Source organism: Suncus etruscus, chromosome 6 (genome assembly GCF_024139225.1).
Source record: "Suncus etruscus isolate mSunEtr1 chromosome 6, mSunEtr1.pri.cur, whole genome shotgun sequence".
In the NCBI taxonomy this organism is placed as follows: Eukaryota; Metazoa; Chordata; class Mammalia; order Eulipotyphla; family Soricidae; genus Suncus; species Suncus etruscus.
Window position 1 is genome coordinate 121,676,961 of NC_064853.1, and position 144,179 is coordinate 121,821,139.

The following is a 144,179-nucleotide window of genomic DNA, read 5'->3' on the forward strand; positions in this document are numbered from 1 at the left end:
CCGGGTACAAGAAACAAAGAAATTAAATCATTCTCTAAAATAAGGAAGTGGACAGTGGGCTAGGTGGCAGGAGGGCTTACAAGTCGTGTTGGACGTGTCGTTTCTATGGGAACGTCTTATGACCTTCTAGCTGCATTCCTAACTGCCTAATTAACAGGAGATGGGCAAAGATGTGCTAGCCTCAGTGTTTTTTGAACAGACAAGGTAACATATACTTATTAATAACAGCCTTGTTAGCTTGGGAAGATTTTAAGAAGTGAGGCCTAGTTTCTGATAAGGTACCAGGCAGCTTTTGCTCTTCTCAGGCTGGAACTAAATTTTTATCTTGCAGCTGCATTCATATCTTTTCTCTTTAGTTCAAGGACTTAACAGCAAAAACTACTTGCAGCCTTTTAAGTAAAAGACTGGGTTAATGGCAGAGAAAACAGCAAAGATGGCCTCAAACTGGTCACAGTCCCCAACATCTCCCCCTTTCTCTTCTAATAAAAGAAGGAAAGTCGTGAGCGGGTGGTAGATCCGTGTCTTAGGCTACAAGGTTTGACCAGGTCGGACACGGCCAAAGCCGCATTGAAAAGGTGGCTACAGGCGCCGTGGGTGTGCACAGAGATCCGAATTATGCGCTGTAGCCTTTTCAGGGCCGTGCCCTAACTGGGACCTTGCTAATCCCGTCGTAGGAGTCTCCACAGCCGAGAGCACAAGTACCGGAGCGAGCTCCGTTTGTTAGCTATGCGCTCTATCTCCTGGAAACTTAGTGGCTGGAAAGGCGGCTTGGTGATAATAGCCAAGTTTTCACAGGAGTCACTTGGGGTAATATGTTGGTAGTTAACCTGAATAGAGGTTTTTGCCTGTTCATCCACCTGGTTCTTAATAAAGGCAGTGATTTTGCGGAAAATCCATGGGCCAAGAGAAAAGAGCAGCATGAGGCTAATAAGAGGGCCCACAACGGTGGACAAGATTGTGTGGAGCCAAGGGGAAGAGAAAAACCAATCCTGGTACCAACCTTGTTCTTCATTGAAATGTTTGTTAAGATCTTTTATACCATCTCCAATATGTTGAACACTATCCCTAACTAATCCAGTTTTGTCTTTAAAAATACAACATTGTTCCTTAAGGGCTACACAGACTCCCCCCTCTTTCATAAGGGCAAAATCTAAAGCACGACGATTTTGGAGAACAACATCAGCAAGGGAACTAACAGTATCTGTGAGAAATTGCAGACTAGTTTTGATTTCATTAATGTCTTGTTCAACTGCTTGGGTGAGAACGCGAAAGTTGGATTGAGAGGATACAAGAGAGTAGATACCAGTGCCAGCGCCAGTAGCGCCAACAGCAAGGAGGACTGCAAGTGTAACAGAGGTGAAGGGCTCACGGCGTTGTCGAGAGAGAGATTGAGAGGAATATGTATAGGGTGAGGTGCCGGGAAAGGGAAAGGTATATTCTGAGTGAATGGTGATTTTTGGGACGAGAATAACGAGAATACAGTAGTCATGTGAAAAGAAAAAGGAAGAACGAATGATAAAAGGAGTAAGGCTAGAAGCATAGGCAAAGTAGGTACCATTGGGAGCTAATAGATAAGTATGTGAAGAGGGAGAATTGTAGACGTCAATAGTTTCGTTGCAAACATCAAGTAATTGGCTAGGAAGTAAAGAGTCGTTAGGCTTAAGGCAGAGGCCAGAACCAACGACTTGACCAACTGTAATGCCATGTTGAGGTTGTGTGTTCCAGCGGAGATCAGAGGGGTTGGAGGTAGAGGAAAGGTTGCCAAACACTGCAACACCTTCATAGAAGGGAGGTTGAGGAGAAAAGCAGAGCTAACATTTTTCATAGGCAGGATCTGTAAGGGCAAGAGCAGAAGCATTCATAAGATTGAGAATAACCTGAGAGGACGGAGAAGGACCTGAAGGCAAAGTGAGTTGTTTGAGAGAAGAAGATGCAGATGGAAGAGGAAAAGGAGGAGAAGGCAAGTGTGATGAACCTGAGTGAGGATGAAGAAAGGTGTTAGGACCAACGGCGAGGGGGTGAGAATTCGGCACCTGTTTAAGCAAACGGAGGGAAAAAAGAAGTCCAGGGTCGGTACGCCTAATGTAAAGTCTGAGTCCCCATTGAACGGGTTGAGTCTAGTGATGCCGACGTCCAGCGGCAGTAAAGTTGATGATGAGGGGGTTACACCAACCACGGGTAGAGGAGGATGCATCGCAGCTGGGAAGAGGACGAGTGAGTGGGGGGCGAGAGACGGTGATGAGGTTCCAGGAAGATGAAGGTTTCTAATAGGTAGTTTCAGTGGTCTCACAACCCCATGAAGCGCAGAAGTATTGGTGATGATCGCCACATTTATAGTCGGTGGAACGTGGGCGATGATGTCCTGGGCAAACATAGAAGGTGGAGAAGTGGTATCTCAAGCGGTTACGGCGAAAAACAGAATTGCAACCAGCGGAAGGGAGGACGAAGTAATTATGACTGTTAATAGCGCGGGGTTGAGGCAGACGAAAATTAGGGGTGCCCCAGTAAGAGCTGGCACCCATGGCGAGGGCACAAAAATCGACGTGCAGAGTAGGCCAAGGAATGGAGGTGGAGAGGATGGACGTTTGGTTAGCGACGTCGCCAGCTTCATTGATGATTTGCCAAGTGTAGTTGAAGACTCGGTAGCGATTGTTGTTCTGGGAATGGCAGACAGGCGGGAGCTGGAACAACAACAGCAACAGGAGGGCACGCATTTTGGACGGTGGTGGATGAAACAACGATGTTAGCGGCGATAGGTTCCTGATGAGGCAGTTTGAACGGTGGAATGGGTGAGTAGCAGGTACTGGAGGCGTCTGCGTTTGGACGGAGGGCGAAAGCGTTGATTATGACAAGGATGAGCTGAGAAGAGAAGGGGGGTTTGGAGGACAGCGTGGGCTGGAAGGGTGAGGAAGCAGGCAGAGTTCATTGTCTTGCAAGGGAGTTAAGTAGAGCAAACAAATTAATGAAGCCTTGGTTTGAAGGGGGTGGTTGGTGGCAGTGGGCATCAAGGACAGCCAGGCAGAGTACCAATTTCAGCATTTTCTTTAGGCAGAGTCAGTTAGAAACAGGTCTGGCAGGAATGGTGGGCTAGCAGGGGGTGACAGGCTCTTTTGAAGTGGATGAAGACAGGACTGTGGAAGGCTGCGGAAATTTTTTGTTAGACTTCAACATTAAAAAACTTTTTATAATTAACAATTGCCAATTTTTCAAAAAACTGAAACTTTAAATGATTTTTAAACTGAACTTAAATGATTTTTCTTAAACTTTTAGTTATTATTTTAAAGCTAGATGCTATTTTTTAGCCATAAATACATATTTTATAGGCCTGAACTTACACATAGCAGGAAGGTTGGGTGACTGCAAAGTTCAGAAATTCTCCAGGGAAAAGTTATCCCTGATGGCCATTGAGAAATCTGGGGTTTACCATCTCCTACACTTTCTGCCATGTTGTCAGAAGGACAAAGCTAGCTTAATACATTATTTTAACACATGATTTTTAGTTGTAACATGCCAGTTTGTGAACTGACTAGACCGAACCAGGTTGAAAAAATTAATTGAAATTTGAAAAATGGATAAGGCTTTGAAAATTGTATTATTATAAAAGGTAGGGATAACAAATAAACAGACAAAACAAAACAACACTAAACACAACATTGTGGCCACTTTCATTCATTACAACACACACATAAACAGACAAAAGGATCGATCCAAAACTTATTTATAAAAAATTGACAAGCGCTTTTAAATATTTAGCTAGCATGTTTGTGAGAAGGAAAAAAAATTTTTTGTAGAAAAACTTTTTTTTTTAGTTTTGAGAAGTACTTAATGTAGATGGAGTGGAACTTTGCTGAAAATAAATTTTAAGGTTTAGATTTAACACAAAACATTTTTAAAACAATTTTAATTTGAAGTTTAAAACATTAAGTAAAATGCTTAATGAGCACTGTAGAAAGAGTTTTTGCTTTGAAGTATGAAAACAGTTGCTGTAAATGAATAGGTTTTATTTAAATTGGTTTTACAGTAGAACAGTAAGACAGCTGCAATAAAGTGTTAAAATTTTTATGATCAAACACAAGAGCATGAACTATGATTATTAAAGGTATAAAAAACTGACTTTAAAAAACAAACAACTGTTTATATTTTGCAGACTTTAAGTGAATAATTTGTAAAAAATATTATATACCAAATTAACTAAATGCTTAGATTATTATAAAATATAGTTAAAGGCATTTGATGTATTTACACACTTAGAACTGAAGACCAAAATTATATTTAATACTTGTTTAATTTGCTTATAAAATTTAGTTACTTATGTGATACTAATTAACAATATTATTTTAAAAAGGGTTAATCACAACATAAACAGAGACAATTTAAGATTAAACTTGGAAAATGTAAAATTATTTGTACTTACCTTTGAGTTTAAATTTAAGCTTGAAATTGAGAAAAGGGATAAAGCTACTTAAGGTTTAAGTTTATGAACAATAATTTGTGAACAAATTTATTTAACTAGTTATTACATTGTTTTTGTTTTTGAAATGGCTATTATGCCACTGTTTGAACTGTGTAACGGCTTGTAAGGTATAGACTATTTGGTTTAAGTTTTTTAAATGGCAAGGCTATTATTCTATATTTATTATGCATTTAAAAGAGCTTAAGCTTAGTCTAGAGTTTTGGAATGTTTACACACTATTGTTAAGGAAAGCTGACCAACTTATTTTGCTCACTTGTAATATTTTAGTTTTTAAAGAATTAACTTTGTAAACATGTGCAGTAATTTTAACAAAGGAGTTTTGCTGTTTATTTCAATGCAGAGGTAAGAAAGACACCTGTGTTATATTTACAAATTATTACTTAAAAACAAAGTTAGAAATGTTACAAAATGTTATTTGACTATTAGATTTGACTAGCAAACATGGAGAGGAAAGAGCAATGAAAGAGACAAAATATAAGAAATATTTAAATGCAGATTAAGGAGCTTAAGCTATTAAAAAATGCCTATGACATGAACCACTTTACAAACTTCATATACTGTTAAGATTAAAAATAATTTTAATAGAAATATAAAAGACTTAAATTTAACACTTTTGTGTTCGTTTGGATTTCAAAACGCCAAGAAGATTTTCTTTTACCAATATTTTGCTATTACAAGTCAAGTGACAGAATTATGACCTTGTTGTAAAATTTCTGAGAGGCATGAAAAAAGGGAGTGTTGCTGTTATCTCCTTGTTGCTTTTTCTGCCTAGAGAATATTTTTTAACTCTTACAGACCTGAATTTAGAAGGTTTTTTAATTTCCAATGTTTTAATAAGTACAACACCCAATGCACAAAACTTAATTACACAAATGCTTTTAGAAAAGGCACATTTATGCTGCATAATTTAATTTACAAACTTCACAGTTATTTGAGGCTTCTTATGAAACACAACAAGATTCTGACAATTTTTTACTATATATATCACATGAGCAGTTTTTGAATCCTTATAACTTTACCAGTTGTGGTCTTTATCTTAGAAAAACATTTTAGGGCTGCATTCCTATTCTAAGGGATGGGGGGGGTTTTTTTTCCGCCCTGCTTGCTGATTGCTGAAGTGGCAGCCTGGACAGTAGGGTGGGGGGAAATTCTGAAGGGCAGAAACTTGTGCATTAAGAGAAGCAGTTTGTTTTTGAAGGCTTAAGATTTGTTTAAGATTTTTAATTCGGCCAAGTAGTTTCATTTCTATAGCTTTAAGAGGGGGAGTGGTGAGAGGGGAGGTGCGTTTGAGAAGAGAGCGGCGGCGGGGGCTGCTAAGCAAGCGGGGGAAGACTTTCAGAAAGGGCGGGGGGAGAGAGCAGCAACAGTTTGTTGCCGGTGTGGGGGAGCTGCTGGAATGCAGGCTCTGGGGAGCAACTTCCAGGCACAAAGGGCAGCAAGAGCCATGTTGGCAAGCTGGGACTTGGAAAGTGTGTGCTGTGCCTTTAAGGTATGAAAAGAGGCGAGGCCAGCTATATGAGCTTAGAGATCAGAATTCCTGCCTGTCTGCAAGGACTTTGCAGTGGAAAGAGAAAAAAAGTTAGCTTCCCAGGAGACAAAGAGTTCAGCTTTTAGATTCTAAGCAGGAGAGCGTGTAAGGGGCTTGTTCTTCCAGTGTTTGAACATCGTGTGAGTCGAGCTCTTGTAACGGAGCTGAGGCAATGGCAGGGTATAGACGAGAAGCACTAGGGAGATCTTTAAGGGCAGTTCAGTTTTTAGCTTTGAGGCAAAGGAAGTGTTAGAAGCATTAGTCAGGGAAGTGGAGGGCTGTTGAGGTGGAGGCGGGGGAAGGTCCTCGCCATTAGGAAGGAGAGCAGGCAGGTTGTAGGGAGGGGGCAGAAAGCAGCAACGTGTGTGGGAGTTGCTGTAACACAGACTTTGGAGAGTGACTCTTAGGCACAGAGCTGCTGACAAGCTGGGGTTTGGAAAATGTGCACTGCGCCTTTAAGAGCTTAGAGACCAGAATTTTCGCCCGCCAGCTGGCAAGAGCTTTACAGCGCAGGGAAGAGAGAAAAAAAAAAGCTGCGGGCTTTCTTTTAGGATTTCAGCACAGAGATTGCAGGCAGAAGTGAAGATGAAGGGTTAAAGGAGGGAGGAACTGAGATATTTAAAGCGATAGCCCCGGAACACAAGATTTTTGGCAAACATCATAAACAAAACATTAAAAAATTACAAATATCTTTTTTGGTAACCTCTATGTCTGCTTTTCAATTCAGACTGTATATCTTTAATGAATTTAAGCTCTATACTCTGAAATGAGCCCATGGTAACGTATCCTATGAGCTAAGCCCCAAAAGCCAATGAGGGGCGGCGATCGGAACGACTGGAAAAAACTGCAGTTTTAAATTTTTGATAAAGGCTAACTCGTTTCAACGCCTACCCGGATGGGGTATTCCTGCGATTTACGAAGGAGCTCTAGATTCGCCGGCCTGGAGTCGTTCGGAGGGTGGCAGTGGTTCGAGCCCAGCGTTGGGCGCCAAAATGCAGGTGCCTGAAGCCCCCCCAAAGGGGCCCGGCCAGCAGGATTCAGCTGGGGAGACTTCTGGACAACTGCACTCCTATTTTGCTGAGTAGAATCACAACCACACCTATAAAAAATCTGAGAGAGGTTAATAATAAATGGCCTAAGACAATATCTCACTGTTCAAAGGCCAGTTTATTGGGCTACAGTTTCTTTTTATATAGTGAAGGAAAAAAGGGGCAGTACAAGGTGATGTCAATTATACTTCTGGCGCGAAAGCCAATACATTGCTCCATATAAGGCAAGAATATATTTCCGGGTACAAGAAACAAAGAAATTAAATCATTCTCTAAAATAAGGAAGTGGACAGTGGGCTAGGTGGCAGGAGGGCTTACAAGTCGTGTTGGACGTGTCGTTTCTATGGGAACGTCTTATGACCTTCTAGCTGCATTCCTAACTGCCTAATTAACAGGAGATGGGCAAAGATGTGCTAGCCTCAGTGTTTTTTGAACAGACAAGGTAACATATACTTATTAATAACAGCCTTGTTAGCTTGGGAAGATTTTAAGAAGTGAGGCCTAGTTTCTGATAAGGTACCAGGCAGCTTTTGCTCTTCTCAGGCTGGAACTAAATTTTTATCTTGCAGCTGCATTCATATCTTTTCTCTTTAGTTCAAGGACTTAACAGCAAAAACTACTTGCAGCCTTTTAAGTAAAAGACTGGGTTAATGGCAGAGAAAACAGCAAAGATGGCCTCAAACTGGTCACAGTCCCCAACAACAAAGTATTAGCAAACCAAATCCAGCACTTCATCAAAAAGATCATACACCATGACTAAGTGGGTTTTATCCCAGGAATGGAAGGTTGGTTCAACATACACAAATCAGTCAACATCATACATCACATCAACAACAAGAAAGACAAAAACCACATGATCATATCAATCGATGCAGAGAAGGCGTTTGACAAAATCCAACACCCTTTTATGTTGAAGATACTCAGCGAAATAGGGTTAGAAAGAACCTTCCTCAAGATAGTTACAGCAATCTGTGAAAAGCCCACAGCTAACATTATCCTTAATGGTGAAAAACTAGAGGCATTTCCACTAGGGTCAGGAACTAGGCAAGGCTGTCCACTCTCTCCACTCTTATTCAATATAATCTTAGAAGTCCTTGCAATAGCAATCAGACAAGAGAAGGGAATCAAAAGAATCCAAATTGGGAACAAGGAACTCAAACTATCTCTTTTTGAGACGATATGATGATATACATCGAAAACCCTAAAGAGTCTACAGTAAAACTCCTGGAAACAATTAACCATTACAGCAAAGTGGCTGGTTACAAAGTCAATACACAAAAGACAGTAGTGTTTCTCTATACAAATAACGAAGCTGAGGAGAGAGAGATTAAAAATACAATTCCATTTAAAATAGTTTCAAAAAGTATCAAGTACCTAGGAACCAACCTTACAAGGGAAGTGAAGGACCTATACCAGGGAAATTTCAAAACACTTCAAAAAGAAATTGAAGAGGATCTAAGAAAATGGAAGAACATCCCATGCTCATGAGTAGGTAGAATCAACATAATCAAAATGACTATCCTACCCAAACTTCCATATAGATTTAATGCAATCCCCATCCAAATCCAGGCATCATTCTTTCAAGACTTAGAACAATTATAAAATTCATCTGGAACCACAAAAGACCCAGGATAGCCAAACAGATACTGAAAAACAAGAAGTTGGGTGGCATCTCTTTACCTAACCTGAAGCTATACTATAAAGCCATAGTGATCAAAACAGCATGGTACTGGAACAAAAACAGAGCCTCAGACCAGTGGGTTAGAACAGAATTTCCAGACATAAACCCCCAGATATACAGTCAACTAATATTTGACAAAAAAGCCAAGAACTTGAAATGGAACAAAAAAAGTCTCTTCAACAAATGGTGTTGGTACAACTGGAAAACAGTCTGTAAGAAACTGAAAATAGACACATACCTCACTCCTTATACAAAAGTCAACTCAAAATGGATTAAAGACCTTGAAATTATATCAGAATCTATAAAGTTTATTGAGAAAAAATAGGCAGAACACTCGAAGACCTATATATTAAAAAGTCTTCGAGGATGGAACACCAATGGCAAGGATTTTAGCATCAAACATAAACAAATGGGATTACATCAAACTAAGAAGCCTCTGCATGGTGAAGGAAACCCAACTTAAAACAAGAAGACAGGTAACTAAATGGGAAAAATTTTTCACACTCAACACGTCAGATAAAGGGCTGATAACCAGAATATACAAAGCATTCAGAAAGCTGAGTCCTCCAAAACCAAATAAAGCCGTAGAAAAATGGGGAGATGAAATGAATAGAAACTTCTCTGAGGAAGACCGAAAGATGGCCATCAAACACATGAAAACATGCTCACTTTCACTCATCATTAGAGAAATCCAAATCAAGACAACAATGAGGTACCACCTTACACCAGTGAGGATGGCTCACATCAAAAATAATGGGAACAATCTGTGTTGGCGGGGATGTGGTACGAAAGGCACTCTTGTCCACTGCTGGTGGGAATGCCCCCTAGTCCAACACTTATGGAGAACAGTCTGGAGAGTGCTCAAAGAACTCAGAATTGAGCTCCCATTTGACCCAGCAATCGCTCTCCTAGGTATCTACCCCCAAGTCAGAAGGACATTCATCCCAAAGTATGTGTGCATCCCACTATTTATCGCAGCACTTAGTATAATAGCCAAGTCTTGGAACCAATCTCGATGTCCAACAACAGATGAGTGGATCATTAAGATGTAGTATCTATACACAATGGAATACTACATGGCAGTCAGAAATGATACAATCACAGACTTTGCAGCAACATGGATGGACCTAGAACATATTATGTTAAACAAAGCAAGCCAGAAGACAAAAGATAAACACAGAATGATAGCACTATTCTGAAGTACCTAGAATATGCACCAGATATACAACCAATACCCTGCGATTAAATAACAAGGTGAAACAGGATAGAAACCTGTAGAAATACTGTAATAATCACCATATACTGGGGAGTAGAGCCCAAAACAAAGGAGAGAGAGACAACACAAAGCCCGACTATACATTATATCATAAAGAAACCAGCAACAACAGAAACAACAGCATAGAGAGAACAGGTATGTAATTATCGTTTTTACTATAAAGGCCCATAATAATTTACTAGGGATCTTATACAGGATTACAGTTAAAGATTATGATGGGAAATTACTGAGTCAACGGAAACACTTTAAAACATTATATTTGGGGCCCGGAGAGATAGCACAGCCTCGTTTGCCTTGCAAGGCAGGACCAAAGGTGGTTGGTTCGAATCCCGGTGTCCCATATGGTCCCCCGTGCCTGCCAGGAGCTATTTCTGAGCAGACAGCCAGGAGTAACCCCTGAGCACTGCCGGGTGTGGCCCAAAAACCAAAAAAACAAAAAAACAAAAACAAAAAAAAAAACCAAAAAAAAAACATTATATTTGAATGCCTTATTAACCTTACCACATTTAAAATAACCTCAGTTTTTCTGCTCATATGGGTTTCTGGATACAAAGGGTGAACATCCTACGGTGGTACCTCGGTGCTCAGTCACACGAGGCACCATACTCTGCTTGAATCATGAAAATGGCTGGATAAAACTCTTTAACATACCCTTTATCTCTAGATTATACCTTCTTATAGGACCTGAAGCACATGACCAGCCAGATCACCGAAACAACAACTGAGACCTACAGATATTTACCTCAGGGCCTAAGCATCGAACACATTCAACCAAACTAACATGCCTTTGCTCTTATACATCTCTTCTCATTACTTCGTATTTTTGTTGGTGGTGGTGTTTGATTGTTGGTGTGTTGTTTTGTTTTTCTTATTTTCTCTTCTTGTCTCCCTCTTCTTCCACCTTCTCCTCACTATCATCAATTCAATCTCTGTCAAATAAAAACCACCAAATAGGGTGCTGTGGACAATAATGCTATGGTAAACACCTATATAGATAGACCGCACTAACACAATGGTCAATACTCGAACACATAACCTATACATATCCAAAAGTTGATCTATTAGTTTCCTTTCCTTACATGTACTATACTTAGTACTCAGCGCACCTCTTGCCCTCCACATCTCTCTACATTAATATACACCTAAGCTAACTTCTATATGTTTATATGTGCGCAGGAGCACACAGAGATAGGAATTCTCCTTAAGGGACAAACCTAAACCACTAACAACCCATACCTATACCCTTTATAATCCCTCCCATATACTATTCCCTCTCCCTCCAGAAATCTGACTACTCCTTCACCCTTCAATCCCACCCCCAATATCCCCACCACACTATAACTCTTCACCCTCAGTTCTTAATCCAGTAGTCATCAAGACCGACTTCCTGGGCCCGGAGAGATAGCACAACAGTGTTTGCCTTGCAAGCAGCCGATCCAGGACCAAAGGTGGTTGGTTCAAATTCCGGTGTCCCATATGGTCCCCCGTGCCTGCCAGGAGCTATTTCTGAGCAGACAGCCAGGAGTAACCCCTGAGCACCACCGGGTGTGGCCCAAAAACCAAAAAAAAAAAAAAAAAAAAAAAGACCGACTTCCTACCCCAACAAGCCAGTATCCACTACCCAAGTAAAGAGACATCCACTCAAACTCTCACCTCGCTCCCGGCAATAAAATACAACCAACGCCCTGACTGACCCGTGCAGTGTGACCCTCCTAATCACCTCTCCCTAATGTGGACTGTGGCTTGATATTGGAACTAGCTCCAAAGGACCCCCACTGCAAGAACTCTACCCAAGACCTCTCTGCCTGGACCCCACACCTCACAAGAAAAACTCAAAAGACAATGGGGAGGCCTATACTTTCATCATAAGTATAGATCTATATAACACAGCCTCTTATGTTTCTCCCCAAAGGTGAAGTGATCTCCGGTATCACTTTCTCCCTTTTTCTTTGTTTTTTTTTTCTTTTCTTTTTTATTCTTGTTAGTTTCTTTTGTTTGTTTGTTTGTTTTGTATTGTTTTGTTTTAGTTCTTGTTATTTGATTGGATTTGATTTTGCTTCTTTTGGGTCACTCCTGGCTGTACTCGGAGGGTGCTCCTGGCTCTATGCTTGGAGAGCGTCCCAGGTGGGCACGGGGGACAATGGAGGATGCCGGAATCTGAGCCACCGTCCTTCTACAGGAAGGACAGATGCCTTGGCTTCATGCTATCTCTCCCAGCCCCTATATAATTACGTCTTTTATTTAATCTTTTTTTCTTATTTTTTTAAAAAAACTTTTTTTACTTTAGATATGTGTGAGCATATATATTCTTAGTTTTGTCAGGTGTCTGTTTTCTTTTCTCTCCACCCTCAAATCCACCAACAATATAATATAGCACCACTTCCTTTTTCAAAGACATATTAAACAAAGGAAAAATTGTGCGTGTAAAAACAAGCTCTTATCTACTAGGGATAAGAACTCATACTTGTTTTCAACACAGGGACATCTCCCTCCCTGAACATATATCATGTGAAAACAACTTAGGGAACTAGACACCAACCATCCAGCCTTGACTCCTGGATCCCAGACATAGAAACGACAGAGTTCTCCACAACAGCTCCAGGAGCCAAATTCCCTCCAGGGCATTCACAATGCTGCTCTGACGCTAACATGCGCCAATTCTAAATTGATAACTTGACAATGAGGAAATGGGAACAAATTGATCTAAGAGCAAGTTGTCCTTCCTCATCAGCTAACGATAAGACAAAATCAGAAAACATGTCACCCTTTGATCTGTGCAAAAGCCAAGATCACTATATACAGACGACTGATTGTTACAACCAGGACTAGACAGTAGGCATCCAGAACCAACATCAACAACAACAACAACAACAAAAAGTTCTAACCTAGCTTTTGGTCTATAATCTGTTCAACAAACAAGATCTCCAATTCCAGAGGTCTGACTGAGACAACCGCAACTGAACGGATCTTCTGGAAACATAACGAAAGACCTTATCCCAGGCTCCATCCTAGGAGCAACATAATGACCAAGACCACCAATTACAGAAGATGGATTAAAACGACACTGAAGAAACATAACTGCTAGAACCATAAAGAAACACTTCATCATAAGCTCCATTACTTGAGCTGCACAGTCACCAAGATCTCTAGATACAGAGGTCTGATTTTACCATCCAAGTTACAAAGCAGAAGTCTTCCATACACCATGAAAGCACCGAGGGGAGAGTAAATGATCATGCAAGGAGTCTATAGTTAATCCCATGACAGTATACTTCAGGGGTGGAGAAACCCTGTATCTCCTAAGCCAAGGGAATTCACTCTACAATATCCCCAATAGTTACTGTACCTATGCAAGGGGGAAAAGAAAAGGAAAAAAAAAAGCAAAAAACAATCATTTTTCTACATATTTATTTATCGATTGATCGATTTTTTGACGTCTTTATTTTGGTGTAGAGACTGAAGTTGATGTGTCCAATATTATTTTATTGTATTTTCTTATCTTTCTCTTTCCATTTGCACTCCAGCATGATTTGATTTCAGAACCGAGACTATTGTGTGGTGCTTGTCTTTATTGCTGTAGTGCTCACTGGATATTTAATTTGATATTTCTTTCTGTATTGTTGTGGTGTTTCAATTACCTTTTTCACATCCTCTCTCAAACTGAGGTTGAAAGCCTCTAGAAGGACTCCGCCGATTTTCAGCATATTTGACTTTTTTTTCCTTATTTTGTACCCCAATCTATTGTTTTTCTTTCCTTCAAACAAAGCCACATAACTCGACATATCTAGCTCAACCTCTTAAATAGAGGGGGAAACAAGGGGAGGTATCAGGACCAAACAGATATATGATCACTAATAGTAAGCTAGACAAAGAGGGGACCACCTACTTTAGCAGCCCGGAGGGTGATGGTGGGGCATATGGGTTGCAGAAAGGGAAATGGTGATGGGTACCCCCCTGATTCAATGTTAATATGTACCTAAAATACTACTGTGAAAGATATGTAGTATCTTTAAATAAATAAATAAATTTATTTAAATAAATATCTTTAAATAAAAAATTGTGTTTTAATCAGAAAATTTTTTGACTTACATGTATTTTATATATTAATTATATTATATGTTATATTATGTAATGTTACTATATTGTTGTTAGTTCACCTCAATATGTTAATAAATTTTGTCTCTTGAATAAATTCTTACAATAAAAAAATCCTCAAAGGAGAAATAAGCCAAATAATATGAAGGGAATATAATGTCAGTACCATGACATGAATTTCAGAAATATTTCTTCAGGAATTCCTCAACTCTCCACACAGGGGCAAAGCACCCTCAGCGGGCCTTCTGACAGGCTCCTGTGGGGAATTTCAGTTTCCCATGCCAGGAAAATTCAGACAAATACATCTCGCAGGCCTAATGAATCCCCCCTATATTTCGAGATATAGAAATTTTTGCCAATGACATAGACTGTGAATAACACCAAGATCTGACATAAGACATGAACCAATATAGGAACTGGAGAGCAGAGGTGTGGTTCAATGTAGGGTAGAAGGCATCCAAGAGTTGTACCCTTAGCATGTTGAGAGTTGCATCCTCAACATGTACAATTATCAGCAACCCAAACAAGTGTGAAAATACCACAACCAGAGATACAAACACTGTGACCCCCAAGTGCCACCCCTAACCCATATCACTAACTCCAAAAATGCATGTGTGGGGAGTGAAAAATTCATTCTTCAGAAAAGTGGAAAATAAAGAACAGGGTACCCTGGAAGAGAGTCAGTAGGCTTGTTGGCACACAAGAGGCCTAAGTTCATCCCAGTCACAACTGAGTGGGAAGAAGGAAATAGCTGAGCAAAACCTGTAAGTGCCCCTTTTGCTGATTGTGGGGCCACATCCAGCAGTACTCAGGGACTGGGGTCACTTCTAGCTGTGCACTGAACAAAATCATGGAAGAAACATTCCCTCAAAGTGAGCATTCAGCCCAGAGGGATGGTGGCACTATTGGGGAAAACATTCCTGAACCGACAGGTACCCCTGCAGATCTGGGACCCACTCTAACCTTCGTTTGCCTAAAGCCAAGGGGACTCACCATGTGTCAGGCTGAGGATCCTTGAAGGATCGGCAAATCAGTTTGGCAAGTCATGAAAAGTTCCACCTAAACTGCAGCCAAATGTCTCCCACATTCATGAAGGTCAGGAGCACAGCTGGGGTGAGGGAGGGGGCTGGTGCAACGAGGGCAGGTGGTGCTCTTGTGGATTTGCTGCTTTCACGTAGGTTTGTGGTTCTTGCATGAGTCTGAAGCTCTCACGTAGGTTTGCAATGCTCATGTGGGTTCACATTGCTTGGGTTCAAAGCTCTCTTGTGGCTCTGCCCCAACCCGCCCTGCATGCTGGCTCATCACACAGGTGTGTGCAAAAAGCACTGGCTAGCGCCTGCTGCTATGGACTACAGTTTCAGTAGGTTTCCTGGAATGGTCAGCTCCCAACCGACTCCACTGCCTAGCAAAGGTGACCTGCATTATACACTGGATAGTGGCCAAAGATCCAGAAGTGACTGTGTAATTATCTTCTTGAAAGTTCTATCGTTGAAAGGTCTGACTTACATATGCATCATAGCATTGCTTGGAAAGAACTTGAATTTCAGAACCCTAGCCACAAAGAGAGAACAAGAGGACTGAGGTTTGAGTGTTGTCTAATGTCTGCTTTCATCAAAAAAGACTAAATTCAACAGAGAATGGGCCATTAAAGAGTTTTTTACTTTTCTCTTTGTAAACCTGGAAATGAGTGTTGACATTCCAGACTCTCAATGAGGGTTTGAGGTTTAAATCCAGATTTTGAGACAAGCCCTCTCCAGGTACAGGGTGCCAAGAGCCTGATTTATAGTACAGCAAGTTGTGTTCAATGAAATGTGCTAGAGTGAAAACACATTTGAGAACTAGTACAAAGGTTGAGTGTGTTTACTACTAACTTTGATGGCAAAGTTTATAAGGGTCAAGGATTGGGGTTGGGTTTTGTTTTATAGAGAAAGTTGATCATGAGTAAAAGTATGCAGTGTCTGAAAATCAGTTGAGATCATTAAATGGACACGAAAATTGGCAAGTACCATTTGGAAAGTGGAATTTTTCTCCCTTTGCTTGACTAAGGGGAGTTGAATCATTTTTTTTTTCTTCAGTAGTATTCATTCAGTAGGTATATAAGCTTTTTAAGAATCTGGTGGCAGTGAGTTGAAAGCCAAGACATAGATGCCAAAAAGAGGTTTTGCACACTGCTACCAAATAATCACAAGAAACAAAGTCAGGGTTTCTCAGCTGGGGAGGTATCCCAGGTATGTTCCCACTCTTGCATATATTATGGAAATAAACCAAGTGCTACTTTAATTGTTGTGGGAATTCCTTAGCACTAACATGGCAATACTGCTAACCAGGCAGGAGGAGCGACTAGAACTGGAGCCAGTGTAATACTAGAGCAGGAAAGGTGCTTGCCTTGCACACAGCTGACCTGGGTTCCATCCCTGACACTCTGGTCTCTAGCCCATCTGGAGTGACCCGTGAGCACTGCTGGGTGTGTCCCCCTTGTTGTTCCACCCACCCGCAGAAAAAAAACAGAACACACAGGTTCAAGTGGGTAACTGATTCGTGTACGTAGCAGGGACTAGTATCCACCGCCTGGGGAGCCTGGAGGTGATGAATGACCTTCCAGATCCCTGTCACTTCAGCACCATCATCAGAAAGGTTAAAACAGTTCTTCCATCTACCAAGAGCCCTGAGTGTCTGCACCACACACAGCTTCCTCGTCACATTTGAATGATGACTACTTAACTTTAAAGATTTTGTCAAGACATCATTGAGCTCTTGTAATTAGAATAAAAGAGCACTCTTCTGTATTCGTCAGAATGCAGATTCAAGATTCATGGGACCTTGTCTCAAAGCTATTAGAAGGTAAAAAGATTGTAAAACTGTGAAACTAATATCAAAGACATTTAATTTTAGTAAATGTAATAAAGCATGAGTATTTTTCCTTAGAACTGTCTGAAAGTCTTAGGTCAGACGTATAAATGTATTCAGTGCTGAAAGTTATCCTGGTTCACCATGCCATAGTATCAGCATTATCTGCAAGTCCATATTTAGAGACAAGGAGCCAAGGAAACGGCCCTGGGAGGGCTTATTTTTTTAACCTATCTAAAATTTTTTTTCCATGTCTTTTTTTGTGGTAACATTTTATTAAGATCACCTCTCTTCACATATGGCAAAGAAATGCAAAGTGGTTTAAGAACATGGTTGGTATCTCCATGAAGTGAGCAAGGCATATCAGGGCTGGTTTTCCATGATCAGGGACCCAGGCTCCTTCCAGCTCCTTACTCCTTAATCTTCAACTGGTTGCACATTACTGTTCTACCTCCCATCATCTAATCTATATTTTATCTAAGAAGAAAACAGAAAAGAGGAGGCAACCTGCCCTATCCAACCACAGCCCTCATATCTTCTTGGCAAGATTGCAGTTTGCAAACTTGACTACAAAAATATCTCCTGTCCCCTCTTCTCTTTGAAAGTGTAACCTGGCCACTAGCTAACCCTAATCCCATTAACTGTTAATGCCTCTTCTCTTGAATCTTGATGACCTTGAGATGGCTTTGATAGACTTGAGTCTGCAAGATAGAACAACCAATTTGCATTCCTGACCTGTCAGCACGCAAAGAGGAGGAGGAGCTGGGTTTCTAAACACTGGAATAGTTACACAGCAGTAGTAACTGAAGCACATGCCCATACAAGAAAATGTAGGAGTATGGTCTCTATTTTTTTTTAATAACAATTAATTTAAGCACCATGGTTACAAAAATGTCCATAGTTTGGTTCCAGTCATCAAATGAACACCTTTCACCAATGTAACATTTTTCCATCACCAATGTTATGCATCTCCCTCCTCCCCTGCCCCCTACCTATCTTTGGGACAGACATTGTATTTATCTCACTATCATTGTCATGGTAGTTGTTAGTGCAGTTATTTCTCTAACTGCGCTCACCAATCTTTGTGGTAAGCTTCTTATCATGGGCTGGTCGTTCAGCCTGCACCTCTATTGTCTCTTACTTTCATTTTTTCATGAATCCCACAGATGAGACTATTCTGTGTCTATCTCTCTTCCTCTAATTTCACTCAGTATAATAGCTGATGTGGGGATTTGGCTTGGTGGAAGCTGGCTTAATGTTTCATACCCAGGCCTGAGTCCTCAATTAAGCCCCCTCCTTGTCTGTCAATTTATGCGCCTAACAATGAGGCAAAGGAGGCTTTCGAGCTTCTTCTTATGTTGTCTTTGGCCACTCAGAACAGCATACTTTTTAAGTCTTAACTGGCATACCATCCTGGACACCAAGGACGTGAGCACATGCAGTTGTGCCCAAATTTAAATTACTTCCTGACTAAAGCCTGCTTATCTTAACATATATAAGGTTGCCTTTGTTCATAATAAAATGTATTCTGCTTTAGTTTTCCCCACTGGGTCTCTGTGTGTTTATTCCAGTGGAGACCCTTTTATCCAACCTGTCTCAGACTCCATAAAGGAGTAACTTGGTCTTGGAGAGACTTTAAGCCCTTCAGTGTGCCGAGCCAACGCCAATGAGCTGGACAAGTCTCCATGTCCATCCATATATAGGTAAATTTCATGACTTCATCTTTCCTAGTAGCTGCATAATATTCCATTGTGTAGATGTACCAAAGTTTATTTAGCTATTCATCTGCTGGGCATCTGGGTAGTTTCCAGATTCTGGCTATTGTAAATAAATAGTGGTGCAATGAACATAGAAGTATATAGGGTATTTTTGTATTGTGTTTTTGTGTTCCTAGGATATATGCCTAGGAGTTACTAGCTGGATCATATGGGAGCTGAATTTCCAGTTTCTTGAGAAAGACTTTCCCAAAAAGTTGGACTAGATGGCACTCCCACCAGCAGTGAATGAGTTTCTTTCTCACCGTATCCACAATATCACTAGTTGTTCTTGTTCTTTATGATATGTGCCAGTTTCTATGGACAAAATATCTCACTGCTGTTTTAATTTGCCTCTCCCTGATTTTCAGTAATGTGGAACACTATTTCATGTGCATTTTGGTCATTTGCATTCCTTCTTTGAAGAAATGTCTGTTCATTTATTCTCCCCATTTTTGATAAGGCTAGATGTATTTTTTTCTTGTTAAGTTTTGTCAGTAACTTGTAGCCCCTTATCTGATGGGTATTGGTAATTTCTGAGAGGGCATACTTAACATGGGGGAGGGTATACCTGTGTGCAACTCGAAAGCAAATAAAAAAAAATCCAGACACCCAAAGTTTAATATTAGAACAGGTATCTTTTGCACAAATGCTAATTGATAAGTTACAAGTCAGATTGCTTACTAGTAGGTCCTTAGACAATAACTATTACTAGCCACTAGAGGGAGCAGTCAACTGTTTACTGACTATTTGGGATCTCCTAAGGGCTTGCAAATTTAACCCAATTACCCAAAAACTCCTCTACAACTAACCTGGATCACATAAAGTTTTCAAGAAACGATCAGTTAATCCTCAGAGAAAAACATTTGTATCTTGTTATTTCTTCTAGAAGCTTCATTAAACAACAACAACAACAACAAAGGATCAAAACAACACGGTATTGGAACAAAGAGAGACTTTTAGACTATTGGGTCAGAATAAAATATCCAGTGAAAAAAACCTCCAAGCATATAATCAAAAAATCTTTGACAAAGGAGCCAAGAATATGAAATGAAAAATAAACAGTCTCTTCAACAAATAATATTGGAAAAATTGGATAACCACATTTAAGAAATTAAAGATCAGGGCCGGAGCAGTGGCACAAGGGGTAAGGTGTCTGCCTTGCATGACAAGGGTTTGATACCCCGGTGTCCCATATGGTCCCCCAAGCCAGGAGCGATTTCTGAGCACGTAGCCAGGTGTAACGCCTGAGCATCACTGGGTGAGGCCCAAAAATGGAAAAAAAAATTAGCAATCTATCCATAGGGGCCAAGAGATAGCATGGAGGTAGGGCATTTGCCTTGTATGCAGAAGGACAGTGGTTCGAATACCGGCATCCCATATGGTCCCCCGAGTCTGCCAGGAGCGATTTTTGAGCATAGAGCCAGGAGTAATCCCTGAGTACTGCCAGGTGTGACCCCAAAATCAAAACAAACAATTGGTCCATATCTCACACCTTACATGAAAGTCAATTCAAAGTGGATTAGACCCAAATCCAAAAAATTCATTGAGGAAAACATAGGCAGAAAGTACACTCCAAGACCTGGACCTCAAAGAAGTCTTTGATGATAGGATACCAATGGCAAGGGTTCATTTATGTGAATAAATGAGACTCCATCAAACTGAAAAGTTTCTGTATGGCAAAAGAAACAAAGGCTAGTTAGAAGACAGCTAACTGAATGGGAGAAAATGTTTGCACTTAACACATCGGATAATGGTTTAATATCTATGATATAAAAAGTATTCACAGAGGCTAACCCCACAAAATCTAAAAACCCATCAAAAAATAGAAAGAGGAAATAAACAGACACTTCCCTGAGGAAAACCAAGAGATGGCCAACAGGCACAAGAAAAGATGTTCATCATCACTTATCCTTAATGAAATCCAAATCAAGATGAGATATCTTATATGCACATATCAAAAATAATGGGAACAATATCTGTGGGCGAGGATGTGGTGAGAAAGGATCTCTCATTCACTATTGGTGGGAATGCTTCCTGATCCAACCCCTATGGAAAACAACATAGAGCAGTGATGGCTGACCTTTTTAAGCCCGAGTGCCCAACTGCCACACAATGCCCAGTCCTCTCAATGGCCAGTCTGGCCCTGCTGCCAGGTGAGCTGCAAAGCAGACACCGGCACACTTGCTTCCTGCCACATCGAGTATCTTAATTGTGGACCCCTTCCCGCGTGCAAGCTGCAAGGCCTTTGCGTGCCACCGCTGGCTCACCATCGAGGGTATAGAGGGTTCTTTAGTCAACTCAAAATTGAGTTGTCATATGATCCAGCATTCCTCTCTTGGGTATCTATCTGAAAAACATTTATCCAAAAGAATGCATGCACACTGCTACTCACTGCAGCATTCAGTACAACAGCCAAGACTTGAAATCAACCTAGATGTCCAACAAAGATGAATGGATCATGAAGATGTGGTACATATACAATGGAATATACACAGCTGTAAGGAATGATGCAATCAAGCAATTTGCAGCTACATGAATGAAGTAACCCAGAAGAAAGATAGAGAATGATATAACTTTTATGTGGTATTTAGAATAACTGCATGAAGAAATACAATGGTCTAAATGGGAGTTGTCTCAAACACCCTTGGCCCCAGAGTATAGTGAGAATGAAACTGAGTGGAAGAGGAGAAACACAAATATGAAAGGATGGGGGCCAGGAACCAAGCAGTTTCAGGTGCAGTGATAGTGTTAAAAAAGGACAGAATGAAATATCCAAGCCAAAGGCAACAACAATGAAATCAAGAGACCCAAACTTTAGCAATCTAAACTTAAAATGGGCTTGTTTTACTGACAGGCTGAGTGGCAGGTGGTGGTGGTATAGGGTTCATTCACTTGGAGAACATTGATGGAGGTGGACACTGGTGATAGGATTGGCCCTGATTCATTATATGTCTGTAACCCAACTATGAAGGACTTAGTAAATTACAATGGTTTCAATAAAATAAAAATTTAAAAAAGACAAGTGTCAAGTCTATTGGACAGATTCCAAGGAAACAGGAATTTATATTTTCAAGCTAATTTAGTAGATCTAAATAAAGTGGAATTCAAAAAGATATAATTAAAAAAAAACTTTTTCAGGGCCAGAGAGATAGCACAATGGTAAGGTGTTTGCCTTGCATGTGGCCAACTCGAGATGGATTCAGCTTTGATTCCCAGCATCCCATATAATCCACCAAGCTTGCCAGGAGCAATTTCTGAGCACAAAGCCAGGAGTAACTAACCCTTGAGTGCCTCTGGGTGTGGCCTAAAAGCAAAAAAACAAAAACAAAAACAAAACAAACCATTTTTTTTCATATATAAAGCTCCTCACTTGTGTCTGGTGTAGGACTAGGATGTGGAACATTTTTGACCGGGCTTGAGATACAAGCATAAATATCTGAAGAAAAACAGAGCAAAGCTATAAGACTTTACAGAGTAATAATGATCACAGGAACAAGACATTGTTATCTTCAAATTTAAATTTATTAAGACATTCAGCTATGTCTGTCAGTCTACATCCAAATTTGCTACTAAAAATAAAATAAAGTCACATCCCACATTAGGAATACCAAGTCTGAAAAAAAAAAAAAAAACACTTTTTGAGCCAAGCCTATTGTATAAATAAATGACTAGTTTCTTTTCATATCAAAATTCCCATAAAAAATTACATTCCCCCCTCCCCAGTCCTACCTGTAGCTGTGATGAATGTAAAAATTTAAATATGACACATCCTTGTCAAAGAAAAGGTGCAAAGTCTTATCAACAGCTTTAAAAGTGGCATTTGCAGCATATGATCATACAGTTATGTAGTCATTCCAAAAGTGCAAATATTGCCAGAATTTAACACTGTTTTGATTCCGTTGCAAAAATTAAACATCACACTGAATTGCAAAATACACTTGGGGCCTCTATCAGTGGTCTAAAACCCTTCCCACTTTGGTCCGTGCACAACTGCAAACTCCAAAGTGTTCACCAGGGTTTTAGTTTACTTCACACAGCCAACACAGTATACAATATATTAACAAAAGTTTCATATACATCCAAGTATTGAAGACTCCATCATAAAGGTCAAGAGTCTCGGCTTACATAAATGAACCCAAGAGCCGCCACCGTCGCCCACCCGCCCCTCCCCATAGAATGTCTGTGTGTGCTGCCTTCTGGGGTACAATCTGTACTTTTTGATCTTTGATTTCCCTTCCTATCCGTACAAAGCACAAGAAGCACCTGACTTGAGATCCAATAGCTCAGGGGCAGGGTGAAGCAGGACTGGCCCACTCCCATGCCAGGAGGCATCAGTTCAGCCTCGGTCTCCTGCCTGGAACCCTGACCAGCAGTTCCAGCCCTGCTGTCTCACCCCTTGCTATCAGGGCCAGTTCCTAGAGCAGCTGGCATTGCATTCTCCTGGTCAACTTCTACAAAACATGGGCACAGAGGTAAGGATACATTCAGATGAGCACACGATGCAAAGCTCCTCCCAGAGGCTGGGGGTGCAGGAGGTGTCTCCACTCAGCGCCACCTGGGTGAGATCTGCAGAATGTCACATTTCCTGCGCAGGTCTGAGCAGTATCCGGCCATGGGCGTTACCTCATGAGTGGCTCTGCATCACTCCTGTGGCTTCTCCTCCAGGTCAGCTGCCACTTGCTGGTCCTTTGGTCTTGCTTCATCCTTCACATTCAAAGGACACTCTTGGAGGCTCTCTAACTGCCTCGAGCCCTCAACACTGTCTGGAGAACCTTCTGGAAGTCTTGGGCCCTGAGGCTGCCCTGGGCCTGTGGGCTCCGGCAGGTCTGCCGCAGGCTCCGCCCCTGTGTGAGGTGGAGGTGGAGGTGGAGGGGCTGGCTCAGTCACACTACCTGGAGGCTGTGAGGAGTGTTTGAGGTGGCAATGGCACAGAGGGCAGGTCTCCTGGACATACAGCCATTTCTTCAGACAGCCCGCATGAAAGAAATGACTGCAAGGGGTAATCACAGCAGACTTCATGTCCTGGAGAAGCAAAAAAGTAAAGAAATCCCGTAAGTGTCTTTATCTTCACAGCTCCCAGAAAATATCTGGTTCTATCACTTCCCCTGCCACCACCACCACAATTGCCCCATGGAAAATTTTCCATCCAAGGAGGAAAAAAGTCATCAATTGGCATCATCTTGGCATCAAGATCCTTCGATGCAAATAATGCAAGAGCCACTCTGGGTAAGTCATTTTGAAAAGTAAGAACCAGGGGCAGGGCGGAGTGAGGAAAGAAAACAGGAACAAAAAAGAACCATAAGGAGGAGACAGGAACATCACCTTAGCTGGGTTCTGCACTGCTGTGGCTTAATCTAAGGTCGGGGTTACATGGTGCAGGGTAAGCAAGCTAGGCTGTCTGCTAAGTAAGACAGGGGGAGAACCCGAAGCCCAGAAAAATCTGGGAGACAGAAGTTTCTCCAGTCACACTGCAACACAGCCGAGCAGATTGTTCTGGGATGAGATTGCTGGCAAAGGGACAATGTCAGCCAAGTCACACCAGCGGATTGGCAAGGAAGTGGGGCTTTCATTAGGGACAGACAATGTATGCACCCCGTGCCCATGCACTGTAAAAGCCAGTGTTTCTCAACCTGTACCAGAAAAAACCACCTGGAGTAGCTATTTCCCTGCCACGAATCTTCTCAGTCTACCCCAGGCGACCTGGATCCAGGGACCTGAGGGGAGACACCCCCCACATCTGATTTCACACACTCAGGATGGAGAACCACTGAAATAGGAACTTGTACATTTTGCATTAACATTCCTTGCTAAAGATATGTTTGGGGATGTGAACTTTAAGTTGGAAAGATCCACACCTGATTTTGTTTAAAGTTCCCAAACAAGGAACTTGTGACTATTGCCAGAAATTCCTTGCCAACATGACCGGGAGTGAGCTTTTATGCAGAAAAGCCATCCAAGGAGAGCAGCTGGCTGGAAGGAAGGTAGTAAGCCTCTGAGTCATCAGCAGGCGGTTTTAGCACCTTGAAAAAAGTGATGTGACAACAGGAACCCAATAAGGGCACTCTGACATCCAGATGGCACAGTGAGGTGCAGACTCTGTCCTGAGTATGGGTGGCTGCTGAGAACAACACAAAGAAGCCAGTGCTAACTAGGGGCATCTATCTCAGTCTCCCAGATGCAAAAATGCCTGAAAATAAACTTGCCAGATGGAAAGTATATTCCAATCACAAGTGCATTGTGGGAGATAATGGCTACTGAATTCACTGAAAAGAATTGGGGGGAGGGATACTTTGCCTTGCATGAGGTTGACCCAGGTTCAATCCCTGGCACCCCATATGGCCCTGCACAAACTGTCCTAAGTAAGTCCGGAGTCAATGAAGTCCTCCAAAAGCAAAAATAGTTTTGGTATGGGGCCACACCTTTTATTGCTCAGGGCTTACTCCTGGCTCTTTGTTCAGGGGTCACTCTTGGCAGGACTCAAGGGAAAATAAGTGGTATCAGGGATTGAAACCAAGTGAATCAAATGCAAGGCAAGTGCCCTACCTGCTGACCTATCTCTCACGCCCCAGTGAATCCCTATTCTATACAGAAATAAATATAAAACATGAATGAAGAGCAGAGCGGCACTGGAAAGGTGTCATTCCTGCACACTCCCTGGCACAACCTATAGACAAGGTAAGGGCTTATGTCCAATAGCAACACCAGCTGTGAGACCTTCTACATCACAGCTACCACTGAGTGTGACACCTGTACATCAGACACCACCTCTACCTGAATATATACTCTACCTGAATATATACTGATATGCTGAATATATCACTAATACCACCTCCACATCACGGATACTACCTTCAGTGGGACTCACTGAAAATCACATGACCACTAATGGGATTCCTATATACTACAGACACATCTATGGGATCCCCATAGGTAGGACTGTTTCTGCAGAGACCATCATTATTATAGCCTGTGAGTTTGACTCTAAAAGCTGCTTCTCAATATCCTCATGCACAGATTACTGACCATTAAGTTCTAGCCCTCTTCTTGTTTTCCTCACAATACTTGTTTTAAATGTAGTATTTAACTTTCAAAGAAGGCAAACAACTGTTACTCCAGGAGGCCAGCTGCTGCGGTACAACAGTCAATGCTCATAGGAGGACTCAGCACCTCATACAGAGTCTGTACCCATCACACACCCCATTGCCTAAAGCAAGACACAAAGCCGCATGGAGCTAAGGCCAGGGACAGAGCCTCCCCATGAATTAATCCAAGGACAGATTAGGATCTTTGCACACCACTTTTCAGAAGCTGCTGGTTCGTGCCTGGCCAACAGTTTTAACTTAAGAGGCTGCGTGTGTGGATTCGGCAGTAAACAGAAAACACACCTGACCTGTTTTTCCTTTATTTGTGAGTGAGCAATAATGTTGGAAATAACAGTAAATTAGAACATGAGGAACTCAATTAGAACTTAAATTAGAAATAAAATTGGAACATTCAGCATAATTTCTGAGAATCAGCCACCTTATCCCCAGCCTTTTACTGTTTTTTGCTGCTTTTTGGGTCACACTTGTCAGTGCTCTGAGTTTACTCCTGGCTCAGTGCTCAGGGATCACTCTTAGTGCTTCTGGAGGAAGACCATATACGGTGCTGGGAATGGAATGGGGTAAGACACATGAAAAGCTACTGCCTTATCCCTTCAGTTATCTCTGGCTAAAGGCTCTTCTGAACTCAGTAGAAAATTCTATCTGATAGCATAAGTTGAATTCGTTAAAGGGTCATACTACAGGCCCTACCACACTGGGTCTTCAGGCAGTTAGTTACCTGATAACAGATAGCACAGATATCATTGTGCTTCTCAAGCTGCTCTTTCGTGGCAATGGGTAATGATTTAATCTTATTTACAGCATCTCTGCGAAGAAGGAAGCTCTTCCACCCCAGCTGGGCCCGAAGCCACACATTGTAATAGGAATGAATGAAGATGATCATTGAGCCCATTACTGTCCACTCTCCAAATATGGTTTCTGAGACGCCATATGCCACCACACAGAGGGCCACAAGAAACTCCAGTAGACGGTAAGTGCCATTCACATAATAGATGACGTCATCCATATTTTCTACGGGCTCTTTTCTGAATTCTTCAACCATAAATAAAACATAAATAAAAAGTGTTCCCAGAACCTGGAAAAAATATATACAAAATATGATCATTAAAAATCCTTTTCATAAGACTTTAAATAAAATAATACTTTTACGATGTCATAATTTTAGCTAGACATGACAATGAACTAGTTAAATAGCAATCAGACTAGTAATCAGCTATCAAAAGCCAGACCTTGAAGGATAATCTCCCCTAAAACAATTCTGATTAGTAATCAGTTTTCTGACTCATAGTTTCCCCTAATTCAAAACCCATCAAAATCCTACCTACAACTTCCTCATTTTGTGACTAAGCTCTCAAATAAATTTTATTAACAAAGGGTAAATAAACTTTTATTGCCAGGGTTATCATTTCTTCTACTGATTGAATAGCAGAGTTACTATTCTGTAAAATAAGCCTATCATTTCCAGGATAATATGTATAGATGTAAAGTATAACATGTATATGTAAAGTGCAGTATATATGTATATATACACCATGTATTTATTTGCATAATGACAACATATTTGTAAATGTGTATTTATTATAAATGTAATCTGAACAAGCTCTAAAAGCACTACTCAGGGCCGGAGCAATAGCACAGCGGTAGGGCATTTGCCTTGCATGCAGCAGACACAGGGTGAATGGGATTTGATTCCCGGCATCCCATATGGTCCCAAGTGCACAGCCAGGATTAACCTCAGAGCACCACCAGGTGTGGCCCAAAAATCAAAATAAATAAATAAATAAAATCACTACTCTAGTGACCTAGCAATTTAAGATCTACAAGGTAGTACAGCAGCACACCACAAGAAAAGAGAAACAATAAAGTTTTACCATCTTTTAAAAATGCACAGTGACATAGTTCGATATTTTAATAACCTTTCTTCTAACTCCTGTGCTCACTGGAGTAACAAATGGGTATATAGATAAATGCATCCTCATTAAAAGGGCAAGCAGTGGGGCCAAAGCAAGAGTAGAGTGGAAAGGGCGTTTGCCTGCACGCGGTTGAGCCGGGTTCAATCACCAGCATCCCATAATTCCTGAGTGCAGCGCCTGGAGTAACCCAAGCACTGCTGGCTGTGGACCAAAGCACACCTAACCCCCACTGAAAAAAAGGGCGTGCATTCAGCAATGAAGTAGGACATTTTATATAATCTTGAAAGACTTGAGAACTTCGTCATTTCTAACTAATTCAAGTAATTGGTTATTAGATAATTAAGTAATCCCAGGCTTACCTGAAGAGAGGTGAGAATGCTGCTCTGGAAATAATGATAAGGAAGCCAGAAATCCTTGTGGAAAGAACTGGCAGATCATATAGGCCATATAAGCAGGAAATTACCAGCAGGAATAAGCAGAGGCTCACAGCACGGAAAATGTTTCCACATGCTCCTGGGAAAAGAAGGGTGTCCCTTTACACTGTGTGGGGCACTTCTGAATCAAGAGGTCCATCTGTTGCGTCCATCTTAGCTGCCCACCCTGGGTATTGTCCTATAGTCACAGCCAGGTTGCCCAACTAAATCTTTCTCTGAGCTTTAGCTTTCAGTTTCATCCTATTCCCGGTAACTGAGCTTTGTAACACATTTCAGGTCACTTCCATCTTTTTGAGTCACAAGGCATCTAATCCAAGCCCCCACTCTGCTGCACAAGCTGAGTGTCACTGGAAGGAGGAAGCCAGACTTCAAGGTGGTCTCTGGCCAGCCCCCGAACATCACCAAGCAGGTCTTTAAACAACTTAAACTTAGTTAGGTCAAACAAAACTAAGCTCTGTTAGTATTCTATGACCAATACCTTCTCAAACCTCCCAGCCCTACAATACCAACTCTGAAGCACCACATTTGTCAAAGTCTGGGTCCTTATGACAAGGGTCAGATGTCTAATTATGAAGTGTCCACCCCAGGAAAACACACACAAACTTATGTTTCACAGGAAAAGCCCCCCCATCCCATTTCCTGCCTTTTCTAAAAACAAACACTCTACCTCCCATGCTATCTCTCCGGCCCCCTGCCATGACAATTTTTGTGATGTACTTTTCTTTTTGTTCCCTTGGAGTATTAGGAATCACCTGCACTGTAATTGTGTCACACTGATTTAACTACTGCACTGTGATGCGTATCACATTGTAGGTCACCTGCTGTCTTGTCCAATTGGCATTCAGGCAGCTCCTATGTAGGGTGAGAGATGTACAGCCTCTCAAGGTCCCTCCAGGAGGGGTGAGAATATCTGAGGCATCCATGAGAAGACAGAGAGCCAGTCTTCCAAACCTATTACCCTGAGATCGCGCTTCTCCCACACTAGGTGGCGCCAAAATCTCCTATCCCTCTTCCTATTCATTTACATTGCAGTCAATTCACAGCTCAGACTATAGTTCACTGCGTCTGGTTTACGTTTTCTGATCACTAAAGGTGCTGAATCCCTTTTCAGAGCTGTTACTCTCTTCAGTAGATGCCAGCCGAATGCACATGAGCCATTTTTCTCACTATTTTTGCGGACATTTTATTTATTCCTGATACAATTGTTGGGGAAGTACAAACACCAAGATTTTTCCTGTAACCTGTATTATTGATCTTTTCTTTCCTGATTTATTCTCCTTAAGGTTAATAAGAAATATTACTACTACTTAGTCTCCATACTAACTTCCTCCTAAGTAGGGGACTACTTTTCCTTTCCCTTTTACTTTCCAATAAAATTGTTCTACCTGCTAAAAAAAGTGTGTGCATGCATGCATCATTACTACCGTATTTTCTGGCGTATAAGACGACTTTTAACCCATGAAAAACTCTTATATGCCGGTATATGGCATGCTGAAACTTACTCCAGCTTCAAGGACAAGTGATCCGGCCCCCTCTTACCATCTCACCCCATCCAGCTGCCAGGCGTCACCACTCAGTGCTCTGCTTGTACTGATTAATCTTTCAGGGCACACAGAGGAGCTGAGTTACCAAGCGCTGCATGTCATCCAGCTCTGTCAGGTATGCGGATTTTCCATGCTCAGTCCTCTGTTCAGCTTTATTGGAACACAGAGGAGGTGCTGTCTCCCTCTAGCTGTCCTATTAATCACTGCAACCCCACCAGATGCTCTCGCAGGAGCCCCTTCTTCCCTGCTCTCAATGTAGATCACAATTAAAAAATCACTCACTCTCTACAAAAGACAAATGTAGAATAATTGTTGGCATTCCAAAGTCTAGCTTTATTAAACATATACTGTTAAACCTTTGAGGGTTCTACTCTTTTTTCTCTTATGTTTTTTAATTTCATTTAGTGTGTGTGGGAAGAGTCTTTATACGGACAAATACAGCCCAAACCCAATATATACTTTTTGTTGTTGCTGTTGTTAGTTTTTGGGCACACCCATTGACCCTCAGGGATTACTCCTGGCTATGTGCTCAGAAATCACTCCTGGCTTGGGGAACCATATGGGACACCAGGGGATCGAACCTCGAGGTCTTTCCTAGGCTAGCTCTTGCAAGGCAGACACCTTACCTCTAGCACCACCACTCTGGCCCATTTTTGTTTGTTTGTTTGTTTCCACACCCTATGTTTTAACAAGAAAAGTAAGGGGTCGTCTTATATGCCCAGTCACCTTATACGCTGGAAAATACAGTAGGTGTAATGAATTTGCCAGTCATTTCTAGTTGTTTCTTATCAGTATAAAAAATTTTCCTATGGAGGGGCATCATGTAAGTGAAATAAGTCAGAGTTAATAAAACAAAATACCATCTCAGGCACAGAGAAACAAAAACAGAGCGTCAACAATGACAGTTATCAACAAACCTTGGCCTTTGATAACCAAACCCCAGCTTACCAAGCAGTGGGGACCAGGTAAGGACAAAACTGGGGAGTAAATGGACAGTTTTGGTGGTGGTGATGTAAAACAAACTGTTTTATGGAACAATGTTAGATAAATTGTCTATGTAACCAATTGCCCATGTAACCAATAAATGGTAACATATATTGTAGCCATGTTACCTAAACTCTTTTTTTATTTAAGGAAAAAAAATCCTATTTAACTAGAAGGTCCAAAAATTATATGGTAATGTACCAAACTCAGTGAGCCTAAACAGTAACATAAAGGTTCAACTAGCAGAAACCACAGCTCAGTAAATCCTCAGACATTGACTTCAATAACACCATGGAGATATAGGGACTATTATTTCAAATTGATCCTTATTTTAATAATTCCCATTTGTACTTGTGCTGTAACAACAATATGAAGTAAATTGGTTTATGCCTGAAGGAAGCAGGCTAGGATGGTGGGTGGGGAATTGGGAACACTGGTGAAGGGGCAGGTTCCCACTGGTGGTGGAATTAGTGTTTGATTATTTTAATTGCTTGAAACCGAAACAACAGTATTATTGAGCAATTTGGCAAATCACAGTGTTATAATAAAAACACTGGGGGGGAGGGAAATATATACATATACTAACCCATATATGACATAAGAAAACAAGTGCTGACAACTAGGTCCTTATACATGTGAAACATGTCAGGCCCTTCCCTTGACTATTATGGAATTTTATGTTTTTGTTTAGTCAAATCAGTCACTCCCATGACCAAAGAGAGTACAGGGTTTAAGGGCACATGGCTTAGAGCCCCAGGCACTATTAGGTGTGGTACTGGGGGCCCCAAACATTGCCAGTGGTTGACTCCAGTAAATTACCAGCCCACAGGAGTCCCAAAACAGCTCCATATGCTCATGCTTTTACAGAACTGAGGGTTCAGGGGCTGAGAAATAGTGCAGTAGAGGGTAAGGTATCTGCGCTTAGTCAACACTCAGGTTGAATCATCACTGATACCACATATGGTTCCCCTGAGCACAGCCAGAAGTGATTCCTGAGTGGAGAATCAAGAGTAATCCCTATGCACAGTCAGGTATGGATCCAAAACAAAGGAACCAAAGAACTGATTGATGGTCTAGGAAGTGAACAATATTTGCCAGTGGGGTCCCAGGCATCCTGACCATTTCTGGGGGATCCTCTCCCATTCCTGCCCAAGAAATACGTAAGTTGCTGACACTGTGGAGTTTATTCTTTTGCTTCCTGCATGAGACAGGAATGCAGCCCATCTTTCTCCAAGTGGGAACCCTTCTTTCTATCCAGCCTGTCTTCACATATCTTATATCCTCTTGGCCCTATATCAAGTTCCACACACAAAAAAAGGCCTGCTGGCAGCTCTCTGTTCCATGGGGCCACATATCTCCTACTCAGAGAAGAATCTGTTGTCATCTCTCTTAAACTGACTGATGTTGGTGTAGAGGTTATTTATACTGGCCTCACAGAATGCATCAGGGCTACTCTTTCAGTCTGAAAGTGCTTACTTAAAACAGGGACAGTATGCCTCCAGAGTGTTAGTAAATGGTGTGAGAACTGGAGCAATGGTATTGCAGGGAGGGGACTTGCTTTGCATGTTCTCGACATGGGTTCAGTTATCAGCATCCCTCATGGGTCCCTGAGGCACACCAGGAGTTATCTCTGAGCATTCCCTGGCCAGGAGTAAGCCCTGAGCATTATCAGATGTGGCACCCTGCCCCAAATAACCTCAAATCTCAAGTCACCATATTATTTTATAAGATTATCTGAAATATATTTGAGAGCTTTAAGTTTTTTTTTTTTTTTTTTTTTTTTTTGGTTTTTGGGCCACACCCGGTAACGCTCAGGGGTTACTCCTGGCTATGCGCTCAGAAGTCGCTCCTGGCTTGGGGGACCATATGGGACGCCGGGGGATCGAACCGCGGTCCGTCTCCTAGGCTAGCGCAGGTAAGGCAGGCACCTTACCTCCAGCGCCACCGCCCGGCCCCAACTTTAAGTTTTTTTAAATTAACTGTAATTATCCAAGGAAATCTTTAGAATGCTAACAATGCGGGGTATGGAGAGATACAGTAAAACATAATGAAACAGAATAAAGACATGCATATGAAATGTTTTTAAATCTGTTCTCAGATTTCATCCCCCTGGACAGAGGAGACAGTTCAGTGTAGCATCAAGACACACATGTGTGAGACTTTGGCTGAATCACAAGAATCAGCCCTACCTCCCAGAAAAACATTTCCCCACAGAATGTCTTCCTCATTACTCATAAGAAACAGTCAAAGTAGTAATAAATCCAGAATTATTTCAGTCATCAATATTCAAAATGGCGAAAAGAACTCTCTGGGAGAAAAAGACATGAGGAGAAAAAGACATGCTGAATTTTTAATAATTCCTTATGGAATGTTCTTATTTAAAATAACAATAAGCCCTCCCTCAAAAAATGTTAAAGAGCTAAAAAACATTTGGCTTTTGTTTTTTCCAATTTGGGAGCCACACCAGATAATGCTCAAGGGTTTACTCCTAGTTCTGCACTGAGGGATCACTATGACAATGCTTGGGGGAACATTATGGGATGCCTGGGACTGAACATAGGATGGCTATGTGCAAGGCAAATGCCCTGCCTGCTGTACTATTTCTCCTGCTCCACAACTTGGCTCTTTTTTTTTTTTTTTTTTTTTTGGGCCACACCCATTTGACGCTCAGGGGTTACTCCTGGCTATGTGCTCAGAAATCACCCCTGGCTTGGGGGGACCATATGGGACGCCAGGGGATCGAACCGCGATCCGTCCTATGCTAGCGCTTGCAAGGCAGACACCTGACCTCTAGTGCCACTTTCCCGGCCCCTTGGCTCTTATTTCTTAAGAAAATTCCTGTCCTATGAAATTAACATGAATCTGGTTACTCATTCCCTCTGGCCCTGAAGAGCATCAGTACTGTATGTAGCAGCGGCGGTGAAGGGTACTTAGAGAAGCTCTTTGCCCATTAACACGTATTAGCCTGTCTCTTCTTTGTATCTCTCAGTGCTTTCTTTCCTTTAGCATGGCACAAAATAAAATCATACATTATCTGACTAAATTTTATATCTACATTAAAAAAAAAAGTCAGGGCCATGGGTAAGAGCAATAGCATAGTAGTAGAGCATTTGCCTTGCACGCAGCCGACCTAGGACAGACCTAAGTTTGATCCCCAGCATCCCATATGGTCCACCTGAGCACCACCGAGTGTGGCCCAAAAACCAAAACCAAAATCAAAAAGTCAGGGCCAAGGCCAGAAAGATAGCACAGCGGTAGGGTGTTTGCCCTGCAAGCAGCAGAACCAGGAACAAAATGGTGGTTCGAATCACGGCATCCCATATGGTCCCCGGTGCCTGCCAGGTGTGATTTCTGAGCAAAGAGCCAGGAGTAGCTCCTGAGTGTTGCCGGATATGGCCCAAAAATTGGAAGGAAAAAAAGTCAGAACCAAAGGACCTGGGTTCCAGACCCAGGACCAATTGGGTCCCCTGAACCCAGGATATAGTTTAAGTTGGGTATAGCCCAACTTGGGTCAGGTATAGCCCCAGAATAAAAATAAACAAAACTCTTAACTAAACATCGTATTCTTTTTTTCTTGGATTTTATTTCAGGGCAATACCCAGCTATGCTCAGCGCTTACTCCTGGCCCTGCACTCAGAGATTACTCCAAGACCATCTTGGGATAGTGAGGATCAAACCCAGTCAGCTATGTGCAAGGCAAAATGCCTACTGTCTCTCTGGCCCTGAAGTGACTTTTAGCTTTCTCAATTTCAGGTAGGGAAAAAATAAAATATGGGAAAAGTAAAACATAAAACATATCAAGTAAAGCTAATACCAATTACTCCTCCACTTTCTGTATCCAAACAGTATCTAAAAGGTTAGAAACAATTTCTATCCATAAATTGCGTACTTGTCTCTGGAAGCTCCGAGCGCCAGCACAATGGGGTCAGCAATCTCCAGCATGGACTGCAGGATAGATGCCACCACAATGAAGAGGATAATGCTGAGCAGGAAGGCCCGATGCACCACCTGCAACTCGATTAGGCCTGTTTGCACTGCCAGGATCAACAGTGTGACTCCTTCGGTCATACCCCTAGAAAATACACATTAGAAAGAAGAATGTCAAAGAGCTGGGGAGCGAGCACAGCTGCTAGGGCGCTAACCTCGCATGCAACTGGCACAGGTTCAATCCCCGAATCCCATAATGGCCGTCCTTCCAAGCACTGCCAGGAGTGATTCTTAGGACAGAACTGGGAATGACCACTGAGCACTACTGGATATGACCCCAAAACAAACAAGATAACAACAACAACATCACAATCTTGTTTAATTCCAAGTGAAAGAATTCAAAAGGTACATATTTATGTTATTTACAATGACACAAAAGCTAATCAAAATATTAAATTATATATTTATATATTATATAAAAGTAGTATATCATAAATATACCCTATTTTTCTCTTATCACCAAATAAACATGAAACTATAGACATACTAAACAATTAAAAGTTCTACAATGAAATATCAAATTATACTAAGTTCTACAAAGAGGATTTCCCAAAGCCTGATCTTAAAAATTAAAAAAAAAAGAACTATTCAGAAATCACTGATGTAACTGTAAAACTTCAGTATTAAAATTATGTTCCAAAATAAAATAATTTTCAATCAAACAAGTACATGTACTTCAGAATGGGAAGAAGCAACGCAAGTGAATCGAAAATCTCTTAAATTTAGAAAAGTACCCAATATGCATCGTTAGACACATACAATAAAATATACCTTTGAAATACATAGGAAGTGGGTTTTTTCATAGTATTTTTTTTTTTTTTTTTTTTGGTTTTTGGTTTTTGGGTCACACCCGGCATTGCTCAGGGGTTACTCCTGGCTGTCTGCTCAGAAATAGCTCCTGGCAGGCACGGGAGACCATATGGGACACCAGGATCCGAACCAACCACCTTTGGTCCTGGATCGGCTGCTTGCAAGGCAAACGCCACAGTGCTATCTCTCCGGGCCCTTTTTCATAGTATTTTAAACCAAAGAAAGTTAGAGCAGGGTCTCAAACTCAATTTACCTGGGGGCCGCAGGAGGCAAAGTCGAGGTGATCCTTGAGTGCAAAGTCAGTAGTAAGCCTTGAACATTGGGGGGTGTGACCCAAACAACTAAAACAAAACAAAACAAAAAAGATTCCTCTAGGGCAGGGCCACAGAATGTTGTACGGAGGGCCACAAACGGCCCAAAGGCCGTGAGTTTGAGACCCCTGATTTAGAGAAAAATAGCCACAATAAAAATATATCACAATTTCTACATAATACTTAAATTTCTAAAGATACTCAAAAATAAGGCACTTACCGGTTCATGGCAGGATCATTCATGAAAGCTCGATAACCCTGTAGGTAAAACTTGCAGAGTGTCAGGACACCCAAGGCAACGAAAGAGACGGTGAAGACTAAGCCCAGAAGAGAGTAAGGGGTACTGCAGCATTCAGCAATGCTGGAAGAAAGAGGGACATAAGGAAAGGTTTTCTCTGGAGCAAGGAGACAGTTTAGGACTTTAAATTACCACCATGATAGATCTGATCAGCATTTATTACAATACCCCAAACATCCAGACCTCTCTCTCTGACAAATAAGCAATGCACTGTATCTGCAACATGGTCTTTATCTTAATTATCATATGCCCCCACAAATACAATGAAACTCTTAAGGGCTTAAATATTGTCCAAGTCTTTCAAAAAGATTTTTTTTTTGAAAAGTGTAAAACTAACTACTATTCAACAGAAATTCACACAGCACCCACTGGCCCTAAAAGTGACATCTGTTTAAACTTCAGACAGCCATGCTAACAAGTCACCCTTATTTGGCTACAGTGCTCTGTGGACAGGAGGCAATGAACAAACTTATCTGCACTCACCACACAATGCTCAATTGGAACCTCACATGTTAATTTAGGTTTAGATAATTGTATGGACATGCATTCAATGCATTCACTGAACATATTAACTTAGTAGCAAATATTTTATAAATATTTAAGCTCTGTACTGGTTATTTGGATCTGGTATTTTGTACAGTGCCTAATGACTGTTTAAATGTCGTATTTGAAATGCTTGGATATTAAGAGAATTTCCCCTATATGGATGAGGAAATAGCCTAGGAACATCAGTTCTTTGTGCCTTGCTTCTATCTGTTGCATTTTATCTTCCCTATACATATAGTTTGTAAAATTTAGTTTTGGCTGAAGGAATCTCATTTTTAGTTTTCTCACATACTTTATGAATTTTTCTAAGAGTCAGGTTTTCTGTTTCAAAGAATCTTTTTTTTTTTGGTTTTTGGGTCACCCCTGGAAGCGCTCAGGGGTTACTCCTGGCTCTGTACAGCTCAGAAAGCACTCCTGGCAGGCTCAGGGGACCATATGGAATGCCAGAATTCAAATCACCATCCGTCCTGGATTGGATTGGCTGCTTGCAAGGCAAACGCCCTTCTGCTGTGCTATCTCTCTGGCCCCTGTTTCAAAGTATCCTACCAATGATAGAGGTTGGTAATTTGCAGTCCTACAAATCTAACTGCTGAAATGTCTGACATTTTTTGCTCATGTATGATCTTTCAACAATAACAGAAAAGTATCTTTTAAATTGTCCAGTAATTTAATGTTAGACAATTGTGGCGGACAATACTGAAAACTCTACTTCATTTTCATTGGAAGAGTATGAAGAGTACAAATTCTCTATCTTCATATTTAAGAGAAACATTCCCCCCCCCCCAAAAAAAAAAGTATGATTTAATGACATCTTCAAGAAGTACATTCTCCTTCTTTTTAGAAAAGAATATGGAGCTAGTTTTCAAAAGAGAATTCTGGGCTGGAAAGCTAGTATGATGGCAGTTGTGCCTTGCATGGGGCCAACCCACGCTCCTAGCACCCCAAATGATCCCCAACACTGCCAGGAGTGATCCCTGAACACAAAATCAGGAGAAAGCCCTGAGCACCACCAGATGTGACCACCCAAAAAAATAACAAAACAAAAATCCTAAAGGGAATATACAACAGAAAACAAAAATTCTCAATATTGCTTTAGGGACGTGAAAGAGTTTGGGAAAATTATAAACTTACTCTTTACCTTCCCTATTTATTAAGTGAAACACTTGACTGATTTTAGGTTGTTTTTTTTTTTTTTTCCTGGCTGCAAAAGTTCTTTGTTTTTTAATCCAATCAGGTGTGCGATTTCATTGCTGATTGCTCAACTGGTACCTAGGGGTCCCTGGTAGTGATATTTTTTCCCTTTTTTGGCCACACCCAGAAATGCTCAGGGTTCACTTGTAGCTCTCTACTCAGGAATTACTCAAGGCAGGGTTGGGGACCATATACCAGGGAATGAACCCAGACTGGTGAAAGACAAGTGCCCTCCCTGCTGTATTATATGACTCGGGTTCTTCCCAGTAATTTTTGGCCAATCAGGTGGGTGAATTCACTGCAAGGGCTGGAGGGTATAGTGCTGCTGTGGCACTGGGGTACAAATAATTTCCTGGACCACCCCGCTGATGCTCAGGAACTCAAAGTTTACTTGATGATGCTGGGGACCATGTGGGGATCGTGAAGTCAAACCAGGTCTGATGCATGTGACCTAGTGATAACACTGTTCTTAACAGTAGGTGAGCTGGAAATGGTTTGCTGGGGTAGGTACATGTTCAGCCCATCAGAACCAAGCCACAGATAAGTGCCTCAACTACCCAGCAAATCCTTATTTCTGATTTTTGAAGTGACAGGAACCAAGAGGTATATAACCATGTGCTTGATTCTAAGGGCTCAAGAGTCTAATGCAGGGTGGGAAAAAACTAACATGGATGGAACAAGCTCAGAAAAGGCTCTCAGGATCTCCGACACATCTTTTTATTTTTAATAACTATATCTTAGATTCAAATCTGAGATCTCCACTTGGTTATTGGACTGACCCCAAAACTAAAGCAAAATATTAATAGGGAAAGTGAAAGTATTTCGGCTATCAGCTAGGGTCTAAACTTCACTTCTCACATGACCTGAGGCAAAAACCTCCCATCACACTCCTACTGGACCCAATAATTAAACGAGATGTCTTTACAACTTTCTCTCTAACATTCCATGAACCACCTGCCAACTGTGAATCTAAAATCCAGGCAGCTATCCCACCAGGACATTATATCAAAACTTCCTTGCATAGGGAGACCCAGACCGCTGAATGCAAATCTTGTCCTAAATACAATCTATCTACTGTATGACTATAAATCCTGGGGCCAGGAACAGTCCAGTGAGGAAAGCAATTATTGCCTTGGACAAGGCCAACCCAGGTTCAATTCCAGCACCCTAAATGATCAAGAGTGATCTCTAAGGCCAGAGCCAGGAGTAAGCCCTGAATAATGCTGGTGTGGTCTAAAAGCAAACTATAAACCTATATGATAGAAGACAAAATTTGCAAACTCTCAGATCTCCTCCTGAAGGTTACTAAACAAGACAATATGCTAATAGTACTTACCTCGTCAGGAAAAGAAAAAGCAGCCTCTCACGTGAGGCTGGCTGGTCTCGAGTACTAAAATAGGAGTAGATCTGGAGAGCGAACAAAACCAGCCAAAAAACCATGAAGAGAACCGGAACTACCAACTGATTCCACAGGGACATTCCCAAGGCAAGAAGGCCATAGACCTCCACTACCTAAGAGATGAGACAGGAAACAGATCGTCAACACTTTAACATAGGGGTCTCAAACTCAATTTACCTGAGGGCTGCAGGAGGCAAAGTCGAGGTGAGGCAGGGCCACATAAGGAATTTCACGAAAAAAAAAGCGAATACTGCGATATTTGAAGGCCGGCCTCGGGCCACAAAATGTTGTACAGCGGGCCGCAAACGGCCCGTGGGCCGTGAGTTTGAGAGCCCTGCTTTAACACATACTTCTAAACACAATGTATTACTTAAGGAAAAATTAAGTCACATTTTTTTTCCTGCTTGAGCTAAATTCTTTTAAGTTAGTTCTATAAACTGTATATATCTGTAAACTATAGCTGGTAGATTGCTTGTTCTTAAAAAATAATTTACTATATTCTGCTTTATTATCACTGTGACACATAAACATCCACCAAATAAGAAGTATAAACTGCCATTATAGTTCAAGGAAAAGGCAAAAATAAAAATCACATTGAGGGGCTGGAACGAGAGAACAGGTGCTTGCTTTGTTAAGCAGCTGACCCAGATTCCATCTCCAGCATCACACAGGGCTCCCAAGCACCAGCCAGGGGTGATTGATTCTTGAGTGCAGAGTCAAGAGTAACCCCTCCCTGAGCATTGCTGGGTGTGGCTAAAAAATTTTTTTTAATTTCAAAGAAAGAAAAGGCATCACAATCAATGATGTGATTCACTAGACTGAATCAAAATATCGGGGATTACCAAACAGGGCAGAGTGGAGTAATACTGCCTGAGGGGCTATGGCAGCAGACATTGTCAGGTGAGATTGAGTCCCTAGTTTAATCTGGAACACCTGAGGCAAAAGATAATCTTGTAGAAGAAAGAATGAATGTGATCACTGGAGAAGTTGATGACTGGGAAGCAAAGATAGACTATGAAAGAGTACTTTCACCCAGATTGATGCATTCCCCCAGGGTGTCCTACCTTCTGTATCTCCTAATTCTTGGACATCAAGTCAAGCACCACCTCTAAATTTATTATGTTTAGCAAGAAAATTAGCACTATCAGGCTATAGAAATCAAAATCTGAGTTTGCTAACTTTATGTTTTATAAGCAATTGTTTTATAAACAATCTTTTCGAGATCTATTGGAAAGAGTTAGTCCTCAGCTGTAACTAAGTCTCTGGATTTAACTAAGTCACTGGGTCCAGGGTAGTTAGCCTGCACATTGTTATCTAAGCAGTCCACTAGTCTTTCTGGAATTTCTCCAGGTGGCAACGAAATTTTTCAATAAGCTATGAAGGTCTTAAATTAAGCGCATGACTTGCAAATTGTTCTGGTGCCAATTAATACCTCTATAGGAGTAGAAAGCAAGGAATGAACAAACAGTACTTTAAAAACAACTGAATTAACCCTACATTAAAATTTTTATAATTGCTAAATTGTATATTTTTTAAAGTCTAGCTGTGATTAATCTCTATTTTAGCCCAACTCAAAGCAATCGTGGTGTAAGATGCAGGAAGACGAATTAAGCAAGCTTTCTGGGTGACCTACCAATCCTGGGGTCACAAGTGCTGTTTCCAAATAACAAAATTAAACCTCAGATTTTTGTGGTCAGTGTGAGAGCTTCCAGTACTTTCAGGTAATAAACACACAGCCAAGAGGTAAAGAAAAAGTTTTTGGTTTTTTTTTTTAACACTTTTGTTTTTTGTTTTTTTCAAGTTTTATTTTTATTTTTGTTTTGGGGCCACACCTGGCATACACAGGGGTTACTCCTGGCTCTGCACACGGGAATCATTTCTGGTGGTGCTAGGGACTAGAGAGATGGGGGTGAAAGCTCCCATATAAGATGCCAAGAATTGAACCTGGGTCGGCCATGTGCAAGACAAACTATCCCTCCAGCCCTACACTTCTGTTTTTAAACACACCTCAGTTTTAAATCTACTTTAAGTGTTTATCACGGTAATCAAAGAAGTCGAAATATCTATTGTTTGTGCCCAGAAATAAACTATTCAAAGCAAAGGTTAGACAAAGGGGTAGAAACAGAAGCAAGTTCACGTTGGCCAAATCAGCTCCCTAAATGAAATCTTTCAGATTATACCCCAAAAGTCTTTCTTAACTTCTCAATAAATAAATTATACAAGCAGAAGGAAGGAACTGGAGCCAAATAGGACTGTCATGAGAAGGAAAAAAGAAAAACAGAATTTAACCTCCGGCTATTCAAGTCTTATTTTTGTCTTGCATCTGATGGGCTGAACATGTGCCTGCTCCAGGAAGCCATTTCCAGACAGGCACAGTTAATTAAGGATCTGTTATCTATTACTAGGTCCTTTTGACCCAGAAGCCAGGCAAAGTGCCTATTCTACTTATCTCCACTGCCTCCTCTTGACAAATCTACACAATTAAAGAATATAAGAATATTTCTAAACAGGGTGAACAGTTGCTATTTTGAAACTGTTTTCCAGAATAAAACCACAAACAAGACTGGTGAAGGAAGAGGGGTGCACGGATGTCAATGTGCTTACTTATTCTGTGAAATTCAATTCTCCAGGTGCAGCTATCAATCTTACCTGAACCAATTCTCTGTAGGCAGACTTAGCAAGGTTATAAGGTACTAGGAGATTAGAACCAAGAAAATAGAGAACTTCCAGTCCAGTAAAGATCATAGCAAACTTGTTGATGATGACAATGGTCTCCAGAGGAACCAGGCAGAGTCGAGCGAGCAAAGGGAGCATGTGAGCAGAGAAGAGCCAGATCTGCTTTGTTTTCATGACGCAGGAGCACAGAGTACAAACCACCAATTGCCCTGAAATGGGGAGGAAAAGGTACTTCACTTGGAGCACAAGGACCTCACCAAATTCACCAGAAATATGCAGTGGAGATGAGCCAGCTCATTATGCAGTCTAATTAAAAAACTTTAGGGAACGTTTTTCACCTTTTTTTTTTCACATGACCGAACCATGATCTGAGCAAGATTACTCACAGGTTCTATGGACTTTGGGGGGAGGGGGGTGCCCATATCCAATGACACTCAGGGATTACTCTTGGCTAGGTGCTCAGAAATGGCTCCTGGCTTTCGGGACCATATGAGACACTGGGGGATTGAACCGTGGCCCATCCAAGGTCAGCTGCATGCAAGGCAAATGCCCTACCAAGCTGCACCACGGCTCTGGCCCCAGGTTTCATGGACTTTTGAACACCAATTCCCTACATTTTTGTTTTGTTCTGCTTTTGTTCTATTCATACCCAGAAACACTCAGGGTATTATATGGGATGGTAGGTACTGAACTCGAGAAGGTCACATGCAAGGCAAGTGCCCTATCTACTGTATTACTACTCTAGCCACACCACTCCCATTAGATACACAAAAAGTAAGCACAAATACCAATAGATTTTTGACATATTCCAACAGACATGTTTAATATCAAGAAGTTTTTAAAAGGGGCCAGAGTGATAGTACAGAGAGTAGAGCTCTTGTCTTACATGTAGCCAAACCAGATTTAATCCCCAGTATCTTGTTTGGTCCCCCAAGCCTGCCAAGAGAGATTATTAAGCACAGAGCCAGGAATAACCCCTGAGCACTGCCAGGCGTGGCCTCTCCCTGCAAAAAAAGAGGAAGATTTAAATATTTAATTCAATAGTGTTAACACTTTTATTACTTTATGGTGTTCACCTTGCATGCAGCTGACCTGGGTTCAATCTTCGACATCCCTTATGGTCCCCAAACACCTCCAAGAATGACCCCAGAGTGCAAAGCCAGGAATAACTTGTCAAAACTGCTGGGTGTAGCCCACCCCCCCAAATATACATATATACATAAAATGCAAAATTGACCAAGGATGAAGCCCAATAGTAGTGCACTTGCTTTTAATGTATGAGGTCCTTACCCCATTATAAAAAATCTCAAAAGACTGGGGCGGAGAGAGAGCATGGAGGTAAGGTGTTTGCTTTTCATGCAGAAGGACGGTGGTTCGAATCCCGGCATCCCATATGGGATGCCTGCAAGGGGTGATTTCTGAGCATAGAGCCAGGAATAAACCCTGAGCACTGCCGGGTGTGACCCAAAAACAAACAAAAAAAAAATTTTATGGTATATATATTAATCAATAATCAATTCTATCCAGCTATAAACACTGCATCTATCTCTCCACTCTAAAATTGTGGCGTGTTTCTAACTATATAAAATATTACTGAATGTGTATGTCAAAATACTAGCATTCGGCAGCTTCCAAGTATTCTGATATTAAAAATATATTCTGTGAATAAGCTTGTATATTTGTGATGTCCTTGTATAAAAGCAAGCACATTTTCTAATTTTTAATATTTAATTCATAAAATTGGAGGGGTGAGAGAGAAATTATAGCAGGCAGGATGCTTGCTTTTCACCCAGCCAACTCAGGTTCGATCCTCAACACCCCAATGGTCCCAAGATTCACTGAGTATTGGGCATGCACGCACGCACGCGCGAGCACACACACACACACACACACACACACACCGCACTAACCTTAAATTTCTAAAAGTGGATATTGAGTCAGAGTATCTTGCCAGATGAGTACATTTTTCCAGAGTGTCACTGGTCTCTACTTTCTTTTTTTTTAAACTCAGGGGTTACTCCTGGATCTGCACTCAGAAATCCCTCCTGGCAGGTTCAGGGGACTATCTGGGATGCCAGAGATCAAACCCAGGCCCTTCCGAGTTGGCAGCATGCAAGGCAAAAGCCCCACCGCTGTGCAATCACTCTGGGCCCTGGTCTCTACTTTTTAATGCCGTTTTTCTCTTATGAAACTTTTCACTCTAAGTAGTCAAACCTCTCTTTACCTTAATGGCTTCCCTCATTTGGCACCATGATAAATAACACACCTTTTCAAAATACATAAGTAATCACCTACAATGTAAACATTAATATACTTGGAATTTATTGTGCAATGTAACTATAACCAAATGTTTCAAAATACCCACTGGACGCACCCAATTTTTTCTTGTAAATTTAAAATGTCATTTCAGCATACTTCAAAATCTCTCATAAACTGGTATCTCTATAAAGAACCTGCCACTTTGTCCCTACAGCAGCTTACTGAAGGCTATTGTCCCATTTCACTAACTAGTACAGCCTCCATTTCAAACTGTCATTTGAAAATATTTTTCCATTTGTTTTGGACCACAACTGGCTATGCTAAGGGTTCACATCTGGCTCTGAGGTCAAGAATTAATCTTGGTGCATATGGAATACCTGGGATCAAATCTGGATCAGCTGCATGCAAGGCAAGCAGCTTACTCACTGCTTGTTATCATTCTTACTATAGCTTATTCACTATTGTTCCAGCAACAGTCATTTGAAATTTTTGAAAATTCTTGAACATCTTTATCTTCCATTTTGTCATATTCCCTTCCTTCTTGCCAATAAAAAGCAATATAATATTGCAGGATTTTTATTTCATTGATCTGTAGCACCCCACATGGTCCATTGGTCCATAGCCCTGTTAGGAGTCATCTCTGAATCAGAGCCTGAAGTATAACCTGGGCAGAGTTGAGTATGGCCCAAACTTGCTCTAATTGCCACACAGGAAAGATTGAACATTGTTAAATGATTTCTCCAACAAAGCATTTACATTAGCCTTAGAAGTACTGGTATCCAGAAGTCATGGAGATGTATTCAAAGAGCTGGGGTATGGGCTTCACATGTATGAGCCCCAGGTGGTAAGTTAAACCCCCATCATGTGGTCTCTCAAGCAATGCCGGGAAGGAGCCCTGACCACCACCAGATGTGATCCAAAAACAAATTAAAATGAAGAGAATGTACTGCTATTCAAATAACATGACAAGCATGTCATAAAGGAAAAAAAAGAAAAGGGGCCGGAGTGGTGGCGCAAGTGATAGGGCATTTGCTTTGCATGCACTAACCTAGGACAGGCCGCAGTTTGATTCCCGGGCGTCCCATATGGTCTCCCAAGCAGGAGCCATTTCTGAGGGGGGGGAGGGGGGAAAGGGAGAGAGAGAGGGAGAAGGAGGGAGGGAGAAGGAGGGAGGGAGGGAGGGGGGAGAGAGAGAGAGAGAGAGAGAACAAAAGTGCTGGTGAGGGAGAGGGAGAGGGAGGGAGGGAGGAAGGAAAGGAGGGAGGAAGGAAGGGGGAGGGGGAGAGAGGGGGAGGAGGAGAGAGAGAGAGAGAGAGAGAGAGAGAGAACAAAAGTGTTGGTGAGGGAGTGGGAGAGGGAGGGAGGGAGGGAGGGAAGGAAGGGGGAGAGAGAGAAAGAGAGAGAGAGAGAACAAAAGTGTTGGTGGGAGGTGGGGGTAACCTGCAGTGTGGGGTAGGGGAAGACGCATTCAGCCATGGGATGGGGGGATATAGCATGGGGAAGAGGGAAGCAGGTTCAGCATCAAGTAGTGCCTTGATGTTCAAACTTAAGTCTGTTTCTTTGCCTGAAAAACCAGAAAGCTACAAATCTGAAATAGAGCTGTAGGAGGGAAAGCTTTCACACTAGGAATGAGAAGGGAGTTTCACTCTGGCCTCTAACTTTCACTGTGCTCCAGGCCCTCTGGTGTCTAAATGTCCTTGTTCTGTAGGTCACCTTCCTCCCAGCTCTGAAAATCCCCCTATTCAATGCCAACACCGTCAGTGCTCAGCTCTGGGGTTGTAGACTTCCATTACCTTCTTTCACAGAAAACTATGACTCATAGGCTGTAATTCTCCTGATGGGAAGACCTGTCCTGATAGTTAGGTGACAGGAAGGACGACTCAGATCATCTGTTAATGTAAATCTCTAGAACAGGAAGCCGTTCATTTCAATTCCAATGGGAAGATTTTGTAGAAACCAAAACCACTATGTACTCTTTGGATTTCAGGAGTCCATTTTTAGAAAGCTCTCTGAGAAGTTTGCAGTTCTTAGAAATAAAGGCATAGTCATATTATTTATTTTAAAAGTCCATTAGTGAAGTGAAAGAGAAAATAATGTAGAAAGTTACTTTAAAATCAATAGAAAGAAAGTACACTACCTATTAGCTTATGAATTTTTAAATTTCCATTGAGCTGAACTTTACTTGGTTGAACCAACTGATAGAAAATTAAAGAAACTATTTCAGATTTATACTATATTGCATGCTAGGGGCCAGAATATAGTACAGGAGGTAGGGTGCTTGCCTTGCTCTCGAAATGGGTTGCATCTCCAGCATCCCACATGGTCCTCCTGAGCCTCAGAAGGAGTGATCCCTGAGTGTATGTAGTCAGGAGTAAGCCCTGGGTGGACCACAAAACTAAAACTGAGTCCATCACAGAATAAGAGAAAAACTGGAAGCTTTCTAACCTAGCAAATATTTTCGTATTAAAAATATTAGCATTACTGAATAATCTATGCATAGGATATACTCAGAGAGCTGCATTGGGAGCGGGACAGGAGGAGGTGGGTTGTGGAGAAATCTCCATATCAGTACTGAAAGGGCTTACAGGTGGGGACAGGGCCTTTTCAAGCCAGGCTCTAGCCTTCCTGAGTAACTTAACCCAAAGCGATATTCTTTTGTTTTGTTTTGAGGCCATAACCCTGCAATGCTCGGGGATTATTCTTGGCTCTGTACTCAGGAATCACTCCTGATGGGCTAGGGCAGTGGTTGGCAAGCTTTTTTTTCAACTGAGCCAAATCTCCCCAAAACCACTATTGAAATTTATTTTGAGAGTCACACAGAGCGCACACTGACAGAGGCTAGGAGCCGAGTCCTGACTCCTGGAGCGGCCGCCCAGCACACAGAAGAGCCAAATTAAAAGTGTAAAGAGCCACATGTGGCTCGAGAGCCACAGGTTGCCGACCACTGGGCTAGGGGACCATATGCAATGCCATATGAAGCCGACCACATGCAAGGCAAATGCCTCCCCCACCCACTACAGTGACTACACTATTTCTCAGTGAAGAGAATATTCTCCTGGCCATGGGCAAGTAGCTTGACTTTGCTGATCTTGAGTCAAACTCTGAAAGAGACTGAACAGAGAGGCGCTCCTTGATGCAGTCCAGATGTGGGACAGCCCACTGCTGACTGTCTCAGGGCAGGGAAAGTAGCCTACTCTCTCTTTTCAGTCCCTCTTCTCCTGGCCTCTCTTCCTTCCATCTGACTGAAGCTGGAAGTGAGAAGGGGAATAGCTGAGCTCCACAATGCATGGTGGGCTAGGAGAGAGGCTCCTCCTCCTCTGGATACTCCCAGGCCTTCCTCCAAGACTGCCCTAGAAAAGGAGTCACCTCCATATTGCTCACAGGCCCCTCACCTGGTTGTTTGCTTCTTTCCTCAGCTCCTGGGAGTCTAGAAACTTTGCTTGTGTCCTCTGATCTCTCTAAAGAACTTTCAAGGACAGAGCTAAAGAAATGACACAACACAAAGGATACCACCATCCTTTGCAGCCTGTGTGCACACACACAAGCATGCACATGAGCCCAAAGAAGGGAACCCCATATTTTCACTGACAAGCAAGCCAATAGTTAAGCCCACTGTAGACCCTAATGTGAGCTAAGACTTTTAGTGAGTGAGCCATAGATTTGGTTTCTAACTTCCTGTTATCTTTCTTTTTAAAAACAGGGGGAGGAGAGTTACATGGGGGGATAAGAAAACTTAGCACACTGTTTAACCTACTACATCATAAATATTTTCACATAAGCATTTAATCTATAATAAAAATATAGATGACAAAAAAATAAAATAAAATAAAATAAAGATGTCAGCATGAGATTTGCAACCTCTCCTGTTCTCTTAGACACCCACTGTGTTATCTATAAATTATCTTCACTTGAATTAGCCACAGTCTTGTGTGGCTAGTATGCACGAGTACAGCTTTAGTTTTGTGGAGTAGTTTCAGACCTCAGTAGCATTTCTCCCACAAATCTCAGGAGACACAGGGCTCTCCAAATGGTCCTCCACTGAGCGCTCTCAAAGTGAAAGCATTTCAGAAAAAACAGCTTTTTCAGAAACTCTCCTCCATCCAGTCTCCAATGTTCAATCTTCTCATGACCCCCACATGATCCACCTTGTCACCTTCCTCTAAATAATGCATGGCTGGGCCTAGAACCTCACCTTGGACTATAATGAGATTGATGGTCAACATTCTATTTTCACATTTGGCTACCTGAACATTTCAACCCTACCTCAAGTTCATGATGTTTCTGACAAACTGTATCCGATTATAGGGTGAAAGCTTGTAGCAACTATGAAAAGCTTCAAAATATTAGTTTCTGGGGGCTGGAGCACAGTGAGGAGGGTGTTTGCCTTGCACGTGGCCAACCAGGGTTCTATCCCTGGCATCCCATTTGTTGCCCTGAGCCTGTAAAGAGTGATCCCTGAGCACAAATCTAGTGATCTACTGAGCACCACCAGGTGTGGCCCAAAATCCAAAAAGAAAAAAGAAAGATAATACAGTTCCCATTTTTGGTTTATTTTATTTTGGGGGCCACACCAGCCATGCTCAGAGGTTACTTCTGGCTCTGCACTCAAGAATCAGTACTAGGGGCTGGAGAGATAGCACAGTGGTAGGGAGTTTGCCTTGCATGCGGCCAATCCAGGACCAATGGAGGTTCAAATCCCGGCATCCCATGCCTGCCAGGAGCGATTTCTGAGCACAGGGCCAGGAGTGACCCCTGAGCGCTTGCCGGGTGTGACTTCCCCCCACCAAAAAGAATCAAAAAATCCTGATCATTTGGGGGAACCATGTGTGGTGTAATGGATCAAACTCAGATCAACTGTATGCAAAGAAAGTGGCTTGTTGGTAAATACTATCTATTCTGATTCTCATTTTCTTTTAACAAGAAAATAACTAGCTTTACTCTCCACCACCTACTTAAAATAGCATAAAAAGTAGAGAAGCAACAAAATGTCACACATAACACAATTAAAAATATGAAATCAGAGAGCTCAACAGGCTGACACCTCAGTTTGAGTCCTGGCATGACATGATCATCCCCCACCCCTCAATTCCCTACCAAAACCCCAAGCACCACTAGGTGCAGTCTCCAAGCAATCAAGAATAGTGTGGTGCTGTTATAGCACCACACTCACTCCTATGGCCCCAGCAAAAATAAATTTAAAATAAAATAAATAAGAAATTAGGAACTTTCTAACTGTCTTATGCTAATATTCTTTTACATCACTTACCTATTAAGGCTGTGGTAAACCGATTCATGGAAAGAGGCTCTAAATACATTGGTCCTTCATAGGCAGACTCCAGTTCACTCCTAACATAGTCCCTAAAGAAGCAAAACAGAAACAATGCATTAAGAACAACCTAACCTCAACCAATGAGAGAAGCAGGGAAAGCACAAGGATTAGGGGAAAATACATCACTAATACTGCTTCCATAATTTTCACAAGGGAAAACGAGAAAGACTGATTCCACCTGTGTGAGAATTATAAGGTCAAAGTTGACAAAGTGGCAAAGCAGAAAGACAGTGGTAACAGAAGTCAGATTACTGGAGAAGGTGCTAGGGAGAAAAGAAAAGGATAATGTAAAGAGATTTTTTTAAGCCAATTAAGGACGGTAAAAACTATGTATGATATATATAAATAAAATCAAGGACAGAATTAAAATTAAAAAGTAAGGGAGAGCTGGAAAGACAGTAAGTGGTGAAGTTGCTTGCCTTCATGTGGCCAATCTTAGTTCCCTCTGCACTGCATGGTTCACAAAATATCACCAAGAGTGACCACTAAGCACAGAGACAGGAATACCCCCTCGCATCCTGCTGGATATGTATGTAAACATATGTAAACACAAATCAAAACAAAGCCATACCTGGGTAACCTTGCCTCCCCCTTAAATGCACTCGAAACAATTAAAGCTTTTTTTGTTTACCATGGCCTTATGTCACTGATGCCACATGAGCACCATATCTGAGCCCTGCTCCCTGGTCCTACCCAATAATAGGTAGAAGGTTATCTCTCTGGGTTTTCTTTCACCATCACTCTCATCTTATTCCCAAAGTTCTGTCCCCAGTTACATTTAGTTTGTCAAGAGTAAATATAATCACAGATTAGTTTTAAAAATAACCACCAAAACAACAGATTTATAACAGAATAACACTTTAAAACTGTCACTGCCAACCAAGAGAGTACAGGAGTGCGGCACTTGCCTTCCATATGGCCAACCCATGGTCAATTCCCAGGGCATGTGGTTACCTGAGCATCTCCAGGAGTGACCCAAGAACAAAGCTGAGTGTGGTCCAACCCTCCCCAACCCTTGCCATCTGTCCTCTCAAAAAAAAAAAAAAAAAAAAAAAAAAAAAAAAAAAACACCTGTCCTGGGGCTGGAGAGATAGCATGGAGGTAGGGTGTTTGCCTTGCATGCAGAAGGACGGTGGTTTGAATCCCAGCATCCCATGTGGTCCCCCTGAGCCTGCCAGGAGTGATTTCTGAGTATAGAACCAGGAATAACCCCTGAACGCTGAAGGGTGTGACCCAAAAACTCAAAAAAAAAAAAAAAAAAAAAAGAAAAAAAAAAAACCTGTCCTTGTCAACTCTATAGGGCAGAATACTTAAAACTTTTCCCACACAGCACCTTTTTAGCCTGAGAAATGGTCATATAGACCCAGGTATATAAGTATATAAAGTAGATGTACGAATCAAACATTTATTGACAGTAAGTAAAAAGCAACTTATCTTAAAATTCTAAAAGATATTTTTTATGATTTTTACAGTTCTGTGATTCCATTAAGAAAGGGTTACAATCTATAGTTTAGGCTCCAAAACTTTATGACTAGAATTAAATCTATAAGTCACCGAGTTATTCTGAAACAAACATATCAAATCAAATACTGCATTTGAATTTAATTCACTTAACAAGATCAACTAAGATAGCAAAATTAAAAGTAGTCTAAAGCCTTTATACCCAAGAAACAAAACTTTGGTGTATAAGCAGCAAAATACAAAAGAATCATCAGGAATGTTTGTAAGCATTGGGGGATGACTACCTTATTTGACAACAAAGTACAGAAAATTATATTTCAAAAAACTCTTCAAATTTTTGGGAGTTTTTGTTTGTTTGTTTTTGTTTTGGTGCCACACCAGGCAGCACTCAGAATTACACCTGGCTCTGCATTCAGGAATTGTTGATGCCAAGGATTAAACCCAGGTTGGCCACATACAAGGTAAATGTCTTCCTCATTGTACTACTGCTGGTCAGTTACCTGCAAGATAAATGCCCTCCCCTCTGTACTACTGCTCTGGCCCCAAAACTCTTCCATTTTTGATCACTTTACAAATTAAGACTAAACATTTTAAGAATTTCTGAACCAACTCGGATGGCTTTGTTTTCTTTTCCCATGACATTACTTCTTATTAAAGCAATCCAATAGGAATTCCTTCAGCATAACAGTCAAATACGAAACAACTCTTAAATAACCAAATAAGGAGACTTGCCAAAAATCAAATTTAAAAACTGAAATTAAAACATTTTCAAAACAAAGTTTACGGGTGGCATTTATAAAATCAATGACTAAATTTCAACGGTGATTTAGCAATTCATTATTACATGATTAATGTTAATTGACGTACTGCAATATGGTAGCCTAGACAATATGCTAAACGACAGCCATAAATATTAAGTTAAAAATTAAGAAAAAAAACCTTTTTAGGTGAAGTCTCAATGATAGGGACTATTTCTAACAAATAATGCATTGATAGTCTCTTTCTACTGAAAGAGAAAGCCAGATCTCAAGGGGATGCACTTGAATGTACTGGTTGTCAACCGGGAGTGACTTTTCTCCCAGAGGAACATTCTGCAATGTCTGGAGACATTTTTAGTTGTCACAGCTTATAGCAGTGCATGGAAGCTGCTCCTGGCACATAGGCCAAGAATGTCACCAAACATTCTCAAATGCATAAGCAGCTCCCACAGCACAGAAAGGATCAGTCCTAAAGGGCCAGGGTGGAAACTGCACAGATACACAAATGAAATCTGATGACTCAACTGCCGGGTTACTGCATTCCACTAGCCCAGAATGCCATCACATCCCAGATAGCTTTAGGAGAGGAAGTTAGAGAATTAACAGAATCATCAAGTTTAAAATCATATCACATATCTTGCAAAATCATTATAGATAACTCAGCAAATATTATCCAAGAATTTCTTATTGGGCCATTTGTTAGCTGTCTCGCATTATTCTTTCTTAATCTACTTTATCGTGTGTGTCTGACAGTCTGTCGCGTGTGTGTGTGTGTGTGTGTGTGTCTGTGTGTGTGTGTGTGTGAGTGTGTCTGACAGTCTATTTAGGTTTTGGGTCACACCTGGGTGTGCTCAGGGCTTACTCCTAGCTCTTCTGAGGTATCACTCCCGTCTTGCATTATTCTTTCTTAGTCTACTTTATCGTGTGTGTGTGTCTGACAGTCTGTCGTGTGTGTGTGTGTGTGTGTGTGTGTGTGTGTGTGTGTGTCTGAGTGTGTCTGACAGTCTATTTAGGTTTTGGGCCACACCTGGGTGTGCTCAGGGCTTATTCCTAGCTCTTCTGAGGTATCACTCCTGACTTAGGGACCACATAGGGTACCGGAATCAAACCCAAGATGGTTGTATGCAAGGCAAATGTCTTATCCTCTGTGCTATCTCTCCAGCCTCCCTACTTTATCCTCTCTTAAAGTCCCATTTTGGGGGTTTTGTTATCTTTTTTTTTTTTTTTTTTTTGGTTTTTGGGCCACACCCATTTGACGCTCAGGGGTTACTCCTGGCTATGCGCTCAGAAATCACCCCTGGCTTGGGGGACCATATGGGACACCGGGGGATCGAACCGTGGTCCATCCGCTTGCAAGGCAGACACCTAACCTGTAGCGCCACCTTCCCGGCCCGTGGGGTTTTGTTACCTTAAATTTGAATTTTATGTAACAAAACTTCTAAGAAAAATTAGCATTCTGAAGCATATCTCCAACTAGTAATCCTAGGTGACAATATAATTTAAGAAACACAATGTCAAGGGGCTGGAGAAGTAGTACAGAGATTAAGGTGCCTTGCACACAGCTGATTCCAGTTCGAATCCCCAGCACCACATCTTGTCAGCCTGCTGACCACTGCCAAGAGTGAGCCAAACAAACAAACAAAAAATTAAACCAAGTTTTTTGTCTGTCTTGCAAAGTTGGGGACTGGATCCAGGACTCATACTAGTAAGGCAATGTGCTTTAACTCTGAATTACATCCCCACCACAAACATCAGCTTAACACAGGGCATGACAAGCATTTTATTATTAGCAGGGGAACTTTAAATTCAGTTACACATTTAAATACTGGGATCACATTCTTTTTTTTTTCTGTTTTTCGGGCCACACCCATTTGATGCTCAGGGGTTACTCCTTGCTAAGCGCTCAGAAATTGCCCCTGGCTTGAGGGGACCATATGGGACTCCGGGGGATTGAACCGCGGTCGCGATCCTTGCTTGGCTAGTGCTTGCAAGGCAGACATCTTACCTCTAGCGCCACCTCGCCAGCCCCTGAGATCACATTCTTACCTGGATATTTGATGTCCAGCATAGAGGAGCAGGGCAGTCAAAAAGTAGAGATAAAGCTGAACCAGATGCTGTCTAGGCAGGGTTAGCAGCACAACACTTAGGATATAACCTGCAGTTTGAGATATCAAAGAAAGAGGATTCTAATTGAGTTCTCAACTAATTGCTCTAGTAAGTACAACTAGAAGTAAATTACTGGGGCCCAGAGAGATAGCACAGCGGTATCCAGCGGCTGATCCAGGACCAATGGTAGTTCAAATCCCGGCATCCCATATGATCCCTCGTGCCTGCCAGGAGCAATTTCTGAGCAGAGTGCCTCAAGTAACCCCTGAGCGCTGCCTGGTGTGGCCCAATAACCAAAAAAAGAAGTAAATTACTTTCCAACCAGATTTCAATAATGTTTGAAATTCCAGCCTTGTCTTTGTTGTTGAAAATGTAAAATATTGTCCTAACTTACCCTACTAAATGTGATAAAATATTTGTACATAATACTTCTGATAAAGGATTGACATCCAAGCATATAAAGCACTCACTAAACTTAGCAACAACAACAAAAATCCAATGACTCTATCCATAAATAGGGTGATGTACAAACACCTCCCCGAACAGGCATACAGATGACCAATAGGCATATGAAAGAGATCTCATGGTCACTCATAATTAGAGAAATACAAGTAAAAACGACAATAAGATACCATCTCACACTTGTACGAATTGCACATATAAAAAAATCTGGAAATTGCCAGTATTGGTGGGATTGTGGTGAGAAAGGACCCTTCATCTACAATTGGTGGAAACATAATCTAGATCAACTTCTATAGAAGCAATATGGAGATTAAAAAATAAAAACCATAGGAATAGAACTTCCCTATGATCCAACAATACCACTTTTTGGTACCTATTCCCAAAACACACAAAAAATTAATATATACACCTTGAGCATAGAGACAGGAATAATCCCTGAGCACTGCTGGGTGTGATCAAAAACTAAATAAAATAAGGGAAATTTAATCCCTGAGAAATGCTGCTCTCTTTAGTATAGAGTTTAGAAATTTGCCTTGCACATGGCTGACCCTGGTTTGATCCCTATCCCCAGTACCACCTGCAGTGATCCCTGAGCACAGAAGCAAGAGTAAACTGTTAGCACTGCTTGGTATGGCCCCAAAGAAGAACAACAAAACTGTTTCTCTCTTATCAGGTGTTCAGTTCAATGTATCTGATTTAATTGACTTCAAATATGCCTTCCCGGATGTATGCTAACAACAAAGTTATTGAGAACCTATCAGCAAAATAATAACCTTTTTAAAACAAAAAAGCCCTTTTTCAAAATGTTTAACATATATCTCCTAGCTCATGATGCCTGAAATATGGTCCAGTTAAATGTTTCATACTTGGCAAGTACAAATCCATCACCCTCAAGGAGTTAGCTCACTCTCAATTCTTCTAAATCCCATTTACCCTGACTCAAACCTGACTCACCTTTGCTCCTATCACTGCATTCATGTCTCATTTAGTCCTTTTTGCCTATCATCTTCCTTAGACTAATATACTCTGTCACATGCAAACATACTAACAAGCAATTCTTGCCTCTCTCTCCATCCTCACACCCTTGCTTGCCTTTATTACGAGACAATACTCCTGTTGTAAAACCTTCTGAGCTCGGATCTTCACAGTCTGACTTTTTTTTTTTTTTTTGGTTTTTGTGCCACACCCGTTTGGCACTCAGGGGTTACTCCTGGCTATGCGCTCAGAAATCACCCCTGGCTTGGGGTGACCATATGGGACGCCGGGAGATGGAACCTCGGTCCGTCCTACACTAGGGCTTGCAAGGCAGACACCTTACCTCTAGCGCCACCTTCCCGGCCCCTCAGTCTGACATTTGACATCATTTATCTTTTGTTTTTATTTTTGGGCCACACTCAGCGAAGTTTAGGGGTTACTCCTGGCTCAGCACTCAAGCATTACTCCTGGTGGGACTTAGGGAACCATATGGGATGCTCTGAGGGATGCAAAACAAGTGCCTTACACGCTGTACTATCACACGGCCCCAAGGTCCTTCATCATTCAGTGGAAAATACTTATTCTTTCTTTGTTTATTATTCTTCAACACCTGCTCTTAACATCAAATCCCTTTCTCGTGCTAGATCAAACAGGTTTAATAACTAAAGAAATGAGGGCAGTAGGTGAGGGACTACAGAGGTAAAATTCTGATTCCCTCACACATCCTGACTGAGAGAGCAACACAACAAAAAGCAAAAGAGATAAGTGTTTCTATTTGCTTTAAACATTTTAAAATAATGACCACATTCTACTTTGCTAATCCCTCTTACAGCTGACTTTAAAGGTTTTTTTTAAAGAGATTGTTTCATCAATTTAGTGTGCAGTTTCAGTGTTTACAGCTGAAGGATTTTCTCATCACAGACTACCACTCCTTACATTTTCTCTAAATGAACTATCAGTTCTCATTTTCAAAGTCTTTCCTTTTCTCTGTCATCAGTTCCTTCTACACACTTCATGAAATCAATAGCCAATTCTACTAGACTGAACATATTAATTTCATAATTCTTCCATTATCTTGCTGTTCAACTGTCATTATGTGTGTATGACCCATACAAATTCCAAAAAGTTGAAGATCAAAGAAGAAAAAAGTAATCAGTCTAGTGAGGAAATGAATATAGACAAAAGTGTGATGTCATGTGTTGCTATATATACAAACATTAGAGAGTGTCTGTCTGGGTAATCAAGTTTGGCCTGAACCTCAAAGGGCAAAAAAAAGGGGGAAACATTCAAATATTCTAAGGACAGAGATTAAGAAGCATGAGGACATAACAATAGTAAATTCTGCAGATCTTATTAGGATGTAAAAAACAGAAAGGGTAATAATGACAATGTATTGGAGATAATGCAGAATAAAACTGTTGTGAAGTCTTATATGCAGAATCAAGCATTGAATATAAGAATGAATTTAAATGTAGCTAATGGTTCTCAAACTTTAGGGAAGCCTTTTAGTCTGTCACATGCAAACATACTAAAAAGCTATCCTTGCCTGTCTCTCTCCATCCTCAACCCTTTAGGGTAGCTAAGAAACACCACCAAAAAAACCTGGGTTCATGACATAATTCATTTCACATCCCAGTGAAAATAATATATATTATCTAAGATTCTTAAAGAATTCTGAAAACTTAGGCTAAAACAAGAAAATCATGTGTCATTTGAAGTATAAAGTATATATTAACTAATAACTTGAAAAATAAATTAAATTAACCAAAGCTATTACCAATGTAAGCACTACAGGAATGACTGACCACAGCACACTAAGAGGTAATGATAATGTTAACTCAAGGGCCAGTTGTAATTAAAAAACAAGACCAGCAACATTTAAGTACTGGCAACCTGTTTAAAATAACCCTGATGAACCTCCATAAGAAATGCAGGCATTCTGTTTTGTAGGGATTATTAATATGGTGGGGGTGAGATGAGAATGAGGTCAAAATTTTTAAAAAGTATTTTAAAATAATTTATCTATGGGTGAGTAGCTGAGAAAAAGGAAGTGTAGTGGGTTGTGACGGTTCAGGTGTGCATAGAGGACAAGCTGCATTTATGAGAGGAAATACAAGAGGTGGAGACTTGAGATAAAGCTGATGAGCTAGTCTGGGGACAACAAACTGAAGCGTCTGGATTCTGGAACCTCACAGTAGAGTCATCTCACAAATAGAAATTTGTCAAGTATCAGGCTTTCATCAGGCAGTTGGTAAGAACACAGGTAACAGACATCCAGCCGAACTTAAAAAGGGCTCAGAATCAGGCTACCGAGACGGGTGAGCATCCAGTTCCCTAAAGGAGACAAGCAGAGGAATGAAGCAGAGCCATGGGGAGAAAGAAGCTCCAACCTCAGTCTCCTGTGTCCAAAACAGCAGGGGAAAGTGGAGAAGAAGCTGGTTCAGCCCAAGCTAGCAAAAATTACTCAAGACTTTGGAAGTTAGGAATTAAAAACAAATTCTGGGCAGCACCAACACTTACAAAGAGTCTAAATTAAAAAAAGACAGCAAGTGAGTCAGAAGAGATGATTTAGGGAGTTGCAAGATCCAGAAACACTTTCCAGAATTCGGAAAAGATAAAGCAGTCAACAACTTTGCAAACATGGAAAGGTCGTCAGAATGAGAAGAAACTGAACTTTACCTCACTAGTGTTTTTACTCAAAAATGATTCAAATTTTATTTGAATAAATAATCAATAATTACTTCTCCCACTTCTAACATGTTTTCTAGCACTTATACTTCTTTCCTTAAATTCTAACTACTCTTCTTACTTGCCTTCCCACCCTAACCACTATCCTATAATCAATCCTCCTCGTTTCCCCCAGCCCCCTGGTGTTGGGGATCAACTTAGGGCCTCAAACATGCTAAGCATGCATGCTACCTACAAGCCATATAACCATCCCCTATTTCCCAGTCAATCTTAAAATGCATCTCATTCGGAGCCTAAGATATAGTAGAGTTTACCCTCGACATCTCATATGATCTTCTGAGCACTGATAGGACAGTGATTCATGAGTGCAAAGGCAGGAATAACCCCTAAACTCTGTCAGATGTGGCCCAAAACAAAATCAAACAAACCCACCTCACCTGCTCTAATTCTTCATTGATCCCTCACTATCTATTAAATAAAGCACATATGTCTAACAGATATTCCAGTCTCTTCACAAAGGTATCTGCTCACCTTTCTCATTCAATTCCCCATTTAAAATCATATACTCTGCAAAAGTGTTAAAAATCAATATTTCACCCACTCTATCTGGAGAGTCATCTGTTTTGCTGTTCTCTGATTCAAACTGGAAAGCTTCCAGATTTTAAGGCTCAATTTTATCTCATAAAAGAGAACCAAATCTGGTTACTTTGAGGGATTCTTTCTGGGTTAGTCCCAACTACATGCTTGAGCATCATTCTCAGTGATGTTTGAGGAGCTATGTGGTACTGGGTATCTAACATGGGATGGGGCTTCCCACAGGCAAGGCTGTGCTCCAGCCGTTTGAGCCTGTTCTCAATGCTGAGTTTGATTTTTTAAGCTCTAATAAGAAATAATAAGGAGGGAAAAGCCTCACAACAGAAAAAATATTTAGAATCAAACAAATGTCAAAATATTTCAAGTCTAAAATTGTATTCATTTTTGGTTTCGGGATTACACCTGGCAGTACTCGGGATTACTCCTTCTTGGCTTTGTAGTCAAGGATCACTCCTGACAGTGCTCAGGGATCATTTGAGATGCCAGAAATAGAATTTGAGTCAGCCACATCCCAGGCAAACACTTTACCCACTGTATTAGCTCTTCAGCCCCAAGATGATTTTTTTTTTTTTTTTGATTTTTGGGCCACACCCGGTAATGCTCAGGGGTTACTCCTGGCTGTCTGCTCAGAAATAGCTCCTGGCAGGCACGGGGGACCATATGGGACACCGGGGATCGAACCGCGGTCCGTCCAAGGCTAGCGCAGGCAAGGCAGGCACCTTACCTTTAGCGCCACCGCCCGGCCCCCCCAAGATGATTTTTTAATATTAAAAAAAAGTAAAGTAGAGGCCTGAGAGACAGCATGGAGGTAAGGCATTTGCCTTGCATGCAGAAGGTCGGTGGTTCGAATTCCGGCATCCCATATGGTCCCCCCGAGCCTGCCAGAAGCAATTTCTGAGCATAGAGCCAAGAGTAGCCCCTGAGCAATGCTGGGTGTGACCCAAAAAACAAAAAACAAACAAAAAAAAAATTTAAAGTACTCACCGAATCCAACACCTCATCAAAAAGATCATACATCACGATCAAGTGGGATTCATACCAGGAATGCAAGGTTGGTTCAACATACGCAAATCAATAAACATTATACACCACATCAACAACATGAAGGACAAAAACCACATGATCATATCAATCGATGCAGAGAAGGCGTTTGACAAAATCCAACATCCGTTCATGTTAAAGACACTCAGCAAAATAGGGTTAGAAGGCACCTTCCTTAAGATAGTTACAGCTATTTATGAAAAGCCTACAGCCAACATTATACTTAATGGCGAGAAGCTAGAAGCATTCCCACTAAGGTCAGGAACTAGGCAAGGCTGTCCACTCTCTCCACTCTTATTCAATATAACCTTAGAAGTCCTAGCAATAGCAATCCGACAAGAGAAGGGAATCAAAGGAATTCAAGTAGGGAAAGAGGAACACAAGCTAGCTCTATTTGCTGATGATATGATGATATACATCAAAAACCCTAAAGAATCCACAGAAAAACTCCTAGAAACAATCAACCAATACAGTAAAGTGGCTGGATACAAAGTCAATACACAAAAGACAGTAGCGTTTTTATATACAAACAATGAAGTTGAGGAGAGAGAGATTAAAAATACAATTCCATTTAAGATAGTATCAAAAAATATCAAATACCTAGGAATCAACCTTACAAGAGAAGTGAAAGATCTATACCAGGGAAACTTCAAAACACTTCAGAAAGAAATTGAAGACGATCTAAAGAAATGGAAGAACATCCCATCCTCATGGATAGGTAGAATTAACATAGTCAAAATGACTATTTTACCCAAACTGCTATATAGATTTAATGCAATCCCTATCCAAATCCAGACACAATTCTTTAAAGAAATAGAACAATCAATTATAAAATTCATTTGGAACCATAAAAGACCCAGGATAGCTAAACACATTCTGAAAAATGAGAAGTTGGGAGGTATCTCCTTACCTAACTTGAAACTATACTATAAAGCCATAGTAATAAAAACAGCATGGTACTGGAACAGAGACAGGACCTCAGACCAGTGGATTAGAACAGAATTCCCAGACATAAACCCCCAGATATATAGCCAACTAATATTTGATAAAAGAGGCAAGAATAGGAAATGGAACAAAGAAAGCCTATTCAACAAATGGTGTTGGTACAACTGGAAACTCATATGCACGAAAGTGAAAATCGACCCATATCTCACTCCTTATACAAAAGTCAACTCAAAATGGATCAAAGATCTGGAAATCAGACCTGAATCTATAAAGTTTATCGAGAATAAAATAGGCAGAACACTCGAAGACCTTTATATCAAAAGGGTCTTTGAGGGGCCGGGCGGTGGCGCTAATGGTAAGGTGCCTGCCTTGCCTGCGCTAGCCTCGGACGGACCGCGGTTCGATCCCCCGGCGTCCCATATGGTCCCCCAAGCCAGGAGCGACTTCTGAGCGCATAGCCAGGAGTAACCCCTGAGCATCACCGGGTGTGGCCCAAAAACCCAAAAAAAAAAAGGGTCTTTGAGACCGGAGCACCAATGGCAAAAACGTTAGCATCAACTATAAACAAATGGGACTATATCAAACTAAAAAGCTTCTGCATGGCAAAAGAAACCCTACTTAATGCAAGAAGACAGCTAACAGAATGGGAAAAAATCTTTTCACTTGATATATCAGATAAAGGGCTGATATCTAGAACATACAAAGCGCTCAGAAACCTGAGCCCTTCAAAACCAAACGAAGCCATAAAAAAATGGGGAGACGAAATGAATAGACATTTCTCTGAGGAAGAGAGAAGGATGGCCAACAAACACATGAAAACATGCTCAACTTCGCTCATCATCAGGGAGATCCAAATCAAGACAACAATGAGATACCACCTCACACCAGTGAGGTTGGCTCACATCAAAAATAATGGGAACAACCTTTGTTGGAGAGGATGTGGTATGAAAGGAACTCTCATTCATTGCTGGTGGGAATGCCCCTTGGTCCAACATCTATGGAGAAAAGTCTGGAGAGTGCTCAAAGAACTTAGAATTGAGCTGCCATTTGACCCAGCAATTGCTCTCCTAGGCATATATCCCCAAGATGGAAGGACATTCATTCCAAAATACATATGTACCCCACTATTTATTGCAGCACTCAGTATAATAGCCAAATCTTGGAACCAACCTCGATGTCCAACAACAGATGAATGGATCATTAAGATGTGGTACATATATACAATGGAATATTACATGGCAGTTAGAAATGATACAATCACAGACTTTGCAGCAACGTGGATGGACCTAGATCATGTTATGTTAAACGAAGTAAGTCAGAAGACAAAAGAAAAACACAGAATGGTAGCACTATTCTGAAACACCTAGAACACATAAAAAACAAAAAAATGACATTGAAGAAGCATAACTGCTAGAACCACAAAGAAAGACTTCATAAACTCCATTCCCTGATCTGCACAGCCACCAAGATCTTTAGAAACAGGACTGATTTTACCATCCAAGATAAAGTAGAAGTCTTCCACATACCACGAAAGCAGCAAGAGGAGAATAAATGATCTATTTTTTTGACGTTTTTATTTTGGTGTGGAGATTAAGGTTGATGTCTCCAATATTTTATTTTATTTTGTTTTGTCTTTTTCTTTCTTTTTTGCACTTGAGTATGATTTGATTTCAGAACCGAGATTATTGTGTGGTGCCTGTCTTTATTGTTGTGGTGCTTATCGGTTATTTAATTCGATATTTTTTTTGTGTGTGTATTGTTGTGGTATTTTAATTATTTTTTTCACATCCTCTCTAAAACTGAGGTTGGAAGCCTCTAGACAGGACTCTGCCTATTTTCAGCATATTTGATTTTTGATTGAGAAGAGGACATATTAGGTGATGGGTATTCCCCTGATTCAATGTGAATATGTATCCAAAATACTACAGTGAAAGATATGTAAACCATTATGAAAAAAAAAAATTGTGTTTTTAATCAGAAATTTTCTTTGACTTACATGTATTATTATTATATCAATTATATTATATGTTATGTTATGTCACTATATTATGTTATATTAGTTTACCTCATTATGTTAATCAATTTTGTCCTTTAAATGAATTTTTTACTTTAAAAAAAAAAAACAACTTTAGTTTGCTCTGAAGAAAAAAAATAAATAAAATAAATAAAAGATAAGATAAGGCCTCCCAAATCTTACCACAGGCTGTGTTCTTTACACTGGCTGTATAGAAAGAGGAGGTACAGTAAAGGCACCCCATATACACCTCAACACAGGCCCCTTGCCGGGTATGTATTGTGAATTGGGGGACAAAAAAAAAAAAAAAATTTAAAGTACTCAAGAAAGACTAAAAGATCTTTAAAGAGTAAGGTGAGCAATGTTCTTCCTTAAAGGCAAGTTATCTCTTCACACACAAAGAATTTTATTATCAATGCAATCTCAACAAAAATGGGTTGGTTGTTTTGGGAACAAGCTAGGTAACTATGTCATATAGAGAACTAAAATAAAAATAACAGAAAAAAATGGAGAAAAAGTAAATTGGGACCAAGAAAGGCATCAACTAAGGCAATAAAGGATATCTAAATCCTCAGTAAAAAAGATAAATTTGGAACAAAAAGTTCAGAAATGGAACAAAACATATGAGAACTTTTTTTTTTGCTTTTTTGTTTTGTTTTGGGGCCACACCCGGTGACACTCAGGGGTTACTTCTGGCTATGCGCTCAGAAATCTCTCCTGGTTCAAGGAACCACGATCCATCCTGGGCCAGTTGTGTGCAAGGCAAGCACCCTACCACTGTGCTACTGCACCAGACCCTATAAGAACTTTTTTTATTTTGTTTTGTTTTGTTTTTCGGCCACACCCGTTTGATGCTCAGGGGTTACTCCTGGCTAAGCGCTCAAAAATTGCCCCTGGCTTGTGGGACACCGGGGGATCGAACTGCAGTCTTTCCTTGGCTAGTGCTTGCAAGGCAGACATCTTACCTGTAGTGCCACCTCACCGGCCCCTATTTTTTTTTTATTTTTGTTTTTGTTTTTTGGGCCACACCCAGTGACACTCAATGGTTATTCCTAGCTATGCACTCAGAAATCGCTCCTAGCTTTGGGGACCATATGGGACACCGGGGGAATAGAACTGTGGTCCATCCTACGGTAGTGCGGTCAAGGCAGACCCTTACCACTTGCGCCACGGCTCCGGCCCCAACTTTTTTAAAAACACAGTGTTGGGCCAGAGAGATAGCATGGAGGTAAGGTGTTTGCCTTGCATGCAGAAGGTTGGTGGTTCTAATCCCGGCATCCCATATGGTCCCCCAAGCCTGCCAGGAGCAATTTCTGAGCATAGAGCCAGGAGTAACCCCTGAGCACTGTCAGGTGTGACCCAAAAAACAAACAAACAAACAAAAAAACACAGTGTAGATTCTTTTCTAAAGCGATTTTAATTCTGTCCTCTTTCTCGATTTGTTTTTAATGCACTGAGCAGAGGTGACACCCTCTTGGCACTGGCGCTCACCGGAGATCATACCCTTTAGTTGTGGTTTTTCACAGGTATGAAAACGTTGAAGTAGGAACCAGAGCCATAGCACAGCAGTTATGGTATTTGCCTTGGTATTTGCCAGGTTTGATCCCTAGCATCCCATATGATCCCAAGCACCACTAGGAATAATCCTGAGTGAGCCCTGAGCACCACAGGATGTGGCACAAAAAATAAAACTAAACAGGGGCCGGGAAGGTAGCACTAGAGGTAAGGTATCTGCCTTGCAAGCGCTAGCGTAGGATGGACCGCAGTTCGATCCCCTGGCCTCCCATATGGTTCCCCCAAGCCAGGAGCGATTTCTGAGTGCATAGCCAGAAGTAACCCCTGAGCGCCAAACGGGTGTGGCCCAAAAACCAAAAAAAAAAAAAAAAAAAAACCTAAACTAAACAAAAAAGCTAAAGCGAAATAGATATTATGAGGGTTAAGATGATTGCTTTGCGCCCAGCCAACTCTATGATCCCTAGGATTATGTGCCCAGAGACTGACAAAAGTCATCCCTAAGCACATACTAAAAATAAGCTGTGAGCATTGCTAAGTATGGCTCAAAAAGCACAAACAAACAAAAAAATCAAATGGATGGGCCAGAGAGAGAAGAGCTCAACCGACGAGTACAAGCTTTGCACACAAAAGCCCTGGTTCAATCTCCAGTCCCCTAAGCATTCAGGAGTTACCCCTCAACACAGAGCCAAGAATAATCCCTTCACATCACCAGATAAGCCCAAAAACCAAAACAATTTCCCCAGATTCAAATGTTTTCCTCTGGTACTAATAGTTCGTATGCATCACACAAAGATAAATGAGACACAAATATAAACATTCACCAATATTATGGGCACTATCACCAATCACTGTTACATCAGTGGAGGCAGGATGCTTTTTATTCAGATTCAAGAATGCACCAAGAAATGAGTAAGAGTGGGCCAGAAAAAGGCAATGCAGACACTTACCTACATAATGCATGTTGAGGGCCAAATACTTATATTGAAAAAGAGGATTGTTATTAAGGCTGCTTCTTTGGATCTGCTGAAAGAAGGAGCTGACATCCCACCGGTAAAGGACGTCCAGCAGCATGATGCTGGGCACCCTCAGGGCTACGTTTAATACTGCTTCCAGCTTCTCCTTCGCAGCCATGGTTTTTCTTGGAGCAGACCTAATGTTCAGGGGACATTAAAAAGAACAGAAAAAAAGTAAGCTAAGCCATTTTCAGCTCATAGACTGACACAGTACACACAAATGTTAAAATCTACCAAACTCTTTAGCTACAATCTGCCACCTCTGTAAATCTGCAAAATAATTCCCTTATTGTGTTCTCACACTGACACTTTCAGGTCTGTCCAAGACTGAGATTCTAGGTTCATTGCTGTGGTTTTTTTCAGTACCAAAGCTTTACATGAGCAAGACAAGTGTTCTAACCACTGACCAAAATCCTTGGCCCCCAAGTCTGAGCTTCTAATTACCATGTATACTTGAGTATAAGCCTAGTTTTTTGGCACAAATTTTGTGCCGAAAACCCCGAACTCGGCTCATATTTGGGTCATACAGGTTATTCGGTGTACACCCAATCAAATGCAGTCTCCAGTCGTCTTCTGCCGGCTGCTGAAGGGGGCGGTGCTTCTGCTCCGTCCACAAGTCGAGGACAGGATGAACTGGACAGGATGCCACCGAACTATTTAACCCACAATATTCTGCGCTTTGTATGAGACTGACAGCAGTGACAATGATATCTGCGAGCTCAGTAATGATGACAGTGTCTGTGCTGATACCTTTACATCAGATGCAGCTGAAGCTCAATTTGGACATACAGATGAGGAGGAGGAATCCAGTTTTGAAGGATTTTAACCTTTATGATTTAGCTTGATTACCTGTTAAACGACGGTTTTCTGCACTTTATTTAAAGTTTTAAAGTTACTGTTGCTAGTTTACAGTTTTTCTTTAGCAATAAATATTGAAAAACATTTTACCTACTGATTCCTTAATTATTGTAATTGTTTTGGGTATATATTTCTATTTTTGAAACTTATCAGTGGCTGCTGCATTTTCCACCTCGGCTTTTACTCGAGTCACTAAATTAGGGTAAAATTAGGGGGGTCGGTTTATACTCAAATATATACGGTAAATGCTCGGCCTGGACACTTTTACAAAAGCCCATCACTCCTAATCTAGGCACTTCACAAAGTAATAAATACAGCAACTATAACTTGAAAAGAAAAAAGCACCCTGAAAAACTGAGACCTAAGTAGCTCTTTTAAGAAGAGGGCTGGGCCAAGAAATCAGTTGCTGCTATCACAGGTCCAAACCCAGCACTGCATGTTATTTTCTGCACACATCCACCAGGAGGGACCCCTACCTGAGCATAGTCCCTGAACACCACCCAACATGCCAGCACAGTGAGTACAAAGGTTAGGGAGGTAGAGCTCCTGTACCACACAGTATGGTCCAAAAACTAATAATAGTAATAATAAATGTTTAAAAGACAAATTCAAAATAGCATGTGAAAAAAATTGAAGGCAGTGAATAAAAATTCTGAGTGAAGGGACCAATGAGTTAGTACAGAAAGCAAGTTGCTCTATATGTATGGCCCAAGGAGTGATCCCCAGCAGAGCCAAGATTAGGCCCTAAATACCACCTATGTGGCCCAGATATAACCCCCCCAAGGGGGGCTGTCTAATTAAACATTTGGTTTGCAGTCTATGCTTTCCCTTTATATCTAAAATAAAAATTAAAACAATGAATTTCCATGAACTAGGTGCAATATAGAAAACTGGTGATACAGAGGAAGTATTGCTTGTAACATTGTTCCCTTGGTTCAGAAAACTCCGCAGATAAAATTCCATAATCTGCCTTCAAGTAGAAAAGTAACATCATTCCAGTAGCAGAAAACTAACATTCATTTCAGTGGTAGGAAGGTGACATTCACCAGATTCTCCCCTGGTCCAGACAGACATGCTTGCACATGAAGATGCAGCAACCTTGTCTTTTCTTAGAAGTTGAAGAGAAGCTCCTAGAACCCTATTACTGAATCAGACCATTCACGCAGCATTGCTCTACATGTTGTGGCAGCTGATTAATGCAAGGAAATAAAGGAAAGAGAATAGACAACTCAACGTGAAGAAAGGAGACTCTTAAAATTATAATAATTCCGGATGGTTGGCTCTGACAATATCCTTTTAAGAATTTTGCTGAAAAAGCAAAACACATCTCTAGCATTGGCAGCAATTTCAGACATTACAGGACAAATGAAAACATTTATTTCTGAAGAAAATCACAGTAACAGATTGCTATGCTATGGTTAAATATTTGTCAGAATTTCCATCTTCCCCTCTAATTTTCATAGCTCCCTCGCTAAAATAGTTGGTGTTTACTTGGAATGGCACTTTAACTTGGCACACCATTAATAAAAGTTTCCAATCATGGAGAAACTGATTTTATTGATTACTGACATATTTCATCCTATTATCAAATGCTTTTGTATACTTCACAAATTATGCAAAATTAAAATTTTATTAAATTCTGGGTTTTTGGAATCCTAATTCAAATTCCTTTCAATGAGTGCGCTAGACCTCTTCAATTTTGTTTTGTTTTCTTTTTTTTTTACTCAAGACTACAGAAATCATGACATACTAAATGAAGAGGTGCTAGTCACCTATTAGAGGTGGCAGGTTACCTATTCCTTATAAAAATGTCTGCCTTGAATATAGGCGGGGGAGGAGACAAAAAATGGATATGGGTGGGACAGATTTTGATACCCTGGTGACTGTCTCACATCTGGTAAAATCTTGCACTGTATACTTTACTTTGAATATTCCATAGAACAAGGGAGAAATGCTGAGGAAATAGAGGTTTTAAGCAGCGAGTTATAAGTAAGCAGCTAATTATCAGATGCCTTCTATAGTCAGGAACAATGACAATTTGCTTAAGTGGAGTGACTTAAAAATCTGAAACAATATTGCATGCTTTTTTTTTCTTTTTTAAAAATAATTAGGAACTTTAGAGTAGCAGATGGCATCAAACTTGATATGATAAAATTAAACAGTAAGTACCAAAAGAATAGGAATCTAATGACAACATTCTTATTGATTTAAATTATAAGAAAAATCAATTTAAAATACTAATGTTTGGTAACAGTAAATCGTACTTAAGATAATTTGCCAGTTTTTTGTAACTTTTCATCAAATTTGTTGAAAAACTAGAAAATAGTAAAACAGTAAAAATAGTTTCTTCCTACATAATCTTTACTCTCAGAAATCAGTTGAAAATGGAGATCAGTAGGTGTCAAAAAACATTAAGACCTAGGGGCTGAAGAGATAGCATGGAGGTAAGGCCTTTCATGCAGAAGGTCATAGGTTCGAATCCCGGCGCCCCATATGGTCCCCCGAGCTTGCCAGGAGCGATTTCTGAGCATGGAGCCAGGAGTAATCCTGAGCACTGCCGGGTGTGACCCAAAACCAAAAAAAAAAAAAAAAAAAAAGACCTAAGTGTATATGACTTGAATTCAAATATCACCATTATCAATTTCTAGATGTATGTTCTAGCAAATAATTAGTTTTTCCTTCTGGTTCCACAACATTAACTATTAGCAATATGTATATTGCTGTTTTATACTATTTATAGATGAATTCATGCAATTGAAAATCCAATTTTCTTAAATAAGAAACATACATATTAAGAATCAAAACCAATAGCTACTTCCAAAGAGGGGAAACAACCCTGAAAAATAAAATCCCTAATTAACATTTACTGCTACTTACAACAATCAATTTACACAAATCAAACTAAATTTCTCAAAGTGTGTATTATATAAAATAGAAAATATTGGACCAGAGAGAGAGAGATAGTACAACACATAAGATGCTTGTCTTGCATAAGGCCAAATTCAATCAGTCTCTGCCGCCCCATAGGGTTTCCCCGAGTCCCACCAGAAGTGATCCTTGAGCCCAGAGCCAGGTGTTAAGCCCTGACTAGTGCTGAGGAACAAAAACAAAACACAAATCTTAGTAATGCAACAAAATAGTCACTCTAATTCCTTTAAACAGTGGGGTTAGTTTGACTTGTATTCCCTTCTATGTTTCTTTGCTTGCAAATGTTCTAGAACATCCATGAAAATACTAGGAGACTCACTACCACTGTAAAAAAGTGTGATGTTTCTAAACATTCTAGAAGACTTTAAAACTTAGAAATGCAGCTTACTATGAGGGCCAAACAGGCAACTTCACAAACTCTTCGGGAGTTTATTTCTTTTTCTGTTTGTTTTATGGGGCTATACCTGGCAGTGCTCAAGGTTTACTCCTGGCTCTGCACTCATCCTGGCAGTCCTTTGGGACAATGAGATGAAACCTGGGTCAGCTGTATCAAGGCAAAAGCCTCATCCACTGTACTTTGTCTGGCCCCAAGTTTATTTCAAAGCACAGGAAACTGTATCTTTCTCCCAAACCACCATGAACCAACATGATTCTACTGACAGGCTTTATAATAACACGGAAAAAATATCCATATCTAGAATCCAATATAAGATATTGTTTGGGGGTGGGATGGCACCATTTATTTCATCTGACTTGGAGTATTAATGCCTGCTCTCTTGTGTTTTGAAGGATTATGTTTGGCTGTGCTCACTTTTGCAGCACATATACTAACTATGTTTGCTGATGCTGGGGGAACCACAGAACACATGGTGTCAGACATGTAAGGCTCTATCGCTGAGTTCCATCCTCAAATTGCTGAGCCTGTTGTGTTATTTTTAAACGTACACCAGTTCATCTTTTATTGTTGTTTGGTGATAAATTCATTTCTTTTTTTTTTTTTTTTTTTTTTTTTTTTTTTGTGGTTTTTGGGTCACACCCGGCAGTGCTCAGGGGTTATTCCTGGCTCCAGGCTCAGAAATTGCTCCTGGCAGGCACGGGGGACCATATGGGATGCCAGGATTTGAACAGATGACCTCCTGCATGAAAGGCAAACGCCTTACCTCCATGATATCTTTCTGGCCCCGATAAATTCATTTCAACGTGTGATTTTATCCTGGATTGGAAATCTAACTCTAAAATGGTATTGGAGGGGTCTCCAGATTCTTGAAGAAGAGCATCTTCAAAAGCTGTTCATGAGCCAAAAGTAACCAATTTCATCTTAACCATTACTACAATCTTAGAGTGGAAAGAAATAATAAGAAAATATAGGGTCCTAGCACAAGCAGATCCAAGATGACAGATTCCCCAAATTCTACTGCATAATAAACTCAAGCCTCAAAGATCTGAGTTAAGAAGGCTCTGGGACAGAACGGAATGTGCCCATTTAAACAAGTCTGTTGCTTACTATGTGTTCCATTAAGTTCTCTGTGACAATGATATTTTCTTTTCACAAGCAAACCATGCTACCAGAGACCTGGAAGAAACAAACTAATTTTGTTGTTGTTAGTTTCTGGTTTGGAGCCACACCCAGCAGTGCTCAGGGTTTATCCCTGGCTTTGTGCTCACTGATCACTCCTGGCCGGTTTGGAGTGGCCATATTAAGATGCAGTGGATAAAACCTGGGCCATCTTACGTTTAAGGTAAGTGCTGTACCCAATGTACTACTGCTCCTGGAGAAAGAAAACTTAACACATGGGTACCAAATCTAAATAACTACTTATATGAGTTGTGGAAAGAAAATGGGAGTAGAGGGCTGGGGTGGGGATGTCTGGACCTTATCCAAAGAAGTAACCCGTGAAAGTGATCACTGTAAATGCTAAGGCTACACTCCAAGCACCACAAAATATGATGAAATAAACATCCTGTTGGCTGACACTTGAACTTGACACCTGCCAAACATTACAAACCTCAAGTAAAAATGGAACATTCTCTTCCAAGATAGGACATTTACCCTACCAGTGACAAGTTTAGCTCAAGGTTTACTTCTCTGCCTGTCTATGTTGCTGAGTAGACATAAGGAGCATATCTGGAGTTGAAAGAACTCAAAAATTCTCTTAGAACCAAATATTCCATATAATTCTAGACAATGAGCAGGAGCACCAAAGGACAAAACAAAATTAAAAGCTCTTATGTCAATCAAATGTTTATTCTACCATGATTTTCTGCTACACACTTTTTTTCAGCTATACTCTTTCCATGCAAGAGTTTTAAAATGTTTCCTGTAAGGGTCATGAACGTACCTAGCTGGTAAACACTTGTTTTACATGTAGGAGACTTCGGGTTAGGACCCTAAACTCTACAAAAATAAAAAAAATAATAATAATAAAATGTATTTAAGTGTTCTCCCTTCAAAGGTGAGAAGAACCAGAAAAACCAAACTCTAAAACAATGCCTTAGCAGGTAGCATAAAATTCAATTCAAATAGAAATGCTTGCCACAGTAAAAAGGCTTATAAAAATTTTTTTGACAAATGCTAGTTTCACTGAAGTCAAATTTCCGTGTTGGGAAGCGGAGGTCCATCCCTCCTTACAAAAACAGCAGTCTTGTGTAAGGGGAGTGCCAGGGCTCAAGCTGCACTTTCTGAAACTACTGTGTCATTTGGGTTTGAATGACCAAATCAAACATACCATACGATCCCAAATATTAAAAAAAAAAAAGGAGGTGGAAGGGTGTGCAAGAGAGATAGTAGAGAAGGTTGGACACAGAGCCTTGTATGCAGCAGACCCTGGTTGGCTCAGCATCCCACAACACCCCTCAGCACCCTAACCACTACCAGGAGTACTTTCTGACTGCAAAGCTAGGAGTCCCAAGCATCGTCGAGTGTGGCCCCAAAATTAAAATAAATAAATAAGTAAATAAATGGGGAAATGGCACAGTTTAGTCCCTATGTCAAAGAACTACGTAAAAAAATAAGGAACCGAAATGGGAGTGTGCTTTGCCTTGCCAAGAGAATGACGTTTCGCACCTCCTGGATAAAACTCCCATTTCAGGGGCCAGAGAGATAGCATGGAAGTAGGGCGTTTGCCTTGCATGCAGGACAGGACGGTGGTTCGAATCCCGGCATCCTATAGGGTCCCCGGAGCCTGCCAGGAGCGATTTCTAGCCCTGAGTGCTGCCGGGTGTGACCTCAAAACCATAACAACAACAACAACAACAACAACAAAAAAACCCTCCCATTTCAAAAGAGCAAAAACAGCATTGCCAATAGGACCCAAGTGACAATGACTGATATAAGTACTTAAGAGATCACTGAAGCCTGAGAGAAAGTTCCTACGCCTAACTCTCTGAGCCAAAGAACAGATCCACAAGACAGACAGAGGCTAACATTTCCAGTTTCTGTCATCATCCCATTCCATCATCACAGAGGGAGAACCCGCCATCCATCCACCATCCATCGGCTGAAGCAGGGAGATGTTCCTAACAGAGCTGCAGAGTTTTGGAGGAGGCAGGCAGGCAGGCAGGCCCCGGAGCCAGAGAGGGCGAGCAGGATGGGGTCCAGGGGGTCGGGGGCATTTATTTGCTTTGCAAGCAGCCGATCCAGGATAGAACAGAGACGGTGGTTCGAATCCCGGCACCCTATAGGGGTGGGGAGGGTCCTCGGAATGAGCCTGCCAGGAGGGATTTCTGATTTCTTCTGATTTCGAAGCACAGGGCCAAGAGCCAGACCAACTCCTGAGCGCCTCCGGGTGTGCCCCAAAACCAACCAACCAAAAAGAAAAAAGAAAAAACGAAGAGAGAGCGAGCGCAGTGGGCGCCTCGGATGGATGGATGGATGGATGGATGGATGGATGGATGGATGGATGGATGGATGGATGGACGGACGGACGGACGGACGGACGGACGGACGGACGGACGGACGGACGGATGGATGATGGATGGATCGGTCGATGGGGGCTCCTCCGACATCCACCGGGGCGCGGGGGAGCGAGAGATCGCGTGGCTTACATAAGCTGGGCTGGCTCGGCTTGGGTTCTGGGGCTCCCCCTCAGCCCAGCCCAGCCTAGGTTGGGGTTCGGGGGCCCCTGATGTGCGTCCGCGTCCACGCGGGCTCCGACGAAGCGCTCCTGGGGTGGGGGCGGGGGCTTGCAAAACTATGTGGCCCGAGAGCAGGCTCCCCCAGAAAGGGGGCCCACGTCAGTCCGTTGGACAGCCTGGGTGGGGGGCCCCGACGCCCATTTGGGCTCCACCGAGGCGCTTTGCGATTCCGAAACTGTGGCCGAGAGCGCGGCCTCCACTCGCAGGCGCAGGAGCCCCCGACAAGGGGCCACGTCAGTCGGGCAGTTTGGAACCTCGCGGGGGGCGGGCGGGCGGCGGCGGCAGGCACGGGTCGGGGGCTCCGTCCGCCTCGGGCGCCGGCCGGCCGGGTTCGAGGGTCGGGGGCGGAAGCGCGCCCCGCTTCCTTCCAGGGCCCCGGCCGCCCCGGGGCCTCCCGCCGCGCCTGACCGGGAGTAACCCCGGCCGCGCCCGCCCGCCCGCGGGAAGGAGGAGGCGGAGGCCGGGGCTCCCGCGCGTCACCTGGGTGCTGCGGCGGCCTCACAGCCGCGGCTCCTCCTCCGCGCTGGTGTCGGGGGGCGGCGGGGGGCCGAGCCGGGCGGGCCTCATCGTCCGCACCGGCGGGTGCTCGCGCCGTCGCTCGCGGGCCGAGCCGCTCCGGCAGCCATCGCCGGCCCCAGCGCGCTTCTCCTCTCTTCCCTCCTCCCGCCCCCGGCGGCGGCGGCGGCGGCGGCGGCGGCCACGGCCCGGCTGCGCGCACTGCGCCTGCGCCAAGAGCAGCTCGCCCCGCCCCGCCCCGCCCCGCCCCGCCCCGGCGCACGCGCACGTGCGTTCCCTCCTCCTCCTCGCCCCCGCCCGCTTCTGCGAGCGCGCCGCCGCCCGACAGTACGTAAGCGCCCAACACGGCCTCCGAGAGCGCGCGCACGCGCACGTAGGGTTCTGACTCCCGCACGCGCACGGGAAGCGCGCGCCGTGCTGCGGACACGTGGGCCCGAGATCGCACTTCTGCGCACGCGCGCTCACGCCGGCACTCACCTGCCTGCTCGACGGGGACACGTGGCCAGCCGTGACGTCGGGCCGAGTCTCTCCTCCTCTCCTCTCCCCTCCCCTCCTCTGGCTCCTGGGTCCCCTAGGACCCGAGGGAGGATCCCCAGGTCCCCTGAATGCATGAATATATTGCAACTGCCTGAGGGAGAGAAGTCCCAGAACCTGGTTGTCATCCTGTGCCCCCCCCCCCCATGGCAGAGGTATGTTTTTGTTTGTTTGGGCCCAAGGTGTCAAGGGCAGGTGAGTGCACACACATCTTTTTCTCTGGAGGCCTGCAGGTCTCAGACTTTGAGCCTCCTGGCAGGGACAGAAGCTCATCTGTCACCTTCAAGGCAATACACCTCTGGGCACAGGGACTCTTTCCACTCACCAAGTATTTTTATTTTTTTTTTCATGTAGGAATAAATAAGAAAAACAGTGAGTCTCTCTTTACTGAACCACACTGCCTAATGAAACTTGTACTTTTCCTCTTAGAATTGAATTTCAGAATCAAACCAAGGTTTGAAGCCAGATTGAATGAAATTAAATTATGCATAAGCCTGCATGTGTGTGTGTGTGTGTGTGTGTGTGTGTGTGTGTGTGCAAACCAGCTACCTGCTCCTCTCTTAATTCTGCCTTTTCAGTTTCCATCCCTTACAGACCCTGCTGCCCTAATCCATCCACCCGCTCATCCCCTCCAGTCACCATGCCAAACCCACCCCACCTACTATGTTCCTCGCCTTTGGTAAATTCCTGTAGAGCCTGCTACCTACCACTAGATACCTCTGGGCTTTGATATTGGCACCTACCTGAGTACATAAAGGAACACACCAGGAGTGGCTGAAATGTTGCGACACTCCTGAGTCTTGCTGATGCTGCCTCAGCTTCTGCATGTTACAGTTCAATTTAAGTCATGTCAGTAAGAATGTAACCAATCCCAATGGAAATACTATATTATTGGTCTCTGGTGGGTTGCACTGGATCTGCATTGAACAGGTGACTTTCTTGTTATTCCCTAAACCAAGGGTCTCAAACTCACGGCCCGCGAGCCGTTTGCGGCCCTCTGTACATTTTGTGGCCCTGGCCTAGACGAATCTTTTTTGTTTTGTTTTGTTTTGTTTTAGTTGTTTGGGTCACACACACATACCCAATGTTCAAGGCTTACTACTGACTTTGCACTCAAGGATCATCCCGACTTTGCCTCCTGCGACCCCTGGGTAAATTGAGTTTGAGACCCCTGCCCTAAACAATACAGTAAAACAGCTATATCACATCCACATTGTAGAAAGCATTAAAATATATAACAGTGGGCTGGAGCAATAGTACAGTAGGTAGGGCACTTGCCTCATATGCAGTCAACCTGGGTTCAATCCTCAGAATCACCAAAAGTCCCCAGAAGGAGTGATCCCTGAGCACAGAGTCAGAAAAAGCCCTGGGCACAGATGGGTGTGATAAAAAAAAAAAAGGCAAATATGTAGAATGCTAGAAAGATGGTATAGTGGATAAGAAGCTTACCTTATACACACCCACCCAGGTTTGATTCCTGGCATCCCATGTGGCCCCCAACCACCACCAGTTCAGAGCCAGGATTAACCCCTGAGCAATGGTTGGTATGCCTCCCCCACAAAAAGGGAGGGAGTACATAATTGGAGTATAAATAAAGTCTAGTGAAAATGTTGCCATTTTATATAAGGGACTTGGATCATCTATAAATGTGTCTGTATCATGGTCCTGGAGCCAAACCCTTCCCAACTGCGCCCTCATGATTTCACTCTGGATTTCTGCATGGAAGCCTTTCTTGGAGCTGTGGCCCATGTACATTGTGTTAAGCCTCCAGTACTCAAAACTGTTGTCTCTTGCTAAAATTGTAAAAGCATGCTCTACTTTTAGAAAATGTATCCCTGGAGACATCAGTCAATCCAATTCACAGTAAGTTCCTTCCATGTGTATGACAGCTCTATGAAAGCCAAGTTTGAAATATTTCTGGCAGTTGTAATCCTAACTCTCTCTCCAGACACCTTTCACTTTATTTTGTTGTTGTCATTTTGGTTTGATTTGGAAGCCATAACCAGGAATGCTTAGGGGTTACACCTAGCTCTACACTCAGGGATGACACCTGTCATGTCATGACCACTCCAGTGGTCAGGAGACAATATGGTATGCCAGATATCAACCCCAGTTTTGATTAGACTCAGGTGTACAAGGCAAGTGCCTTACCTGCTGTAAGCTCCAGTGAGAGGGGGGGAGGAGGAGAAGGTGGTTGGTGGTGGGGAACACGGGGCTGTCTACTCTAGCAGCATCCTGATGCCCACCGCACTGCAGAGATCCGATGTTATAACCTGGTAAGTAAGAAATTAGATGTCACATGACTGAGGACAGAGATAGAAATCTATTTGAAATAATAAATAGCTTTCCTTTGGCTCCTCCAGATTTGAAACACTTGACTCTTCCCTGTCAAGAAAGCATAAGGTCAGATTACAAATTGCAAATGGGTCCAAATCTATACCATGGTAATTTCATGTTGGACTGATTTATTCTTCTACAGTGAAATGAAAATTGTACCTTGAAAATCATACCTTTTTGTTACTAGATTTGTGTGCTTTGTTGAAATGGAGGTAGTACCTATCCTGACCCTCACCTTTCCATTTTTATTTATTTATTTATTTATTTTTTGTTTGGGGCCATGCCTAGCAGTGTTCAGAGATCATTCCTGATGGACTGGTGGACCATATGTGATGTGGAAAGAAATCTAACAGGATAGGCTATGTGCAAAGCTAGCACCCTTCCTGCTAAGACTCAGGCCCTCACCTTTCCTTTATCTTTTTAGTAATTTTTTTATAAATAAATTATTTAATTGAATCACATGGATGTACTGTTACAAAGTTGTTCATGATTAATTTTCAGTCATACAATATACAACACCCTTTACCAGTACACATTTCCCACCTCCAGTATCCCCAGTTTCTCCCCTGACTGCTTCTTCCCCGCACCTTTCTTTTTTTTTTTTTTTTTTTTGGTTTTTGGGCCACACCCTGTGACGCTCAGGGGTTACTCCTGGCTATGCGCTCAGAAGTTGCTCCTGGCTTCTTGGGGGACCATATGGGACGCCGGGGGATCGAACCGCGGTCCGTCCTAGGCTAGCGCAGGCAAGGCAGGCACCTTACCTCCAGCGCCACCGCCCGGCCCCGTTCCCCGCACCTTTCAATACTGTAGTTTGCAGTATTGTTACTGAAGGGGTATCATGCAAAGTCCTTTATCTCCTTTCAGTACGCAGTTTCTATGTCCATTTTATTACTATTCACAATAGCCAGAATCTAGAAACAAAACAAGTGACCGAGAACAGATGAGTGGATAAACTGTGGTACATCTACACAATGGAATATTATATAGCTCTTAAAAAATTAAATTGTAAAAGTTGCTTATACGTGGATATGGAGAGTATTATGCTGAGCAAAATGAGTCAGAGGGAGAGGGATAGACATAGAATAATTATACTCATTTGTGAGATAGAAAAAAAAGCCAATATTTCAGAGCAGTGCTGCAAGCGATAGGGTGTTTGCCTTGCACAAACTAACCTAGGATGGACTGCAGTTCGATCCGCTGGCATACTATATGGTCCCCCAAGCCAGGAGCGATTTCTAAGTGCATAGCCAGGAGTAACCCCTCAACGTTGGGGCATCGGTGGCCACCAGGTGTGGCCCAAAAGATAATATGGTATTAATATCCAGAGACAATAGTGAAAAGGACCAGGAGGACCAGTCCATTGGGAGCTTGCCACAAATAGTAGGGGAGTGCATTTAGGGAAGAGAAGGACCACTATGATAGTTGAAAATGATCATCTTTCCTTTTTCTAAGGGAAAACAAAAGCCTTCAAAGCCCTGTAACCCTCACTGTAAGTACTCTGGACTTGTCAAAGCAGGAAAAATGTCACATGTTCTCCTTCACCTTTTACTGTGGCTGCCTGTAAAAGCTGAAGTTCAAAGCAAGTGAAGACAATTACTCTGGTAATGAAAGGGTTACTGCTCTTACATGGCTGCTAATCCAGTTTCCAGGAAAGCACTTCATGCTAGAAACTGGTCACCAAGCCAAACTAAAAGGCAAAGGGTTTAAAAAGAACAGGGAACATGCAGTAACAAGGCTACTTCAAGAAAGGCCTCTATTACAATGTTAGTTTCTAGTAGCAGCCAAAGTGAAAAAGTAGAGGCAAAACCCACAGAAATCTCTAAAAAAAATTTGGAGGCAATACTCAATATAAAAAAGCTTAAAGAACTATCTCAAGGCCTTAGTCTAGGTATTCCAGGAATTAGCCTAGCATACTGGAAGAAGAGATGTGGATATTTATGACAGTGGAACAGCAAACCATTTAGGATTCCAAAGATTATCTTTATGCTCACTGCATTCACTCAACAGTGAACAGAATGTCCTCTCAAGATCTGAAAGAGTGAATATTTGTGTCAGCTCTCACAATTCCAAAAGGCTAGTCTCTGAATTTCTTATAAAAGCCACCATAACTAATAGTTATATAGAAAGAGCCCTGCATTAGAGATTTGCAGAGATCTCATGGCCAGTTCATGAAGCAATGTCTCTTAGGTCAGGAGATAAGAAAGCACATAATAATTCACAAAATGGGACCAAACCTGGAAATTCAGGGAAAAAATAATTTTTTTGTAATTATTTGTTAACTCACTTTATTCCTATAATTCTTTGGACACTGGACATTTTCTCTGTCCAGTTAAAAAAAAGTTAAAGGCCACTTGTCTTGCCCGTAGCAAACCTGGTAGTGTTCAGAGCTCTAAGCACTGCTGGGTGTTGCCCACCCACAAAAAATAAATAAATGTTTTTGCTTTTGGCAAGTCAGGGCTTACTCTTAGTTCTGTGGTCAGGAACACACCTTGCAGGACATTGGATCATATGGAATCCTGACGATTAAATCCAGGTCTACTTCATTCAAGGCAGGCACCTTACCTGCTATACTATTATTCCAGCCCTAAATAGTTATTTTAATGTATAAAAATAAAAAAAAGTTGGGGCCGGAGCGATAGCGCAGGAGTAGGGTGTTTGTCTTACATGCGACTAACCCAGGATGGACCACAGTTTGATCCCCCGGTGTCCCATGATCCCCCAAGCCAGGAGCGATTTTTGAGCACATAGCCAGAAGTAACCCCTGAGCATCACCAGGTGTGTGGCCCAAAAACAAACAAAAAAAAAAAAAACCCAAAAATAAAAAAGTTAACTTTCGGGCCTGGAGAGATAGCTCAGCGGTGTTTGCCTTGCAAGCAGCCGATCCAGGACCAAAGGTGATTGGTTCGAATCCCGGTGTCCCACATGGTCCCCTGTGCCTGCCAGGAGCTATTTCTGAGCAGACAGCCAGGAGTAACCCCTGAGCACCGCAGGGTGTGACCCAAAAAAACAACAACAAAAAAAAAACAAAACAAAAAAAAGTTAACTTTCTTGAAAAGACAAGCTTATGTATATATAATTTAATTTCATTCAATCTGGCTTCAAACCTTGGTTTGATTCTGAAATTCAATTCTAAGAGGAAAAGTACAAGTTTCATTAGGCAATGTGGTTCAGTAAAGGAAGATTCACTGTTTTTCTTATTTATGCCTACATGAAAAAAATATATAAATACTTAGTAGCTTTGGGAGTCGGAGAGTTAGCATGGAGGTAAAGTGTTTGCCTTGCATGCAGAAGAATGGTGGTTCGAATTCCAGCATCCTATATGGTCCCCCAAGCCTGCCAGGAGCAATTTCTGAGTGTAGAACAAGAAGTAACCCCTGAGCACTGCCAGGTGTGACACCCCCCCAAATACTTAGTAGCTTTATAGAAGATAATTCACATGTCATACAGGATTTTTTCATTTATTTATTTATTTATTTTTGTTGTTGTTGTTGTTTTTGGGTCACACCCGGCAGTGCTCAGTGGTTACTCCTTTTATATAAACACCATGGTTACATAGTTGCTCATATTTGAGTTTTAGTTTTACAATGTACCATGATATTAATACATAGAAATCAGTGGTTTTTTAGTATATTCACAAAATGGTGAGATCATCAACATAATCCATTTTACAACATTTTAAAATGTTGAAAACATCCCCTCTCCAAAATAATCCCTCTGTTTATGATGATAACTCACCTTTTCTACCAGCCGTCAGCAACAGGTAATCCTTCTGCCTAGGGACCTGACTACTGTGGATACTTCCTTTAAATGAATTCATGCAAGGTATGGTCTTGGGTATCTGCCTTGTTTGTATAACATGTTTTCAATCCCAAACCTTATAGTAGAACATATAGGAATATTATTTCTTTTTATTTCCAAATAAAATGCTATTGCAGAGATAAAGCACATTTATTCATCCAGCTGATGACAAACACTGGGGTCATTTCCATGTCTTGCAAGTTGCATTGCTGAAAATATTTCCATTCTGTGTAGACACATCTTTGCATTTGTCTAGGTTACATATACTTAGGAGTAAAAATGAGTCCCTGGGTTATCTGGGTATTGTATGTTTGACTTTTTGTCTGCTTGGAAGCAATACCCAACAGTGTTCAGAGGTTATATCCAGTTCTGTGCTCACTCAGTGGTTGATCCCACAAGTTCCTGTGTGATCCAGGAATAAAACCAGGGCCTCCTGCATACAAAACATATGCTCAGAGCATTGAGCTCACTAGATCCATTTCTTTTTCTTTTTTTTTCTTCTTTTGTTGTTGTTGTTGTTGTTGTGTCTCACCTAGGGGTGCTCAAGGGTTATTCCTGGATCTGAGCTCAGGATTCACACCAGACTGTTCTCAGGGGACCACATAGTATGCTTGGGATCTAACCCGAGTCAGTTGTGTGCCATGCAAATACCCTACTGGCTGTACTATCAGTCCATCCACTCTGGGCCCATTTCTATGTTTCACTTTTGGATGAACAGCCAGACTGTTTTCTGCAGCCTGAAATCCCCCAGCAGAGAATGAGATGCACATGCCTCAACTCGCAGATGTAGGAGCCTGTGCCAAATGTTTCTATTTGCCGTCTGTTAGGCGGGGATACTGGTAGCATCTCCTTCAGTGCTAGAGAAAAAAAAATAAGTAAATGATATATGCTAATATTTCTGTTACAAAAATAAGTCCTCTATGCATAATATTAGCTTCATCTGCTTCTGGGTTTTGGCAACATATATGCTGTAACAAAGTCCAAAAGAGATAATTATAACTTCCCCTTTTCAGTGAGACATGCAGAGTTGATAAGAAATATTTCTTACAGAAGAATGGAAATTAATATAATTTATATTGTTATAAAATCTATTTTAATTGTTCTTTCTATTTTCTGTGGAATATATACCTGAGATAATACAGGAGCAAACAGCATAAAAACAAGTTTGTTGTTTGGTTTGAAATTTTTACATTTTTCTAAAAATAATTTTTATTCTCCTCCCCCAGCTTTTTTATTTTGGGGGGGGTTTGTTTGTTTGTTTGTTTTGATTTTGGGCCACACGCAGTGACGCTCAGGGGTTACTCCTGGGTATGCACTCGAAAATCGCTCGTGGCGTGGGGGACCATATGGGATGTTGGGGATTGAACCCAGGTCCATCCGTGTGCTTACAGAAGATTGAACTGAATAATCTTTATTCATTTTTTATTTTATTCATAATTTTATTCATGTTATTCATAAATGTTATTTATTCTCTTATTCTTTGATTTTGAAGCCACATCTAAATTCCATATTGTTAAAACTTGGTGCGGAGAGATAGATAGTACAGTAGGTAGAACACATGCCTTGCAAGCAGCCAACTGGGTTTGATCACCAACACCTGTCAGGATTGATCCCTGAGCACAGAACAGAGCTAGGTGTGGCCTGAAAACAAAAACAAAATTGTCATACTTGCTTTACATGTTTATGTGTCTACTGAGCTTTATTTATGTGAAAATAAATTTATTATTTGAGAATAAATTGTAGATATCATATTCAGCCCCTAAAGTTTTCCTCTCCTAAAAATAAGAGTTTTTCCTAACATTATCAAAATTTGTTACCCTACCAAAGAACATGAATTCCCTTACATTTTTGGTTTTCCTTTTGTTTTTTGGGGGGGAAGGGCAAACTAAGTGGTATCAGGGGCTGGCTCTGTGTTCAGGGGTACCCTGATCTACTTGGGAACTATATGGTGCAAGGGATCCGACATGGGGCTCCCACACACAAAACATACACTCCAGTCCTTCAGGCTTTCTCTTTGGCCTGTCTTTTTTTTTTAGTGGGGGGTGTTGAGGAGGATGAGTACAGGTAATGCTTTGTGAGGGTGAATGTTTTGTGATTCCTTGCAGTGCCGGGAATCAAGCTTAAGGAGCCAGAGCAATAGTAGAGTGGTGAGGCATCAAGCAATAGTAGAGTGGCTTTCATCAAGCCAACCAGGGATTCAGGTCCCATATGAGGACCCCCTGGATCCACCAGGAGTGATTCCTGACCACAGAGCCAGGAGTAAGCGCTGAGCACCACCAGATGTGGCCCAAAAACAAGAACAAAATAAAACTAAAACTTCAAGCTTGAGCCCAAGATTCACACATGTAATCCAGCCAGCTCTGAGTCATCTCCAAGGTCTCTTAATCTTTTACTATATAGCCAATATTCAGAGTGTTACAGTTAACTCTAATATATCTATTACAAATGTGATTTTTTCCTTAGCCAAGAAGCAATTAAGGATTCCTCTGGTTTTACCTTGGCAATTACAGTTCTCTCACAAGCCACCTTTGCCTTTATTCAATCTAAGCACTGTGAATCTGACATAAGCTAAGACAAATGCTGTTTCTGTTGCTAGTTTCAAGCTGAAGCACACTACCCAACCCAGGTACTTCATTTGTCTTGACTTAGGTTAAGCTTGAGATAGGCAAGAACACAAAAGTCTTGGCTGGAGCGATAGTACAGCTGATCCAGGATGAACCTGAGTTCGATCTCTGGCGTCCCATCTGGTCCTCCAATCCAGGAGCGATTTCTGAGTGCAGAAACAGAAGGATTAATCCCTGCGCGCTGCTGGGTATGGCCCAAAAACCGGAAGGAAGGAAGGAAGGAAGGAAGGAAGGAAGGAAGGAAGGAAGGAAGGAAGGAAGGAAGGAAGGAAGGAAGGAAGGAAGGAAGGAAGGAAGGAAGGAAGGAAGGAAGGAAGGAAGGAAGAAGTCTATGTGTTCGTCAGGAATGAAAATAATTCAGTAGAATGGGCATTTATTAGCATAGACACTTGTCAATTATCTTCCCAACATCTACCTTCCTTTCTCTCCTTTAAAACCACCTGAGTATGCTAGTTATTTTCCCATGTTTATGGACAGGTAGGTCTATTTGTCCTATGACCTTTGTGGTTAGTTGAGGATAGGATTCATGCCACTGTATGTCAGGCTACCAGGCTGAAACCCAAAACAGGGGCAGGAAAAGGTGGGGTTGAAGGGAAGAGAGGAGTGTTCACTGAATATTGGTCACAGTTTTCTACATCTAACAGGTTGGGGCATGTGCATCTCATCCTCTGCTGGAAAAAATGTGGGAGAAAAAAGTTTCTTTTTCCTGCTAGACTTTTAAAAAGCACAGGAACCATAGTACGGCGGATAAGGTGTATATTTTGCATGAAGCTGACCCAGGTTCAATCCCCAGTACCCCATATAGTCCCCTAAGCTCTGCCAGATGGGATCTCAGAGCATAGAATTAGTAGTAAGCTCTAAGCACAAACAGGTGTGATTCCCAAACAACAAATTAATTATTAATACAGTATCTGTGGGGGAAGTATGACCAGCCTTCTTGATTACAAAAGGAAACAGTCTACCTGAAAAAGTAGCTCAAACTAGTAAAGAACCTGTGACATAAAAATAAATCGGGGAGTGGGAGGGCGAAGAAATAGCACGCGGTAGTGCATTTGCCTTGCCTGCAGCCAATCCAGGACCAAAGGTGATTCAAATCCTAGCAACCCATATGGTCCTCCATTCCTGCCAGGAGCGATTTCTGAGCGCAGAGCCAGGAGTAACCTCCGAGTGCTGCCGGGTGTGACCCAAAAACCAAGTAAATAAAAAATAAATTAGGGGGTTCTCAGGGGTAGTTCATTGGCACAAAAGCACCTGCTTTGCCTGTGCCTTTTGCCTGCTTTGCTCCTGTTGCCAACCTACACGTATCACAGACTCCTATGCTGCAACATTGTGTGTCATCCCCAGTGCACAGCAAGGGTGTGCAAGTCTGCAACTCAGAGATATGAGGCCCCTGATGAGATTTGAGGGACAAGTTCCCCTCCACCCACCCTCTGCTCGCAAGCATGTGAACCTACAACCGCTGCTAGCAAGCCCCAAAATGAGTGTGCCCTCCTGTGAACATGTGCACTACTTTATTTTCTGTAAGTCAGCCTGGATTGTGTTTTCTGTTATTGTGTCTGAAGTAGTCTATGAAAGCCACAATCAAGTGCTCAAGAAACACAAACACACAATGGTGGGTCCTGCTGCTTGCTGTGCTGCCACAGCAACAGAGGGAATGGGAGATGACAGCCAGAGAAAATGCAGACTGAGTGTTGGGCTCTGAATCCTGCTCCATGCCTTGCCTGAGGTCAGCATGCCCATATGTCTGGGAACTACATTAGCTCATCAACCACTTTTTTTTTTTTTCTGTAAGCATTCTGGGTTTTGTTTTCTGTTATTGTCATTCGAAAGGTTTCCAAGGCATTTGATTTGCTAGTCTTTAATTTGCTAGTCAGGTGCTATGAAGTGGCTAAAAAGATTTTTTTTTAAATGACGATGGTAAGTACTTAGAAATACAATTATATAGCCCACAAATAATTATAAAATGCATCCATTGAACTCTTATTTAGAAAGAGAAGCTTATTCCTGCACACACTCGTTTCATTTATGTCTGTCTCACTAACCACCAAGGTAACCATTTCCTGACTACAGTATAGTATTGTCATTTCTTGTTCTTTCCTGCTCAAGTGTACAGGCCTAAACTCTGTAGACTACTTTGACCGCTCTCGAATTTCATGTATACGGAATCTGTCAGGATAGGCTCTCTTGTAATTGCTTTTCCTGATAATGATTATGTCTGAGATTCAGTAATGTGGGAAGCAGCAGTTCATTCAGCTTTTGTATGATACAAAATTAGAAGGTAAGACTATCAAAAATCTTCACTTACTCCAGGGTTTCCACAGTCCCAGCTGGGAGTTACAATGGGTTTGTTGTAATTCACCTTTGTCTGTACCTATCACCTGGTGCTCAGGAACACACATTTTTCTGGAAGGGGCCTATCTGTTAGGCCTCAGGGTTTGTGGTATCCAGCTTTCTTGGTAAGTCCAAGCTGTTTTTCCATCCATTTATACTCCTAGGAACAGAAATCTGCTAAAAGGTCTCACTCTAGCCTACCAGTGAAAGTTTATCTTCTAGAATGATAGGCTTTTCATATCTGTTTTTTTTTCCTTTTAGGCACCATGATTTACATACAATATTATTAATGGTAGTATCATGCATAAAACATTCCAGCATCAATGTTAGCTTCCCTGCATCACTGTCCCAATGTCTCCTCCCACCCAACCCATTCCACCTTTTCTAAAATATCTCCCCTATTGTAAGCTTTTTACTGAAGACCAGTTCTCAGTCAGTTTCCAATGCCTTTAGACATTTGTTATTTCCTTGTTATGTATTTTTAATATGCCACATATTAATGAGATCATTTTGTGTGTGTCCTTCTGCTTTTGATTCACTTCTTCGGCACAATACTCTCTAGATCCATCATTATTGCAGCAAACTGCATGATTTTCATTGTATCTATCATTTATCCAGTCATCATTCCTTGGGTACTTGGAAACTCTGGGTTTGGGCTATTGTGAACAGTAGTATAATGAACATAGTACTGCCACTGTTTTTTCTGTTAGAGATTTGGGGCCTTTGAATTAGACATAAAAAAGTAGAATTGCTAGATCATATAGACACTCACTTCCTTTTTCCCCAAAAGGTTGAATCAGCCAATATTCCCACCAGCGGTGAATGACGGTTCCTTTTTCTTTGCATTCCTACATTGTTTCTGTTCTTTTTGATGAGTGCCAGTCTCACTGGGATGAGTAGGGCTTTTAACCCACATTTCCCTAAGTACACAGAGGTAGAGAGCCTCTTCTTATGTCTACTGGCCTCTTTCACTTCCTCTTCTGTGAACTGCTTAGAAAATTTCTCCCTGGGTTGTTTATCTTTGGCTTTTTGTTTTGTAATCTTTTATATATTCTGAATATAGGCTGCAAAAATCTTGCTCTCCTTTTCACTTTATAAATGGCACTTTTTGATGAAATTCTTAATTCTGTCCATTTTTTGTTAAATGCTTGTGAGAAGGCAATCTGCTTTTCTCTGCTCTGCAATGCAATCCCTGTAGTAAACCCTGTGCTCAAGTATGAAGAGATCTTTCTGAACTCTCTGTTCCAAACGACTGCTTTGTTTGTCTACCCTTGTGCCAATACCAGGCTGTTTCAATGACTAGGTAAATACGAAGTCTAGGTAGCTGGTACAGTATGTTCTTCACCTGCTTTTGTTTTGTTTGAATTAAGAGAATCTTGGCTCTTTGCATTTCCTTGTCTATTTTGGAATCAACCTGTTTCCCAAGATCTCATTGAGATTTGGGGAGTGTGGGTGTAGTCACACTGGCAGTGCCCAGAAGCTACTGGAGGTTTTGTGCTGAGAGGTCTTTCCCAGCAGTACAATCGGGGTTCCTGCATGCAAAGCATGTGCTCAGTCAGCCTACTGAGCACTCTGTCTCTCTCTTTCTCTCTCTCCTTCTTACAGCCCCCTTTGAGATTATTAATACAACATAGGGAACTGGCATGTCCTTTATCAAATTAATTGCTAGCTATCTAGAGCTTCTGACGCTATTACAAAAGTGAGTTGAAAAGTGTTTGGACATGAGAACTGATGTTCAGTAGGAAATATGCCACCTGGGGGGGGGGGCTAAGGGGATAAGACAGGGAGAGGACAACAACTGGTGGAGGGAAGTGCTCAACCAGGAGAAGGAGGGGATGGGAAAGCATTATGTATGAAACCTTATCTGCAACAGCACTGTAAACCACAGTGCCTAAACAACAACAAAAAAGTGTGGGGGAGGGAGGGATAAAAGTGCGTCTCATAGAGACAGAATGGTGGGTGGGTGGAAGGCAAAGGGGTGTAGGAGGTGGAAAGAGTATTAGTGGAAGGGAATGGACATTGGTAAAGGATTAGTGTTGAAACATTGTACGCCTAAAACTCAATCCTTTGTAATTTCACCATGACTAAAAATAATTAAATATGCTTTGTTGTACTTTAAAGATGTAACGTGAAGTAAATCCCTACTCCCCCAAATTTTCTGTCCCCAAGAATTTCCAATCATTTGGGATTAGAGGTAAATCCATAGTCTTCAAATAATGTGGACTGGATTGATTATGTCAGAGGTGAACTAAGATGATCATGGAAATATAAATGAAAAGGATAGGCCTCTGCTCTGGGTGGGAAAGGCCTTCTCAGACTTGAAGAGCAGAGGAAGAACTCACGAGTCAGGGAAGGAGTATGCAGAGGGGGAGAGAACATGCCCACTTTTCTCACATCCAATGCAGAATGTTAACACGGGAATCTTCCTGCCTTCCTATTCAAAGGATAGGCCAAGCATTAGATCCCCATGCCTGCCTAGGGCAACCTGTATATGAGGCAGATTCCCTGCAGCGCCATCATTTATAGAAGGATTGTGAACCAACTGGTTTCAAGATCCCTGCATGCCTCTTAGCCTGGAGAGGTGGACTGAATGGTTGCCACCTCCTGTCCAAGTATGGAGTTATTTTTTCTGAGAACCTGTGCCACTGAACTGTGTACCCCACAGAGGGCTGGGGGTTGGGTCTTCCTAAAAATGTGAAAGCAGAGCCCATCTTTGGAAGGACTGCACAGGTGGGACTTTTACATGACAAGAATTAGGAGCTGGGGCCGGAGAGATAGCATGGAGGTAAGGCATTTGCCTTGCATGCAGAAGGACAGTGGTTCGAATTCTGGCATCCCATATGGTCCCTCAGGCCTGCCAGGAGCGATTTCTGAGTGTAGAGTCAGGAGTAACCCCTGAACGCTGCCGGGTGTGACCCAAAACAAAAACAAAAACGAAAAACAAAACAAAAAAAGAATTAGGAGCTGAGTGTGCTTCCTCAGGGCAGGAATTACAACTGGCTGTCCTAGCTGTCTGGCTAGGACTAGCGAGAAGAGAAGAGGGGCTGGGTAGGATAAAACTGGAGGCAAACACCAATGCTTGGGAATGATGCTAGAACACAGAACCCTGGACTTTCTTGACCCATGGCTGGTAGATTCTACAAGCCAAGTCCCCCAAACCAATAAATTAATAATAATATGATGATGATAATGTGGAAGCAGGTGTATGTCCTTCTAGCCAGGTTCCCTTCCAACAGCTGGGCAGGACCTTTCCTGGAGCCATTAGAGCAATGGTCCTCAAACTACGGCCCACGGGCCACATATTGTATTTATTCCCATTTTGTTTCTTCACTTCTAAATAAGATATATGCAGTGTGCAGAGAAATTTGTTCATAAATTTTTTTTTACTATAATCTGGCCCTCCAACAGTCTGAAGGACAGTGAACTGGCCCCCTGTTTAAAAAGTTTGAGGACCCCTGCGAGAGCATCAAACATACCATGTGTCCTTGCCCATAAGTGATCTCACTTTCAGTTATGTAGTCACACGCCCCTTTCAGTAATCGACTAGTTTTGGGCTTGTCTTTCAAACTCTGTTCTCCCTTGAACACTTAGACCTATCTCCTTTTCCTCTCTCACTCTTTCTTTCTTTCTTTCTTTCTTTCTTTCTTTCTTTCTTTCTTTCTTTCTTTCTTTCTTTCTTTCTTTCTCTTTCTCTCTTTCTTTCTTTCTTTCTTTCTCTCTCTCTCTCTTTCTTTCTTTCTTTCTTTCTTTCTTTCTTTATCCTTCATGTCTTCCTAAGTTAATTTATTTCAATAAAAATGTTCTTGCTTCACTACAAAATAATATATTTTTTAATTTGGTATTTTTTAAAAGGGTGGTTGACTGTGGTTGGTTTTGTCCATTTGGAGAGGAAGATTCCAGTTTGAGCTTTGAGAAAGCTTGAGGACATCAGGTGCCTCCTGCCTGCACTGCCTGTGGCTCTCCCACCCAGCTGGGGCAGGCAGCTGACTGCACACCAGGAGGGCATGAAAGGAAGGGAGGAACAGGAGGCTAGCACAGCCCTCACACATGCAGAGTACTTTCAATTTCAGAAGGGAGAGGAAGGCATTTAATGAATATCTCCACTCGACACATTATAATTACCAAATCAAGACTGTGATTTGCTACTCAAAGTGAGGAGGGCTGCCCATTAATTACAAAGTCTTGGCCTGTGCCCAAGTTTGCATTGGAGGCCCTGGGGGAAATTACCCACCTTCTGAATACAAATTTTAAGGGTTGATGGTGGGAAAATCAGATTGTATTTGGATTCCAGTGTGACTCTTACGGCTAAGAATTCCAGATTCTGTCCTCGGTTTACATGAATGTTCACAAACCCTCACAAAACACCACCAAAGTGGAATCTCCATCCTAAATAAAAGGGCACAGGAGGCCTAGGGAGGCCAGCTGACAAGCAGGGTCTCAGAGATAGTGTAGAGTAGAACTGAGATTCAGCCCAGACAGAGCTGACAATGACTCACATTGGGAAATCCCTGATGAATCAGTCAGGCAACTGGGCTCTGGACCCTCTAAACTCCCACGGAAGTCTGCAGGGAGCTCAGGGTTACTGGAACTGGGCACTTCACCTCTCCCCACTTCACTGCATAGGCCTGCTCCCTGAACTACATAAATACCAGACAGTTTTTTGGGGGCAGGAGATCAAGGAGAATGAGGCCCTACCTGAGCGCACCCAAGGGCAGAAATAGCTCCACAGACTTGGTGCTTGATGCTGGCTGCTCCTAGGTCTAGGAAAGCCCCTTGCTGGGGGCTCAATGGACCAGGGCGCCCCGGAAATAGACAAACCAGCTGTCCCACTGTGAGATGAATACTCACACTTCATCCACAAGCTCCCATAACAAACGGAGGTCCCTAGCTAAACCTAGAGAGAGGCTGGAAGACCCCCCAAAACAGCCTCAATTCAAGTAAGCAGCCAAAAGTTCCACTGTGAGCTATGTCCTTCCAGTCACACAGGATCATTCACCAGAGAGAGCAATTTGAGAAAACTCTGGAAAGGGCTGTTCTCACCATTCCAGTTTTGTCTCATGGGTTTCAACTCAGAAGCCATCAAGGGAAAGATGGAGGGCTGCCCTGTGTCCCTTTGGGGTACCAAATCTTTGAGGCACATTGGTATTGCTTACTGCCTGGAAAGGCCCCCAGAAGTGCTTGTTCCAGAAACTTGACCCATATTTTATTCTGCTGACACAAATAAATTATTGACATATCAAATCCTGATCACCTCCCTTATTTACCAAGCCAGAGGGTTTGCTAAAAGTTTTTGTTTTCTAACCAGGTCATCATTTTCTCTGGTGATCAACCCCCATCCTGAAACTATCCAGAGGCCAAGAATCATCTTGTGACAGAGGGGGAATAAATCTTATTATGATACATGAAAGACACTAATCAGGACAAGTCTAGGGCTTTACAAGTTATATTCTAATTACCTGGGACAAAGACCACAAATTGTGTGTGTGTGTGTGTGTGTGTGTGTGTGTGTCTCCCAAATTGGGTATAGGTAGGCCCCACAGAATTTCCCCCAGTTCAATGGGGTTCAGGAGTTGTTCTGGACTAAGAATCGAGTGGCAGGAATCATGTGAACCAGGGGCTGGAGAAGACTAGGGGGTAACAATACAGGGCAGTATAGGTGCTCCTAGAAAATGAGGGGATGTTCATAGCATTGAACAAATAGGATGGTGACACTAAAGAATCAAACTCCTCTCCAGTCCTCAATTCCTGTACCCAGGTTGAAATCCCAGGAAGAAAAATCAGTAAAGAGGGCTGGAGAAAGAGTACAGCATGTAGGCAGCTTGCCTTGCACATGGCAAACCTGAATTATGTCTGGCATCCATATGGTCCCCTAGCACAACCAGGAGTAATTTTTTTTTGTTTTGGGTCACAATCCGGCAGCGCTCAGGGGTTACTCCTGGCTCAGAAATCGCTCTTGGTGGGCTCAGGGGACCATATGGGATGCTGGGATTTGAACCACCATCTTTTTGTATGCTAGTCAAATGCCCTACTTCCATGCTCTCTCTTTGACCCATGGGAGTAATTCTTGAGTACAGAGGCATACTTAATCCTGGAGAATTACCAGGTTGTGGCCCCAAAACAAAAACAAATGAACAATAATAAAAAAGTCAAGAGTTAACTTTTGGTTTTTATTTGTTTGAGATTTTTATTTGTTTTCCGTTCACACCTGGTGGTTTTTGGGGGTTACTTTTGGTTCAGTACGTGGGGACACTGCTGGTGGTGCTTAGGGGATACTACTGATGGTGCTTGGGGGACCATGTAGTAAAGGAAATCAGACCCTGTGTAAAAAAACATGTTCTCAGCCCCTTGAGCTAACCCTCTGACCCCAACTACTGTTTTTCATTCACTGTTGGGAAGGGGATCAAATAACCATTTAAGTAAACTACTTTAAAGAGAAAAAAGAAAAACACATGACATGTTATGCAGACCTGAATTTTCAGGGTCCATCCCTGTCATTAAGAAAGCTGAAAAAAGCTACAAGGAATCTGTGGGACCAAATTGGACAGCATGTCACCAGCCAGAAGTACTGAGTCCAGTCAGCTGGTAAAACTGAGAAATCATCTATTTGGAAGAGAACCGAAGTGTCCTAATGAATTCCTGACTGTGACAAATTGATGCCTTTCTTCCATGGCATCTCTGTTCTAATCCACTTACACAGCATCGTTTTTGTGGGTTTTGTTTGATATGTGGCAAAGGGGGTCAATGATGCTGACCGCCAGTAATGCTCAGGAATTACTCCTGTAAGACCTCCTGTAAGTTCCTCTGGGGAACATATATGGTACTGGTGATCAAATATGGATCAGTTTCTGCAAGGCAAACACCTTCCTGCTGGACTGTTTCTCTAGCCCCAAGGACAAAGACTAGGCCAGAGCAATAGTACAGCAGGTAGGGTATTTACCTTGCATGTGGAAGAATTGAGTTCAATTCCCAGATATGATCCGCCAAGCCTGCCAAGACTAATTCCTGAGTGAAGCGCTAAAAATAAGCGCTGCTGAGCACAGCCAGGTATGTGTCCCTCCCCGAACACCCCTCCAAAGGCACAAAGACTTTGAAGCAGGTGCAAAAACTAAATCTTCTTCTGCAACCCAGAACTCATTGTTCTGTATGAGTTCTGATACAGATAATTAGGAATGTGATAAAAATGCATTGAGAGGACTATGCAATCTTGAGCCACAGGCAAATCCATGGCCACACACAGTGTATGCTGCAGGCTCTCCTTTCTGAAAGATTCAGCTCAAACCATTAATGGGCCAGATGATAGCCGTAGGGCGTTTGCCTTGCATGCAGCCGACTCCTGGTCTCCCTTAGCCTGCCAGGAGCGATTTCTGAGTGCAGAGCCAGAAGTAACCACTGAGCATGGCTAGGTGTGCCCCACCCCCCAAGAAAATCAAACCAAAAAACTCCTCAAACGATTGAGTGGGGATGTACCATGAGTGCCTGCATCTGATTCCTGGTCATATAAACATAACAACATCAAAAGCAATAACAAAACCATAAAGTCTCCAATTGTCCCATATAACATAAATATTTATCTAACTTTTATAATTAGAAGATAATTTGGAATTATGTACTTATTTGTTTATAGTTTTGGGGCCATATCTGGTGATGTGCAGGACTCTGCACTCAGAAATTACTCCTGGCCGTGCTTAGGAGTGATATGGGATGCCAGGGATCAAACCCCAGTCAGCCACGTGCAAGACAAATGCTCTCTTTGCAGAAATATCACTCTGGTCTCAAAATCTAGAATAAAAAAAAGAAAAAACCAATCTACAAACATAATGGAGACATATTGTCTCCAGATATTTAAAGTAGGGGAATGATAAGGGTACATTAGTAAATCAAATAAAATTTTATATTTGGTTTAATTTATATCATAGAATTGAAACATTAGTAAGTCTTGGCAGAATGCAAAGATAGTACAGAAGTTAAGATTCAGCTCTGTGTGTATTTGACACTGGTTTCCACTAGTACCACATGATGCCCTGGGCTTCTTGGAGATTTATCCCTTGCAGAGTTGAGAATGGCCCCAAAACACCACCAGAGATGGCCTCAAACTTAAAAATAAATAAGACCACTTTGTGTGGGGGAGGAGTGTTGAGGTGTGAGTCCAGATTATCTTTCTGGCCTCTAGATTCTTTGGACAGGATAGAGTATGTCACATCGCATAGACATGAGACTGGCACAGCTTGAACCAAAAGGGTGGTGCTGTATTGGATTAACCAGGTGCCACGCCACTCAGTAAATGCCTTGTTACTCATTGGTTGGAAACATCTTTGAATGTAGCAACTTGGATTGGTGTTTAGACCACTTGTTTTCCACCCCAGGGTATTGTCTTGTTCTTCTTAATAAAAATCCAGGGCTCACAGGAAAATGCTCTCTTGGCTTTCCTCCTTTGAGCTATCTGCTTCTTAGGAGTAGAAGGCTTGTGTGCTGGAATTCTTGAACCCTCTTCCTCCTCCTCCTCCTTTCTCCTTCTTTTCTTCTTCTTTTTCTTCTCCTTCCTCCTCCTTCTCCTCCTCCTCCTCCTCCTCCTCCTCCTCCTCCTCCTCCTTCTTCTTCTTCTTCTTCTTCTTCTTCTTCTTCTTATTATTATTATTATTATTATTATTATTATTATTATTATTTGGTTTTTATTATGGGTTTTGTTTTGTTTTTGGGTCACACCCAGCAGCACTCTGAGTTACTCCTGGCTCTGTGCTCTGAAATCGCTCCTGGCAGGCACAGGGGACCATATGGGATGCCGGTATTTGAACCACCATCCTTCTGCATGCAAGGCAAATGCCCTACCTTCATGCTATCTCTCGGGCCCTTATTATGGGTTTTTATTTTATTATTATTTGATATTATTTGGTTTCATCCCTTTCAGTGTGTGTGGATCATTTCCTGCCCCTGAGTATCCCCAGGAGTGATTTTTGATTGCAGAGTGTCCTGAGTACCATTGGGTGTAGCCCCCAAATAAAGACAAAAGCAAAAACAAAGAAGGGCACAGCTGTGAAATAACCAGGAGAAAAATCTTTACAGAATTCGGGTATTTATGAACAGCAGTGGTGATAGAGCAGGTTGTATTCTCTCTCCTGAAATGAGGGATCATTTCCAGTTCATCTCCCTTTGATGAAGACTACAGAGAACATTTCACAATTTGGTTCCCTCTTGGGTGTATTTTCAGAGCCGCCTCAGCTGTCAAGGATTTTCCAAGTGCCTCTTTAAAATTCCACATTAGGAGAGCTCAGAGCTCTGAATCTTATCACCATTTACTGGTGGGGTTAAGTGAATGGAATAATACGCCTCCAGTTCCCAGTCACACAGCATGACAATCTTGCGAAATAGCACTTGGTGGAGGTCTGCAGGAAAATGTGCCTTGGGCCTCAGAAATGCCTTCCCCTTGTCACTGTGGCTGCAACCAAGGCAGCCCAGTGGGCAGTGCAGAGCTCCCAAAGGTAGTGCACAAAGTCCATACAAGGGCTTGGGTGTGTGTGGGGGGGGGTCATCAAGAAAGGAAGAAGAAAATTCTAAACTATTCACTCCAGATATGTTCCCCATGGAAATATGTGATGTGCAGAATTTAAAACTTTCCCCTCCCCCCAAGAGTACTGAAAACCCTCAGAGCTGAAGAGATAGTACAATAGGTAGCGTATTGGTCTTGCACATAGCTGATAACAGGTTCGATCTCTGACACCCCATATGGTTCCTCACGCACCACAAGGAGTGATCCTTGGGAGTTCAGGACCAGGAATAAGCACTGAGCACTGCTGGGTCTGACTTAAAACCAAATAATAATAATAATAATAATAATAATAATAACAATAAAGAATAATAAATACCCTTTATCAAGAATGCATAGTCATAGCTCTGCAGAAACAACAAGTATTCCAATCCCTAACAAGATAAAAATGATAGAGAATGAAATGGAAAAGTGTTACTTTTTCTTGCTGTCAGTAAACCTTTGCAAAAAGATGCTGTAAGGACATGCATGTCCCTAGATCCTGGAGATCAGAGCATGAGCCAGGCCACTTGTTTTTGCTGAGCTTACAGAGACATGGACAGATGAGAGTGAATGTACATAGACTCAAAGCCTTTGCTGCAGGGCCAGAGAGATAGCATGGGGATAGAGTGTTTGCCTTGCATGCAGAAGGACAGTGGTTCGAATCCCGGCATATTCCATATGGTTTCCTGAGCCTGCCAGGAGGTATTTCTGAGTGTAGAGCCAGAAGTAACCCCTGAGCGCTGCTGGGTGTGACCCAAAAACCAAACACCAAAAAATAAAATTAAATTTAAAAAGCCTCTGCTGCAGCTTAAGGAGGATGAGTGGCCAGTAACAGGGCCAGCTTTCTGGAGGCAGGTTCACTGGGGTAAAGCAGGTAAAGTGCATATCCAGCAGAGAGGAGAGTAGGACAAAAGTCAAGGGTCTGAGGAATGATGTTGAGATGGCCTGGTACCCATACTTTGGTGGCAGATGAGGGTTGGTGAGTAAGCTATGGCTCCACTTGACTGAGGTATGCCAAGGAGATGATAACATGGAGTAGAACACCTAGTTCAGATATACAGGGGTATTACTCATTATTCACAATTCTGGATAACCATAATGTTCTCTCCTCTGCCCAAGTGGCTGTCCCTCTTGGGGTAGCATTTTGAGCATTTCCTAAGGATTCAGAGCAAGACAGAGACATGCAGATTGTCAGATGCTGAAATATGAGTTCAAGAAAAGGGGCATGTTGCTCAAGGAAAAGAGCAATGGCCTTGCATGCCTGAAGACTTCGCTTTGATCTCTGGAAGAGCAACAATAAATAAATCAAGTGGTGAAGAGAAGACCTTTTGTTTAAAAAAAAACTGGGTAAAGGCCACACCTGGTGGTGCTCAGAATTCTTTTTGGTCCTGTACTTGGGGATCACTCCTGGCAGGGCTTGGGAGACCATATGGAGTCCCAGAGATTGAACCTAGTAAGTCATGTACAAGTCAAGCACTCTACCTGTTTAGGCCCTAAGAAGACCTTTTATGTGTTGGAAGAGACCTAAAAGGAATCTAAACCGTACCTAAGTTGTTGAGTTCAGAGTGATAGTGCAGTGAGTAGGGCATTTACCTTGCTCATGGCAGACCTCCTGGATTCTTTCCTCGGCATCCTGAAGCACAGCTAGGAGTAATTACTGAGTATAGATCCAGGAGCACCCTCTGAGCAGCACCAGGTGTTGCCCCCAAACAAACGAACAAGTCATATTAGGAAACTTGTATTGTGAAGCCAAGTAATAAAAAGAAAAAAATCAAGGTTAGGCATAGAAATCTCACATTTCTTATATGCTTCTGCATGAGAGCTAGAATCTATGTGTTACAGAAAAAAAAAAAGTAAGCCATATAAATCCTAACCTCACTGGGTCTCCTCCCACCCCATAATATGATAGTTAATTCAAAATACAATTGAAACTATTAAGAATTTAAATTCTGGGGCCAGAGTGATAGCACAGCAGTAGGGCATTTGCCTTTCACATGGCCAACCCACGACAGACTCCAGTTCGATTCCCAGTATCCCATATGGTCCCTGGAATATGCCAGAAGCAATTTCTGAGCACAGAGTCAGGAGTAACCCCTGAGCCCTGCCGGGTGTGACCTCTCCCCCCAAAAAATTTAAATTCTGGGTTTTAACTGCATTGCTCTAATATTTCTAAGTCAAGAAATACTTTTTCGGGCCAGAGTGGTGGCGCAAGTGGTAGGATGTTTGCCTTGCACGCGGCTGACCTTGGATGGACTGCAGTTCGATCCCCTGGCATCCTACGTCTGTCCTAGGTCAGCCGTATGCAAGGCTGTGCTATCTTGCCAGCCTCCAGATTCATTTTTAAACCACACTTAGGTAAGAAAACATGGGTAATCAAAACAAGGAGACAGTAAATATGGGAAATGTCACTACTAGAAACATGGTAATACATTTTGAGGTGCTTTTTCATGCAATGACAACACATTTAAATTTAAGTTGTTTCCAAAGGGTTTTCTCTTTCCTACTTTGTAGCCACATTTCAACAACCATATTTTCTCTAAAAATGTCTCAAAAAATTTTTAAGCAGCGGCACAGGGGTAGGGCATATGCCTTGCATGCGGCTGACCTAGGATGGATCGCAATTCAATCCCCCGGAGTCCCATATGCTCCCCCAACCCAGGAGTGATTTCTGAGCGCATAGCCAGGAGTAACCCCTGAGCGTCACCAGGTGTGGCCCAAAACCCAAAAACAAAAATTTTTTTATTTGACTTAAAAAGTTTTTTACTTAGTATTTTTTCAATGTTGGGGATCAAATCTAGGTCCTCACAAATGGAAGACACACATGAATGGATCATTCCTGGCAGGGCTCTAGGGACCATACATGGTACAGGTATCAAACATGAATTGGACCCATACAAGGTAAGTGCCCTACCTGCACCCTTATCTCTCTGACCTGGAAAGTCATATTCTTAATTTTAATTTTCCTTTTATCAAACAAGCCAAAGATCTTTGGAGATGTAGGCTTTTGTTTTGTGTTGTTTTGCTTGTTTCAGCTTATAAGGGATTACACCTCTTTAAGACAAACATATATATCATTGAGAACCAAAATAACTGAATAAACAGTGTTGGCAGTGATATAGAAGGAATCCTTGTTCACTGCTGATAGGAATATTTCCTGGGTCAATCTTTTTGGAAAACAATATGGACACTTCTCAATAAAACAAGAAATTAGGGGGCCGGGCGGTGGCGCTGGAGGTAAGGTGCCTGCCTTACCTGCGCTAGCCTAGGAGACGGACCGCGGTTCGATCCCCCGGCGTCCCATATGGTCCCCCAAGCCAGGAGCGACTTCTGAGCGCATATAGCCAGGAGTAACCCCTGAGCGTCACCGGGTGTGGCCCAAAAACCAAAAAAAAAAAAAAAACAAAAAAAACAAGAAATTAGTCTTCCAGATGATCTATATCATATTGGCAATTATCCCCAAGGGCCCAAAAACTTTATTTTTAAAAGACTTTTATACTATGTTCACTGCAGCAATAGCCAAAATCTAGAAAAGTCCAAGTGTCCAAGAATAGATAACTAGAGAAAGAAACTATGGTACATATACAGAATGGAATATTATTTGGCTATAAGACAAGATGAAATTTGCTACTACATGGAAGGTCTGCAGAGTATTATGCTAAATGAAGTTAGAAGGAGAGGAATGGATACAGAGATCCTCCTTGTTGCATTAAATAATTAACGATGGGGCTGGATGGCGATGGATGGAGAGATTCTTCTCTCTGCCACCCCAGGCCACGTGGCTCTGCGACCCCATTCAGCCGGCGAGTTCCAGGCCCAGGTGAAACTCGAAATCACTCACTCACAGGCAGGCTTCAGGAAGCATTAACTTTATTCATGCCCTATTCACCACATGTGTGTGGCCTATTTCATAACCTTTTAAGCACTAGTTATTGTTGGCCCTGCATCTAAACCTCTTTCAGCCATCTTTCCTTTGTGCTCCATGCTAGTCCAAGACCAGAAACAGAAACCCCAAAGCCAGCGAGCTCAGCAGGGCCGAAAAAGGGCCGAATCCCCTCGGTCCAAGGCTTATCTAACTTTTCCAAGACCCCTCCCAGGAATGGGCCCGGTCTTGCAGGTAAGGTCACACCTAATATCCGGTTCCCAAGACCCCTCCCAGAAACGGGGGGGGGGGGTCTCAAATAGGTACCCTACACTCCTCATATGTGGGATATAAAGAAAATAATAGGAGTATAACAAATACCCAGAGGCAACAGAAGCTGAGAATTTGTCTTTAAGAGGAAGCATACACTGTAGGGGGACGTAAGGGGCAGTGGACAATGATGGAAGGAAGTTATATTTTGGTGGAGGGTGTTGTGCTAGAATGTTCTATTCATTATTAATTCTGGTGCCTAAAACAAATTCCCAGCTACAACTTTTCAACTTTTGTCCCTTTCAAGGTGACTGCATACACTGACCATTAAGACCATAATTTCCCCCAGGGAGGATCTAGGAAAGGCAGGAAGCCCCCCAACTTCTACATGGCTACCCCAGGCACACTCTCAGGCCTGCTTCCTGGGAGATCTGGGCTTTCCTATGGCAATTGGTACAGCTTGTGTCAATGCAGGTGTCCAATAAATACTGCATCAATTAAATGTTAGTGCAAACCTATAAATACTGACAAGTTATTTTATTAACAATGTTCGAAAGAGCATGGCAACACGTTGCAGCACAGGTTCTCCATCTGTGAGTGAGTCCTTGGGCCAACACTGGGCACCACAAAAGTAAATCATAAAATACTTAAAAATGCAATTACATGCCCACCACAAATATCATGCATTTTTTCTTTCAGCACTCAGTTCTTGTCCAAAATGATCATTTCCATCTATTACTGCCATAATGGTCCCTTTTCTGTACTAACTGTACTCTCTCTGAGAGAGAAATTGTAAGAAAAATATTAATGGAAAGATTCATGGTCATTTAAAATATATTTTAAAATCTGACAACTATGAACTAACTTGGAACTCTACTATTTTTTAAATATGCTAGTAACAGTGATAGTACAAATAGGTGCTTGAATTAATAGAACTTCAAAGAGCTGAGATAGGAATGGAAAGGAAGAAAACAAATGAATGCTTACTGATAAAATTTGACTTATCATTGAAGAGTATAGTGGATAAATGACTATTAGTAAGTTAACTAGAATGTTAAAAAGAAGAAAGATGAATGCTAAAATCAGTCCAAGAGATGAATTAACACTATCAATTGTCAGTGTAGATGGCTCAATAGGTCAGCAGGAAGGCCTATTCCTTAGAACCCTGCTCTGGAGAAAGGACTTCCAATGTTCTCAAAGGAACTTATGGATCCAGACATAGAATGTGACTTAAGATCAGCCAATAAGACAATGTCCTGACATTGGGGGGTTTGAAACTGAGTGATGCAGAGATCAAGTCCAAGTTAACACAGCAGCATTCTAGGATAAAATCTTATTTATCCCAATAAAGCTACTAGATTTATTGTTTATAATATTAAAATTGAGGCCAAGGATGTGGCTCAGAGGTAGAACATTTATTAGTGTGAGACCTAATATGGAAACAATAATAACCATCATCATCATCACCATTATGATACCTTGGTTTCTGGTTCCACTATATTTAAGTAACATCCTAAGTCAGATACTGTTTCTTCCAAGTAACATATGTTATTCTTATTTTTTCTGGCTCAAGCTAGCCTGATTATACTTCTATTACTTAATTTGAAAATAGTGCTTGAAAATTAATTGCCTAAGGTCATGTTTACACCAGCATAAAAAATTGCATCTCTTTAAGGACAAGAGAGAGAATGCTTACCTTGCATGCAACCAACTCGAGTTTAATCCTCAGCACCCACACTGTCCCCAGAGTCTGCTGGTAGTGATTCCTGAGTACAAAGCAGAGCCAGAAACATTACTCCGTGTGGCCTCCAAAACAAATAAACAAATTTATCACTTAAATGTTAATAAAATTTTAGATACAAAATAAAAATTCTCCATGAGACTTACTGTATTAGAAATAATGAAGCTTGGGCCCGGAGAGATAGCACAGCGGTGTTTGCCTTGCAAGCAGCCGATCCAGGACCAAAGGTGATTGGTTCGAATCCCGGTGTCCCACATGGTCCCCCGTGCCTGCCAGGAGCTATTTCTGAGCAGACAGCCAGGAGTAACCCTGAGCACCACCAGGTGTGACCCAAAACCAAAAAAAAAAAAAAGACAAAGAAAAAGAAAAAAGAAAAAGAAAGAAAGAAAGAAAGAAAGAAAGAAAGAAAGAAAGAAAGAAAGAAAGAAAGAAAGAAAGAAAGAAAGAAAGAAAGAAAGAAAGAAAGAAAGAAAGAAAGAAAGAAAGAAAGAAAGAAAGAAGTAATGAAGCTTGGAAGTGCAAGAAAAGATAAAATCTATACATGAAGAGTCAGAGCAATATTACATCAGGGAGGGCAATTGTCTTGCATACAGTTGACCAAGGTTCAATCTCCAGCATCCCATATGGTCCCCTTAATCCCAGGAGTGATTCCTGAGCCAAGGGTAATTCTTTAGCATCACCAAGTGTGGACCAAAACCAAAAAAAAAAAAGTGCAGAAATGAAATAATAGTCAGCAATTAAACAGAGCACAAATATTTCTGATTTGGCAAGTGGAAGATGATGGAAATTGCCCTGCTTTATAAAGCTAGTCCTGCAGGTTTTTGTTTGAGAGCCTATAGACTACAAAATACAGGATTGGGTAAAAACCAAGCAAACTAACAACAAACCTTGGCTATTCAATAAGTTCATTTTTATAAATGGGAATTGATGACATGACAAATTGATTGCCTCAGGGTCAGGAGTATATTTTTATCAAGGCTGATTCTAGAACCCTGTCTAGTGAATATAAAGACACTGCTTGAAAAATGTTCTTTTAAAATATTTTCTTGAAACCACTGTGATTTACAAAGTGCTTTATAGTTGGATTTCAGCCAATTCCACCGCCAGTCCATCTCCTTCCACCAATGTTCCCAGAGTGCATCCCCTGCCACCACCCCTGCCCCCCAGCCTGCCAGTATAATAGTATAATAATATTATACTAGTATAATAATATTCTATATTTTAAGTTTGATTGTTAAAGTTTGGGTCTCATGATTTGATTTTGTTCACTTTGGCTTGCATGTTTAGTTCTTTTCTTTCTCAACACCCATCTTCTCATATTTGTGTTTCTCCTCCTCTGTTCAATTTCTTTCCTTCTTCCTCACTATACTCTGTGGCCAGTGTTCTACAGAATTCCCATTTAAGCCATTGTATTTCTTCATGCAGTTATTCTAAATTAAGTGATATCTTTCTGTATTTATTGTCTTCATCTGACTTACTTCATTTAACATAATAGCTTCCAGTTCCATCCACGTTGCAGCAAATTGCATGATTACATCATTTCATGCAGCTATGTAGAATTTCATTGTATATATGACCACTTAGAGGTTGATTTAAAAACTCTTAGCTAGGGGCTGGAGAGAAAGCATGGAGGTAAGGTGTTTGCCTTGCATGCAGATGGACAGTGGTCCAAATCCCGGCATCCCATATGATCCCCCGGTGCCTGTCAGGAACGATTTCTGAGTGTAGAGCCAAGAGTAACCCCTGAGTGCTGCCGGGTGTGACCCCCAAACCAAACAACAACAACAACAACAGCAGCAGCAACAAAACTCTTAACAATTGTATTGAAAGTTGCAGTGAATAGCAGCAGTGTGCATGCATTCTTTTGGATCGGTGTTTTTCTTTTCTGGGGATAGATACCCAAAAGTGAAATGGCTCAATTATATGGCAGATCTATTCTTAGTTTAATGAGGACACTCTACACTGTTTTCCATAGGGTTTAGACTAGGTAGTATTCTCACAAGAAATGTTTCTTGATGACTGGAAGTACAATGAGTAAAACAATGGCAGCCTGTTCATGACATGTGGAATACTAGGAATAAAAACTTGTTTTGCCTTGTTGTCAATGTTAAGGTTCTAATATGCTAGACATTTCATTAAAGTTTCTTGAAGCACTAGAAATATTAATTTCTCCATTTATAAGTCACTATGATTATAAAAATATTGCCCACATAATGTGAATTACTACAGCACAGTAAGAATAATGGTCTTTAAGATTCTAACAGAACGTTGATTAGGCAGCAATACATTATACTAACATTTTCATCTAGCAATAGCTCATTAGTCTAGAATATGTAGGTAGGGATTCTTGTAATTACTTCTCCCCTGACTGAGAGTAATTGCCCATACATGTTCTTTGTTTATAAACAAAAGTAGAAGTTTCCAGTTTACACTACTCCTGGTAAATTGCCTGCCATGCTGGTGTGTGTCGGGTGGAGGGGGAAGGAATGTGCTTTTTGGTTCTATATTCAGCAAAGGAAAAATTATCTGTCAGGACATTTTTCCTGTAAAGTGATGGGAACATAAAATTAATCTGAAAAGAAAAGTCAAACCATGATTTTTTTTCTGCCTATCATGCATTTAACTTTTTGTTTTTGTTTTTGTTTTTGGGCCATACCCGGTGATGCTCAGGGGCTACTCCTGGCAATGCGCTCAGAAATTGCTTCTGGCTTGGGGACCATGTGGGACGCTGGGGGTCAAACTGCAGTCTTTCCTAGTCAGCCGTGTGCAAGGCAAACACCTACCTCTGTGCCACCACTCCAGCCCAACTTAATTTTTATGTCAAAATCTTACATTTAAAAAAATGTTCAATTTAAGCCTAGAAGTTTCAGGCTTAAAATTAAGTTTTAGAGATTGACTGCAAAAATTTGAATCTACAGCAACAATTAAATATCTATATAATAATTGCTTTACATGTGTAACTATTTAAAGAAGAGAGATATCATGTTAATCCAATTAAAAAATCAAACCAGACATGTATGTCATATGACTTTGTTTTTACAATTAAAAATAATTTTTTTGTTCCAATGGTTAAAGTAATAGAGACTTCTAGTTCTGGATCATGATGGAGTGGCTGAACTTTCATTCCTCCTGCCAACTACAGCTAAAAATACTGGATTATTCTAAAATAATTATTATAATTATTATAAAATAAATGTAGCAAATGGTTAAGGATGCAGTTCTGTGGTAAAGCACATGCCTTGCCAGTGTGAAGAACTAGGTTCCATTCACAGCATTATAAAACAAAATAAGAAAACCAATAGCAGCAGCACAGATAAGGCTGAAACAGCAGATTGGCTGGTCACCAAGAATTTCCTGGTCTGGTAGTGAAGGCTGGGGTACATTGATGGTGCGAATGTTGCACTAGTGAAAAGGGGTGTTCTGTTTATGACTGAAACCCAACTACAATCATTTTTGTAATTATGATGCTTAAATAATAATTTTATAAAAAAAATATTTCAGACCAGGTGCTGAGATGTAGGCAGCCTGGAATGGTTAAAGGGTTCAGACACACAGGTTCCCCCCAAAGTCTGTACACAAAGGGCCAGGAAGGGTAAAGTCTAATAGGGAGAAAACATTTAGTTAGTAAGCACCCATGCAGAAAAGTATTAAACTGGGATGCCTGAGCCTTCCAGATGTACAAAGTCCTGAAGACAAGGTGACTCTTGGCTGGCATCTAGAAACTTCTTAGTAAACTGCTCTCTACACTGGTGTCAATCTTTAACTCACTAAGAAGGTGTCTTATTGCTTCTACTCAGAACTGCTCCTGAAAATAATGTGGTTTACACTGTACCTTTACTCTTCTCTGGGGAGGTCTTTAGTTGGTGCCAGGCACTGAAAACCTAAATGACAAGAACCCACACATCAAGGATATTAAGTCTGTTATGACTTTTCCTGGGAGAAGACACTTCATCCCTGCTGGCATAGTTCATTGGTGAACATTTAAGTGCATCCTGGGCTGTTCCACAAGGAGTTAAGTCTTTAGACATATGTGTTGGGCTTCCTTTGGACTTCATGAAACATTCCCCTTTGCTGGTTTTGCTTTGTAGCAAGGAAAAACAACAGAAAAACAGGAAAAGTAAAAAACAAAGAAGGAACAGATAACAATTAAATGTCAGATTGAAGCTTAATTGTAGCAATGATTACATCATACACAAATGGTCTGAGGTTTTTTTTTTTTTTTTTGTTGTTGTTGTTATAAAATACCCCAAGATGATTATTTATAAAATGTTTGTAAATTTAATTTTGATTGTTTGGTATAAAATGCTCCAAGATCATTTTTTAGACACTGTGGTAAATACATTCCAGGGAATCATAGTCAGTAAATAAAAAGGAAAGGAATGGATTACTGCTGCACAAGTTGCTTGCATAGAGATCAAGAGCTTATGCTGACGAAAAAGGGCCAGCTTCAGAATATGTGTACTGTCTGACTTCATTTCCAAAATATGCTGGAAATGACAAGCAATGTAGAACTGGAAAACATGATTCAGCCAAGGCTTAGGAAAGGAGAAAGGAATTGGGTGTGTATGTAAAGGAACAATATAATGGAGATCTTAGAGGAGAGGGTAGAAATGTTCTGTACTTCTTTTATGTGTTCCATACAGGGGAGGGGGGGTGGGGAGCATATGCATTGCATGCATCCAACCTGGTTCTACTCTAGTCACTTAATTAGCCCCTAGGTTAACATTCATGGGAGTGACCCTGTGGCTCCCTAAGCACTCACTGGGAGACTTCCTTCCTTCCTTCCTTCCTTCCTTCCTTCCTTCCTTCCTTCCTTCCTTCCTTCCTTCCTTCCTTTCTTCCTTCCTTCCTTTCTTTCTTTTCTTTCTTCTTTCTTTCCTTTCTTTCCTTCCTTCCTCCCCTTTCTCCCCTTCCTTCCTTCCTTCCTTCCTTCCTTCCTTCCTTCCTTCCTTCCTTCCTTCCTTCCTTCTTTCTTTCTTTCTTTCTTTCTTTCTTTCTTTCTTTCTTTCTTTCTTTCTTTCTTTCTTTCTTCCTTTCTTTCTTTCTTTCTTTCTTTCTTTCCTTTCCTTCCTCCCCTTTCTCCCCTTCCTCCCTCCCTCCCTCCCTCCCTCCCTTCCTTTCTTCCTTCCTTCCTTCCTTCCTTCCTTCCTTCCTTCCTTCCTTCCTTCCTTCCTTCCTTCCTTCCTTCCTTCCTTCCTTCCTTCCTTCCTTCCTTCCTTTCTTCTTTTTTTGGTTTCTGGGGCCACACCAGTGATGCTCAGGGGTTACTCCTGGCTATGCACTCAGAAATTGCTTCTGGTTTAGGGGACCATATGGGATGCTGGGGGATCAAATCCCAGTCCATCCTGGGTCAGCTGCATGCAAGGTAAGTGCCCTACTGCTGTGCCATCGCTCCGACCTCAGACTCTTCTTTTAAAGAGAGAGAGAGAGAGAGAGAGAGAGAGAGAGAGAGAGTGTTCTGACACCAGTAAGTAGGTTATTTACTTTGCATTTGACCAACATGGGTTCAATTCCTTGCACCTCATAAGGTCATACAAGCCTACCAGGAGTGATCCCTCATTGCAGAGCAAGAGTAACCTCCAAGCAGCATCAGGGTGGCCCCAAAACAAACAAGAAAAACAGCTTTTGTCTTGGGTTAGGGGCATTTCTCCAAGGGCTGGCATGCATGCTCTGTCAGGTCTATCCCAGCATTTCACTGTCCCTTATGTACAGAGAGTAACTCCCAGAACTGCCACCAGGTGTGGCCCAAAGATCCCCCTCCAAAAAAGAGCATGCATCTTAATCTCAGTGGTGACTTTATGAATATATTCAGACTCAATGGAACAGACCTCTATGCTTATACCTTGTACCAATGTCACACCAGGACTATACTGGTTTTGAGATTATGTTAAAGTTATGTAAGATGCAACCATCAGAAAATATTGGGTGAAAGTCACACATAATTTCTCTTTCAATAACTTCCTGTGAATCTGTAATTTTAAGATTATCATCTGGATGGGGAGGAGAGATAGCTCAAAGGGCTGGAGTGCAGGCCCAAGTTCTATATCTGGCACTATATGATATCCGGAGGGGTGTCAAGAGTCACTTCTTGAGCAAATTGTTAGGAGATACCTCTGAACATATCTCCAGGTGTGATCCTAAAACAAAACAAAACCACATACTTATGTCCGTACATATATAAAGCAAAGAAAATTTTCAAGTATAAAGAAATAAAAGTTAAATATGAGAATAATATTTGTGATCTTTGTTTGGGTTCTTGCCATATTTAGCAGTGCTTAGGGATTTCTCTGGGCTCTGGACTCAGGGATCACTTGTGGCTATGGGTAGGTAACTATAAGGGATGCCAGGGATCAAACATAGGTCAGCCATAGGTAAGGTAAGTGCCCTACTTGCTTTACTATTACTCTTGTTCCTATCTCTGTATTCTTTAGAGTTAAAATTTTTATAAATTTCCTACAGAAAAAAAGTTGTATAATTATTTACTGTAAAATTTCTGAGTATAAGGCTGAAGCAGTGGCACAAGGGGTAAGGCATCTGTCTGCCTTGCCTGTGCTAGCCTAAGACGGACTGTAGTTCGATCTCCTGGCATCCCATATGGTCCCCCAAGCCAGGAGCAATTTCTGAGCGCATAATCAGGAGTAACCCCTGAGCATTACCAGGTGTGGCCCAAAAACCAACCCCCACCAAAAAGATACACACACCCTTCATCAGTGCAACCTTCCTGCCATCAATACCTCCTATCTCTCTCTTTTTTAATGAAATTTGTGACAGTACCTTCTCCTTTTTTTTAGTATAAAGTCTTTTACATGTTTTTCTCATGGGATCCATGTGCTGAAAGGACTTAGAAGCTCACAGTCCCTTAACCAGGCAAATGTATTTCTCCACTCAACTTGTTTCCCAAAAATGACTACCTCAAACCTCAGGCCTTCAGTTCACAAGTTTGCTCTTGACAGATGGTTTTGTGTCATAGTTTGCTAAGAAAATATATACTGTCAAGGGGAGAATTTCCCCCAACATTAGGCCTCTAGTTTGTCAAAGTTCTAGTTGCATTTCTTCTAGCTTCGTGGCTTGGGGGACCATATGGCACGCTGGGGGATGGAACCGCGGTGTCCTAGGCTAGTGCGGGCAAGGCAGCTGCCTTACCGCTTGCAACACCGCTCCTGAACTCAACTACAAACATGTTTGTAACCATGGGGATTAAGAATATATATTATTAAATAATTAAATAATAAATTAGGGGCCGGAGAGATAGCATGGAGGTAGGGTTTTTGCCTTGCATGCAGAAGGACGGTGGTTCGAATCCCAGTGTCCCATATGGTCCCCTGAGCCTGCCAGGAGCGATTTCTGAGCGTAGATCCAGGAGTAACCCTTGAGCACTGCCGGGTGTGACCCAAAAATCAAAAATAATAATAATAAATTAAAATATTGAAAGGGAGAGAGGGCCAGAGACATGGCTCAAAGGACTCAAGCACATGTTTTACATGGAGCTGTCCTAAATTTCATCTATATGGCCTCCTAATTACTTCAGAGAATAACAACCTGCTCATATCAACTTGTAAATCTTTTCCTCTCCTGCCAGTCTTCTTTCTCTTTATTTGTGTCAGGGCTTTTGTTGGTTGATTTTGGGACTTGAGGACATGCCCGCAGTACTCAGGGCACTACTTCTGAGGTGTTGCTTGTGAGTCATTCTCAGTATTGCTTAGAAACCAGGAACAGAGTTATGACTCCTGCATGAGAATGCCTCAAAATAAGTAAAGTGTTTTAAAAATAAAAAGAGGTATTGGGAGATAGTACAGTCAGTGTTGCACTTGCATTGCATGTGGCTAACCCAGTTTCCATTTGCAGCACCACATATGATTCCTTGAGACCACCGAGAGTGATCCCTGAACACAGGGTCAGAAGTACCTCGAAATACCAAGGATGTGGCAGCCCATGTAGATAAGGAACATTTTTGTTTGGTTTTTGGGCCACACTTGGTGATGCTCAGGAGTTATCTTGACTCTGTTCTCAAGAATCGCTTCTGATAGTGCTTGGGAGGCCATATGGGATACTGCCAATTGAACTTGCATCATCCATGTGCAAAGCAATTCCCTAACTACCATGCTATCACTCAGGCCACACATTTTTAAAAATAGAAAGGGGGCATGAAGAGATATTTTGCAGGTAAGATGCTAATCTTGCATGTGGCTGACCTGAATTTAATCCCCAATACCACATATGATTGATTCCCTGAGCACCCTAAGGAATGATCTTTGAGCCCTGAATAAAGCCAGTTGTATCCCAGAAACTGGTAATATTAATAAATTTTTGGAGTCACACCTGGCAGCGCTCAGGCTCTACATTTAGAAATTGCTCTTGGCAGGCTTCAGGGACCATAGGGGATGCCGGGATTCGAACCACCGACCTGCATCTAAAGCAAATGCTCTACCACTGTGCTATCTCTTCGGCCCCTACATTTTTTTTTAATGAAGAAAAACTAAGGGACCAAGGAACAGCTAAAAGGGCAGGAACATGTGCTTTTCTTGTAGGAGTCATAACTCTGTTCCTGGCTCCTGAGCAATACTGGGAATGACTCACAAGCATCACCCTAGAAGTAGTACCCTGAGTACTGCAGGCATGTCCTCAAATCCCAAAATAAACCAACAAAAGCCCTGATACAAATAAAGAGGAAGAAGACTGGCAGGAGAGGAAAAGATTTTCAAGTTGATATGAGCAGGGAGATTGAGGGAAAAAATGAATATGAAAAGGGAAATTGAGTGATGGAGGGCAGGGGAAAAAGAAGATAAAAGCAAGGTAATAGTAGATTCCCATGGGTCCTGCAGGAATGTCCTTTTCTTTTTTTCTATTCCAGACCTGATCACAGAGATATAAGTAATTCCTTTGATTTAGTAAAATTTAGTTCTATATTTTAGCTCTGACCATCTTTGTGAAAACCTGTGGAAACGGTCCCAGACATCTTTGGCTGCTGCAGAGAAATCTGAGTGAAGCACAGTATTTAATCTTTTGTGAGTTAAAAGTAGGTAGTTCGAAGTAGCAACAATGATTTTCTTTTATAAGAGAGAAACTGTGAGCTGCTGGGCCATCCTAAAGCCTGCTTTGAATTTATTCTTGTCTTTTATGACTCCAGTTCCTGTATTCAAATATCATACAACCTACTCAAATTAATGACTTAGCATTTTAAAATTGCTTTTATTTTTTTGTGTTGGATTCCCTAGCTGTGCTTGGAAGCCCTACGGTCCTTCCTAGCAGTACTCAGCTGGGAAGCCCGAGTCTCATTCTTAGGTGTTTTATTTCATACTGTGGGGACACAAGGCTAGATCTGGGGTAAGGGTGAGAAGTATGTGGGCAACAAAGGATCAAACTAGGGCTCACAGAACTTGTTCTCAACTACTTTGACCTTTTACTTTTTTTGAAATGTAATTTAATTTTGTTTTATTGAAAACATTGAAACCATTAACAAAGTCCTTCTTAGTTGGGTTTCATACATACAACAAATCAGGGCCAATCCCACCACCAGTGTGAACCTCCTTCCACCAATGTTGCCAGAGTACATCCCATACTACCACCCTCTGTCCTCCAGCCTTGCAGTATAACAGGCCCATTTTAAGCTTAAATTGTTAAATTTTAGGTCTCTTAATTCTATTGTTGTTGACTTTGGCTTGGGTATCAATTCTGTCTTTTTTTATCTCCACCAATGCACCTGATAGCACTTGACTCCTGGTCCCCATCCTTTCTTTTTCCTTTTCTTCTTAATTTGTATAAAAAAATGCAGAAATATGATGTAAAACAAAGTAATCCCAAGGTTCTATGATAAAGACAGGAGCCTATATTTATTTAATTTTTAGTATGCAGATAGATGCATCAGTACATTTATTTTATAAAACTATCTCAGATTCTGTGTGGGGAGAGTGTTTATAGCCACGGGGCTGAGGGCTGACAGGTGCTATCTGGCAGGAACTCTGACCCTCCCTTCTGGCAGAGATTCAGAGGCTACATATTCAGAAATATGGATTTCACAGTAGTTTTTCACCCACCCAAGTCTGTGTGTTGCAGCTATGAGAAGATGTTAAACATAAAAGCAAAGACTGTGCCACTTAGTTTAGGAGCCATATTTAAAGATAATAAATAAAAGAAAAGAAAAAATTAAGAAAGAAAAAAAAAAACAAAAAAAGGGGTGTTTGTGTGTGTGGCAGTTATTTTTTCCTTGCATAGGCACAGCAAAAGTTGAGGAAAATAGAAAGGAAAAACTTTTGGCCTAAAAACAGAGAGACCTGACCCATGAAGCATCTGGCCAAAAGACCAATTACAGGCTCCGCTCACACTAAGTTGTCTAACCCCAAAGTCTTTCTTCATGGTCCAAGTAAAAGTTCTTCTCAATCATGGTTAATTTGACCTTTTTCACTAGACCTTTAATATTTTGTTTTGGGGTGTCATCAGGGATGACTCCTAACACTGTGCTTAGTGGTCATTACTGACTGTACTTGGGGAACAGTATGAGGTGTGAATGATTGAATCAATCAGCCCTGGCCATATGTAAGGCATGCACCTTGACCCCTGTAGTAACTCTTTGCCTCCCTTTTTAACATTTTGTAATTCCATGAATGTTTAACCAACTAATATGCGCTTAAATAAACAGATGTGGGCAAACAAAACAAAACAAAAGCAAGCAAGAATTTGTTAAATGAGATATTTTTTCCAAATATTCTGCTACCATTATTTTCTAAGAAATACTATTGGAAAAATACAGGAAAATTATTATGTATAAATGCCATACCATTATTTAAAAAAAAAAGATAAAAAATCTTGTTGCTTAAAATTGATGTTTAAAAGTTTTTTATTTGACCTTAATGATTACCTCAATGACCTTAATGACTAAAATTTCAATCACAACAAGAAAGATAGCAAGCAAGCTAGCTAGTAAGCATTGTGAACAAATCAAGTAAGAGTGCATATAAGGAAATGAATAATTCATTCTAGTTTATAATTCCTTTCAACGTCTTTGGATTGACTGCCAGTGTTATTTTTGTACAAAGTTTTACTTAATTTGAGAACTTGTTCTTCCTCTATTTTTCTTTCCTTTCTTTTGGGCCACAGCTTGTGGTGCCAAAGGACTATGCAGTGCTAGGGATGGGACCTGAGCCTCCTCAATACAAAACATCTGCCCAGTTCCCTATACAATCTCTACAGCTAACCTCCTTTTTTAAGGAATGAGATAATTCTTGTTAGTTTGTTTTGGGACCATTCCCAGCAGTGCTCCAGGACTTACTCCTGGTTCTGTACTTGGGGATCACTCCTGGCAGAGGCTGGCAGACATATGAGGTACCAAAGATGAACCTGGGTTGAACCAAGGTGCAAAGGCAAGTGTCCAACCAGCTATTTTATCACTCCAGTCCCAAAAGAAAATGCTTTTAAATGAAAATATCTTTTTGAAATTTTGAATGAGTAGAATTAATGCATTAGTGAAATTACTAAAAGTGAGGGAAGGGGGCCCAGAGAGATAGCATAGTGGCGTTTGCCTTGCAAGCAGCCGATCCAGGACCAAAGGCGGTTGGTTCGAATCCCAGTGTCCCATATGGTCCCCTGTGCCTGCCAGGAGCTATTTCTGAGCAGACAGTCAGGAATAACCCCTGAGCACCGCCGGGTGTGGCCCAAAAACAAAACAAAAAAAAAAGTGAGGGAAGGAGAATGTAAAGTCATGTCTTCACTAAAAACAAAACCAAGAAACCCTAAGGACACAAACTTAGTTTTTGCTTTGTATCATACTCAAGAGATAACATAAACTTACATCACTGCAAAACAGGTGGAAGATATTCATGTAGTTATAGAGCTTGTGCCAAATGGGTGGAAAATATCCACATAATTCCAGAGCGTGTGCATCTTGGGGCCAGTACTAGATTCGTGTTGTTTTACTTACTTATTTTTTTTTTCCTGTGGGTGTCACCACACCCAGCTGTACTTAGGCTTACTTCTGGCTCTTTGCTCAGGGAACACAGGTCCTGACTAGGGACTTGGGGTAAGCAGAATGCAAAGCAAGCTCCCTAATCACTCACTGTACTAAAGCTTAGGCCCTTCTCTCTCTTCACACCCTACAGTGCTCAGAACTTACACCAGGATCTACGTTCAGGAATCACTTTGGCAAACTCAGAGGACAATATAGGATACTAAGGATAGAACCCAGGTCAGCAGCTTAATGAGGCAAGCTCCCTATTTATTGTACCATCTCTCCTGCTCCTTTCTCGTCTTTTTAAACCTTTAGTTTTGTTTAGCAGACGACAAGCCAACCTATTATTGCTCTTAGGTTATTATTCACTTAATAGCAAAAGAAGCAGCTTGGCAAACCCCCTTTAGAGCCCAAACAGGGCATGAAAGCTCTAAACTCTTGTCCATTTTGGCAGTTCTTTCCTTAGGGTTTGGCGTCAGCTTTTCTCTAATTCAGAACTAAGCTGAGAATGAAGGTGGATATGGGAGGGAAGAGTCTCTATAGTAATCCCAGCAGCTATTTGGGGGGTGATGGGAGAGCTGTTTGACCTTGTTGTCCATCAAGATAAGCCTTACTATATCTATCCCCAGGACCTGCCTGCCATGGGTGGGTTGGCAAGAGTTCTGAAACAACTGGTGCTGCCCACACCTAAATAAGACCAGAGAGGGGCCCTCAGGCCCTTGGGCCTGAAAGTGTTGGGACTTGAATTCTGACTAAGGAGGGGCGCCATTTTGTAAAATGGCAGTCTTCTTCTTAGGTTCTGAGCAGGGAGAAACACCATTTTGTAAGGACCACATGGTGTGGGCTACATGCTGGGGCTTCAGAATCCTATTTCCATAGACCCTGCCTCAGACTACCTGGCTATACCAGGTAGCCTATCATGGAAGGACAAGGGAGCAGTAGGAAGGTATCCCTAGACAAGAGCCAAATCGTTTAAGGATCATCAGAAAGCCGGAACCTCCCTATATCCCTTCCCTATATAATCTTCATTTTGACCTTGGGCGGGCTCATCTCCTTTAAGGGATGGCCCCTGTCTGGCCAGGCTGGGAAATCTTGTTGGCAAACGGATCCAAGTGTCAAACTTTATTCCAGTTGTGTGTTGTCCTTCTAGTCTGGAACCCTACAAAAGACCACCTTGCATTTCCTATTCGGAAAAAGAAAAAAAAAAAAAAAAAGCTCTGCAGTCTGGGACACTTCCTTCTAGCTCTCCTTGGGCCCAGAGCTACTGAACAGTCTCAGTCCCATTCCCAGGAATAAGCAGACAGAACACCCTTGCCTGCAGTCCCCGCCTGGGAAGGGCCTGGCCTCCACCGTCCCAGAGTGCAACGCGACCCGGGCGCGGCCATTTTGAGAGTCCTAGAGAGTCACCCGCGCGCACTTCCGCTTCCGGTGCCAAGAGCGACTTCCGGTTCGTCTCTGGATCCGGCTTCCCGCCTGCCGCTTCCGGTGCCCGCGGCTGCCGGTTCAGGTGAGGGCGGACCAGGACCCCCCAACATTGGGCCCAGGGGGGGCTCCCGCGCCCTGTGCCGGGCTCCTGTCTCGCCGCCCGCCGACCCTGGCGCCTCCTTGACGCCCGTCCCAGGGCTCCCGCCTCTAGGCCTCGCACGGACGTCGCTGCCTCCTCCAGGAAGGCGGCCGGGATGGGAAGGGCCTCCCGGACTCCCAGGAACGGGGGTCGACCCCTCCCGGCTTCTCCTCGGACCCCGCTCCCCTGGAGCTCCCTGGAGGCGACCCCGCCGTCTGGGCTTCCAGTCCCCATGGTGGAGGCTGCGTCCCCGGGCGAGTGGGTCGAACCCCCAACTCCCACTTCTTGTTTTTCGGATCTGATGGCAGTCGTCGGCTTTCTTTTCTGCCCCCACCCCTGCTAGGGAGCTCTGGAGCATGTCATGACTCCCCCACTCACCGTATTTTGGGGCGGGTGGGTGGGAAGCACCCCCGGTGATGCTCAAGGGTTTTTCTCCAAGGCTCTGTTTTGAGGGTCATCTGGGGTGCTGGGGATCGAGCCCGAGTTAGTCACATGCAAGGCAAGCGCCCTACCCGTTTGTAGGTGATCTGTCTCTCGGGTCCCAGGCATTCTTGCTTTTTTGTTTTTGTTTTATTTTGGGTCACACCTGGCGGTGCTCAGGGATCACTCCTGGCTCTCTACTCCTGCATCACTCCCGGTGGGCTTAGGGGGGACCTTATGTAGGATGTCGGGGATTGGGATCGAATCTAGGTCGGTCTCATGCTAGGCCTGAGATTCACTTGGCTATGCTGTTGCTCCGTCTACTTGCGCTTTTTTCTGTATTGCAAATGCTCCCAAGTGTGTCACAGCTTTTTCTAGCATCCTCCCCTTTCTTCCATGGTCTCTCTCTCCTTCTCCCTCCCTCCTTCTTCTCCCCCCCCCCCAATCTCTCTGTCACTCACTTTCATGTTCAAAAGCTCATGAAGCTCCCACAGCAGAGGCTCTGGAGCTGCCCCAGGTACCTAGGAGGAAGACCTGGGTTGGCAAAACATAAACTGCCAGGCTCCTTTGTCTCCAGATTCTGTTATAATATCCCCCCTCCTTTTTTCTTTTTTTGGGGGGCACACTCCGCATTGCCAAGGGTTCTTTCTGGCTCTGCACTCATACCTTGGATGGCTCAAGGTACCATATGGGGTGCTGGGAGGTCTCAAACTCGCGGCCCGCGAGTTGTTGCGGGCCCTCCGTACAACATTTTGTGGCCCGCGGCCGGCCTTCAGAAACCGCAGAATTCACGATTATTCGCTTCAGGTCAGCAAGGCAAAAAGGCCCTACGCCCTATTCCAGCCACTATATAACAAGTCACTGATTGGAGTCTGGTTATAGGGACCTCCACTTTGATAAGACTAATTGCCCAAGGGGACCCAGAGCTCTGCTCTGCATGTACTATTGATCACATTTTTACCTATTATGAATTTTAATATTCTGCAGGCCTGCAGCAAAACAATGTTTAGACAATTTTCTTGGAGCAAAAGAATGTTTGGCTATTTGATTTGGGCTTTGAATTGAGCGTAACAATGCTCTTGGAGCAAGTTCTCTTTCAAATAAAATACATTTTATTACAGTTACAATTTTTAATATGATGTTGTAAACTTATAGTGGTAGCTTTCCAGAGAATTTTGCAAGTTATTTTTACATATGGAAAAAATTTTTGAATCCCTAAGTTTTGTGTTGGGGGGGTTCACATTTGGTGGTGTTTGGGACCTACTGGTTCAGTGCTCTGGGACCATGAATGTCAGACATTAAGCCTGGGCTTCCTGTATGCAAATCATAGGCTCAAACCATTGTCCTCTATCTGTCCAGCTCTTGAATTCAAAATGTACCTTCTTGTGGTTGCTCTTATTCTGTGAAGGAACAGTGCAGTAAAATGTTCTTTTTGTTTTGTTTTGTTTTGTTTTTGGTTTTTTGGGCCACACCCAGTAACGCTCAGGGGTTACTCCTGGCTATGCGCTCAGAAGTTGCTCCTGGCTTGGGGACTTTATGGGTTGCCGGGGAATCGAACCGCAGTCCGTCCAAGGCTAGCACAGGCACCTTACCTCTAGCGCCACCGCCCGGCCCCAGTAAAATGTTTTATTAATGAGAGACAACATTTGGAAATGGACTTTGAAACCTGGAGATCCAGCTCTCTGACCTCTGTGTGTGATGAGCTTGTGCAAAATGGTGGTGGGGAGTGAAGAGGGGGAAGTTGCCTAGAAGGGAGCCCTCATGTTGCCCTGAGTTCCAGAGCTGCTGTGTCATCTTAGGTGTTTATAGTTGCGCCTGAAATGCCCATGCTCCTATTAGACCTATTCAAGAGAGCCCAGGTAGTGAAAAGCTTCAGTCAAGAGACCTTATGGTTAGCAGCAATGTGCCTGTGAGCAGATTACATAGCCTCTTGGAATTCCTGGGTCCTAAATTGTGAGGATGATACTTAAACAACCTTGCCAAATGGGAGCTGCCTAAAAACTGTTACACTTATGAAACCTGAAACAAATAATGATTCTTTTTTTTACTAGTTAGCATAGTATAAACTTTGTTTCTTTTTACTATTAAAAATATTGGGGCCAGAGCGATATCACAGCAGTAGGGCATTTGCCTTGCACACAGCTGACCCAGGACAGACCGTTGTTTGATCCCTGCTATCCCATATGGTCCCCCAAGCCAGGAGCTATTTCTGAGTGCATAGCCAGGAGCTACCCGTGAGCGTCACCGGGTGTGGCCCAAAATAAAAAAAAATTATCTATTTTATTGTGTATATTATAGGTGCTGGAGCAGTCGTACAGTGGGTAGGGCATATATGCCTTGCAAGCAGCTAACCTGGGTTTCATATCCAGCCTTTCATTGGTCCCTAGAGCCTGCCAGGAATGATTCCTGGGGGAAGAGCCAGGAGTAATCCCTGAGCACTGCTGGGTGTGGCTGCCCTCTGCCCCCAAGCCCCAAAATTGTCATTCTTAATATGTGACTTATAAATAGATAATTTATTTTTTTGGTTTTTGGGCCACACCCGTTTGACGCTCAGGGATTATTCCTGGCTATGCCCCTGGCTTGGAGGGACCATTTGGGACGCCGGGTATCGAACCGAGGTCCGTCCTACACTAGCGCTTGCAAGGCAGACACCTTACCTTTAGCGCCACCTTCCCGGCCCCATAAATAGATAATTTAATCCTCCTCATAACCCTCAGGAAGCCCTTGGGTATAATATTTTTTTAATATTGATTTATTTTCTCTTACAAATGAACAAACTTAGGTACTTAGAATCAAATAACTTCCCAAAGATAAAGTTGCTAATACGAGGGAAAGCTTGGGGTTAGAGACTGGATCCCAGCTCTAGATTTTGTTTTTTTAATGACTCAGCACACAGTCTCTCCAGTGTTCAGTGAATGTGGACAGTGCATGATGCTGCAGCTCCTTGTTGAATGGGGTGATCCGGCAGTATTGAGGAATGCTAACTACACCAGAGTTGGGAGCATCAGGGACTTCTCACATCGACTTCTAATCATTGATCATTCTGGTTTCACAGGCAGCTAGGAGAAAAGTCCTCTTTCTTTACCATCAAATTGGGAAAGTAGGACCTGAAGTGCACATTTTACAAAATTGGCAAATCAGGGTGCATCTTCCATGTATTTATTTTAGCTGTGGTTTTGTTTTTGCTCTCCTCTAGGCATTCCCCCTTGTCCCATGCTTCAAGGATGGCTCTCCCTATCATTGTGAAATGGGGTGGGCAGGAATATTCTGTGACCACGCTTTCCGAAGACGACACTGTGCTGGATCTCAAACAGTTTCTCAAAACTCTGACTGGAGTGCTTCCAGAGCGTCAGAAGTTACTTGGACTCAAAGTTAAAGGTAATTCTATCTCCCACTTCAAATTCCTTGCGTTAATAGATTATGGGTTTTTAATAAGTGTGATCTGTTTTTCTATCATCTACATCTTATCTCCTGGAGACTTAATTTGATAAAAAAAAATGCCCAAAACTCTTAAAATAGTAAAAGTCAAGATTTTAAAGTTACTTGAAAACGCCACCACTATTTAATATTACTTTTTCTTTTAATTTTTTTTTTTTTTAATTTTGGAGTTCACACCTGGCAATGCTCAGGGCTTACTCCAAGCAGGTCTAGGCATACCATATGGAGTACTGAGTACTGGGGATGGATGGAACCTGGGTTGGCTGCATGCAAGGCGAACACTCTACCTGCTAAACTATTGTTCCAGCCCTTAAGATTACTATGATTATTTGTGTTCACATTAAAAAGTCGAATGTAAGTCCCAGGTAAAAACAGGGTGATTGGTCCTCCAATACCTGCCTTCTAGCACAACCTTTTCAATATAGTTCGGGCCTTGTATTCTTCCAGATTACCCTTTCAGCTTTGAAAAAAAAAATGGCAATTTAAAAATTATAGGCAGTGCTCATTTGAACAGTCTCACAGCGACTTTTTTTGGTGATGTTTGCTGTCATAAAGGGCTAATTTTAAATAGTACTGTGGCTTCAGAGTCATAAGCACTCAATTTTCAATGCTTTTCAGTATCAGCTATCTTCCTTTGGAACAGCAAATAAAGGCACATTATTTTTGTTTAGCTAGTTGAAAAAGGTTTTCTTCTAATGTGGAGTTGGGGTAAAAACAGAACCCAACTGTTTTTAGTTGCTAGTGGGTTCAACTCTATTAATTCAGCAGCAACTGTTTATTTTAGGAAAACACACACAATAACAACAACAACAACAACAAAACAACGTGGCTGTGGAATCTGTACTAAAGCTTTTCTTGATAGGGTTTTTGTATAATGGGTTAGGGCACCAGCACCTGGACTTTAGTGAGAAAACAGTCATTTGCTTGTATTGTAGGCAAACCTGCAGAAAATGATGTTAAGCTTGGAGCTCTCAAACTGAAACCAAATACTAAAATCATGATGATGGGAACTCGTGAGGAGAGCTTGGTAAATGTTTCCTTTTGTTACCATTTGTCCCTTTGAAGATATGATTTAGCTTTTTGTTATAAAATAGTTATAATTGTAAAACTGTCTCTTGAGCATTCAATGAAAAATCAAAGCTTCCAGCGAAGGTGGTACTCAGCAGAAAACAAATACGGGTGAGCATAGAGTTAGCTGAAAGCATAGTAAGTAATGCAAGCAGTTCAGTCTACATGATAAACAGTGAACAGAATGAGTGAATATGCAGAGTGGTATCTTTTAATTTTGTTCAAGATAATACCATGAAACCAAACTGTTTTTCCTCTTGATAGGAAGACGTCTTAGGTCCCCCCCCTGATAATGATGATGTTGTCAACGACTTTGATATTGAAGATGAAATAGTTGAAGTAGAAAATAGGTAAGTGTTTTTACTATCAAAGGAAATTAGCTACAATCTGAGAAAAACTAAATGTTCCATCTGATTTTTGTTTGTTTGTTTGTTTTTGTTAATTAGGGAAGAAAACCTGTTGAAAATTTCTCGCAGAGTGAAAGAGTACAAAGTGGAAATTTTGAACCCTCCTAGGGAAGGGAAAAAACTGTTGGTACTAGATGTTGACTATACCTTGTTTGGTAAGTCAGCTGAAATTGCACTCTGACTCCCCTCATCCACAACTCTTTTTTCCTTTTGGCTCATTCTTTCCTTACAATTTAGGGTTTCCCGCGAAATACAAGAAAGCTTTTCTTCTTACATAATTTATTTGTTGTAGAAAATACAAATAAACACAATAAGGAGCTACCTATAGTCCCAGGTCTTGAGGGTGCCTGTTCTTGAGCTTCTGAGTATGTTTATATATATATCCTTTATAGTAAAACCTTGCCCAGAACTCACAGCTGAATAAAGATGTATCTTCTTTGAGCCACACAGTATCCTCATTTATGAGTGCATTATAATATACTCAGATTCTGTTAATCAGCATTTATTTCTATAGTTACTTAAAAACAATTTTTAATAGTAATAGCACTATTAATAGTAATAGTACAGCGAGTAGGGCTATGCACTAGGCTTACCTGGTTCCATCTCTGATATTGCATAGGATTTCCCAGAGCACTGCTATGAGTAATTACTGAGTGCAGAACTAGGAGTAACTCCTGAGCATTGCTGGGCATGGCCCCTCCCACCAACTTTTTTTTTTTAATGTCTTGAGTTTTCCCGTTAAGTAACATTCAGCTGGAGAGATGATTCTAAACTGGAGCACAATCATTGCATGTGGGGAAGTCAGGTTTGAGCCTCAGCACTTGAATACCACAGGGAGCAACCTCAGAGCAGAAACCAGTATGGCCCAACACTTCCCTCTGCTCCTTACTAATATTTAGAGCAAGGATCTTAATTTGAAATGATATACTTAACTACTTTAAGCAGTGTGTGGTTATCAAACTTATTGGTATGATTTTTATACATAAAATTTTCAGTTCCACGTCCTCCACTATAGTGTCGACACTGTTTAATTTATATGAGTGTAAGCAACAGAATGTTTTGATGTCAATTAAAAGCATCCTCTAATGGTGTTAAGAAATGTTGGTGTCAGAGAGATAAGACAGCCGTAAAAGTACATGCCTTGTACATGGCTGACCCAGATTCGATCCCCAGCACCCCACATGGTCCCCAGAGCCCTGCCAGGAGTGATTTCTGATCACAGAGCCAGGAGTAAGCCCTGAGCATGGTTGGGTGTGCCCCAAAGCCAAAATAAAAGAAAAAGAAATAGTTAAAAATTGTTATTGGGGGTAAATAGATGTTGAAGCAATAGCATAGCAGGTAGGGCATTTGCGTTGCACACAGCCAACCTAAATTCAATCCCCATTATCTAATATGGTCCCTTGAGTCTGCCAGGAGTAATTTCTGAGCACAGAGACAGGAGTAGCAGCTGAACACCAAGAGGTGGTGTGGCCAAGGAATAACTCCTGAACACCAACAGATATGGCCCAAAACAAAAACAAACAAACAAAAAACTTACTGGAATGTACCTATTTCTTTCTAATCCTAAACTTTAAGTGTATATCTTAAGTTAATTAGTTGTTTTAAAATTTTACGCGCGAGCGTGTGTGTGTGTGTGTGTGTGTGTGTGTGTGTGTGTGTGTGTGTGTGTGTGTGTGTGTGTTGCTGGGGACTGAACCCAGCCTCTCACATATGCCACATAATGTGACACAGCCTTGCCTAAAGTGTATTATTGAGGCCTATTGTTTATGACTGTATCTGGAAGGCATTAAAGTAACAAATTTGCTAGTAAGTCTGAAATATGAGTGGGTATTCCTCTTCAAAAATGGAACAAAATTGATCAGTTAATTTGGATTATAAAGATAATATTATGTGATGTACCTGCAGAGGTAGTGTGGTAGTTAAAGCTCTTGCCTAGCAAGCAGCTTACCCAGGTAGATTTCTGCATCCCATGTGGTCCCCGGAGTAGTTCTTGAGTGCAGTCAGGAATAATCCCTGAGCAGTGTCGGGTGTAGCCCAAAAACAAAAAAAGGAGAGTTTCACTGGTGCTAGGGCTCATCTGTGATAAGAAACCAATGAGAATCTGTGACTGATTTTCTTTTAGATCACAGGTCTTGTGCTGAGACTGGTGTAGAGTTGATGCGGCCTTATCTTCATGAATTCCTAACATCTGCATATGAGGATTATGACATTGTTATTTGGTGTAAGCTATATTTCTTGTTCAGATTCCTATGAAATAAGGGTTTTTTTTGTTGTTGTTGTTAATTTGCTTTTTAAAATGTGACTTAAAATGTGTTTAAATATGAGACTTATGCATGATCAAGTACTTGCTAGTTCATGGTATAAACTTAGAAACCATATTAAAAATTTGTATGAGAGATTTCTTTTATTATTTTAAGTATTAGAGCCCCGAACGAGATATCTAAAGAGCAGTTGTAACCTTTTTAATTAGCTGTGAGTCCTTTGTATTGTTGCTTTTGGGGGCCACACCTGGCATTGCTCAGGGGTTATTCCTGGCTCTGCCCTCAGAAATCCCTTGCAGACTTGGGAACCATATGGGTTGCCGGGGATCGAACCCGAGTTCACCCCGGGTTGGCCTTGTGCAAGGCAAACGCCCTCCCCACTGTGCTATTGCTCCAGCCCCAGCTGTGAATCTTTTTACATGCCATTGAGAAATTATAGACTATCTAGCTACTGAATATAAAATATTGTTGTTCCTGGACCAGAGCAATAGTATTTGTCTTGCACATGGCTAAATAAGGTTTGATCCTTGGCATCTCATATAGTCCCCCAGGTCCACCAGGAGTGATTCCTCAATGCAGAGTGATTCTTGAATAACCCCTGAGCACCACTGGGTGTACCCCTCCCCCCTATCTTTTGTTCCTGTTCCATCACTTGTCACTATATTTATCAGTCTAAAAGTTTGGTTTTGTATATAAGGTTTTTGTTTGTTTGTTTTTGGGTCACACCCAGCGGCGCTCAGGGGTTCCTCCTGGCTCTATGCTCAGAAATTGCTCCTAGCAGCCTCGGGGGACCATATGGGATGCTGGGATTTGAACCACTGTCCTTCTGCCTGCAAGGCAAACATTTTACCTCCATCCTATCTCTCTGGCTCCTCAGGTTATTCTTTTGCTATTTTGTGTGCAAAAAAAAAAAATAATAATTTGGTGCTTCTTAAAGACATTCACATACTCTATAAATATTTGAATTTCTACCTTTTTAGGGTAGCCTCACCAAGTATTCCTGAGGAATTTGTTTCCAGCTCTAGTGGTCCTCAAACTATGGCCCTCGGGCCACATATTGTATTTGTATCTGTTTTGTTTCTTCATTGCAAAATAAGATATATGCAGTGTGCATAAGAATTCGTTCATAAGTTTTGTTTTTACTATAGTCAGACCCTCCAATGGTCTGAGGGACAGTGAACTGGCCCCCTGTTTAAAAAGTTTGAGGACCCCTGTTAGGGTGACCACCAGCAGTGCTCAGGGGATATGTAATAATTGATGTCAGACCCAGGCCTCCTTCATGTAAAGCATGTGCTTAGTTTTTGAGTTGTTTCTCCAGCTCCTTCCTTCCTTCTCAAATATTACATAAAGTAATACCTGTATATTCTTAGGAACTCGGGGCCAGGAGAGCCTGTAATGCCAAGAATTGAATTATAGTTTTCGTTATTTCAAAACTGATACATAACATAGATAGATATATTAATAAATTTGGCTTTTAAGAGCTAGGTGCAATGAGCACTAAGTTTGCTGAGCTTGAAAAACTGTTGATTTTTATGACACTTAACCCTTCAATGTTAACCCCAAACATATGACCTAAATCAGCATCTGCTGACTTTAGGAACATAGAAGAAAATGAAGATCCAGGCACTCTGAACTTGCATTGTAGAACTGATAGCGAATAGTTGTCAGTGCTATTGGTCAAAGGCATCCAGGTATTGCGTTGAGGGCTGGATGAATTGAGTGCTTGCATGTTTTGCATTTTGGAGGCCTGCATTTGATTCCTGCCATTGCTGGAAATGACCCACAAGTACAGAGCTGGGAGTGGACTGATTATTGGTGGGTGTGGCCACCCACTCCCCCCACAAAATAAAGTTTTTCTGAGCATAGGTAACTTTGATTATAATTACTTAAATTTTGTTTTAATGTCACATTAGATTAATTTTTGTAAGTACTTAAAAGTACCGTAGTATGCTAGAAATTAAGATACTGATGCATTTGAACTTTTAGTCTTGCTTAGAAAATTTGACTAGTTTCATACAGAAACTTGTTTATTTAATAAGCTCAGAATTTTTATATATACTGAATTTTTATTCTTTATGTTTTAGCTGCAACAAATATGAAGTGGATTGAAGCTAAAATGAAAGTAAGTGTTAGGAAGAAGTTTAGTTAAGCATGGTTTGCAACTGTAAGTTTCTTCCTAGTAGCCTGAACAAAATTATTTTTGTTGGAGGGAAATTAGTAAGTATCAAATAGCAGTATTAGGAACAGTGCTTAATGTTATTGAATACCCGTCTTTTCAAGAAAAAGTACTGCAAAGCTCCCCTTTCTTTTCTTTTCTTCATATTTTGAATGTTTTCTTTTCCTTATTTTCCTAGGTATGTAATACAGTAGTGCAGCTCTTCTAGAATAGAAGATTGTGAAGTAGTTTGAAATTTTCTTTGGGTTATTTTCTTTGGGCTACATTTTATTGACTGAGTTAAGATACTTCTAAATTGTTGAGCAAGATTTGAAGGACAGTGGGGCAGAGCTGATGTTATGGAAAACAGAAAGCAGAAGTTTTTCCGCATTGCTTTACTTTAATCACACAATTTTGTTTATTTTTTTTTAAATAGGAGCTGGGAGTGAGCACGAATGTAAATTATAAGATTACCTTCATGTTGGACAGTGCTGCTATGATAACAGTTCATACTCCACGGAGAGGACTAATAGATGTAAGAGTCTTTTTACTTGTATTGAAAGAAATGCTTATCTTCTATTCTTTTGTATTTATATAATGTAATCTACAGAAAAACTTTAGAAATTAGTAGCTAGTTCAGTGTTGATTGAGTTTTGACGTAGTGCCTCTGCATGGTGGCTGCACAGTGTTTCTGTCGGGGGACATACTATTGTTAAGGAAGATGCAGGAAACTGAAGCCTCACCTCCCTACCCTGTATGTAGCAGATAAAAGAAAATAGTGTGATATTTTACATAGACTTCAGGGAGATATATTCATCCTACTGTCTGCATGGTACTTATACAGGTCACTAGGAATAAATTGATGAGACCCGCTCACTGCTGTTTGAATTTGGGAGAATTTAATGTACTGGGGGAAGTTTGGGGAGATGTACTAGAATCATTGGCTACAGGGACACCTATAGTCAAAATGAGAAATACTGCATATATCAAGGTTCATAGAATATAATTTTTTTACCTACTGAAGCCGTATATTTACCAACCACAAAGAGTGTAAAAGATGGGAAGCAGAAATATATAAGTGCTTATTATCATAATAAAGAATTAGGTTGGAAAGTAATCTGTTTCACAGACTGGAACAAGTGCTTTGATCTGTGAACCTGTCTGGAGTTCACAAACTGGGGCCTTGGTTCAGAACCCAGCACTGCATGGTTGTCTCAGCACTGGCCAAAAAATGGCCCTCAGCACTGGCCAAAAAATGGCCCTCAGCACAAAGTTGGACTTAGCTCTAGGTTGCTACTAGGTGTGACCCCAAAACCCAAAATAAATTATTTTTGTTTTGGGGTGTTTTTTTGGTTGTTGTTGTTGTTTTGGGGCCACACCCAGTGATACTAGGGGTTACTCCTGGCTTTGTGCTCGGAAATCGCTTCTGACTTGGGGGATCATTTGGGATGCCGGAGACTGAACCCAGGTTTGTCCTGGACAGCCATGTGCAAGGCAAATGCCCTACTGCTGTGCTATTGCTCCAGCCCTACCAAAATAAATTCTTAATATTCAACAGGAGATTGGATATAAAAATGTTTGTTCATCTATATGATGGAATGCAACTAACTTAAATTTGTCATAAGATACTTCATGAAAGTGAACAAGTGTTTTAGAGATCAATATTTGTAAACTGTTGGAAAATAGTTGCTTACTTTGGTTTAGGATTACCTTTAACGAGATCTCTGGACCTCTGGAGAGCACTGCTAGTAAGGTTCCCTGAGCATAGCCAGATATTGCCCAAAGCCACTGCTTTTTCCTCAACCCCCCATTTTAAAAATTTGTTTAATGGTGGTTACATTGAATACCTGTCTTTTCAAGAAAAAGTACTGCAAAGCTCCCCTTTCTTTTCTTCATAGTTTTAATGTTTTCTTTGTCACTAATGTTTTTTAGATTTAAAAATGATCCCAAGTGACTAGATTGTTTTATTGGGGTTGGTTAGTACAGTGGGCTAGTACAGTGGGTAAGTGACGCTTGCTTGTGGCTGAATCAGATTTAATCTTCTTCATATGGTCCCAGGAGCCATCTCTAAGCACAGAAGGAGTAAGTCTTGAGCACTGCCAGGTGTGGCCCTCTTTAAAAAATATGGTAAGTGGGCCCGGAGAGAAAGCACAGCGGCGTTTGCCTTGCAAGCAGCTGATCCAGGACCAAAGGTAGTTGGTTCGAATCCCGGTGTCCCATATGGTCCCCCGTGCCTACCAGGAGCTGAGCAGACAGCCAGGAGTAACCCCTGAGCACCGCCGGGTGTGGCCCAAAAAAACAAAAAACAAAACAAAACAAAAATATGGTAAGCTTGGTTATCGGCAGTGTTCAGAGAGTTTGGGGGCACTCCTGGTGATGCTCCAGGCTTGATGGTCAAAGCTAGGGGTTGAGGATGCAGCACTACTCAGGTCCATTAGGACCACCCTGTGCTTGCTCCAAGGCCTTCTGGACTACACCCAGCAATTCGTGGAGGACCTTGCAATGCTGAGGACTAAACTAGGTTCTGGCTCAAATATTCCTCACCTCTGTGCTATATCCAGCTCCCAGATTATTTTAAAATATTCTTTCTTTGATCCCACATCTCCTATTAATATTATGGAACAGCTTATGAGAAGCTTATTTAAGACACAAATGGATCTAGCCAGCACCATAGTACAGTGAGTAGGGTGTTGCCCTTACACCTGGCTACAGGATGCTTTTCAGAGGCTGCCTGGGCTCTAGGGGATCCACCTGGTCTCACCGCTAACAGTGGAGAGGGACACTCTGACCTAGAACTCTGCATGGTTCCAAATAGTATCTGCTGTTAAGAGAGTGAATGAACTGTTAGTGAATTTGGAGTTAATTTTAAACTTTTGTTCTAAGGTAAAGCCTCTTGGTGTTATATGGGGAAAGTTTTCGGAGTTTTACAGCAAAAAGAACACCATTATGTTTGATGACATAGGCAGAAATTTTCTAATGAACCCCCAGAATGGACTCAAGGTAAGATACTATTTTCCATTCTACTTACATGATTGTGTGGTAGAACTTTAAATGTTGTTGAATTGCACAAAATTTCAGAAGCACTGTGCTCTTACAAGCAAAAGACACTCAGTGCTTAGGTGAAGTCATATGTACATTGACAGCCAGCAATGTTCAGGGACTATTCCTGGATCAGTGCTCAGGGATTATTCCAGGCAATACATATGGGATCATGTAGTACCAAGTTCAATTCCTCACTTTCTTGAATGCAAAGCATGTGTTACATCCCATTGAGCTACACAGAATTTTAATTTTTGTATTTGAATATGCAGAATCACTGAATAAACTGTATTCTAAAAACATATATACTGCAATCTCTCAAAAATCTAAACTGAAAAGTATTAAGCATTCCAAGGTACTATCTTTCAACATGTCCTCATTTGGAAACATCTGGTCTTCAACTTGGGGCTGGTAAAGATAGTAAAGGTAGGGTGCTTGCCTTGCACACATCTGAATTGAGTTTGATCTCTGGCATCCCATATGGTCCCCTGAACTCCACCCGGGGTAAGCCCTGAGTACAGCCTGTGTGGCCCAAAACTAAAAAACTAAAGGGGTAATGGAGCTTTAGCACAGTGGGTAGGGCATTTTCCTTGCATGTGACTCACTCGAGTTTGATCCCTGGCATCCCAGAGAGTCCCCCAAGCCTGCCAGGAGTGATTTCTGAGCGTAGAACCAGGAGTAACCTCTGAGCGCCTCTGGATGTGGCCCCAAAACAAAAAACCAGAGAACTCAAGGACAAAAGGATCTTCCTCTATTAATGATTTACCTATATTGACATAGTAATGTTTCTGAAATTGAGAACTACTCCCAGATATGTTATTTTACCACTTTTATAGTGCTGTTGGTTGAGATCTCAAAGACTTCACAAAAAGCCTGAAGATAAGTTTGCATATTTTAAATTCATTTCTGATGTGAGTGTGCTTATTTTAAGGTTGGATATAGTGCCAAAAAACTAAACCTGATTCTTCATTTTGTTTTTAGGCTATACCCAGCAATGCTGGAAGGCTATTTCAGGCTCTGTGCTCTGGGGTTTTTTGTTAGCAGTGCTTGGGTGGACCATATGATGTCAGGGATGAACCTTTGGCATTCTACATGCAAAGCATATGCTCAGGTGGTTGGAGAGGTAATATGGTGGGTAAGGTTGCATTCCATGTGGCTGATCCCAGTTTGATCCCTGGCAATCTATAAGATTCCAACCACAGTGCCAGGAATAAGTGTGAGCATTACTGGGTTTGCTTTGCCCCAGTAAATAATACAATAAAGCAAGCACTCCATTCCGTTGAGCCATCTACTGGGCCCTAAACTTGAGTTTTGTCATGAAAGAGTAAATTGATTTCATGGAAGCTTCACTTTATTTTTTTGGGAAAAATACTATACAAGAGAATAATAAAAGGAAAAAAAAGATTGTAAGTCCTTAATTCCTAAAAATGTTTCTTGGTGCATGTGTGGGATCCTGGGTTCAAGCCAAGGACCTCATACATGGAAAGTATGTTACTGACCACAGAATCATGTGGTGATTAGGTACATATGACCGTGTATAAAGCTATTTGAGCTGGTGTCTTGAAGCAATAAAATCTCTTACTAGAATATGAATAGTTTGCCAACTTGCTTTAAAAATAACACAGAAAATCAAGTTCTAGGGATAGAACACACCCTGCACCACACGCATCACTCACACCCTCCTCAGACCTGCTGGTCATGGCCCCTATTAAGAGAAATACAGAAAAATAATACTTGATACTAAGTAATTTTTCACCCTACTTTAGGAGTTAGGAAAATAAGTGCTGGATAGATAGTACAGCAGGGAAGGCACTTGCCTTACATGTGACTGATATGTGTATTCTATTCCCAACAAGTCCCCCAAGCCAAACAGGAGTGATCCCTGAGCACAGAGCTAGGAGTAAACCCTGAGTATTGCCAGGTGTGGCCCAAAAAAACAGAAAAAGGAAAATGTAGCTGATCTTTTTAATTAAAAAACTATAAGAAAAAAATGCTTATAAAATGTGGGAGAACATGGGTTCTATATACTGAATGATTATCTTAGGTCTAGGTAATTTTTATTGAACAATCCTGAATTGAAAACGGTCAAAATATTCATCTCATCTGTCTTTAGGCTGACTTAACATGGATGAGAAAAATGGCTTGATTAGAAGCAGCTTATTGAAGGAGAAAGTCCAGCAATTTCCCTGGGTGGAGTAGCTCCCAGGCTGGGGTACTTAACCAGCAGGGTGGAGTCAGTTCAGCCTGAATGGCCCAGCTAAGACCATGGGCATGCTCATCTCAGTTGCTGAAAATGTAAGTGTTGTACAATGGTGGATCTGAGTGTGAGGAAAGGAGGAAGAGGTATGCTGTTAGCATTAGGCTATGACTATCTGTTAGGCTGAGCTCAGGAACAGACACACTTGGTGATGCTCTGAGCTGGTTTCATCGGATGTGCACGTTTGTGCCAGCTTCCCTGCTGCAGGGTGAAGTGCTGATGACATTTGTTTCCCGATAGATAAGGCCTTTCATGAAAGCACACCTGAATCGAGATAAAGACAAAGAGCTCCTAAAACTCACTCAGTACCTCAAGGAAATAGCCAAATTAGATAACTTTTTGGACCTAAATCACAAATATTGGGAGAGGTAAGTGCCAACTGCTTTATTTCTTCTTTACACAGGAATGAAAGTTCGATTTTTTTTAACTTAAAATGGGTGGATTCTAAGAATATTTTTGAACCTGAACGCATCTCTCCTGAAACAATTTGCCCCTTTCATTTTAACCTCTGACCTGGTGATGAACCAAAGCATCTTTGCCTCTTTTCAGTGGAGAGGGCCTGAGAGCTGAGGCATGTTTGTACAGTTGTCTGTGCGTTAGTATTGGTAGCCATGCTCTAGCCACTCTCCATAGACTGCACAATTATCCCTCTTCTTATACATTGAGATTGTGAAATATACTAAACATCTTGAAAAGCATTGAGTATTGCTGTTTGTAATATGTGGACATAACAGGAAGTTTAGGAGACTTGTTTAAATAGAAGAATGAGAGAGAGTGAGTGAGAAGAATAAAGAAGAGAAGAGAGGAGAGAGAGAACAGAGAGATGTGATCTTGAGCTGTGATGAGAATGTTTGGCAGAGAGAGAGGGAGTGTGTGTGTGTGTGTGTGTGTTTGTGTCCCTGTCTGTCCATCTGTCTGTCCTTCCCATTCCATTTGGTGGGTGATGAGGTGGAATTGAAAGTCCATGGCTCAGTTCTGCAGTGGGGAGAGGAAGGAGAGGGGAGGGAGGGAGGGAGGGAGAAGGAGTAGAGGAGAGAGGAGGGGGGAAGGGGAAGAAGGGAGAGAAGAAGAGAGACACAGTCGTCCATCTGTCTATCCGTCCCATTCCACTTGGTGGGTCATGGGGCAGAGTCAGAGCGTCCCTGGCTCAGTTTTGCAGTGGAACAAAATACTCTGTCTAGACTAGACGAGGGCCTTGGCTCTCAGGATCTCTCCTCTCCCCTCACCAGGAGTATCAGAAGTCATCCTCATGAGAAACAAGCAGAAAGTACTTTCGAGTTTGATTCCCATTATAGTACATGAGAGAAACATGCTTGCTTAATGAATTAATCTTTTCTGGCTTCTTTCCATTTCCTATTCTGAGTGCTACTTTATCTTGTGCCCACTGTTTATCCAAGAAAAATAAGATTGTTTCATAGAGTGTGTCTATTTATAAATAACAGTACTAGTTAATATGATCACATTTTTGCATGTGGAAGGAAGTTAAAACAGGGACGATCAAGCCTACATGAGATCTCTGTTACTAGGCTCTACTGCGTTTTAGCTGTGTGGACTTGGGCCATCTTCTTAGCCTGCTCAGTGGCTGAGAAATCAGACTTCTCACAAGAGCCCCTCACAGGGTTCTGTGAAGACTGCATTCTTGTATCTACTACATACTGAGATCCACACTAGGCATAACAGTAGTAGGCGGCCCTGATGATTTGCCCCCACTGCTTGCCCTGGAAAACTTTGCCCTGAAACACATCCCTTTGCAGAGAGAAGGGTGTTGCCATGAATGTAGCATAACAGGAGCTCCAATGTCTTTATTTGATTTCTTATAGGTATCTCTCAAAGAAGCAGGGGCAGTAGTTACAAGTTCCATTGGCAGTTACTGAAGACACTTGAGACCCAGGAACTTCCTTTTCATCACAGTAGTGCTGGACACTGAAGCAGATATCAAGCTGCTTGTACTTGGTCTTCCAGTTTTTTGGTAAACTTCATTTTATATTTTTGAAGATCATAGCAATATGCTAAAAAATAGTCCTCTTTCCCTATATCAGCATCCTGTTACTCTTGAAAATATTTTCTCCAGTGTTAAATACTGAGTCCCTCCCCACTCTAACACACAAAAATAGACCAAAAAAGTATACTCAGCTGTATCATTTTGTGACTTTGAGAACAACTTATATCTATGTTTTTGTCTCATTGTGTTGGGATTTTCGTTTGTTGTTGTTTGATGAAAACTAAGACCAAACCCATCTCAAAATTGTTGCTTTTTCCTTTAAAAATAAAAATTACTTTTTGGGCCAGAAAGATAAGACAGTGGGTAGGTCATTTTCTTTACATTGCAGCCAACCTGCGTTTGGTACCCAACAACCCATATGGTCCCTGATCACAGACAAGACTGATCCCTGAGTACAGAGCCAGAAGTAAGCCCTGAGTACTTCTAGATGACAGCCCACAACCCCCACCCTGCAAAAATCGATTTGGGTATGAAATCTAGTTTGGTCAGCTTACATCCCCAAGAACCTTTTTCTTTATCAAGAGAGACACTTTCTCCTCTGTCTGCTATTATGGACAGCTCTGAATTCCAAGTTGTCTCAGTGTGGTCTGTGTGTCAGTTCTGAGTAAAACTGGAATATGTCAGCTGTGATAACAGCACATCATAGGATGTGACATAGAAACCACTACCCCGAAGAATGAAACTAGAAACTAGAGTGCATTTCTTTTTGGTGGCTAAGTAGAAGCATTTCAATGTAAACCATTGTCTTCTTAAAAGCAGTCAAGACCATCACATTTAAAATGGTCTATATTATTGAATCAGCCCTAGAAAAAGCATGAACAAAGTTTTTGTTCTCTTCTAGCTGTACCGTGTGTAAGTGCAAACATTATATTTCAGTGAAATATCCAGCCGTAAGATACTTGTAAGATATGATTTGCAATGCTGATGCCTGCAGGCAGATATGTAATGTGACCACTGTTTTGTGTTGACAGTGTTGCTTCATACGGTTATCATATTTGAAAGGAGCCTGATCCTTTTGAATAAACATGGTGTATATTGTTCTTACGGGACTATTTCAGTGGTGTAAATAATAAATACTTTTTCTTAAAATGCTCTCTCTGTATGTGCTCTGTGTTAACTTCAGATAGGTCATCTCTTCGTTCAACCACAGCATAATGTACTTGAATTTGAAAGTATGTAATTACTGTTTATGAACTCCAAATTGGTCTAGCAACAAATTAGATATGTTAAATGACTTAATTCTAATGAACTCTGTGATTAGGAAGATTAACTTTCTGCTTGTGTTGGATCATGATCAGGGTACACAATGCAGAAAAAAAAGGTTTGAGGGCTCTTGTAAATAATCTGAGTGGCCCAATTAAAATATAACTTATATATTTGAAGATACACTAGAATATTTTAGAGTATACAATTAAAGGAAAACTTGTTCTTTTGTTTGAGGGCCGCATCTGGCTCTGATAACACCTTAACTTCTCTACCTCTGTCCTCCAGCATCCCTCTTGGCCAGGTACTTGATACCATATGGGATTGAGCCTGGGCAAGGTGTGTGCTAGACAGGCAGCCTACCTGCTATGCTATCCCTTGCAGCCTTTGGTAGTTGATTTCAAAGATGACTGGTGGGTCCAGAGTACAGTGGTGCTGGGGATGATATATGTGGTACTGAGGATTAAACTGGGTCTCATTGGTACTAAGTAGGCACTCACTAGGCATGTGTTTTACTAGTTAAGCTATCTCCCCAACACTGGCTTAACCTTTTAAGAAAGCTGAACTTTATTTGTGGGGGAGGGTTGGGCTCTGGGGTGACTCCTGGCTATGTGCTCAGAAATTGCTCCTGGCTATGGGACTCCAGGTTTGCCCTGGATCTGCCACATTCAAGGCAAGTGCCCTACCGCTGCACTATCAAGCCAGCCCCAAGAAAGCTGAACTTTGAAAACAATTTAAACAGGTTAAAAAAAAATAAGTCAGATTTTTCTAAGTATAAACTGAACACACCCTTCCCCCACCCCCAAATTAGCAAGTCTCAGCGAGTGAAGTAGTATTCAGGAAAAATATATCTTGTCACTAGGTGGAGCCCTAATGTACTAGGGCCAAAATGTATTAGTCAGGATGCTAAATCAATCTTGGGGAAAGATCCAGCCAAGTTAGCTAACTGAGCTCATGCTTGCTTGTGAGGTTAATGCACCCAGAGTAAGGGAGTTTTTGTTTTTGCTTGGGGACCTCAACCAATGGTGCTCAGAGGCTATTGTTCAGCTGGAAGTGGGGTTGGGGAGGGAGCATACTGCTTTGGGATCCAACCTCGGGCTTGGCAGGAAAAAGCACGTACTCTGGCCCTTGGAGCCATCTCCCTGGTGTGGAGTATGGGATTTTAGTTTGTTGTCTGCGTCTTGTGATTTATTGACGGGATCTTCCTGTCCAATGATCTGTGTGTGGCATATACAGCAGAACCAGGTGAGAACTTAATTTGTCCTCTTTTATGCTAGGTCTTAAAATACACTTTAAAGTTTAAGATGTAAAATAAGTACCTCACTTATTTAAATTCTCTCCTTCGACCTGAAGAGTAGCTTAACAGGCTGGAATACATTCATGGCAAGTGCCCTAGGTTTGATCTCTGATAGTTTCCCCCCACCCCCAAGCACTGCTGGGAGCCACCTGAATACTGAGTATGGAGTAACTTCAGAGCTCAACCAAGTGTGGCTAAACAGAAATATGCAGAACGTCATTGGCTCTTAGATTCATAGGTCAGTTTAGGACCTATTAATCTCAAGGCTTTTATGAAAATCAGCTATTGGACTGATGGTATCCATGGGTGTCATCCTTTTATAGGGAACAAATAAGAAACTGGGTCCTTACAGAAAGCAGCTTGAACATGTCTTTGCTCAGAGCTGAGTGGTTGACGTGTGGGGAGGAGGTGGAGGACTCCAGTGAAGATGGGGACTAGAACCGGAGGGAATTTAAAAAGGTGAATTGCAAATTGTTGTTATAGCTTTGTTTGGTTTTGGTTTGGGGCACCAAGGGCTTACTCCTGGCTCTGCTTAGGGATAATTCTTGGTGGGGTTCAGGAGAACATATGGGTTGCTAGGAATTGAACCCAATGTAAGCTTCTTACCTGCTATATTATCACTTATGCCACTGATTTTGATATTTTGGGCCACACCTTGAGCAGTGCTCAGGGCTTTTTTCTAATTATGTGCTCTGGGATCACTCCTGGTGGGCTTGGAGGAGCATTTGGGTTGCTGGGGATTGAATCCAGGTTGGCCACATCTAAGCTAAGTGCCCTACCACTTCTTACAACTTCTTTTTTTTTTTTTTTTTGGGCCACACCCAGTGATGCTCAGGGATGACTCCTGGCTATGCGCTCAGAAATCGTTCTGGCTTGGGGGACCATATGGGACGCCAGGGATGTCCTAGGCTAGTGCTGGCAAGGTAGACGCCTTACCGCTTGTGTCACCACTCCCACTTCTTATAACTTCTCCCTCATTTCACTGGGGTCTCTGATGGAGCTATGCCAAGGAATGACTGATGGAAGTCCATGGGAGATCAGGAGCGTGCCTTAGGTTCCAGTAATTCTCACAAAAGACAAAGTCAGGATTTCCCCCTCTCTTTTTGTAAGAAAGCCTTTTTGTTACTAAGTGTCTAGAATCTCACTAAACTAATGAAGGATTTCTGGGATGCTTTGGAACTTGTCTAATGAAATTAGATGGAAATTATATCTAAATAGTATTCATTTTTATGTGTAAACTAGTATATCCAATCTTTATAAAAGTCATTATTTTGAATAATTTAAATATCCTCTGTACCCTACAGAAGCATCCAGCACTCTTTTCAAAAAGATTTTTTTTTGGGTCGAAGCAATATCACAACGGTTGGACTTTTGCCTTAAACACAGCCGACCCTGGATGGACAGGTTCGATTTCTGAGTGCAGAGCCAGGTGTGCCTCCCTCCCAAAAGATTCTGTTAGTGGGGGCCCGGAGAGATAGCACAGCGGTGTTTGCCTTGCAAGCAGCCGATCCAGGACCAAAGGTGGTTGGTTCGAATCCCGGTGTCCCATATGGTCCCCTGTGCCTGCCAGGAGCTATTTCTGAGCAGACAGCCAGGAGTAACCCCTGAGCACCGCCGGGTGTGACCCAAAAACCAAAAAAAAAAAAAGAAAAAAAAAAAGATTCTGTTAGTGGGAACTAAAATCATTAGATTTCCATGCAAAATAGGGTGTTTCTTTTTGTTTCCTTTTGTGTATGCATGTGGGCAGATTCAGAAATCTGACTAAGGACCCTGCGGATTTAAAACCCATCACATAAGAGGTATTTTATGAAACTTGTAGGAAGAAAAGAGTCTTCTCTGCAGTAGAATTCAAATGCTAAGAATTAGGGGCTGAGAAGAGGCTCAGGGCTCCAAGTACATATGTGAAACCTGCCCTCATTCTACCCTAGCACTGCCTCATCTTGGGGATTGACCAGAGGGTGCTTGCCCCTCCTCCCCTAATTAGAGTCACTAAGGGAAGTATTGAGTCAACCTCAGTGTAGGAGATAAAACTAGTGGGTAAAAGTCTGAGGATAAAAGAGGACACTCAGCCCCTCGAGGTCTCACCATGATGTTGGTTCTAAAAGTTTTCTGCAGTGTCAGGGGAAGGAAAGCTGAGTTACATTCATTCCCTTTATTTGGAAATTCCTTTCAATTCTCCCAGAGATTGCATAAATACAATCCTTTGGGATCCCCGCTTCAGTTTCCGTGGCTTCATCTATTTAGATGTTAAGATTTGAGGTTGGGATGGCTGCCAGAGCTTCCTACAGCTAGGCCTATGCTTTATGACCTGAGCTGTCTCAGGCCTGGCTGTTTAAAACACCTTGTGTTGTTTCAGATCCCAATGATAAGGACAGACCCAGAGCACATCTTCTACAGAGATTTCCAAACTTAGTCAGGTATTGGGGACTCCTAAAACCAACATAATGTTCTATGCCAGTTATACCTAGATTTTAAAAAAATCTGTTGATAAGTAGCCAGAGAACTAGTATAGAGGTTAAGGTGCTTGGTACAAAGTACCAAGGTGCTTGGCTTGCACACTGATGATTCTTGCACAAGAGTGGGTACCCCAAGCCCCACCAGGAGTGATTCCTGAGCCAGTAGTGAACACTACCCAAACTTAATAAATAAAAGCATGTTGATTGGAACAATGGGCCAGATAGACTGGCTGCTGGAGAGAAAAAGCACAAAGAAGCCTCTACTCTGCTGTCTGTCCTGAAATGAATCCAGTTGTCAAACAAAGGTCATGTCAGAAAGAGGACTCGGCTTGGAGAAGCCAAAAGCCCAGAATTCTGCTCACTCATGGCTGGCCGGAAGTTTCCAGAAAGGTTGGAATGTCTCTGTGTTTATAAAACGGAATTAATTTTTCTTCCCTTGGTTGGAGCTGCTCATTACCTGTCCATGACGTGTCCTGGCGTCTTCAGATGAAAGACTTATGGTGGTTATTAAACGACCACATGCTCTGAGTGGGCTCAGAACACAAATGATAGGTTCTAATGTTGGATTAGAATGACAGCAATTTCCCACCACTGCCACAGACGAAGGGGAGCTTGGAGTAAGGGCCCCAGGGCACACTCAGAAGGTTGAACTTGACCAGACCTGCCTGTTAGAAAGCTGCCTGCCTCCACCCCAGGAAAGCTGAATGTGCACTCTTGGCTCTGTGAGATTGTTGAGAGTGGACCCTATTCTGCTGTGCACTCAAGAATCTGGAGGGTCCTGCTTCTCTCTCTACCCAACTTCAGCCAGAGTCCATGGTAACTTGGGTTTATACAGATCTTTCTTTTTACCCTAGCACAATCTGCGTAGATACATGGCTTTCACTTTGCTCCTCTGGACGCCAGGAAGCTTTGTGAGCCCAATGGGTCGCAATGAGACAAATCATACCACAGGTTCACTTACATCTATGGTAGTTAAATTCCAGTGGTCCATTTCTGGTGACCAGAGAACATTCCCCCAGAATGTTAGGCAAAGCCCCTACTGAATCTCACAAGCTCATCTTTGGGACATGGGAGGAAAGTAAAAACGTAAGAATATGCAAACCCGGGGCCGGGCGGTGGCGCTGGAGGTAAGGTGCCTGCCTTGCCTGCGCTAGCCTAGGACGGACCGCGGTTCGATCCCCCGGCGTCCCATATGGTCCCCCAAGAAGCCAGGAGCAACTTCTGAGCGCATAGCCAGGAGTAACCCCTGAGCGTCACAGGGTGTGGCCCAAAAACCAAAAAAAAAAAAAAAAGAATATGCAAACCCTACACAGATGGAGGTCTCCACCCTGAATTGGTTTTCTTTTGTTTTGGGGCCACACCTGGAGGTGCTTAGGGCTTACTTCTGGATCTGCATTCATCAGTCGCCCCTGGTGAATTTGAGGGGCCATATGGGATGCATGTACAAGGCAAGTTTTCTATGCTTTGTACTCTCCAGAATCAGGCTTATTTGTAGGGAGAGACGGTGATCTTTCTGATGGTGCTCAGGGATTGGGGGGACCACTCCCAGTAATTCTCAGCTTAGCTGGTGATGTTCAGTGTTCACTCAGACAAGTGTTACTGCTTAGCTCTAGTAGTTTGGGGGCGGAGGGGACACCAGTACTGGGGACCAGGAGGGCTATACCCAGCAGTACTGGGGAAAATCTCTGTGCTGTGGCTGCATATGCATTATGCGCACCAGCCCCTTGAGCTTTCTCTCTGACCCTTAATCGTTTTTAAAGCTTTCTCTCTGACCCTTAATCGTTTTTAATTTTCTCCTTAAATTAACATTATAAATAATGTTGAATGAAATGGATTTGTTCAAGGATCTGCTGCACTGAATATTTTAGCAATTCATGGCTTCAGAGTGAATTTTTCATTCCTGTCATGTGCTGTGTCAGGAGTGGGCTGAGTTCAGGGGAGGCAGGTGGTTATTTTCCTGAATCCCTCAGTCCCAAAGATGAGTAGGTGTCCAGGCACCTGGTAAACTTTTGGTGAGTACTGCAGCTGGGTCTTTGGTGAAAGGACCTCTGGTTCGAGCAGGTGGGAATTTCTTAATTTCTTTTCTTTTTTCTTTCTTTTTTTTTTTGACTACCTGTTGTATATGTAAATATTTTGGGGGATTACTATGTTACTCACCCTAAACTGATTGGTGATTGTGCCCTACCCTAGGGTGTGACCTGGCATTCTGCCCCCACCCTAGGGTAGGACCTGATTCTGCTTTCACCATTGGTTGGTATCTGATCCCACCATTGGGTGGGACCTGACTCTGGAGTATAAAAACGGGAGTCTGGAAGGCCAGGAGCTTTTTGCTGGCTGGAACTGAATCTGAGTCTTTGGACTTCAGTTTTGTCCATCCGAATAAAGCAAATATTTCCACGAGCCTGATTGTCTGCGAGCTGTTTACCCGCCGTTTCACCTCAGAACCGTGGGCTAGACAGGGTGGCAGACGCGTGCTCTGAGCTGGAAGAAAAGGGCCTCATTCTCCATCCCTCCATCAGTCAACCTCTTCAGGGGCTGTCCTGCTACATATACCCAGCAGTGTCAAAAGTTGTTTCAGGCAGTGCTCAGGAGACAAAGTCCCAGTTCTTTGACCCATCTTCTTAGCAGCAGAAGTTTTATTTCTTGCTGCTGGAAAAGCTAATAGAATCTTCCAGCAGGACAGGAAAGACTGCTGAGAATCTTGCTAGAGCCGCCTGTGGCCAGTCAGGTCTCAGGGACATTCCTGAGCTCAGCAAGATTCTAACTTGGGGGAATCTTCTCCAGGGAAAGGACAACTCTGCAAAACTGGAAAAAAATTCCCAGGAGAGGCTTTTTTTTTTTTTTTTTTAATAGTAAGGGGAATATGTATGCTGGTAAGTGTGGGGATAGAATGCTTGCATCAGCACAGAAAGCCCAAAATATTGCAAAGACGAGTCACATTTTTATTAGCTCACCATCAGGATGTACAAATAAATAAGCACAGGGAAAGCAAATGTGTCCCCTTTTCAGAGGGCATATCTCACTTGAGGTAGCACTTTCTTGAACCATGATTGATTTTCAAACATTCTCTTCCCTCTGTTGTGTGTGATCTTGCGGTAATACCAAAGCAGCTGGCCAGTCTTAACAATACTTGTATGTCTTCAGCTTTAAATTGCTGTCCTTATCCTCACCCTTGATGTCAAAGATACTTTTACTGCACAGACCACTGGTGATGTCTCCTGGGTCTGACAGATGTGTGGCCAAGAGCAAGGAGATGACCTGAACTACCTACCATTCCTACCTTATTATTATTGGTAGCAGATTACTTATCCCTTTGTAAATACAGCCATCCAAAGATTAAACTTATTTCAGAGCACAGGAGAACTCACATGCATAGCCTTATCTACAAACCTTGCTAGGAGTTGTCAGTATAAAAAAACCCAAAATTTTACTTTATGCGTCACGGGCCCTGCTCCTTATGGAGCAGGTTGTGAGGGTGTGAAACATGCTTCATTCCAGGCCCAAACACCAAGGAACCATCATAAATTAATAAATATATAAATTACTTAAATATTTAAATACATTAGGTCAGCCTGCTAAGCATAAATAAATAAATGGGTGGTTTCAATGGACACTTAGCATTTAAATATAAAAATATACCATCATAAAAATATCCTACACAAATGCAAATCAGGTTGAAAATATCCCGGAGGGTTTGCTTTATCCAGTGTGGTAGATGTTTTGCTTCTTCACAGTTGACTTCACTTTTTCTCCAGGGGAAGTTCTGGGAAGTGAACCTGGAAAAGAGCACCAAGGAGAAGTGTGGGCTGGGAACATGGTGGTAGAATCTTTCCTATCAAGCATTAAGGGGAGAAGGGAATCTGGGACTTCCCTGGGCAGAAGGGCCCTGCCTTTCTTAATGTGGTTTGGAATCTAGGGGTATTGTGCTGATTAGGTTTCTGAGCCTTCCTTTCCTTTTGTTTTCTTGTTTATTTTGGGGCCACGCTTGGCGGTACCCAAGTGAATCACTCCTAGGTTGGTGCTCAGGTATGTGCCATTTCTTGGGCTGGAACTAGGGTTTTCTGCACGCAAAGGATGTGCTCGGTCTGTGGCATGCTCTCTCTGACCATCTTTTTTTTTTTTAATCCACCCTTTTAAGAGTTTTCTTAAAAGAATATCTGGAGGCTGGTAGTACAGTGGGGAGGGCATGTGTCTTCATATGGCTGATTTAGGTTCTAGCCATAGTAACACATATGCTCCCCCATGCACCACCAGGCGTGATTCCTGAGGGCAAAGCAAGGAGTTACAAAGCCAGGTGTTGCCTCCCCAAACAACAAAAAATATCTGGGGTCAGGGAGATAGAACAAGAAATGGTAGCACACTCACATTATAGCATGTGGCCAATCTGGGTTTGATCCCCAGGAGTGATAGCTGAACACAGAGGAGTAAACCTTGGGCACCACTGGATACTTCCTCCCCCACCCCACCCCAAAACAATAAAAGAATATCTGAATCTGTGCTGAACACCTCATGGACCAAATTGAGGTTTTAGCAGCAAGAATCAGTTGCAAACTGGCTTTGGCTCAGGACTACATAACTCTCTTCTCCCCTGTGTTCCTGTTTTCTTCCTAGACCTTCCTGTGCCCAGGAGTGCCCGTGCTCTCCCCCACCTTTCTCTGCTCCCTGACCAGTGAGTGTGCAGCTCAGGCATGCACCTGGGAATGTGCCCGTTTTGCTTTGCTCACCTAGCTGCAAGACACAGAGGCCCATTCGCTCCACGCTGAGCTGTAATAGCGGTCCCGGGCTTGCACTTGAATCTGGGCATCTTTGTGGCACTTGACCTTGGCTGAGGTTGTGTCTGTGTAGATTTTATCCTTCTGCAAAGGAAGAAGGATATCTTGGGCAATGCGGTCACCTGATGGGGGGTGGTTTAGGCATATTTTTGCAGCGCATCTTCCTTTGCCACGCAAGCACAATCTTGGTCTTAGGGTACCTGGCTTGCAATTCACATGGGCAGTATGTGGAGCTGGCGCCACCTACTGACAAAAGCTTAAATAGCAGTGGGGGAAATAGTGGAATTGAGCCAGTTTTTCACCCCTAAGTCAGGGACATCAAGTGCCGATCACCAAGTCCTTTCACCATACGTGGCTTCAAATGCAAGCACTGCTACTGAGAAGCCCTGTGACTGTAGAAGGCCCTCTGAAATTATGGTCCCTCTCTCCTTATTTATAAAAGAGTTAACAGTAACACTCACAGAAATGGTAACTTATTAGTAGTAAAAGCAAAATACTCTGTGTAGAAAGTATTACATTAGTGTTCTCTGCCAATGAACTAGCAAAGCACTCTGTTTATAACACAATTTCACAGAAAAGTCGAGAGTAGGATTTACTCATCTCAACCAAGAAACGAGAATACTCTGGTACCCATTATTTTCACTTGGTAGAAGCAATTATAGTAGGTACTCACAGACCAGATCTCCTAGACTGGGACAAACTGTGAGTGCGTGAATTAATAACGTCATCATTGGCATGAATAAATGACTGGACTTGGGATCCTGAGGTGTGCAGCCTTTGTGTCTGGCAGATAGCATGTCCGAAATGTGTCTGTCCTTAGCTGGGTGACATTTCTAAGCTTGCATGACTGCCTAGGTGACATGGTACTGATAAGGCTGTTGGTTTGTATTTCAGCATCACATGCAGCAAGGGCATGGCGGGCTGGCCCCATACTGGTCTCAGTATGGTGATCTTGGCAGATGCCAGTGTGACACCAGCTCACTGCTTCTAGGAGCCTGACTGCAGTATTTAGCATCCGTGACATCTCATACCTTTTCCTTCCCATTCTTGTCTAGGACCTGGACACAGAAGGTCAAGGAGAAGTAGGAGTGAGGGGTGCTCCAGCTGTCAGGGTACTCCCAGCTGACTGTCACGTGCCGAGAGCTCGATGCAGGCGCAGATGTCAGCTGCAGGTTTCTGGGGGGGTCTGGCTTGACTATGGGTGAAAGGAGAGAGACTCCCTTATTTTCCCAGCAGGAGGCAGGCATGGTGCTTTGATCCCAGATCTCTTCATTGTGGACCTCCCAGTTTCCTGTTTTTTAGGGCAAGGGGGTGCTCCCTTGTTTGTCTGCTCCTCCCCACTGACTTCAGATGGTCAGAAGACCACTTCTTGGAGAGACCAGAACCTTCTTAGAGAGAAGAAGGACACACTACAGCTCTACCGACAGAAAGCAGAGTTTCCCCCACTCTCTGCCCCTCCTCTGACTTTTAAAAAAAATTCAGGAGGAGGAGCCTCTCAAGGTGTGCTCAGGGTCCACTGTCAGTGATCTCAGCCAAGTTGGTCAGTTAATGCCAGGGCTGGTGGACATGGCATTGGGTCACTGCAGTGCTCGGCCCACAGCCATGGACTCATGCCTTGCCTCAACCCTGTGCTTTCTTCCTGGCCCCTCCCTGCCTTCTCTTTCTGCGGAGTCTGGCACAGACCTGTCCACAGGTGTGTGTTGTGCTCCCCAGTTCTGGAGCAGACATGGAGAGGGATCCAATAGTGTATGCACCATATCCAACCCTGGATCTGGCTGAAAACTCATTAATACTTTCCCCTCAGACCCCAACACATCTTATACCTTCTACTCTTTAGTTCTCAGCTATGTACCTCCTCAGAGCCTGTCCCCTCTGTGTCCTATTCTGTGAATAAAATTATTCCTCCACCCCACCCCCCTTCTCCTTCAGCTATTCACAGAAATGATGACCACTGGGTTTCCTGGTGCAGATTTCAGCAGTAATCTAAAAAGTAAAGGGACACATCTGTGGCAAATCTTCACCTGCTAACTGAAAAGCCATACACTAGCTTTTTTATTCTGGACATGTGGCTTTATTGTTCTGAGCTTCCACTTCCATGTATCTATCCCACCCATTTGGGAGGGTATAGGATATGAGTATACATGTCACCCCTATCCTAATGTACTGTGGATAGGTGACAAATAGCCAGCAGGACACAGGGAACAGAGCACTCACTGATATCGCGGATGAAGAAACTGCTAGTGTAGTTTTCATATTTGAGCTTGTGGATAGCGTCCAGCACGATCTCAATGGGGAGACTCTCCTCAGCAGCGGGGCAGGCAATGCCTTCCTGACACTCCACTGTGTACTTTGTGTATTCCCTCTGGTCCACTCGCACTTTCTCTGCGGAGGCTGCAGCTGCTCCACAAGTCACTCCTCGGGGGTCAGAGGGGCTGAAATCCAAGACAAGCATCCTTCAGTCACTTGTGTTTGGCCCAAGGCCATCTTATGCTATTTTATTTTATGATATATTTTTTTGGTTTGGGGCCACACCTGGCTGGCTCTGCACTCTAGAATCACTCCTGGGTGGTGCTCAGGGGACCCATATAGGATGGTAGGGATTGAACTAGGGTGAGCTGTGTGCGAGAAAGTACCTTCCCTGCTGTACTATTGTTTTGGCCTTCCAGGAGACTATTTCTCCAGCCCTCCCCGGAGAGTCAGGAGGGGCTTTAGAGTTGTTAAGGGGAAGATTTAGAGACAACTTGGTTCTTGAATGCCTCTGCTCTAAGTGAATCTGAGAAGTAGATACAGAGGCCCTGCTTACATTTCTTTGACTTTGAGGGGCCAGGTAGAGCAGATAGAGCTTTTGCCTTACACAAGGTCAACACAGGTTCGATCCCCGGAATCCCCTGGAAACTGCTAGGAGTGATTCCTGAGTGCAGAGCTGGAGTAAGCATTTCCAAATGTGGCCCCCCCAATAAACAAACATAAAAAAGTCATCCTGCCCCACCCTTCTCATAACATAATAGTAAGGAGTAAAATTCCAGAGAGCTGAGTGACACTACTTACCCTCTGCTGCTCTTGACATTGAAATTCAGATTGGAGTTGATCGCGGTCAGCCACCAGCAAGTGAACTGTCCAGAATAATTCTTTGCCTCGCATCTCAGGTAGTTCTTATGTTTAGGCTCTGAATTGGGAAAGGACATAACATCTGAACATCAGAAATTTTTCCCAGTAGAAGGGTTTTAGATTGTGGCTCATCACAGAGTGACCATGGACATGAGAGTGAAGCTCTTTCCAGTTATCTTGGTAAAAATGGAGCTTTGTGTCCTGTTGGCAGTGCAGTGTGCCTTAAACACTAGGGAGCTATGGAGTGTGTGGGGAGGTATGTGCGTATTTGTGTG

The 144,179-nt window shown here is 42.1% G+C and overlaps 3 protein-coding genes, 1 non-coding gene and 1 pseudogene across 4 annotated transcripts in view; 3 read left to right on the forward strand and 2 right to left on the reverse strand.

Annotated features, from left to right (window-relative positions):
• Window positions 1–22,883: 22,883 nt before the first annotated feature.
• Window positions 22,884–65,301, reverse strand: RNF145 (ring finger protein 145). Its single transcript, XM_049775806.1, is given in 13 exon segments — window positions 22,884–23,729; window positions 26,529–26,885; window positions 28,083–28,145; window positions 28,147–28,182; window positions 28,184–28,219; window positions 28,221–28,236; window positions 34,575–34,757; window positions 36,014–36,154; window positions 39,165–39,340; window positions 41,877–42,112; window positions 49,429–49,520; window positions 53,757–53,865; window positions 64,998–65,301. Coding segments are annotated over 13 exon segments (2,010 nt in total). The 5' UTR covers window positions 65,182–65,301; the 3' UTR covers window positions 22,884–23,348.
• On the forward strand, window positions 62,702–62,834 carry LOC126012597 (small nucleolar RNA SNORA51). Its single transcript, XR_007497049.1, has one exon. It is a non-coding gene; the product is annotated as a small nucleolar RNA SNORA51 (small nucleolar RNA).
• A 26,897-nt stretch (window positions 65,302–92,198) lies between the features above and the next one.
• LOC126012671 (uncharacterized) lies at window positions 92,199–92,297 on the forward strand (annotated as a pseudogene).
• A 21,647-nt stretch (window positions 92,298–113,944) lies between these two features.
• Window positions 113,945–131,177, forward strand: UBLCP1 (ubiquitin like domain containing CTD phosphatase 1). Its single transcript, XM_049775918.1, has 11 exons — window positions 113,945–113,964; window positions 117,638–117,819; window positions 118,815–118,906; window positions 119,212–119,297; window positions 119,394–119,509; window positions 121,477–121,575; window positions 123,700–123,737; window positions 124,207–124,305; window positions 126,654–126,770; window positions 129,307–129,434; window positions 130,887–131,177. Exons 2-11 carry the CDS (start codon window positions 117,666–117,668, stop codon window positions 130,912–130,914), a joined length of 957 nt encoding a protein of 318 aa, XP_049631875.1. The 5' UTR covers window positions 113,945–113,964; window positions 117,638–117,665; the 3' UTR covers window positions 130,915–131,177.
• Window positions 131,178–140,738: 9,561 nt separating this feature from the next.
• The window catches only part of IL12B (interleukin 12B), a 5,008-nt gene continuing 1,567 nt past the window's right edge, over window positions 140,739–144,179 (reverse strand). The window contains exons 3-6 of the mRNA XM_049775419.1: window positions 143,845–143,962; window positions 143,011–143,228; window positions 141,828–141,991; window positions 140,739–140,880 (exon numbers count right to left, since the gene is read on the reverse strand). Coding sequence (XP_049631376.1) covers window positions 140,749–140,880; window positions 141,828–141,991; window positions 143,011–143,228; window positions 143,845–143,962 — 632 coding nt within the window. The 3' untranslated portion in view covers window positions 140,739–140,748. The remainder of the gene's footprint in view (window positions 140,881–141,827; window positions 141,992–143,010; window positions 143,229–143,844; window positions 143,963–144,179) is intronic.

What these genes read in the sequence shown, in the direction of transcription:
- UBLCP1 (XM_049775918.1), top strand. Translation starts at nt 117,666, where the DNA reads ATGGCTCTCCCTATCATTGTGAAATGGGGTGGGCAGGAATATTCTGTG. An exon ending in TTATGACATTGTTATTTGGT is followed by an intron (nt 121,576 to 123,699) that starts GTAAGCTATATT and finishes TTTATGTTTTAG; the next exon opens with CTGCAACAAATATGAAGTGG. An exon ending in ACCCCCAGAATGGACTCAAG is followed by an intron (nt 126,771 to 129,306) that starts GTAAGATACTAT and finishes GTTTCCCGATAG; the next exon opens with ATAAGGCCTTTCATGAAAGC.